At 44.9% G+C, this 144179-nt stretch overlaps 2 protein-coding genes across 2 annotated transcripts; both read left to right on the top strand.

The window, feature by feature from the left end:
* Positions 1 to 7161: 7161 nt before the first annotated feature.
* On the top strand, positions 7162 to 32008 carry SLC49A3 (solute carrier family 49 member 3). Its single transcript, XM_075726677.1, has 10 exons — positions 7162 to 7290; positions 16573 to 16731; positions 17656 to 17875; positions 24444 to 24520; positions 24638 to 24775; positions 25346 to 25462; positions 27092 to 27244; positions 29133 to 29290; positions 30349 to 30461; positions 31841 to 32008. Exons 1-10 carry the CDS (start codon positions 7162 to 7164, stop codon positions 31993 to 31995), a joined length of 1419 nt encoding a protein of 472 aa, XP_075582792.1. The 3' UTR covers positions 31996 to 32008.
* Positions 32009 to 53728: 21720 nt separating this feature from the next.
* Positions 53729 to 115999, top strand: LOC104028676 (neuronal acetylcholine receptor subunit alpha-7-like). Its single transcript, XM_075726653.1, has 10 exons — positions 53729 to 53807; positions 73372 to 73511; positions 91688 to 91732; positions 93358 to 93467; positions 95894 to 95973; positions 98549 to 98716; positions 100339 to 100533; positions 101837 to 101923; positions 110185 to 110294; positions 115478 to 115999. Exons 1-10 carry the CDS (start codon positions 53729 to 53731, stop codon positions 115997 to 115999), a joined length of 1536 nt encoding a protein of 511 aa, XP_075582768.1.
* Positions 116000 to 144179: the final 28180 nt, after the last annotated feature.

Genomic DNA, 144179 nt, shown 5'->3' with positions numbered 1-144179 from the left:
TCTTTGCTTGTCTCATTAGCACTGTGCCTGCAGTGCAGCAGTGGCTGCTTGCGTGTTGAAGACATCTCTGATGACTTCAGAACGGGACACCACCATTGTATTGGGGATCAAGTAAAGATGACTGAGTGCTGTACTAGCTACACGTGGCTGTGCAACAGCATAGTAAGGAAGGATGAGCAAGAACTGTGAAAATACAGTAATACTAGAGCCCTGGTTGCTAATGTTTAAGAGGAAAATGTTTTTAAAAGCTTACAATAGGAACAAAAAAAAGAAAAAAACGAGAAGGGAGGAAGATAGAAAAGCTCTGTGGCTAGAATGACCTAACAACAGAGATCAGCGGTAGGGAGCAAATCCGGCTGTGTGGCAGGGAAGAAGCGCGCTGCAGCAGCGCCTACTGCGACCTGCGCCGCACCGGCCTCACACCTTCGTGCTCGCTAAAGCCGCTCGCTGCCGCTCGAGCCGCTCTGCCGCCGGCGGGCGGGGGCACGGCACCCACGGCACGCCGCCCACGGCGCGGCTCTGCGGCTGCCGTGAAGCTAAAACCCACGGTGCTGCCGGGCGCTGGCTGGGGAGCTTGGCCGCCACCCCCGGGGGAGGCGACCCACGGTGCGGGGGGCTGATTTGGGGTGCCTTCCTCGGGGCAGGCCGGCACTCGAGGGGACGAGGGCCAGCCATGCAACGCGTGGGTGACCCTGCTGGCGGAGGGAGCCATGCTTGTGCTGGAGAAGAAACATTTAAAAAATAAGAACGAAGACAGTGCTGCAGCAGGAAGGCTAATTGTTAAAATTTCCTTTTGCTTCAAAATGTAAATTGGACAACAATTTGCCTGGATTTTGCACTCACTTATTTCAAATGGAGCATAAAATATGGTCAGATACAATGATTCCAAAACAGCTTCAGCTACTTGTGTTTGCAAAGCCATGAAATTGATTATGTTTTCCATGGAAAAATAAAATGAAATATATAATATAATATAATATAATATAATATAATATAATATAATATAATTTCCATTTCTCTCCTTGCAAGATTCATCCTGCAAGGCACTACTGGAGCTGTCAGTGCACAACTGATTTTTATGTAGGCATGTCAATAATTCCACTTGCTTGTCTTACGTGAGTGGGTAAGTTTGGTATAGACACAAATGGAAACAACCCGGCTCAAGGACAACTAAATACCAAAATAAGAAAGCACTTTAACATATCAGGTAATGTTTTAAGTCTTTTGTTGAGTTATCTTAGGCTTCAGAAAAGATTGGTAGCAGAGATCCAGCAGTCAGGAGGGTGTTTTACCTCATGTTTGTGGAGTCCACAAGTAGAACTTTCTAAGGCATGTGTAATTTATTTTAGCCAGAGAAGTCTTATTGTCAGGATGTTTACACGAATGGTTACAGCTACAATGACAAATCTGTACTGTGCCATGGGAAAAGGAACATCATCACAAGGAGGAGTGAGCTGAAGTGTAGACAAGCCTTTAAAACTGTATTCTGTAAAAAAATATTCAGAGGTAAGACTGCATAATGGACTAGTCTTTTACTGGTGTTTAGAATGGTGGAGGTCATGTAGCTCCCTGCACTTCTGTCAACTGCTTGCAGTTCTTTTAGGGGACATGTTGGTTTTCCAGGCTCACAACTGCCAGATAGCAACAAGAGGAACCATTCCCAGGACCTGCCTCACTGTGAAGAGATGCAGCCCCTGGACAACTGTTTTGCTACCCAAAGTGTTGGACATGCATTTTGCTGTCACCTAAAATATTTTTCTGATTTGACGGGCCTGTTTTTCTCTATTTGGCCAAGTGGGCAACTAATCTTTATGTCTGTAGGAAAGTGTCTGGTTCAGCAGCCTGCAAACATGCCAGTGCAGTGACTTCTGCTTTCCTGTTTCCTCTCCATATCTGCCAGTAATGCAGAACTTGCATATGCAATAGTCTCTTGCAGTCTGGGAGACTCTTCGCACTGGTTTGCTCAAACTTCACAATTGATTGCTTTTTGTTTCCTGAGACCCATGAAGGGTGTTAGACTTGCATTGTGACAGTTTTGGAAATGAATATTTTACTGCTTTTTTTCCAATTCACCTTCCAGTGTGCACTGTGGAAACAAACAAGATGCTGGCCTCCAGGTATGCAGAATGAGTCTTTGCAGCTGTCTCTGCCACAAACCATACAAATACACACTTTAATTAGCATTAAAAGGTCCGGATTAACCAAAATCCAGAACTCCCTGGGGAATTCTCCTCATGCTTCTAATATCGGGCAGAGAGACAGAACAGCAGTGAATGGTGCATCTATTTATGTAACAACAGCACTTTTCACTATATTTTTGTGGAATTAAAATTAATCAAGGCTTGTTAATTTAAAGATTAAAACATTAGGAAGTGCCAGAATAAAAATTGTTTGAGCAATCCTAATTCCACCTCCACCCTCATACCCACACTCTGCACCTAATGAGCCTGCAGGGTCTTTAATTACACTTTTAGGTACCATTTAACCTGGGCTCCTTAGATAGTAAAGGATGCACAAAACTAGTACATCTGCCTATTTCCTTCCCCTTCCTTTTTTTTTAATGCTAATGAGTTTTAATGGAACTTGATAGAGGGGCAGCCTTCTCAAAAACAGTGAAGTTCCTACAGTTTCATGAAAATCTGTGGCTGAAGAGAGAGAAGAACCTATTAGCACGCCAGCATAGAAAACCTGCAGTGTCAGCAGCAAAGCAGATAATCCATGCAGCAGGGGGATATTACTAATGCCCCAACTGTGATGAAAGGTTGCAGCTTACTCAATGCTAGTCAGCCTAAAGGTGCACCCCTAAGATATCTGGCTTCTTAGTTCTGTAGCTCAGGACATCATGTTCCCTGCCTGTTTCAGTGCACAACAGCGGAAGAAGCAGCCTTTTACCCTATCACTGCCTCCAGCAGCAATGAGGTCTCTGAAGCTTCAACCAGGTGCAAGAACAGGCCATCTCAGTATTCAGGAAAAAAGAAGATGTATCAGGAGACCAGCTTGGGTAAGCAGGGAATTGCGGCAGAACTCCAATGCAAAAGAAGAGCATACATGAGGGATGGGCTACAAAGGTGGAATTTAGAAACATTGCCTGGGCCTATAGGGATGGTGTCAAGAAAGCCAAAGCTCAGCTGGAGTTTCAACTTGCATGACAAGGATAACAAGAAGAGCTTCAACTGCTAAATTAGTGGTAAAAGGCTGAACAAGGAAAATGGCAGACAGCTACTGAATAGGCTGTGTGGTTTAGTGAGAGTGGACACAGACAAACCTGAGGAACTCAATGCCTTCTTTACCTTAATCTTCACTGGCAAGGTCCCCCAGGCCTAAAGGCCTGGGATTCACAGACCATGGGAAGGATGACCATTAGTGGATGCATCAGGAGTTGCTGGAGAAAACTTGAGTCATACAAGTCCATGGAAACAGAAGGGCTGTGTGCAAGGATGCTGAGAGAACTGGCTGATGCCACAGCAAGGCCACTTTTGATCATCTTTGAGAGGCCATGGATACCCCTGCCAACTGGAGAAATGTTGCACCTATATTCAAAGAGCACTCAAAGGATAACCCAGGCAACTGCAAGTTGTCCAGTCTTACTTCAATCCCTGGAAAAAACATGAACCAAGTTCTCTTGGATGATATATCTGGACACATGAAGGAGAAGTAGGCAATTGGGAATAATTAGCATGGGTTCACTGAAGATAAATCATACCTGGTGAACCTGCCTGATTGCCTTTTTTTGATAAAAGCATGGGATTTGTGGATGGGGGGAGAGCAGTGGATGTCATTTACCATGAGTTTAGCCATTAGTTTTACCATTTTCAACAGTGTCCCACAGTCTTCTTGTATCTAAGTTAGGACATTGTGGTCTGGATGGGTAGCCAACTGGATGGGTAAAGTACTGGTTGGACTGGGTCAGAGCGTTGTGGTTAATGAGTTGTAGTCTATCTGAAGGCCATACTGCATCTATCCTAGGACCGGTCCAGCGGTAGAATGGGTTGCCCAGAGAGGTTGTGCAGGTGATGGTTGGAGGTTTTCAAGACCAGACTGAGCCCTAAGCAAACTGGTCTGACTTCATTGCTGACCCTGCTTTTGAACCTCCTGAGGTCTTTTCCAACCTGAATGATCCTGTAATTCCTACCATGAGTGCTCAGTACTGGAAAGCTGCTTTGGATGCAGAATCCGCTCCCAGCACTACGTTTTCCACACCCATTTTACAACCAAGGTACAGAGACTTCGACTACCTCCATGGCTGAAACCCTTCTTTCACATACCTACTGTCTCAGTGTTTCCCTCCCTGACAGAAAACAAACACGTAGTTTTTGGCTTTGTTTTGTTTTGTTTTTTAATAGCAGAGACTGTTCAGTGTACAAGTTGTGTAGCTGGGTCTGTTCAGTGTACATCACATATGCTCACACATCAGAGACCACAGGTACCTTAGTACAAGTACCTACAAAACAAGGAACTGCTTAAACTGAGAAGCACCTGTGGACATCTGGCTTAAGCTGCCAGTTCCTGAAAACAAAAGCCAGGATGAAAAGAGGGTATAGGATGTGCTGGGGTGTGGGGAAGAGAGGGTGACATTGGGGAGAAAGAGACTGATGGAGATGTATCAAGCAGAAGCGGAGCACCGGGAAAGAATGAGGAGGTGCAGGGCAGGTGGGGCCGTTCTCCTTCAACACTAATCCTACCACTGTCCTTGGTGTGCTGCCAGTAAGTAACAAGTGCCCTCATTCATGGAAGACCTGGTATAGGGCAGAGGAATGAAGTTGCATAGAGCTGCTATGAGGGCTCTTACCTTGGTGCAGCCCCAGACTAGTCCTCTCAGGGTACATATAGCAAGGCAATATATCTAGGAGAAGCATGAGGGGGAAAAAAATTGAATTTTCTCCCAGATGTGACTTACACAGATTCCTCTGATTATTCTGGTCCAAACAGATTCCTCTGATTATTCTGGTCCAAACAGCCAAGCAGTTCTCTCCTGCTACAGTTGTCCTTTTCCTTTTCTGTGGCCTTGCTTGACACATACTTTCTGATGTCTGCACCCAAGGTGACAGAGCTCTCATAGACAGCATCTCCTTCACAGTCCAGCTACAACTCAATCCTGGACCCTATTTCAAGTAGAAAACAGCACACCATGTTATCTTGACATCAAAAATAATGCAGAAAGGGGCTAAACAGGGCAGCCTTGATTCTGGTCTGTCCTACAAATATATGCAATTTGAGGTTTTCGTGTATTTTACTGACAAAATGGACAGCAGAGAGCAGAAGCAGTAAAAGTATTTTACATGGGATCCTGGTTTGTGCCAGCATTATTCAGACATCTTTGATAATAACACAGATTTTTGAGCTGAAAAAGGAATGGACACAGTGGACAGATCATGCGGACAGAGCCTCAGAGAAGTTAATTTTCATACAATTTCATACTCTCCTGCCAACAGGAGAGACCAGGGAGAGGTGGGAATGATGGTTTTCCTGTTGACTGCTGACCACTGGGTCTTTCTGCTGTCCCATACACCTGGGCCTCTTTCTAGTGTGTTGATGTACAAGTTTCTCCCCATGTGTCAGCACTGATGGCTCAGGAGGGCAGTTAACTCATGCACACAACCCAGGTCATAGCATGTCTCTTCAGAGCAGGGCAGAAGTTGCTGTGCATCAGCCTACAGCATATGAACAGCAGTGCTCTTTTGATAGCAGCTCATAAGCCAGACAAACCTGGCCAGGCATTTTCAGACATAGGAACAGGTCAATCATGAATATTACCTTAATAGTCCCACTTCCTGTTACTAAATGTCAACCCCCAATTCCAGCTCAGGGAGACTGGAAGGCACAATCTGTCACTCAGTAAAGCTCGCTCACTAGCACAAACAACCCATGCTTCTCTCTACCTGGCAACAACAGACTCGACTTGGGGTTGAAAAGGTTTCTTGTCCCTCCTTCCTCTCTCTGTGCCCCCCCGCTTACCCCCTTCCCCTGGCATGGAATGTTTCAGCTAAAATTGCTCATGAGAGAGTATTTGCATGCAGGATAACCCTCCCTATCCACTCTTCCAAATCAAATCCAAAGCATTTGAAATAAAGTCCTTCTCACAGCAAAAGACCTAGCCTTTGACTGAGAGGGTGTTGTGCTCCTAGCAGGTTGCGTTGAGGAACAAGCACAAGGGTTTCGAAGGGCTGAGCAAGATGTGACATAGTGGGCAACAGTGCCTTGGAGCCATTTCTCGGCACTCCTGAGGCTGAGCAGTGGGGCGTGGTGAATGTGGGAGGATGGTCAGATCTCAGGGTTGGGAGAAAGACATCCAGGCACTGTCAATGTCCAATCAACCTGAAGTCACAGGTCTTGTCTGGGAGTGAAGGCGGCTTTTGCTTTGCACTCTTGGTGAGTTTTTGAGAAGGAGGTAACAGCTAGTGTGGGTGTCTCTGCATTGGGGGAAGATACTGCTGTCTGCAGCCTCATCGGTGATATGAAACCATAACTGAACTCCCGCATCCCGTGGCTGATAGATGCCTGTGGGTCTTCATATCCTCCCTTTATTCTCCTCTAGTCCTTCTTCTATTCCAGTAAGCGACCACCTTCGGACAGGGCTGCGCCCACAGGGCTTCTCCCTGTTGCTGCCACCAGCACCGCTACTACTCCTTGTCCTTCCTACGCTGAAGCTGCTGCTCTGGCGCTGCCCCGAAGAGAGCGTTAACGGTGGCTCTGACGATAACGCGGGCATGAGTGATGCTGTTGTTTTAACAACACACGGGGAAAGAGAGGAGTTTCCTCCCCCTGAGCGCCTCAGCAGTCCCGTTTCGGAGCACCGGGCTTTTCCCCTCTGCCAAGCGCGACAGGGCAGACGCGGCTCACCGGGCACCGGCAGCCAGCTGCGGGCCGGGCCCGGCCCCCGCGGGGAACGGCCGTCGCTCGGCTCGGCGCGGCTCCGCAAGGCGCTCCCGCACCGCTGCACCCCGCTGCGTGCCGGCCGGGCCCGGGCCGGGCCGTGCGGGCCGGGCCTGGCCGCGCCACGCCGTGCCGGGCTACGCCGGGCCGTGCCGGGCCGGGCCGGGCGGCAGGCGGTGGCTGGGCCGGTGCCGCCCCGGGGAGGCCGGCGAGCGCGGCGGGGCGGGGCGGGGCGGGGCGGGGCCGGGCGCGGCAGTGCCGAGCCGAGCCGAGCCGAGCCGCGCCGCGATGGAGGGTGCCGAGGCGGCGAGCCTGCTGGGGGAGCGCGGCCTGGGGCGGCCGCCCCAGTTCAAGACCTACCGGCGGCGGTGGTTCCTGCTGGCCGCCGTGTGCCTGCTGAACTGCTCCAACGCCATGGTGAGTGCGGCGCGGCGGCGGCACCGGCACCGGCACCGGCGCCGGCGCGGCCGAGACCCGCCGCCCCCGCGCCCCGTCCCCGCCGCCGGAGCCGCTCCCGCCGCGCGGCTGGCGGAGCCCCCGCAGCCTGGGGGGGTGCGGGCCGCGGCCGTGCCGGGCGGCGGGGCCGCTGCTGCGGAGGGGCGAGGGCGGCCCCGCGCCGGGGGTGGAAAGGGGCGGCTGCCGGCAGCCCTGGGGCGCCCGAGCAGCCGTGAGCGCAGGAGGAGGCGCCGAGCGGGCAGGGCGCACAGCCCTCTCTCCTGCCTGCCTGTCCGGGAGCTCTGGAGAGCGACTCTGGCTGCTGCTGCCGCGGGAGGACGGGGTGACAGTGTTCACCTGAGCCAAAACCACCTCCCACCTCTTCCTAGAAGCAGCCAGGCAATCTTCAGGGCTCTGCCCCGGTGCCCTGTCTCAGATCCACCCCCTCATGCGTGGAGCACCGGGACTCTTGTTGCACTCGCCCAGCGCGGAGAAGCCTCAGGCTGGCCGTGCCTTAGCGACCGAATAAGCGGCTTTTCCGTTTGAACTTTGTTTCTCTGGTTACGGCTTCGGTCTGCACACCTCCCTGTCTGACCGGTGGGATCCGGGGCATAGAGGGGTGGTGATGGGGCAAGGGCAGGCTGGAGCGGGAGGGTGTGTGTGATCTAGAAGAGCACAGCGGCAAGTACTGCAGTGTCAAGCCGGAGTGGGATGGAGCAAAATATATTCTCGAGCACCGCTGAAATTGCTGCCGGATAGGCCATGGGGAGGCACAGAAAGCGTTCAGCGTCTGTGAGGGTCACATGTTTCAAACCTACAGTGTTGAAACTCCTCGGGTAGAGGGAGTGGGAGTTAGCTCTACCTTACTGCTGTCCTACGATAGCAGATTTGTCTGGTCAGAAAAAGGAGCAAGTAGGTTTCCTTTTGGGATCTGTTGCACATACAGAACAGTATAGGAGTGATTCTGCACTAAACATACCAGTATGTAAACTTCTTGTTGCCTACAGGTACTTTATTCTGAAAGGCCTGCCAAAAAGGGATGCCAGATCACATCCCACCTGCTGAATAGGTTAAAGTGAAGTTCAGTAATTATCAAGATAAACACATAAAGTTTTCCCTTACCAAGTCCTGGTATGAGAGATGGAAGCCAAAATCTTTGCTCACCAAATCATTGGGGACATTGTTGATAATCATCAGACTGATGTAGAATTATTCATGTGCTTGAGGATTACCATGCTGCAAATGCAGGCTGTTCTGGCAGCCAAGATCAGCCACTGCAACCTGCAAACATTTAGATGCTGGGAAGGAAGAGTAGGTATTCCATGATGCAAGACTGCTGGAGTAGATAAATGAAAAAACAGAGTGAGAATTTGGCTGTATATGGAAAACAAAAAATGAACGTGCCTTCTCAAGGGAAAATCAGTGTATCCTTTAAGAGTGTAAGAAAGTGTCCTGCACAGAAGCAACGTGAAGCCCCGCTGCTTGCTTGCTGTTAAATTGGCACAGCACAAGAGCATTATGTAGCAGAAAAAAAAACCCACCCTGCTAGAAGTGGACAGTGATGTCATGGGTGAAGGAAGCTGTACAAAAACCTTTCCAGGATGTCTTGTCAGACTTCGACTTTGCTGAAACCTTAACAATGAAACTGCAGGGTTACTTAAAAAGGTCCTTTCAGTGCATCTGCAAGTATAACTTGTGTCCTGAGTCATGTTGCTGAAACTATTGTAGCCCTGAAAGATTGTACTGTTGTCTGTCTGCTTGGTTGCTTGCCAACTTCCTGACTGTCCACAGTATTATTTTCCCACAGTATGAACTTAAGCCAGAACTTCACCACTTCAAAACTGGGTACTTAATAAATATCCTAGATGTAAATACTGTTTCTGCAAAGTTGCAGTTTCTGCAAAATACCCCTGCAAAGGTCTGGAATGGCAAGTATGCTGACATATAAAGTTGTAACCAAACATTTCCTGATGCTAAAGTTTCTCCTAAATGTTCCTGATAAAAATCACATTAAAATGGAGGGAGTGGTTGAAAAGCCATGAAATCAAAGTGGTTGGTAGCTGTTTAAAAGTTCCAGATGGAAAGACTAGCTTACCAGTTCTGTGGTGTGAAAATTGCCTTGCGAGTTAAGATGTGTCCTCAGTGCCTGTGCAGTGTTGCCTGCAGCACTTTGTTCTATGTATTCCTGTGTCAGGCTATCTGCAAAAGGCGTATGGCAAGGACACATGACTTCTTAATTGTCTGACTTGGAAAGAACAGATCGCCTCATGTGCTGGACCAAGCTTCCAGGACAATGCTCCATATTCCCCACTCTTACCCATGTACACGTGCAGCTTTCTGTTAGTGGCCTCAAGTGTCACTAACAGTGGCAGACAGGTGACAATCCTGAGAGGGAGAGACTGGCAGTGTCAGGAAGACAAGATAGGAGCAACTTAACGGCAGGAAAGCACTTGGTCACACAGGAAGGGCAGGCTGAGAAGTGTTACTTAGTTCAGTCTGTTTTAGGATTGTGATTGAGCAAAGCCAGGCCAGGCCATGTGGTGATGAAAGGGGCACTCTTCCCTACTTCCTCCTGCTCCACATCATTGTGTCAAATCCCTTCTTCTACCAGAGCACAGTGGGGTAAACATGATATAAGGGAGCAATGATAAATAGCCCCTTACTTGAATCTCTATTACTGACCTGAGTTTAAAAGCCTTTGTCTCTCCCTGCTGTACAAAGTGGGTACTATCTTACCAGGGATTGGTTCTCATTTCCTAAATACAGCTATTCTGGAAATTCCTAGCTGACAGCGTAGTGTAAGAAATCCTTGCATTATCATAAGTAGGCGTCAGTGTAATTCACTTGCTGCCTGAAGTCCTGGGCAGAGAGGCTGTTCTGACCACAGCTAAGTTTAGATGATTGCTCCCCAGATGTCTCTTGCAGCACTCCTGGTGAGGGGTGACATAACTATGCCTGCGGTTGCTCACCAGATTTGTTTTGTCAAACTGATGCTGTAGTTTTGAGTGTGTGGGTTTTTTAATCTGAAGTCTTAATGTTTAAGAGTATTCATGGTGTGGTGTCAGCTGCCGTAGCAATAAACTGCTGAGGCAAATACCTCCTTCCTCGTTGCCTCCTTCCTGTGAAGCTGAACAGGCGGGAACTTTGTGTTTCACAGGAGGAACTTTTTCTTGCCTTAGCGATGGGGACAGTGAAATGCACAGAAGAATGAAACCGAGAGTGTTTCCTGCCCTGTTCTGTGCTTGTCAGTGTGAGCAAGCTGGGGAGGAGGAGGGGAGCAGAGGGGTGGAGCTGGCTTATGCTTAGCTGGGTGGTTCCTGACTCACCGGCCTGGAGGACTTCCATCACTGTTTAGTGTACTTGGGAGAGGAAGGAGAGCTGCACAAGTGGAGACTGGCGTGCTCCAGGGCAGGGTGCGCACGCTCCTCACCCACACCTGTCTGCTCCAACAGTGCTCCTGTAGATACACATGCACACACAGCTGCTGCTGCCTGGCTGTTGTGTCCTGCTAGTCCTCCTGAGAGCTGTAGAGGCTAAAAGTGACGTCTAGGCAGGAATCTGACCTTTCTGAAGATCACGCCTCTGTCCTTACTTCCTAGGCTGCTGTGTCAGCATGGGTGCCTTCAGCTGAGACCAGGGGCTGTTTGCTTCCAGACTGTGTGGCCCTTTTGACCTTGAAGATGAGGAGTCTGGTATAAGGGCTTCATAGCCCAGTCCCAGGGGAGGAGGCAGCCTACGTGTCTCAGAGGGACATCCTACATCACCTTCAAAACAATGTCCAGGTGCATGGGAGAGACCATGCTAGGACTGGGAGAGCTGCTGCAGGCAGTGCCTGACTGGGGATTGGTGAGCTGTGCCTGTTACAAAGCAGAAGGTCCCGTTTCATATACGTCATCCCCCTTGGCTCCTCCTTTTTAAGCTGTACATAGAAGGTATTACAGAGGCATTGCTACACTGTGCACATCTATACAGTATGCCAGACAGTGAAGAGCACTCCATATGGCAGCCTTTGCTAGCCGATACTGCCACTGACATGGCAAAATGGCTTAATTTCCACCCTGCCTTATTGCATTCGCTTGCCATTCTACAAATGATTTTGCTTTTCACCTTTGGAATCTTGATTTATTGGTGAGGAGGGTACACATTGGGTAACAGCTTGCCTTTCATGAAAAACAACATTTTCGGTACTGCTTCTGGCAGGGCTGTGCCTGGTTATACTTGTGATGCATTAATATATCGTTACTGCTCTTTAAGCTCTGAAAATCCTGGGGCTGTGTTTATTTATGCTGCCTTCTGTAGCTCACACCTATTGCTTACCAAAGTGTATGAGTCTCTATGGAGTCCTGCCTTCAGCCATCACCTTGCTACCATTGCAGACAGAGAACTGGTGGCTCACAGCCCACCAGTAAGCGCCTGCAGAAGTGGGAGGCAGGGCGAATGTTGGGCTCCCTTGGAATGGATGAAGGGAGACTGGGTCCTGCAGGTGAAATAGGTCCTGGAGAGTCTGCGAGGGAGTGAAAACAGTAAAGGCAGTAGGGTAGAGAAACTGAACCTGGAGAAGACGGAGGGAAAAGGGGAATGAAAGCAGAAGGAAAACTAGGGGGTTTGGGCTGATTCTGGGGGGAAGAGGGCTGGATCCATGTCTGAGAATCAGTTAAGGGTTTACAAATGTATCAGAAAGAGAACAAAGAAGCTTAGAAATGGGGACAGGATGAGAACAGCTGTAACCTGTTCTTGGTTACAGGAGTGCCCAAGCAGGCCTGCAATTAATGGGGAAGGGAGCAGACAGTCTCTAGGAGGTACAGAAGAGAAAACAAAATGTCAGCTGGAAGAAAGTTAAAGCAAAGGGAGGGAGAGCTGGAAGTGGAGCCAGTACCCCTCCAACATCAGTACCAGTCAGATGGTTTGAGTTTCAGTGCACTTGCTTTCCCTGGTGGTCCCACATGCTCCATTTTTAAAGGAAGTGTGGAGGGGGTTCTCCTGTAATTGAGGATTAGACTCTGGGTGGAAAATATTTCTGTCCTTGTTTTCTAGTGATGGGGCATAGCTACCCAATCAGCCAGCTGTGTGCTGAAAGCAGTGGGAGCTACAGCTGTACTCCATTGCAAGCCAGAACAGGCTCGCAGATCTTCAGGGGACTTTCTGTCCTCTTCATTGGTTGCTGTGCCCACTGTGTAGAGCACAAGTTTTTATAGTGAAGAGTGTATGCTTAGGTATGACTTCCTGCCCAAACTAGTACACACTGGAGCTTTTGCTGTCTCTAAACTCAGAAATCACAGTGAGATGAACATGCTTTTTAACACTTGAGCTAAGCAGAGGGGGGAAGAGTGTGGGAACTATAATTTCTGCATTTGGAGAAGAAATGGTGTGTGTTATTACAGCAGCTATTTCAACATCCTGCTAGATGCATATCTGAAGGGAGGAAAAAGTCCATCCCAAATGCTGACAGATCGAATACTATGGTCTACAACTTGAGTGACCATGGCCAATGGTACTGGATTATATTACAGTAGGAGCTGTCATTTGAGAACAAATAATGCAAAATCTGCAAGGTAATGCTGGGAAGTGAGTTTTGCCAAGTGTTAAGGGGATGGGCTCGCAAACCCATTGTGGTTGGTTGGCGTTCAAAGGCAAGAGTCCCTATGCTTGCGTGGCTGTTTGTGGGCTTCTGTGTAAATGGCTTGACCTAACTATGCTGTGGCGCAGAGAGTGGACTCCTGCTGACCTCCAACATCATCCACTCCAACTCGCTAAGCAGCCCAGCTGTGTTCTGCTGTGGGGACTGCACAAGGTAGTTGTTGAGTATTCAGTGTGTGGGACTCTGAGCTGGGTGCATTTGAAGTCTCAGAGACAAGGCATTACTGATCTGTGGGGTGCCAAGCTGGGAACTTTGTTAAAGTTTGCTAAAAGGTTTTGGTTAATTGCAGCCCTGACTGGGCTCAGAAGAGGCATAAGCCATAGTGGGTGAATGGAAATTGCTTGTCACCATTGCAAGTCAGGAACAGACATTGACAAGGGGCTGAACTCTCTCAGTTCTGCTGTTGTGACATCCATTGAGCTGCCTTCAGAGGAGCACATGTGGACATGGATGTAGCAGTGTGGTGTGCAACAGAGTCTCCCACTGATGCCTTCTGCACCTCACACTGAAGCTCTAGGTCTGTGTAGCTACACAGGCAATGGAGCTGAGTGCAGCTTGGGCAGACCACAAGGGCGTATTTCCACAAAGAGAGCATTATGCAGGGACTGAACAAGTGTGTAGACAACCCTGCAAGGACAGAGGTGTCTGTCTGTTTCTCCTTCCTTTATATGTCCCAGGAGCAGCCAGCTTTTGGGAGCTGGCATCCTATAACCCCACATATTTATCTCTGCTCCTGCATCTGTCACCGTGATCTACAGTGGGGACCTTTGACACTGGTTTTGGTGTGCCAAAGCTGAGTTAAGACAATGGCCCTGGGTGGGTGGAGGAGAGAGAGGAATCTCTCTGTCTCTATTCTGCATCTTTAGAGGTTAGAGGGCTTAGACCTCACCAGGAAAAAACTGCATCATCCTCACCCCGTTCTGCCTGAGGGGATGTGTATCATGGCAGTCTCTGCATAAGTACCAGCCTTGGCGGTGCAAAGTTTCAGAAACAACATGTAGGATAAGGTCTCTAGCTCACAGCAGAAGAACTTGCTAGCTACTGTGGATGAAGTCATCATAGCTGGAAAAACCAAAAGCAGAAGGTGGCATACTCACTTGCTTAGCATGGCAATTTCCCTGTGTTGGCAAAACCCAGCAGTGCCATCTCTTTGTTGCAGGGACATTTGGTGGCCATTTTGACCACAGATAACCTCGAGCTCTGTTGTCCAGTTCTTAATTTCTTTGTTAGAGCAACATATGGTAAGCAAACCCTGCCTGAATGGAGGCAGCAACATACTTTTTCTCTCCAGACCCATAAGGAAACCTACTTCCTATTGTGAAGAACAAATTCAGGCTTGGACAGGCTGCAACTTCCCACCTTCTGTGCTCTCGCACACCTATGCTAGAACTGGAGCTCTTGCTCAGGATAGAAATACAGGACAGCCCAAATCCTTGGTTTTCATCAGTGAATGGTTTTATTAGGTCTAATGGAAACATGCCAGCATGCTTGATCCCAGCTTGCCTAGATGTATACAGCTACTGAACACAAAATGCTGTGCTCTGGTTTGTGGCACCATTCCCCTTAATGATGTCATGCATGGGTGAGTGTCTTGTGTGGAGGAACAGGACGGGCGAAAATGTTCCTGAAGCTGGCTTACAAAATGTATCATCTCTTTAATCACACTATTTCCTGGTACAGTGTTTCATCACCAACAACCCCATCTGGAAGGCAGTGACGAACTGAGAATTGCTGTTTCTGGGAATGCACAGCTGGGTTCTGTTTAGCAGCAGTTTAGCATCCCATAATCAAACTCATGCTCATGCCTTAGTGATGCTTGTAACATTTAAACGGTTACATTAGCATTAAACGTTTAAATTCCCATCCGAATCTGAAGGACATCAGTTCTGGAAAAAAGAACAGGTAGGTGAAATTTCTTCCTGAGATAAGATGGTAACATCATTCCACTATAATATATCATTTCAAGGAATTTTTAAAGAGCTCATTTTATTAGAAGTGTGCTGCAAGTCTCCCAGTGACCTGGAATAGCCTCCTTGTTGTCTAACAAGAGTACAGTTTCCTTCAGCACACAGCACCTTCATCCACCTGATTGTAGAAGCTGAGTAAACACCAAATCCATCCACTGCCGGACCTTTGACTGATCCCACATGGGCGTGTCTGAGCCCAGCAAGGCAATGTGAGCTTCATGTTGAATGCAGGAGATTTGGCATCTCGGATCCTTTCAGAGAAGAGGAAAGGGCTGATGCTAGGACTCCTTGCTGGGACACTGACAATACGTTCAGAATGTCTCTGTTACTGCCTGCATCCCTGCTAGGAGAAAAGCTGAGCAAAACAATGATTTGCATGTGGCTATTCTCACACAGTGGCACTAAGAAAGAAGAAAAGCCCATCTCCCCTTCTGCTTCCATTTAATGTGGTAGGTTTTATGGTCTCTAGCATGTAAGAAGTAAATAGGAACACTGGAAATAAAAAGTAGCCGAGTGTAGGGACACACCTTTCGCTGAGGTTACCCAAGCCCTTTTTCAGTTACACATTAACACTGCAGCTGATGCTGTCTGCAGGATGCAGGCTGTGAAGGGGAAGCTTGTGATGGCCAGAGAGGGGTACCTGGAAAGAGACAGTGGCTGGAGTTCTTTTGTAGGAGGCTATAGCTGAAGTTTTTGTTCGTGTTTCTGCAAACTTTATCATCTTGAGTATTCAGCTGCAAGATCATCTTCTAACAGTGGAGTAGCTTACATCCACGTTATTGAAACCTGTTCTCAGGTTAGGCCAGTCTTTTTGAAAAGCACCAGAGAGGGCATGTCCACAAAGAATCCACAGAAGCATCCCCAAATTTGGGGTGCACCCTCATTTCTTTCTTGTGGGCATGATCTCAGGACCTGATTTGAGGATCAAAGCAGGCCTTGTCATTCCTGGAAGAAACCAGAAGCAGACAGCAACCTTATGAAACCAGTGCCTGAAACAAGGTTTAGGGAAATATTTTCAGATTTGGTACTGGAAGGAAAAGATGGATAGTTATTAAAGTACCTCTTGTGTTTCCCTGTTATGTGTTCTGATATATTGAATAATGCAAATGTCTAGGCCCTTTCCTAACCGTTGAGTGTGTGTAGGACAGCGTGGAATAATGTTATCTCTTGCCTGATGCATAGCAAAGTTGTCCTTACAATACCACATCCAGGGGTTACCAATGCAACGATAAATACCAGGCCGAGTTTAAGAGGCTCTTAGTTGCAGAGAGAAGATGGCAGCCTCTTTTTTGTTTATGCTAACATAGAAGGATTGCTTGTGGTTTACATCAGGTAGGTAAGTGCATCAGGGGCCAACATGTTCAACCTGGGGACAGAAAAAGGTACTGACCTCTGCTTCTGCCAGCTTCCAGCAGCAGGACTAGGGGACTGGGGATGGGGTGTTGTGGGACAAGATAATGGTGATATCAGTGGTAAAATAGTCCTAGCATGAGTAACTGCAGAAACTGGGGGTTTGAATTTTTGTTACCAGCCTTAACATCCTAATTTCAAGGAGAGACTCAGACAGCGAGCCCCTTCACAACTCAGTTTGAGGGGATGCTGAATTTCTGCTCTGGTGGAGGTGTTCATGTTTACCCATCTTTGCTCTCTACTCTGCAGCTGTGGCTGACGTTTGCTCCTGTGGCTGATAAGACAGCTGCCTACTTTCACATTTCCCTGGAGATGGTCAACTGGCTCTCAATAGTGTACCTCCTCATCTCAATCCCATTTGGTCTGGTGGCAACATGGGTTCTCGACAGCGTGGGACTCAGATGTGCTGTGAGTTGAACTGTTCTGTTTCCCTGAGGGCGTTTCACCTAGAGATAGCAGTAGCTGCACAAAGCACTAACATGCATACTGTGAATGGGAGTCTTGCCCAGAGGATGAGATGCAGAGGATGAGCATGTTGAAAGCTCTGTCCTAGTTCAGTAATAGCTGAACTATTCATCACCTCTGAGGTGGGAAGCAGCAGGGAAGTCAGAATAACATTGCACCCCTACTTACCTTTTCCTGCTTCAGTTTTTGTTGTCTTAGCCAACTGACAGGGACAGATACTGTGAGCTGACTCTGTGAAGAGCTTGCTATAATTGGGTAGGGTTTGCTATGGAAAAGTGTTAGCACAGCTGTTTTGTTTGCAGGGCCACTTTAAGGAGCAGCAGGGCAGCGTGCAAGCAAGGGACCCCTGTCAACTCAGAGCTTGGTCTATGCTATGACAGCTTGGGATCTCTGCACAGTCTTCCCAGAAGCAAGAGTGTTGTGGAATGTGGCATTGAAGCACTAGCCTGCTAGTGGTATAGAAGAGCATTTGCAGGATCCGTATGCTGGATGACTCATTGCCGTAATGTTTGGATTGTCACAGCAAAATATGGGTGATGGCGCAAACTTGCAAACAGAGTGTAATTAGTGAACTTTGGATTTCTCACCAATTCCATGACAGTGTCTGCTGTCTTGCGTAAGCTACATTGTGGGGCCAGGACAGACACCTTGCTCCCTAAGCAGACAGGTAACTCACTGTTGGATCAGAAGCATTTTGCAGTGGCCCAAAGGGGTGGGGGTGGTCTGCAGGCAACTTTCCATGCAGTGATCATTAACACCCAGTGTCTTCTGTAGTGCATCAGACACCCCGCTCATGCTACTCTGTTGCATTAAATTCTGCCCTTCAGGCTTCAGCATGCAATCCCTGGCTGTTTCTGCTTGCTGCAGGTGATCCTGAGCGCATGGCTGAACATGACAGGTAGCATCATCCGGATGTTCAGCATCCTGAAGTTCCTGAGCTTGGGTTCTCAGAGTTACTGGTACCTGTTTATTGGGCAATGTCTCTGTGCACTAGCACAGCCCCTTATCATCTTTTCACCGACAAAACTGGCAGCACTATGGTTCCCAGACCACCAGAGAGCAACCGCAAATATGATCGCATCAATGTGTAAGTGATAGCTGCAAAGTAATATCACTGCTTCCCAGAACTTGTGTCATGGTTTAACCCCAGATGGCAACCAAGTCCCACACAGCTGCTCACTCACTCCCCCCTGCAGTGGGATGGGGGAGAGTATCGGAAGAGTAAAAATGACTAAACTCATGGGTTGAGATAAAGACAGTTTAAGAGGTAAAGCAAAAGCCACACGCACAAGCAAAGCAAAGCAAGGAATTCATTCACTACTTCCCATCGGCAGGCAGGTGTTCAGCCATCTCCAGGAAAGCAGGGCTCCATCACGCATAACAGTTACTTGGGAAGACAAAACACCATCACTCTGAATGTCGCCCCCACTTCCTTCTTCTTCCCTCAGATTTATATGCTGAGCATGACATCATATGGTATGGAATATCCCTTTGGTCAGTATGGGTCAGCTGTCCTGGCTGTGTCCCCTCCCAACTTCTTGTGCACTCTCAGCGGGCTCGCAGGTGGGGTGGTGTGAGAAGCAGAAAAGGCCTTGACTGTGTGCAACCACTGCTCAGCAGTAACGAAAGCATCCCTGTGTTATCAACACTGTTTTCAGCACAAATCCAAAACATAGATCCCTACTAGCTACTATGAAGAAAACTAACTCTACCCCAGCCAAAACCAGCACAACTTGCTAACATTTGTTTGCCTTTCAGAGTCAGCAGGCAGAGGAAACCCTCTGTAGTACAGCCATTTGGCTGTGCATATACAGCTCTGCCCAAGAGTCTCATAGCCATGTGCCATAAACCAGAGCTTTCAAGGCCCCGCAAGACAGGCAGGCATTTCTGTACTGGGGAGCAAAAAGTGGGCCTTAGCCACATGCAGGTGCAAAGTTCAAAGCAAGCCACCCAGGCTCCCAACCTTCTTCCTCTCTGCCATGATGAGGTGATCAACTTTGCCTAAACATCATAGAGGTTGGGGACAGCCCTCAGTGTTACTAAATCTAAAGTCTGTAGTGGCCTTAATTCTGCAGCTTGTTAGGAAGGTGCACAAATTGCATATAATGCCAGTGGTCATAGTTGCCAAATTCTGTAACTGGATAGAGATGAGGCTGCTGCAGCAATTTTGTCTACCAGTTCATCCAGTGGCAAGGCCGAGTATGTATTCCCAATTGGTGTGTATGTGCACACAGATAAAATATACTTTGCTGGCCACACAAACGTGTTGGGGATGCTAAATGCAGGACTACCCACGCAGAAACCACGTCTGCCTTGCAAAGTGCCTGGAATCTGGGAAACTAGAGGGGAGGCACCAGATATACTTGCTCTAATCTCATTCCTCTCTTGGCTCCTTTGGGCCCTGCTAGAGACAGGATACTGCACTTGACAGACCTGTTTCCTCCTTCCATGTGATATTTTCCCCAGCAGCCAGAAGAAATCTCTTCCTCCTTTCTTCAAGGACTTGAGAGGTGCCCTAGAAACTGGGCTGGCTCACTGGCTCCAGCTGGGAAATCTCATGTGTGGGGGAGCCCCACCTGCCCTTCCCTCAAAACAGCCAACAGCTACCTTCCCTCCCCACTGCCTTTCAGTCGTGGGGAAGGGGTAGGCATGGGAAAAAGGGCAGTATAGGAGCACCCTTATGCAGCTTTCCCAATGCAGCTGCAAACCCAGAGCACGGGCACTGTTGTTTAGGAAGAATGGATTTATGGTGTCAGAACAAATAAATTCTTTTTGCACTGCCTTCCCTAGAATACGGTGGACCTGATGGCTCACTTGTTTCCAGGGCTGAGACAGACCTTCACCTTCCCTGCTGGAGGAGGAGCTCTGTTGTCAGTGTGGTGCAATATGAGTTCCACTAGGGACCACTGGGCACTTGGTCCTTCACTGCCCTGAAGGACCCCAGCCTGCAGACAACTTGCTCCTTTTAAGTGAGAGAGCAGCCAGAGCAGCCAAGAGCATTTCTTTCACATAGTGTCCTCAGTCCTTACAGGATCTGACTATGGGAAAGGAACTGAAGAGCAAGGAACAGTGGAAACCCAAGACCTGAAGCTGTTCAATCTGTGACATGTTGAGATATCAGTGTGAGGACTGTGGGCTGCGATTATTATCTGCTGCAACACGTGCATATTGCTGTGTAGAGGGCTTCCATTAATAATGTCTGGTTACACCCATTACTGTCTGCTATTCAAAATCAGCATTTCATTTCAAGAAAGTTTAAATATTGCCTAGAAGAAGCATCTGCCACAGCCCCAGTCATTTACTCCAGTGGTTAATTACCTCACTGGCAAATGTCTACATGTTACCTCTCATCTTGATGTTCCTTATACCCCAGCTATTCAGTCTTGTTCCCCCTGTTTGTCAGGTAGTTATGGACAGTCACTTCTCTCCTTTGTCTAGAAGGACTGAATGGCTCCAACCCAGTCACTTTACAGGCTTTCCCTTTGCCTCTTCCCACATCTCTCCATGTCTGCCTGTTGCTCACATGAGCTTTTTCTCCCAGCTTGCTCCAATTTATCAATACCCATTTCCTGTGTTAATGCCAGAGCAGCACTCAGCATTGTTTTACTGTTTGTATCAGTGCTGCACACAGAAACTGGCCCTACAGCCTCCTGTCAGTATCCCCACAGCTCCTGTTAGTACCTCTGAGTAGGCTTCCCGATGCTTGTGTACAGACAAAAACGGACCCTGCATCCATCATCCTGCTGAGCAGCTGAAATCACTATGACTCAGCTGTGTTCTTAAGTATTTGTTGTATCTCAGTCCTCCCCATCACTTGCAGAGACTTACTCACAGAGGAGCAGTGCAGGGCCAAGAACTGATCCCCTGTGAAGACCATGAGAAATTCTCCTGTGTCAGGAGAAGACAGACTTGTCTGAATCCACTGAAGTGGCCTCTGCTTCATCCATGGGATTCTTCATTTACTGTGGTCTGTCAGCATGTCACTTTTTTGCACCCTGCAGAATTTTAGTGCATTAACATCACTGTCCACAAAACACACAGCCCCGTTGCAGAGTACTGCAAGCTAATCCACCAGGACTCATGGACCATAATGCACAGCTGATTAACTCCAGTGATCTCCTTTCCATTCTTAGTCTAGTCTCATATCTTTTCGCAGGAAGAGAAGGCAGTTGAAACCCTGTAATTACTCACATAGTCTCACTTAGTCTTTTCAAATTTAGCCCAATGCTCACATTTCCACCCCTCACCCACACCTTCTGGAACTGCTTCAGCATGCCTATAGTTCATGGAAACACCTGACAGTAGTTTTCAGACAGTCCCCTACAATGCCCAGATGCATTTTGCCCCAACGGGGAAGCTTTAATCCATCTCCTTGGAAACTGTTGTTTAATTGTGTCCATGTACTTATAAGCAGGTAACATTTCACCAGGATCGTAAGCTAGTACTTTCCCAAGTACATAGCACAAATACTATGGTCGTTGTGTGCTATAACACTATTAATGGTGCCTCAGCAGAATGATAAAACAGATGAGGTTGGAAGGCACCTCTTGGGATTGTCTCATCCAACCCCCCTGCTCAAGCAGGGTTGGCCAGGGTCGTGTCTAGTCAGGTTTTGATTGTCTCCAAGGATGGAGATGCTGCAACTTATCTGAGCAACTTGTGTCAGTGTTCAACCGCTGTCAGAGTAAAAAAGTTTATATTCAGACAGAATTTCCTGTGTTACAGTTTGTGCCCATTGCCTCTTATCCTGCCACTGGGCACCACTGGGAAAAGTCTGGTTTCCTCTTCTTTACAACCTCTGATCAAGGCTCTTTTCTCCAGGCTGAACAGTCCCAGCTCTCCCAGCCTCTTTATGCATGAGAGATGCTCTGGCCCTTTAATCATGTCTTTGGCCCTTGACTGGACTTGCTCCATTAACTGCGTATCTGTCTTGTATTGAGGAGCCCAGCATGGGACTCGGCGCTCCAGATGTTTCTCACCAGGACTGAGTAGAGGGGAAGGATCACCACCTTCCACCTGCTGGCAGTGCTCTTCCTAATGCAGCCCAGGATGCTGTTGGACACCTTTCTGCAAGGGTGCACAGCTGGCTCATGGTCAACTTGCAGTCCACCAGGACCCCATGCCCTTCTCTGCAAAACTGCTTTCCAGCAGCTTCTCCAGGCTGATCAGTCCCAGCTCTCTCAGTCTCTCCTCACATGACAGAAGCTTCTGTCCCTTAATGATCTTTTTGGCCCTTTGCTGGACTAGTAAGTCCATGTCTCCCTCATACTGGGGAGCCCAGAACTGGACACAATACTCCAGATGTGGCCTCGCTACTGCTGAGTGGAGGGGTAGGATCACCTTGCACTGACAACACTCTGCCTAATGCAGCCCAGGATGCTGGTGACCTTCTTTATATCATGAGTTTGTGTTGCTGGCTCATGGTCAAGTTGGTGTCCCCCAGGATCCCTACCCCCCATACCAGGTCCTTCTCTGAAGAGCTGCTTTCCAGTTGGTCAGCCCCAGTATGTACTGGTGGATGGCGTTATTCATCCCCAGGTGCAGGACTTTACATTTCCTCTTGTTGAACTTCACAAGGTTCCACTCTGCCCATTTCTGCAGCCTGTTGAGGTTCCTCTGAATGGCAACGTAGCCGCCTCTTTTATCAGCCACTCCTCCCAGTCTCACATCATCTGCAAACCGGCTGTGGTGCACTCTGCCCTGTTGTCCAGGTTTTCATTAAGGTTAAACTGTAATGGCCAGAGTATTCAACCCCTGGGGTGCACCACTAGTGACTGACCTTCAGCTGGACTTCGTGCCAGTGATGATAATCCTCTGGGCCCAGCTGTTCAGTTGACTTGCAGTTCATTTCACTGTCCACTTACCTAGCCAGTACTTCATCAGCTTGTCTGTGAGGATGTTATAAGAGACAGTGTCAACAGCCTTAAGTTGAGATAAAAAACATCGACTGCTCTCCCCTCATCCACCCAGCCAGTCATCACACTGTACAAAGCCATTGGGTTGATTAAGCATTTCTCCTATGCTGACTACTCCTGTTCACTTTGTTGTCCTTCATGTGCCTGGAAGTGGTGTCCAGGATTAGTTGTTCCATGCCCTTCCCAGGGATCTAAGTGAGACTGAAAGGCCTGGAGTTCCCTGGATTCTCCTTCTTGATGTTCTTGAAGATGGGAGTGACATTTCCTCTTTCCCGGTCCTCAGGAGCCTCTTGGAGTTGCCATGGCCTTTTAAAGATAACCAAGAATGGCCTTGCAATGAAAACAGCCTGCCCACTCAGCACTTGTTGCTGCATCCCATCAGTCCCATGGACTTGTGTATGTCTGGTCTACTTAATGCTCCCTAACTTAGTCCTCCTCCACTGAGGGTAAATCTTCCTTGCTCCAGACTACCTCTGGTCTCAGGCTGAAGTCCAGTCTTACCAGTAACACTGAGGTGAAGAAGGCATTGAATACCTTGGCCTTTTCCATGTCATTTGTCACCAAGTCTCCTGCCCCATCCAGCAGCAGGCCCACATTTTCCCTAACCTTCCTTTAGCTGCTAATGCACTTGTAGAAGCCATTCTTGTTGCCCCTCACATCTCTCACCAGACTCCATTCCAGGTTGGCTACGGCTTTGCTAACCCCATCCCTGCACATGTTTGCAGAACATCACCTTAAAGTTAAAAAATTGTCTCCTGCAGTTTTGGATGTTCCCAAGCTGAGTCCCAGGAGTGCTGCTTCATGTGCTACTCAGCTCCAGCCCCATAACAATACAAACCCCTACTCCAGTACAGACAAGTGTCCAAGATTCTCTTCTGCCACGTGATTTTTGTAGTTGGTAGCAGAGATCAACTTGTATACCAGCTTGGGCTTTACTGAGGAAATGTATTGGCTTGAAAGGTGTCAGGAATGAGCAAGTGTCACTTTAGAGAGCTGTCATAGGGCTTTCCTGCTTTTCATGCTCTTTTGGCAAAGAAGACCAGTGGCATCCTGGTGACCATCAGGAAGAGCATTTGCCAACAGCTTGAGGGAGGTCCCCTGTCCACATCTGAAGGGCTGTGTCCAGTCCTAGGCTCCTCAGTACAAGAACAACATGGACTTGTTAGTGTAAGTCCAGTTAAGAGCCACTAAGACAATTAAGAGAATGGAGCGTCTGTCATGCCAGCTGAGGCTGAGAGAGCTGGGACTGTTCACCCTTGAGAAGAGTCAGGGGGATCTTATCCATATGTATATGTGCCTAATGGCATAGGGGGAGTAAAGAAGGGAAAGGACCTCTATTTGTTACTGCTGCTATATTACATCAGAACAGATGACATGGATTCGTCCATCTTCATTTTCTCCCATCAGCTTGGCATTTACTGAGGCAGCCTTGTGCGGGTGAGGACACTAATTCATAGATGAAAACCAGTTTACAGGAGTTAGGGGTTGTAGGGAAATCGGTTTACAGAACATATAGAATGGACTTCACAGAGGTGAGGGAACAGATGTGGCAAGAGTAAGACCACACAGGCAACTTCTCTAAATGTTCCCCTCCTGGTTTCTCCCTATATATGCCTTGTTCTGTCCTTACTCATTGGTTTGCTGTACACTGCAGCTCTGGTGCTGACTGGCAGTAGGGGTGGACACATGGTTCTGACTGCTTACATGAAAAAAGTGTCTCTCTGTTTTCTTTCCTTCCAGCCAATCCCTTGGGTATTCTTATAGCAAACGTGCTGTCACCTGCACTAGTTCCTGAAGGAAAGCACATCCCATTGATGGTAAATGAAAACTGCTTTAATCAGCCAGCTTGGCTGATCGGGATCCAGCTGATTTATTTATTTGGAGGCAGTGGAGCTGGAAAGACTGGTAACATGTCGTTATTTTGTGTTGTGTAGCTGTGTGTTTATGCCATCCCAGCAGTAATAGCCTGTGCTCTAGCAACTGTGGGGATTCATGAGAAGGTTCCTCCAACACCTCCTTCAGCCAGTGCCACTAACTCCACCTCCCAGCCATTCCTCACAGGGCTCAAAATGGTAAGTGCTGTAGCACAGAGAGAGACCATTGCTGGAGTCGGGGATGCAGCCCTGCCAGACAGGGATATGCTGGGGAATCTGCTGACAAAGCAGACTCTGAGCTCCACTCCACCAAATCTGCCATGGAAAGCCCCCTGAAAGAGACAAGGATCCCTTCCTGCCTCAGGAAGTGGAAGCCGCTCACAGCAAAGCTGCGAGAGATGCTATCTGACCATTCAGCTGTGGGCTGGCTGCTGTTTGGCTGGCTCAGACAGGCACACCTGGGCTCATCCAAGAGGACCACACAATCTGAGCCTTCTGAGCAGATGTGGTAACAAGTAGGACAGCATATGGCAAAGTGAAGGACGAATTTGGGCATTGAAGAAATCCTTCCTCCCTACATGGTCCCCATTTTAACTTGTCCTCTGGCTGAACTGACAGGAGAGAGCCAAACTCCTCTAATGATCCCAGGGTTGCCCTGTCAACATTCCAACTGAGGTGTCAGAGCCACTGACCCTCAAGTCTACTGTCACAGCTAGGCCTTTTTTCCTCCTCCACTTGTTTGAATGATACCTTAACGTCTTTCTCTAGCTCCTGAGAAACAAGCCGTACATCATCCTGGCAGTGTGCTTTGGAGGAGGAATTGGGATGTTCACCTGCTTTTCAGCGCTGCTAGAACAGATCCTTTGTGAAAAGGGGTATTCAAATGTGAGTCTTCCTCCTTTCCTCCCCACCGTCCTCATCATCTGTGATACAATCAAAATTATTTTCCCTGATAAGGAACTCAGAGCAGAATGGAGACAGTTGAATATGCCGCACTGTCTCCTATCTTATTTACTCACATTATCTAATATAGATTAAGCAGTACATTAATCCACAGCACAGTCAATATCTCAGTATAATGGATGATCTGCGTTTTCATTACTGCCTGTGGCCAGGCTCCCATTTGCAAATGAAAAACCTTTACTCCTGAAACACTTCTTAGGAAGAAAGAGTGCTGTGTTTTTGCTAAGCCACTCCAGAGCACTGATGTCTATGCAGCCTTCTGACACCTTCCCCAGAGCAGGATGGGGTCCAGGCAGGCCTTAGAGTGAAGCCAAAGGCTGGCTGATGGAAGCACCTTTTCCTCTTTGTACAGTCTTACATGAAGCCAGGGCAGCAGACGAACTCACAGGTACTGTGATGGCTATTGCCCTATCCTTCCCATGACACTGGCCAGGCACTGCTTTTACAGTTGAGCATACTGTGTGCACAGCTGGTTCCTCCTGCTCTCTCCCTGCAGTAGCAAGGGGCTGCCCCAGTTCCTGTGTTTCCCCTCAGGCAGGCAGCACTTCAGTCCTGCTGCTTGTATCCCCACCACAGTCCTCTTAAAACACCTCTCCAGTCGTTATGTATGTACATCTACAGGTCTGGTCTCTGGCCACTCCTACTCAATGCCCAGGTCTGATACCTGGCTTAGTGCTCCATAGCCAGGTCACATCTGCACGCTCCATTGGCTTTTAACTGGAAACCTTTTAAACTTTGCAGCCTTGTTTTCTGTGCATCATGGTGGTTTTGTCTGTATGTGACTGGCTTGCCCTGGCCCTTTAGCTCACAGAAGCTCTTCCAGACAACCTTTCCTTCCAGTCTGCCCCTGAGGCTCCCAAATGTTTACCCAAATTTGTAAAGCTTCCCTGCTTTCAGGATTGGTGTCTGCATTTGAATTCTTACGGAGCTAAAGGAGCAGGACAAGCAAAGATAGTCACTGCAGGCAACAGAGCATGTACCCTATCCTAACTACTGCTCACTGCCTCTCTAATTAGATCTCCTTGCTACAGCTAGGGGATGCTGTGTTTCATCTAACACGTTTTGGGGCTGCCAGCCTTGTGGAAGGCATTCCGCCAGTGCAGGTCCCTGGTAAGAAAAGGGCCAGGAGCAAGATTATAAACAGGAGCAGATCCCAAGGCAGTTAGACCTGTTACTGCCAGTGTGGACAACGGACCTGATTGCCCCTGGAGGAGACGAAAACAATCTCATGCCTGGGCTGGAGCATTTAATGCCAGAGAACTGCTGCTGCTCTGCACCCAGCCTCCCTTGCCAGGTGTGCAGGGACTTTTCATCCATTGAGCCCTTGGGAGTGCTGTGACCCTGCTGTCCCCACACACTTGTAGTAGCACCTGAGCCCCACTATTTGCTACTTGGACCTCCATGGAGGCCTCAGCTATTGCAACAGGCAGGGAAGCTTTTCCTACTTCAGTAAGTGACCCACTAGGAGCAAGCAGATGGGTCAGTGACGTTAAAATCTTCTTCTTTCCTAACTACTCTAGTTGCTCAGTTACTTGTTCTTCTGCCCTCCAGGAATTTGCTGGCCTGAATGGTGCACTTTTCACAGTGTGTGGTTTGTTGGGTGCTTTCCTGCTAGGCCTGTATGTCGACCGGACAAGGAAGTTCACAGAGTCCACCAAGATTTGTTTCTGTCTGAGTGCGCTTGCCAGCATCGTGTTCGCAGTGGTGAGTTCTCCCTTGCATTGCACTATACCTGTGGGCTTAGTTCTGTTGCCATCTGATAAATCATCAACTCAAACCAAGGTTGTTTGATGTTATAGTATTTATTAAGCCACGTATTATGCTTTGGGATTATGTCTCTGGGCTAGGAATGTTTTAAAGAAAAACCCTTTACTGAGGATTTCACAGTCACTGTGGATCCTGAGACAGACTGCTTCAGGATATAAATAAATTGGCATAATTTTACTTCATACATTGTATCACCATGTTTATTTACTGATCCTGAGACCATTCTTTCAAAAAAGAAATGGAATTGCTAAATATCCATCTTGCAAAAATGAACAAGAATGTCATCATTTTCTCAACACCTGCCTTTAAGAGTGGTGTCTACCAGTAACGTAAGATAGCAGAAAGGACCTAGTTATGTGCCTAGTTCTGCAGTAGTTCCTTGGGGAGAACAAGACAAGGGGGATGCAGAAAAGGGGGACACTTGAGTCCAGCCAGGAGAGGAATGCAGAACCTGGAGACTTTACACCCATGGGGCTGGAGTGCAAGTACTGCATTCAAGCATAGTCATTGCTAATGGGAGGCATTACCCAGGAGCAACCTGAGCATGAGGCACAGGACTAGCTCTGCAGAGGACCCAGACTGGTGCAGGTCTCTGCTTTCCCAGTAGGCTTGTGCTGTGCATTTCTCCTGTGTGTTGAAAAATCAAGACTTTCAATACAGTGTGATCACACCTCCCCCTGGGCCAAGATCCCGGTGATGTTAGCTCCACTTTGAAGAGACAGACAAATGCAATGCCTTTCTCAGTGTAGCACAAGGTGCCTAAAGCAGAGCTTGCATTTCTGCCTAGTACTCTGGCATTTGTTGGGAGGATGCTCTGAATACAAGTCAGCATGCCTGGGCCCAGGTAAAGCACAGGGCAGGCAAGAGACTGTGTCAGGAGCAACATGCAAACCTTTCCCTCCTCTCCTTCCTCCATCCCCTTCATCCCACACAGATGAACTACTTCTTCAAAGTAGTAAAATGAAAAACACCCATTCAAATCTGCTTGATGCCTTGGCACTTTGAACTCAGATTCCAGACACACAGGGTTTTCCTTGACTTTAGCTGGGCAAGGACCACTGCAGCTATGCCAGGACAGACACTTCGTGTTCCTCTGTGGGAATTTATTACATGGTTAAGGAAGGAGGTAGCAGCACTGTGGCTGCAGGATTTATGCCCTTGACTTCACTAGCATTGGCTGGACAAGGCCATCCATGCTCTTTCCTCCAGAGTTAGGGACAAGGCTGTTCTAGACACTAAACTAATCGCCAGGGTTTGTGAATGTTTCAGGTAGTTTTTTGTTTGTTTTGTGGTTTTGGTCTTTTTTTGTGGTAAAATGCCAAAGTTACAAACATGAGTCTGACATGATAAGGAATAGTTCTCCTTATCACTGAGCTGCAGCAACTAAGGAATTGTTTTCCTTATCAATGAGCTGCAGCAACCCAGCAAATTCTCATACGTAACCCAGTGCAAACACCACTTCTGAAACATTAGCTTGCATTGGGAAGAAGGTGTGTGTTTCACTTGATCCTGGAGATATGGTGAGCACACTCCCGGTAAGTTACTGACCAAGAAGTCAAGTCACAGTACTATGACCACACCAATACTTTTCAGGTAATTCTGCTGATCCTCTCTCCCCTTGCTTATATGCAACAGATCAATCTCCATCGTGTAGCCATTTGTTGATTCTTAGAGGGCTGGAGATAAAAGAGAGATTTCAGGAACAGTTAGGGAAGGTATTGGTGAGAACAGGGAGCCCTTGGGACTTGCTGCAGGTTATGAGTTCAGAGACTTGCTGCACAGCAGTGCTGACACTGAGACTTCAGTGTTGCTTTTCTGCCTGCAGACTTCTCGGTTCAGACATCAGACTGTCACACTGGCCATCACCAGCTCACTCTTCGGTTTCTTTGGTTTTGCCATCTACCCCATTGCCATGGAGCTGGCTGTGGAGTGCTCCTACCCCGTGGGAGAGGGCACATCTACAGGTCTGATTTTTGTTGCAAGGTAAGAAGGCAGGTTAAATCCAACTGACAGCTGAGCTTGGGTTCAAGCACAGACATACACACACACAGAGGAGTGTGCATGCAGATAGAGAAGAGTGTGGGCATCAGTGCTAGCCATCCTGCTGAACTTCTCTCTAGTGTCCACGCACATGACCATGGCAAGTGGGGAGCTGGCTGGCGGAGCCATAGAGCTGAAGAGCTAAATGTTTTAAAGCAAGAGGAGTATGTGGAATTGGTGCAAGAAAAGCAAGAAGGAAGATGAAGGTCTCCCTTGCTTGGAACAAAGTGGGATTTAACCACGCCCAGCATCACCTACCTTTGAAGCAGATGGGGGCTGTATGCCTGAAAGGGGCAACTATTCCCACAACAGTACAGGGACTTTTCAGGTCTCAGTGCTCTGCTGAGGGATATGGGGCTCATCACTCACAGAGCACTTAGTCACAACAGATGGGACAGTGACAGTCCTTCCTGTGATCAATTTACATGCCTAGGGCTGGCACTGGACTGGAGTAGGAATGACTTGTTGGAGCCCTAAGCAGTGATATACACGGCCTAGTGCCATGTGTGCGTTAGGTGGAGCTGCAGCAGCAAGAAACTTAGTCAGAGGGGCATTAGACACTGCCTTTGAAGGCTGTTTTCTCCCACTGGTTGTGGACTTTGCTGCTGCTGCTAGCCAGCTATGAATGAGGAGGAGGCTGAAGTCATAGTCTGACTTTTTTCCATCCTCAACCCTGCAGTGAGAGGTATTTCCAAGTCGCTGCCCAGTGACTAAGCCACAGCTCCTTGACAGCTGTAGTTCAATACCTGCCCACCTCCATAGCGGTCCTGCCATGCTGGCCCCATGTCTTGGGGTGTGCTGAAAGGCTGACCTGGACACCCTGTGAGCCAATGCCAGTTAACCAAGTGCCTGGGCAGAGGACTCTGGCAGTAGCTTTCTCTGCTAGAAGGACCCTGCTCCAGAAAGGGGTCTCACTTTCCCCTCACTGGGGAAGCTGGGCTTGTCTGCAGCACTGATGAATTGGGCAGGCACCATGACTGCATGTTGGCTTCTCCCCACAGCCAGATTGAAGGTGTTATTTTAATGATTCTGCTACAAGCCCTCACTGTGCGTGTTTCTGGGGATCCATCCTCCACCTGCGCCCTTGACCAGGATGGAGCCCTGGACTGGACAAGTAAGTATGTCCTTGGGAAATGATGCTGGACACTCGGTTGCACCCCACGTACCCCCCACTCTGCTCCAGGTCTCACTGTGAGGGAGCCTGCAAGACTGATTCCTATTGTAGCATATCTCTTAGCCACCTTTCCAAACCTGATGGTGCACTCCTTGCTACTGCTAAACCAGGCCTGCAAGATTGAAATGGGAAGACCTCTAAGGTGCCATGAATGCTGCTGCTGGCTCTCAGTTAAAATTTCTCTTATGGCCACCCTGCAGAGACCCGAGCTTCACCAAGATAGAAAGCAGCTGTTCTGGAGGGAAGATACTGTCCATGTAGCACACAGCCTGTGCTGCTTTGCAGTGTGGGGGGCCAAGAGTACTAGTGCATTGACTGGAAGCTACTTCCCTTGCATCTGTACACACAGCTGCCTGGGTTTGTAATATGCCAGTACAGCTTTGTTCTGACTTATTCCACATTTCCCTTCCTAAACCTTGGTCTTGATCTCTCAGCTGGTTCATATTTATGTAATACTGACACTAAGTCCTGGGGACATACCATAACACAAAGGCTAGCAAACACCCTTTATATCCTGCTTGGCTGAGCAGAAACTCCCCAGAACAAGCTCCACTAGCTGGCAGGGAACAAGGTTTCACAAGAACTGCCCCCAAAAAGCAATTTGACTGCTTCATGTTTGAAAGCCCACAACTCTCCATCTCATCAGATCAGAGCTGGATCTCATAATTCGGTACCTGTTCCTACTCATTTTGTGGTCTGATATGTGCAGGGACATCTGTGGAGAAAGGCATGGAGGTGTTTATTTGAGACACTGCTGGAATGAGAATGTAACTACTTCCAGGCCTTGTTGCATAGCCCATTTTTTTCTTCAGAAAAGGTTCTTTCAACACAAATTTTTCTTTGATTAGAGTTTATCCTTAGCGAACCTTTCCTACACTTTGCTCTTGGATGATATAACAAGAAGCACTACCTGTGTGGAACTGTTTTCTTAGGAAGCTCAAGTGTTTTGATTCAGTCTTTTTTGTAACTTTCTTCACCACCCCCAAACACACAAACATGCACATACACAGAAACATACACTCCCACAAACACACTGTGTGCACCGGTGTAAGACCTCCAACCTGCAGGGTCATGCAGGACAAGAGTCCTTGAAACCTTCCACATTTCACACAAATCCTCTTCCTATGCCAGTGTTATGTGATAAAAGGTTTGGCTCTTGCCAAACTGGCATTGCCCCACTGTGAGCTGCACACTGTCCTCATGGGTAGCCCCTGGGAGGAGATCACCCAGGCTGTGCAGTTCCTGGGGAGCTGACCTCTAGAATTCTGCACCCATGGGGAATTGTGAATTCACCATCTAAAAATGTCTCTTTCTTGCAGCTCCGGTACTGGTGCTGGCTGGCCTCTGCAGTGCTATGGCTTGTTTCTATGTCATCTTCTTCCACACTGACTACAAGCGGCTCCATGCTGAGACAAACAGTGGTGATTTGGTCAAGGCAGAAGACACAGCAACAGCAGATGTTCCTGAACCCTAACCAGGCCAAAAAGGGGATGTCAAGGGCCCAGTAAAGGAAGGACTCAGGCCTGTGGGCAGTGACCATGACAGCAAATGCTCAGCTGGCACACTGGGATATCTGGGTTCTGTTGCACAACAAGCAAGGGCTAGAGCAGAGTTACTGGGGCACCTTTGCTGTGCTTCCCCCAATCTTGTATTTATTTGTGAGTCCAGGCTGTAAGAAAGGCTGCACTGCCAGAAAGGTCAAAGTGGGACTGGACAACTATGCAGGTAACAGGGATTTTTAGCTGACTTGATTCAAGCTAAAGAAATGTTGCAGAGGAGAAGAGCATCATATTGCAGCCATTGTTTCATTTTCATGTACTTGAATCAGGGGTGAAGCTTTCAGAGGGGTAGAAGCTGTGCCTATCACAAACTTAGTGGAAAACTTCTGTTTAAGGACTGTGGTTCTTGTACAGCATAACAACTCTTCCAGTCTAAGGTTGGAGCTAATTGTGTCTCAGCTAAAGGGCAGTAGGAGCTAGAGCATCCTTCCATTGCAGCAGGGAAATGTAGGTATGTGATCTGTAATAGAAGTCTGTTACAATGAGCCACTTTGTCCTCTCCTACAAAGAGGAAAAGAAAAGCCCTGCCTGCAGTGCTGCCTGTAAAAGAAAATACCAATAAGCAGCATAAGTTATATATGGCAGCATTCCTTACCCTTCTGGTGCCCTGCCCAATGCTGAGACATTCAGGATAAACTTGTTTTACTTGGGCTTCTGTTGTTTCTCCCTCTCTCCTGCAATTCCAGTGGTTTAGGTTTTCCACAAGGAGACAAACCTGCTGGTGTAAGATTAGGGTAGTGTACCGTCTCCAGGCCAAGTCATGCTCTCTTACAGGGGAACACTGAGAGGGCAGCTCACTTTCTGGGGAATGACATGGCAGTGCCTGGTGTGGTGGAAGATGGCAGAAGAACTGGCAAAGGTGACGACTTAGAGAATGCAGGGACCTGTGATAAGTTTCTGCAGATGATAGGGGCTCTTTGGGGAAGACCAAGTAAGAAACAACATCAACAAGCACCTTCTTCTCTTCGCAACTGGCAGCTGTTCTTCAGTGTTAGAAGAGATGGGTAGTGACACGAAAGATCCCATCTGGAGTTCAGTTACCCTAACAATTGCAATGGGTACAACTAAATTTTTCATTTTACAGTACTTCCACAGCAGCCCAGTGTTCTGCTTTGGTGTTCAGGGCTAGATGTACAACCTAAGAACTTTTTACCCTATAACATTTCAGTGGTAAAAAAATGAGATAGATGGAACTTGTTGATACTTCATACCACACATCTTGCAAGGTGATCTGAGTACTTGCTGATTAAGGGAACTTGATGCAAATTGGACCTGTGACTGGCTTTGTCCGGTCCAGCTATAGGCTGATCACAAAGCAAAGGATGCACTTTCCCTGAGGAACACTGTACAGAGGAGCTCTCTCAGTGTCTGAATTCTCTTCCCCATTAGCAGCTGGAAATCTCTCCCTTTGTAAAAAACCTAGCCGCATCCTTCTAGGGAACCTGCTAGTTCCTAGAGCTCCAGTCATGCTCTCACCAGTAAGCACTGATGTTTGTCAAAAGCAGCGGGAAGGAGGTCTGAAACTGAGGTGAAACAAGATCAGTTTGGACCTGCCAGAGGAATGAGATTAGATGACTTTTGCAAAACTAGCTGGTCAGTTCTGCAGCCGTGGGCCTAATACACCGAACAGATTAACACCAAATTTACCTGCCACTCCTGAGTCCTACTGTACTGGGAAGCAAGAAGTACTTGGTGCTTTATAATTTTATATATTTACAAATGCTTATGTTTTTTAATAAAGGGTGGTTTAAGAAAAGATTAATCTTTTCTCACTATATTAAACTTTAAAAAATTGTTATATAGATGCAAGGGTGCATCAGATCTGCTATGTAGCACAAACCAAAAGTCTCTGTATTTGCCAGATGTGTGTTAAGTTATGCTGAAAATGGTGATGTGAAGTGGTATCTCAGATCCTTAAAATTACAGTGTGAAATCAGCTGTAGGTTAAACTACAGTTAGCTCTGTTTTGAAGGATAGGTTAAAGGAGTGAGGAAATACTGCTAGCAAATGTCTCCAAAACCTGCCATTTTCCTGGTCAGAGTGTCTGCCTTGCACCAGCTAAGACACTCTTATCTTTATCCAAGCACATAAAAGAGACTCGAAGGGGGAGATTTTTCTCTCTACTAATGCATCAGACAGATAGGTGTGTGAGGCTAATTCTGAATTCCTAATGTGTAGTGAGGTAGGTTGCTCCTCCACTATATGGCTTGTCATACCCTGGCAGCATGCCATAAAGGCATTATGGCACTGCTGACAGTGAGGCCAGGTAGCTCACACAAATACCTACCAGCTGTTTCTGCTGGCTCAGCTAACTTTACATTTTGTCTTTAGAACAGAAGAGGCTCAAATTTCTGTGCTAGTCTGTAATTATCACCATATCTGAAGTCAGCTTACTGCTGTACGTATTTCTCCTCAGGAACTTGTCTGTCTCACATTTAGATGTGCCTTTCCCTGGAAAGCCTATGGAAAGCATGAAGCTGAAATCTTAGCAGGATGGAGTGATTTTGATGTTAAGGCATGGGCCTAGTATGCTGGAGGGTGGACCCATGTCCTCTCCCTGCCAAAGGGCTGGTCTAGCTGCCTTAACAAGACTTCTGTGACCCCAGTGACCCCAGCAGAGGCTTCTGCAATAGCTCTGTAGGGGTCACTGGAAAACTGGTACTGTAGAAAGCTTCCTGCAAAGGTGAACGGTCCTGGCTGTGGTCTGGTCTCACTAGAGGCCTTCTACTTTTGTAAAGCCAAAAGAGAGGGACTGAGAGGGTCAGTCAACTGCTCCCATCACAGCTGTGGATCCTAGAGAAGCCCTCTGACACTGGTAGGGATACGCATTCTTGCCATCCTGCGCGCAGCTGGGGCCAAGACAACGCTTCTGTTGCAAGAAAGGTTGTTCCAGTCTTGAGGCCCCTGGAGCAGCTCAGTCCAAAGGCTTTCTGCAGGACAATATCACTGCCTGTCTCTAGAGCAACTCTGCTCAGTGAGATACTTCTACAGGCTTCCTGCACCCCCTCAGAACAGCCAACTCTCTCTGCAGCAGCAGAGAGCTCTCTTTGTGCAGCCTCCCCGGGGCCTGCATGGGGCTGGCAGAGGAAGGTCTAGCTCAGATGAGCCTGGGGGTGAGGTATGCTGCAGTCTGAAGACCAAGCAGTTCCTGCCTGCCCTGTCCTGTGCTGACCAGTCTTGGCTGTAAGTGCCAGGAAGACAAAAGGGGCAGGGTCTGTACTGGAGAAAAGCAGCCCCAAAGACGCTCCTATGAGTACAGCTGCCTCATTAGAGACCTGTAGAGAGGCTCAGGTGAGATCCTTTGTGCTGCCATGGAGTGAGCTGTCAGTGTCCAGTACTCCCATGCTACACCTCTCACAGCGGGCAGTGGACATACTGGCAAAGTCCACATTGCTTCCACAGGTATTTGCACACCAGCAGAGGAAGGCCTACCACTACAGGATTGGGTCACTCTGGTTGGAGTTAGGGTGGAGGTTGTCTACACTGCAACCCTCCCCCCAAAACCAAACAAAGCTAACATTGGTGCTGTCTTTTTAAGTAAGTAAAAGCAGACTCGTCATCAAAATGTTAAAAAAAAAAAAAGGGGGAAACTTTGAGGCAGAAGATACCTTTTGTTTCTTCAAAAGAAAGGAAGTACTGTAGAAAAAGACCCAAACCTGTGTATAAGTTGTATATATACAGAAATATTACAGTGACTGGAGCTGGCAGTGGAAGCAACACATCATGAAAAAATGAATTATGACAATGGCTGGAGTAGCCATTCTGTCAGTTGTTATTGCCCCTTTTTGGGACCACTGTGTTCAAATACCTTTAGCCCTGAGCAAAGACACACAGTAAGTAGGACAGATATAGGTTGAAAGTCAAAAGCAATTATATGTTGGAGCTACAGAAAACCTTCTTGTGCCTCATGCCTTTCTGAGAGAGGGATTTATTTTCTTCCAACCCCCAGAGCTTCAAGACCTGTTGTCCACTTTTCACCTTCATCTACACCTCTCTTTGGATCAAGTTTGTCACAAGGACTTCACAGCCTACCAGTGAAAGCAAACTGTAATTTAGCTTTCTGGAGCTCTGTGAGGCTATAGCTCTTCAGAGGAGAATAAAGCAGCAGCTAGCATGTCCAAGTTCTGCTTGATACTCTGCAATCTTGAATAAAATAAACACCAAAAGCAACTAGTGCTTTAAAACTCCCCAGGGAATTTTTATCACATGTTTAAAACAAGTGACCCTACTCGCAGCTGCAATGTGTTCGAGTGTGTGCCTGCTTTGCAGGCACCTCCCTCAATAATTTTGGCTCAAGCAAGATGATGGTACAGGATGGAAGAAAATAGATCCCAGAACCACATGTGCTAGAAAATGGGAACAACACTAGGTTTCTTAGGAGGGTTTGTGGAAAAGGAGCCCAGAAGGGTAGTAGGTAAACATTAACTAGCTGAAACATCTATTACAGTACTTTCTGCCTGGATATGTTTCCCTCATGTACACCCTCTGTGATCCTACTTCAGGAACTCTGGGCTTTATTAACATATGATCAATAGTACCAGCATTATTTAGTTTGCTACATCATGTTCCCTTAATAGAAAAGAGAGTGATTTGATCAAGTGCATCCCCCTGGACAAAGACGGAATAACACAGCATGCCTGGAGGAAAAAACTCTGTAGAAACTTGGCTGTTTCTGGACATCCTGTCCATTCTGCCTTATCTCTTAGGTTTAAAATGTGACCGGCTCTAGTTTCTGCTCCTCCCAAAAAACCTGACCTCTCCCTGCTCCCTGCTCAAAAGCTGCTCTTTTGAGCTAAAGCCCCCCTTGGTCTCTTCGGCATGCCTCCTTGTAAGGAGAAACCTAGGCAGAACCATCTCCTCCTCCCCCTCCTCCTCCTACTACTACCACCACTACTAATAGTCCCCAATGTACCACTCTTTCAAGATCTTTTCCTTTTTCTTTTCTTCTTGCTTCTTCCTTTTCTTCCTGTAGCAAGGCTGTTTCAATCACAGCCAAGGAACAATTGTTTTGGCATTGGGAAAGGCATGGTGTCCAGACCTATTGCTGGGGATGGCCCTGTTGTGAGAAGGAGGCTGGACTGAAGACACCCTGTCAGCAGCACATCTGTGATTCCACTTTCCTGCACGAGATTCAGTTGCAGAAAACAGTGAGTGCAGAAAACACTCACTGTGAGTCTGTACCCAAAGCCCCCTCTAGTAACTCAAGCACCATGGGACCCAGACTTCTAGGATCTCTCTTTGCGGCTTGCAAATTATGCCAAGCAGTTCCAGCAGCTGACATGGCATATGTCCTGTGGGGTGTGTCTGGTTGCACCTGCCCCACCATCAGGTATGAAACTTGCTAGGTCATCTTTGGATGGGTCAAGGTCTGGGCACTTTTGGGTCCAGTCGCATCCTGCAACAGTCCTCGTGTCTCACACCCCTCATGGCATCTCACCATGCAGGGATCTGTAACACAGTTAGGAAGTTGTGTAACCAAAGCAAATGTTTGAGTTACCTGTGAATTATAAATGTGCTAATCAGGATATAATTAGTATTAGCTTTTCTTAAACACATGTATAAGCATGGTCAACTACTGTAATGCAAACAGTATTCAAGAACTTTGTAACACTGATGGCATAGCCAGACACATTTTGTGGCTAAGTATGCGAACCATGTAATCAGCAAAGGGGCAAAGATGGGTGCAGGTGTAGAAGGAAGGTTTTCAAGTAGCTAAATGTTGCCAGAAGATCAGCACAAGGAACTGCAAATAAGAAACATCCTGATTACACAGTAGCAAAACCAAACCCAAGATAAATAGTGTGAGGAATAGAGGAGCCCTCCACCTCATTTTGGGAGAGAGGCAATAACATAAAAACATCAGGCACAATGGAGGAAAATCAGAAGAGATAAGAAAGACAAGCTCATTTAAGTCCTGACCTCTCTCCTTAAAGAGCTTTTGAGCCTCATCACCTTCCCCTCTGTGACTAGATGCCACTCAGGACTGTAGCCAGCCTTCGTAAAGAGATGGCATCAGCTCCATGGTACTCGCAGTTTATTGAGCACAGAGCTACAGACCCACAGGGTGGTAAAGGAAGAGAAGATGATGAGTATTGTGTAAGAATGAATCATTAGGAAGAACTGCATTGTTGAGGAACAGATCTTCAGTTCCCCAGCTGACAGATAAATACAGATGTATTTAGGCATCCATCCTGGTTTGCGTTGGTTGGTTGACTCCAAGCCTTCCTTCACACGTCTCCATGCCTCTTCCCTTTGGAGGTTGCTGCAGGACATGTTCTCAGAAAAGTTTGGGAAACCTGACAGCCTTCACTGTGTTTCCTCTGGCACTGAGGAAACACAGAGGAAAAGAAGCCATGAGAGGTGCTGCTGTGCCTGTTGCGCAGCCTCACTTTAGCCTACTTTCCTCTTGCCAAGCAAGTGGTGAGGGGAGAAGGGGAGGTCCCGCTCAGGGGCTGCTGTTTCTGGGAACATGCAGTATGCAAGTGGGAGACGTGGAGGGGCAGAGGAAGTGTTGCCAATGGCAGTGCTTTGTGCCAGCACTGACAAGCCAAAGGCACTCAGGCTGGGGCTCCTTGAGTCAGCTGGACCTCAACCTCCCAGTGTCACCCAGGGAGGGATGGCCTGTCCACTTGCAGCAGGGCAGAGTCTCCAGCTGGGGCAGAGGGAAAAGGGGCTCTGCTCCCCAAACAGACCTTCCTCCCTGAGGTGGTCGCCTCACAGGTGTGCAGGAGCTTGCAGGCCAGTGTCTTGAAGGTCTTCAGAGACTTTGGCTCCTTGAACAGTCCCACCAGTGAGCCTGAAAAGGAACCAGGGAGGCAATCAAAAGCTGTTCCTCTGCTGACGGTTCCCAGGCTTTCCTGGGCTCCCTCATGCTGTCATGGTGCAGGCAGCTCCTGTGACCAAAGCAGCAGTCCCTCTGGATGGGTAGCCCTTGTGTGCCCACTGCTGCTCCTCCCCCTCCCTGCCATGCCAGCACTCTTCATCCCCATGGCCCTTGCTTGCCCACAGTGAGGGCAGGCAGCACTTCCTACCTGTTCCAACTTGGTGCCTTCCACCTGCACCAGGAACGCAGACTGTGCACCCCCTGCACAATCCGATTGATCCTCTGGATGTGGCAGGGATGAGGGATGATATGCAGCTCAGGAAGCTCATCCCCCAGCCTCCCACAAAATGAGTGTCATGACACCTTGCTTGGAGAAGGAAGACTTAATAAAATTGAGCAAGTTACACATCCAAAATTCAAACACTTATAGCATAAGCATCCTTGTCTAAGTCTATCACTCCATCGCTCCACGGTAATTTCAAGACCCTGTGGTAGTTACATTTCCTGTGGGCCAGGCAGAGCTTCCCAAAGGCTTTTATTAAGTCAAGGCCATTGCTGTTCCCAGCCAGAAAGCAGGAGGACAGCCACCTCCAGTGGCTGGAGGTGAGTACAGCTACCTGAACTGCAATATGTGTGAAGCTGTGCCCTCTGGTGAATGCCTTCATTTTTAAAGAAATTTTTAAAAACTCCAAACCTAAAACAAACAAACAAACAAAAAAAGCTATGGCCAAAACTATGGTCCATGTTGTACTACTGCGGGGAGGTGAGGGAAGCAGAGGAGGAGGACAAGAGGAGGAGAAGTCTTGGTACAGCTGCTCCCCAATCAGCACAACTGGCTGCAGGAACAGGCATCCCTGCTATGGTCCAGTGGGCTCTGCCCAAGTGGTATCACCTGAAGGGAGGAGTGATCACATATCAAATTTATGGAAAAGTTCCACAGAACCTGCCAGGTAATTGTAAAACTTTATGGCCATTGTGACCCCATTGTCTGGAAAAGCAGCACACCTCAGTGTTGAAAGCAGTCCTCTCAGACAATCTCCCTTGAAGTCCAGGGAAAGCAGCTGTTGTACATGCTCCTTTAGCAGAAAGACACACTAAAATACTGAAATCATCAATAGGCTGGAGGGACTTAAAGGTTAAGCAGAGTTACATGTGGCACAAAGCCACTCTTTCAGACTCTGCTGCTCTTTATATTGCTCTTAAACGAAAGACTGAGCATCTACTGTGCTGCCTCCACAGGAACTCTGCACTGACGGCTCTAGTGCAGGGGACTGAAAGAAGATCTTGTGGTGGAAAGTTTCCTTGGCTCTGCAAGAAACCACAGCTTTTAATGACCGCTTGCAACCTGCCTCCAAGTACACGCAAAGCTTCGCCAGGCTGCTCTCAGCAATTCCCATCTGTTGCACACTACTAAGAGAAGACTGAGATCTCACCTGCAAAAGCCAAAGCCTCCAATTACTGAGAATTAGCTAATCCAAAATGAAAAGAAGGCCATCTCTTTCAGGGTTTGGCAGGAATGCCCAGCTCTCAAATACATTGCCCTTCCAGGTTGCAAAGCCTGCCCAAAGACTCAGTGTTACAGCCAGGAGGCTCCGGAGTGCTTGTGCTGGTTAGGCCCTAAAGCAGCCTTTTAGCTCTGTCTTGCACCAGGGCTCACCTCAGACTGTGCTGCAGCACGCGGCAGCGGTCACTCTGGGGGGTGGCACAGGCAAGAAGTCCAGGGCAGCCACAGGTGCTGGGGGCAGTCTCTGGGGTAGTCCCCTCCTGTCTCTAGGTGCATGCATTGCCCTTGCCCTCCCAATATGAGCTTTTCCCTCCGTTCCAAACCCCCAGGTCATTGCATGTTGTCCTCACAAAGGGGAGTCCCAAAAGCCATATGACCAGAGTTTCTTGGTGCAGGGGAACCCCCTGGAGACTCCTCAGGCTAAGAGCCTAGTGGCAGACCAAACCTGGCCCTGAGAGCATATGGTCATGACCCCTGTGAGGCAGCAAGGTGCTGCTGCAGTAGAGTTCATTGCTGCTAGTCCTTCCTGGGGTGCATCTGCAGCGAGACGTAGGTATGGGATGTTGGGGTTGGTGTGAGCAGCCCAGGAGGGCAGGAAATGGCAGCTGGGCAGGCTATGGGTGTGTTCAGAGGAAGGTGTTTGAGGACCCTGAAGCAGAATTTTGGGTAATGTGGGGACACTGGGACAGGTTTTGGCGACTAGTGGCAGGGTTGGGCATCTCTGGAGGCACTAGGGCATCATTTGGGATCTTTGCAGGGCCTGGGATATGGTTTGGACAAGTTTGGGGGAAGTTTCTAGGGGCTGTGAAGCAGAGTTGGGTGTTCTGGGGCTTGGGGGCAGGTCTGGAGGTGTTTGGTGTCTCTTGGAAAGGGTTTGCCAGTGTTTGGGGAGCTGTAGGGCAGGGTTTGGAGCTCATTGGTGGCAGTTGGGCAGAATCTAGGAACTGAGACTGAGTACCGTGAAGCAAGTTATCAAAGTGTTTCAGGACCCTGATGCCAGACTGGGAGGGCTTGCGGGTACTGGGGCAGAGTGTGGGTGGGCCTTTGGGAGCTGAGTCTTAAGGGGCCTCAAGCAGAGCTTGGTATGTTTGGGGCCCTGGGGCTGGTCTGGGTTTTTCCGGGAGCAATGCGGCCGGTTTGGCTGCGGTCAGGGGCCGCCGAGTACCCTGAAGCAGGTGTGGGAGTCTTTTTAAACTGAGAGTTAAGCGCAGCGAAGGGCCGGCTCAGCGCTGCCGGGACACGCTCCAGGAGTGGCTCTGCCGCTCGCCCAGCCTGGCGGCGGCGGTCCCCGCAGACAGAACACAACGCTACCGCCCTCGGCGCCCGGCCCTCGGCGCCCGGCCCTCGGCGCCCGGCCCTCGGCGCCCGGCCCTCGGCGCCCGGCCCTCGGCGCCCGGCCCTCGGCGCCCGGCCCTCGGCGCCCGGCCCTCGGCGCCCGGCCCTCGGCGCCCGGCAGTCCCCACGGCCGCGTCCCTCCCGCCACCGCGCCTGCGCCGCTGTCGGGGGGCGGGCCAGAGCCACGGGTCACAGCTCCTGAGGCTGCGCAGGCAACGCCTTCAGGCATGCGCGCTCCGCCGCGGCCGGTCACTTTTTTGTGTTACCAAGGCGCGGGGAAGCAGTAGGCACGCCCAGTCGCAGCGGGCAGCGTGAGGGGCTGGCGGCTGCGCTGCGGGGCGGACCCGGGGTTGGGGCGGCGAGTGGCCCGGCTGCCCGCACGGCGGCGGGCGGGGGCGGCGGCGGTGGTGGTGTGTGACCGTGTAGCGCATGCGCAGCGCTGTGCCCGCAGTACGGCGTGCTGAGGGCAGGAGGGGCAGTGCGCATGCGCTAAGCTGTGGACGCAGTGCAGTTGGGACGGAGAGCAGTGCGCATGCGCCCGCGTCTGCCCGCAGTATTGCGGAGGGCCGCAAGGGCGGCAGTGCGCATGCGTGCACTCCGCGTGCATGCCGAGGCGCCGTAGCCGTGCGCATGCGTGAGGCGGCTGCGGCAGCGGCAGCCGCGGGGCGGGAGCGGTCCCAGCCTGGGGACGGGGGGAGGCCTGTGGGGCCGGGGGGAGGCAGAGTCATAGCACAGCCTTGGCACAGCACTGCACCGGCGCGGGGCTGCCCGAAGGGGCTGCCCGACGGGGAGCTGGCCAGAGTGACAGGGCAAGAGCGCTGCAGCGGGGGAGAGAGGGATGAGGGGAGGGACAGAGGAGTGGGAAACATGGGCGGAGCAAGGGCTTTGGGACCGAGAGTGGAAGGGAGGGACCGGGAGAAGAAAAGGGAGAGTAAGACAAAAAGTGGGATGGGGAGAATGAAATGGGGACAGGGAGTGGAGGAGGGGGTAGGGAGGGCGGAATGGAGATGGGGATAGAGAAAGATGGGTGGGGACAGAAAAATAGGGATGAGGAGCAGAACAAAAGGATAAAAAAGTTCGAGGGCCTGGCAGATGGGGGGGAGAGAGAGGAAAAAAAAGAATTGGGATGCAACGAGAATAGAGGGGCAGAGTGAGAAAACCAGGGAGTGGGACAGAGGGAAGAAAAGAGCTGGAGAGCACAAAGGAGGGACAGAGGGAGGTGGGCACTGAGATGGGGAAAGAAGTGTAGAGGTGGGGAACAGGACAGACGACGAGATCCCCAGTCCCAGCATCCCTCTGGCCCACATGTCCTGGGGTTTACCACCCATTTCCCCTTCAAACCAAAGGACTCCCCTCCTCACCACACAGGCATCGGGAAACTCTCTCCAGCTACCCTTGGCAGGCGAGGCCAGGAGGGAGAGATGGAGCTTGGGGCAAGCACGGCCATGGCAGAAAGTGATGATGCATCTCAGATGGTGTGTCCCTCTCTTGCAGGTCAATGGAGAGCAGGGGTGCTTTTTGGGCCCTGCCACATGGCTAGGACAGCCAGGGCTGACTCCAGGACAGGGCCCCTGCCTCTGCACTACACTGCACAGGAGCACAGCCCCCATCTTGGCCCAGGCACTGCACAGACCCCTGTCCCTAGTGAGCCCCTGCCAGCTGGGGCAGGGGCTGGCAGTCCCCCCTCAGCAACTGCATTTCCACCATCCTCAGTGGCGCAGATCCCAGCACCTTGGCTTTCTGCTTTGTCAGCTGCTTGCTACAGTCGACAGGGCTTGGTTGGATGAGTACCTCCGTCAGCAGGGGGGCTCCCCACTGCCACACGCACTCCCTGGGCCCATGCAGCACAGCCACACTGGCTACCTGTGTTGGGCAAGGGGTGCCCAGTCCCCACTCACTGGGCATTTTCCAGCTCTTCCACTTCCTCTCGCAGGTGGGTTAGTTCATGATGGAGCAGCTGGGAGACAGAAGGGTCTAAGTCCATGTGGCCACTGCGGTCTTCTAAAGCCTCTGTGCCAGTGTGCACCTCCCTGTGCCCTTGGCCCCTTGGCATGGCCCCTCTCTGCTCCTCTTGCCCCCACAGCTGCTCCTCCAGCTGGGGCGAGCAGTATTTCTTCTGCAAAGCAATGGGCACACAGTGTAGCGTGGCTAGGGTGGGACCTGGGGACACCCGACCCTCTCCAACCCTGGCACTGCGCCCACTCACTACCTACCCCCTGCTCTAGGTTTCAGGGACATCCGGTGGTGACTCACAAGGCACAGGGAAGTGGTGGACCCTGGGACTGATGCCTTCCCCAGCCATGCTGCTGGCTGAGGCTGCTGGGGTGCATGGCCCCAGCATTGACACCCCATCTGTGGCACTGCCAGGATGCATCTGCTTCACCCCTGTACCTCGTCCAGCTCTTTCAGCCTAATGGCTGTCTCCCCCTTCACTGCCTGCAAGTGCTCCTGCGGAAAGGGAGGCAACTGGAGCACCAACAGGGCATGGGGGAAGTGGGGGAAAGGGAGGTGGCACTTCCATGAGACCCCTGCCTGGGAGGAGGTCCTGGCATTTTCCCTCATGCATCCCCTCAGGCATTGCCCTTGCACTTGCGTCCCCTCTCCCAGCCAGCTCTGCAGGCACTGGGGGACAGGGAGAAGGACCCCTGGGCACAAGGCAGGGTCCTTACCTCCAGCTGTAGCTGTGGCAGCAGCTCCTCCAACATCCAGAGCTCCTGGTGCCTGATCTGGTACTGCTGGGCCAGGTCATGGCTCTGGGAAGAGGAGCCGGAGACAGGGGTGAGCTCCAGTCACTGCCCCAGCCGTGGCACGTGCCTGAGGAGGGGACTTCAGCCTCCCAGCCAAGCTCTGGTGTGGTGCCCTGCACCTCTTGCTTCACTTCCTCCTGTGTGGGGAAAGGACAGAGCAGGGGGCTGCTCGTTAAACTCTTGGCCTTCTGTTCAGGGATGAGGAGTGACTGAAAAAGGAACAGATGAGGAAGCCCAGATCAAAATGGGTGAAATCAATTAAACAGGAGTAGCTGAAAGCATAGCTTTTTGACAACTCATTGCTCTGGAAAGATAACGTAAGTGTTCAAATAACCCATGGATGCCTGCCACCAACAGGAAACATCCCCCAGCCTCCATGGGAGGGAATGTGCTGCAGATTTACACCATCTGCAGGTTGGGATGAGGTTGGGAGGAAAGAGATTTGGCCTGTCCAAAGCTGTAGTAGGTCAAATACTTGGCTGGATAAATAAAAATCCTTTTTCTTCCACCTCCATTAGCACTGTTGGGATTGCTCAGCATATCACATTGCAAAGGAATCCCTTCCCTCCAGATATTGATGGGGGTAGAAATGCACTGTGATCTATTCATCCATTGGTCTTAATATGTCATTTTGGGCTTGTTGCTTTTTTCTTGTAAAGGTTCATAAACCTTTGCTAATCTGTAGTCCTATGGTAATGAATTTGGTCTTCATCTCTCTCTGGATCTGACCCTCCAAACGTGATGTTTTCTTCCCCTTCTGAGGGGTAGCTGCAAGCAGCAGCACAAGCGCTTTGTCCAGAGTGCATGGTTACTATCGCTGTAGTATTATTGCAAAACAGCCAACATAACTTCACCACAGGCAAATTGTGCCTGACTAATCTAGTGGCCGTCTATGGTGGAGTGACTGCATCAGCGGACAAGGGAAGAACAACTGATGTCATCTACCTGGACTTCTGAAAGACTTTTGGTAAGGTCCCCCCCAACATTCTTGCCTCTAAATGGGAGAGATGTAGGTTTGATGGATGGACTGGTATATGGATAAGGAATTGGCTGGATGACTGCATCCAAAGAGTTGCAGTCAATGGCTCAATGTCCAAGTGGAAACCACTAATGAGTGGGGTCCCTCAGGGGTCTGCACTGGGACTGGTACTGTTCAATACCTTTATTATATGGCATAGACAGTGGGATTGAGTGCACTCTTAGCAAGTTTGTGGATGACACCAAGCTGAGTCATGCAGTTAATAGGCTAGAGGGAAAGGATGCCATCCAGAGGGACCATGACAGGCTTGAGGAGTGGGCCAATGTGAACCATGTGAAGTTCAACAAAGCCAAGTGCAAGGTCCTGCACCTGGGGGCAATCCCCACTGTCAGTACAGTCTGGGGGATGAATGGATTGAGAGCACCCCTGCGGAGAAGGACCTGGGGATACTGGTAGATGAAAAATTAGATATGAGCTGGCAATGTGTGGTTGCAGCCCCAAAAGCCAGTTGTAACATGGGCTGCCCAAAAAGAAGTGTGGCCAGCAAATCAAGAGAGGTGATACTCCCGCTCTACTCTGCTCTTGTGAGACCCCACCTGGAGTACTGTGTCCAGCTCTGTGTCCCCCAGTACAAGAAAGACATGGACCTGTTTGAGTGGGTCCAGAGGAGAGCCACAAACATGATTAGAGGGATGGAACACCTCTCCCATGAAGAAAGGCTGAGAGAGTTGGGGTTGTTCAGCCTGCAGAAGAAAAGGCTCTTGGGGAGACCTTATTGTGGCCTTCCAATGTATAAAAGCAGGCTTATAAGAAAGATGGAGAGAGACTTGTTACTAGGACCTGTAGTGACAGGACAAGGGGCAATGGTTTTAAACTAAAAGAAGGTAGATTTAGATTAGATAGACAGAAGAAACTTTTTACGATGAGGGTGGAGAGACACTGGAATAGGTTGTCCACAGCAGCTGTGGATGCCCCATCACTGGAATTGTTCAGGGTCAGGCTGGGGCTTTGGGCAATGTGGTCTTTTGAAAAATGTCCCTGCCTACAGGAAAGGGGGTAGGACTGGATGATCTTTGAAGGTCCCTTCCAACCCAACCACCCTATGATTCTATGGGGGAGGGAAAGTGCTCAGGGACTAGCTGCCAGTAAGATGGGTGACCCTGAGTCAAGGGCTTCCTCTTCTGCCTCTTGTCGCGGGAATCAAGCCCTTTACCCTCACCATTGGGTTCAGCTGGCAGCATCCCCTTGTAGTTTTCACCCAAATGCCCCTGGGTTGTGGTTTGTCTTTTAACAACTGCATGGGGTGTCACTCTGCAGGACTTGTTCAGGAATTCAGAGGACAAGCGTTGTGCTCTACCATGCTTTCTACTGCCATTTGAAAGGCATCATCAGGCAAGGCTGGTGGCTAGATCCACATCAAAGCAGGCTCTGTTTATTGAGAAGAGTACTCAGGGCTCTGGGTTTCAGTACTGTCATCTCCTGTAGGAAAACCCTTCTCTCATTCTGCAATATCCCCAGCTCAGGGGCTTGGAGGGAACCGACATAGGGGAAGAAAAATATGCTCTTTCCATTGCCACATAAACACACAGCAGCACTCTCACCACAGGAAGATCTATAAGCAATACTGTAGCACCAGTAAAAAGGCAAAACCAGACCACAGTCCATCAGAATGGCAGATACTTTCCTAAGGCTCTGACTGAAAACTGCCTCATCTTCACGCAAAACTTAAAACCAAAGATATGCTTAGCAGCATGTTCACTCACTGAGAGACCAAAGGAATTGTGTGCAGACTTCAGGCTTGTACAAATCAAATACACATGGAGTTTTGTGTCTTACATTTGTATTTGTCCTGGGCTTTAGAACCAAGACCACTCGGTATGAGTAATGGCATTTCCAGGAGGTTAAGAAGTTGAAGAGAAAATAGTTGCAACCACCCTTGACTGTCCTCCCAAGTTGTTTAAATAATCCCTTCAAATCAGCATGGCAACATCACTAACACATGCTGAGATTGTCTGTGGTTATGGATCAATGCACCTTGATTTGTCTTCCACTTGTGAACTCTCTGAAAGTAACTGTACCAGGGCTCAGCCTTGAGGGAAGACAAAGGTATTAGGTGAGTGAGTAAGCAACCCAACAGCACTGCACTCCCAGCAAGGCTTGTAGATTGTCATCTAATTCGATTTACAGTAGATCTGCTGTAATACTAGATCTAACCCTAGGGTTAGTAGACCTAACCCTAACACTAAACCTAAACCTAACCCTAAACCCTTACTCTAATCCTACAGTAGGTCTTCTGTTTTCATGGGATCTTCCTTCCCATGGAAACCTTTGGTGAGATGCAAATGCAGTTTCTGCATGTGGTATTGTCAGTTGGGGAAACCAAAATGGAAAGTTTACTTTCAGGTCACCAATTATCCCTACTGAGCTGAACTTCACGGCTTTAGGAAGTGTTCCCTATGTGTCCCCAGTTTCAGGAAAGCACCTCAGGGTCTCCTCTGAGCACAGAAGCAAGTCAGACACACATACGGTCAGGGCAAAACAGAACCTATTTTCCTGTTTTGCTGTGCCAACCTGGTTCAGGGCTGCTCAGCAGTTTCCATGATTAGCTTCACCCGCATGATTTGCTTCTCCGTATACCCTCTTTTTCCCTTCCTTGCTACGTTCTTCCTTTTAACATCTTCATCCCCTTCCAAATAAGCAGTCCACAATGTTGACTCATTCTGCAGTGGTACTGGGTTTACTGACTTCATACCTTTACTTGACACTTGTGGTTGTCTTCATAACACCTATGGTTGGTCAGCAGCTTTTTTAAACTAGTACTTGCCTTTTTGGTGTTTCTTATTTCTACCATTTTTCATGTTTCTGTCTTGTTAGTGTAGGTCAGGGCTAGCTATCTGCATGCACAGAGGCATTGGTATGTCACATACACAGACCTTCCAGCACCTTATCCTTCCACTCTTCTCCCTGAACCTTGCTCTTCAGCATAACAATATCCCTCATGTTGCACCATGTCTGAGTTATCCTGCTCAGAGGTCCGTGGATGCAGCTATGCCTTCTGCAAGGTTGTACACAGCCTATTTATAAGGTGTCACACTGGGGAAAGGAGAAGAACAAGAAGCTAAAAATCAAAACTCTAGTGTTCAGGCTGTAGTAGCTCAGTGCCAAACCCACCTAAGAAGAAGGGTGGAAACATTTCAGAGAACTGAACTGTCAGTCCAGAAATGTAAGGGGCAATGATTTTAAACTAAAAAGAGCGTAGGTTTAGATTAGATATAAGGAAGAAATTTTTTATGATGAAGTTGGAGAGACACTGGAACAGGTTGTACCCAGAGAAGTTGTGGATGCCCCACTCCTGGAAGTGTTCAAGGTCAGGCTGGACAGGGCTTTAAGCAACCTGATCTAGTGAAAGGTGTCCCTGCCTGTGGCAGAAGTGTTAGAACTAGGTGATCTTTAAAGGTCCCTTCCAACCCAAACCATTCTATGATTCTGTGATTCTATGCACTGGTGAGCCTGCTACATGTTGTAACTTGGCTTTAAATAGTCTTATGAACAAGCAAGGCTGCCCATGTGGTGCACTTGCTTGCAGACAGAGCAGATGTCCTCCTCTGTCCTGACTCTTGCACTTCATCAGCATTTTGAGTTTGGCTGGTGCCAGATGTACATAGAAGTAGTGACTAAAACTAAACAGGGGCTGTCAAAGCAAGTGACTCAGCTTCAAAGGAGGCAATTAAACTGTAGAAATCAGTCAAGGTACATTTTCCTAGTTATGACTTTTGGAAATGTTTGTATGGGGAACCAACCGCCTTTCAACCGCCAACTGCTCCATCAGCCCTTCATTCGGCCTATTTATTTTTCTTCCACCTTGCAGATTGCAGATTTCTTCCAACTTACAGATTATCCAGACTGTTGTAACTGCTTAGAACTGAGAAGTGGGACACATTACGGTGTCTTGCAGAGTAAAAGCCCAAGGGCAAGGGGAATGACAGGATGTATCTGAACTAGACTCAGTGGAGAAAGGGAAGCAAGTTTCTGAAGTTTCTGATCATAAGGTGTTTACAACCAACAATAATCCTCACCATGTTTACATCAAAAACATGCAAAGAAAGTAGAACCCAAACCTACAGTGGATAAAAACCTGGGGCTGAGCCAGCAGGAAGCAGTTAATGCCTCCCAGTTTTACTGATGCGACTTTTTGGATTTGCTTTACGATGGAACTTGAGAGGATCAGCAGCGATCATAAGGTCAAATGGGTATTGCCTTCAACTTTTGTTTGTGTTTTTATGTCACTTTTCTCTGTGGTTTACCAAACTGGTGATATTGTAATTAACTTACTGGATAAAGCTAGATAAAAATGTTGATTAATACATTGCATTTGTTTTTAGAAATACATATTACCCATGACCTTGTGCCAAGGTCTTCCTTTTCTAGGGAAGTTTAGTACTAAGGAAGCATGTGATTCCCTGGAAACACATCTTTATTGTCACTCATTCACCATGAGTTGGGAAGGCTCTGCACAGGGTAGGCACTGACAGCTGCTCCTGAGGTGTAGCTGCAGAGAATCTCAGCACAGCCAGATCCTAAGCTTGTGCCAGTGCCACTGAGTGTTTATTGTTGCACAAATCTGTGCTCAGAGCAAACACAACTTACAGTACACCAATATCTACAGTTCTTCAGTGCCAAATGCTAAGTGTAATCCCTTTACAGAACTGGTCCTAAGTCACTATCCCTGCTCAGCACTGAATGTCAAGTGACTGTTGGAGACCACAGCCCTGGGCAGCAGAGAGCACTGCCTGCTAGAAGAGACTGTCGCTTGCTACTGGCTCAGCCTGCTCTAGAGAACAGGGAACAGCCCCTGTACATGCACAGTTGCTGGTATACCATTGCAGTCCTGGCTCTGAGCATCAGCATGTAATGAAAAGCTATGGTTTCCACTTTCTCTAAAACGGTTTTGCTACACAGTCTTATTCGAACCAGTATGTATGTGGGGAAGGAGGAGATGGCTTTCCCGGGCTGGAGGCACTGCAAGGCCTGGGATATCACATGGAGCAATAGCAATGAGTAGAATAGAATAGAATAGAACAGAACAGAACAGAATAGAGTAGTTCAGTTGCAAGGGACCTGCAACGATCATCTACTACAACTGCCTGGCCACTTCAGGGCTGACCAAAAATTAAAGCATGTTATTAAGGGCATTGTCCAAATGCCTCTTAAACACTGACAGGCTTGGGGCATCAACCACCTCTCTAGGAAGCGCGTTCCAGTGTTTGACCACCCTCTTGGTAAAAAATTGATTCCTAATGTCGTCTGAACCTCCTTTGGTGCAGCTTTGAAGCATTCCCATGTGTCCTATCACTGGATCCCAGGGATCTCTGTCATGCAACACCAACGTGTTGTTGGTGCTGGTGTCATGCTTGGAGTTGCTCACTGCAGCTCTCAGTGCCCGACCCCAGAGCCATCGGAGGATTTTCCCCAGCCCTGCCTGGTTCAGGCAGCCAGGACACCCAGGAGGCGCGCTTGCAGCAGCAGAGGTGAGCTGTGTGGGGAAACCTCACCCTGGGGTGGGGAGCTGGGAGGGTTTCCTTCTTGAGGGAGGTGGGCATTTCTTCCACCCCTTGTTGGGCCAGCCAACAGTTGTGGCCTCTCTTCCTTTTCTAGCGCAACACCCGCTGCTGCAGCAACAGTGCGAGGGAGAAGCTTGCCATCCCCAGCTCCCCCGAGCCTGCCACAGAAGGTGGAGAGCATGGCCACGAAGCTGGACAACCCATGTCCAATATGCCTGCAGAGCTGGGAGGAGGTCAGCTACGTGATGCCATGTAACAGATAACCAGTTCTGTTACACCTGCATCCTGCAGTGGGCTGAGAGCAAGCCCGAGTGTCCCCTTTGCAAGAGGAGGGGTGACCTCCATCTTGCACTCAGTGTGGGCAGACAACGACTTTGAGGAGCATGTCATCCCACCTCCTGCAGCACCATCTGTCATTGTCCACCTGACAGGAGGAGCTCCTGGACATCCAGCCACCTACAGCCTCCACCAGCCTGCATCACCCCGGTCAGCAGCTGTGGGGCCACTGCCCTGGGCTCCAGTGGGTGACTTCCATGCCTCTGTCTGGGCATCCCTCTTCTGCATCTACCCTGCTGTCCTCCATCCCCTGCTGCCCTGGCTGCATCAGGAGCTGGGGCAGTTCTTTGAGGATACCCTGGAAGCAGCAGCAGCAGCACAGAGCCTCATCATATCCATCCTGTGATACATTGGCCTGGATGAGGAGGCTCTGATGTGGCTGCTGTGGGCCTCCCTCGGCAGGCACACGAGGAGCTTTGTGCACTGTCTGATTGAGACCATCATGCGCCAGTGCAGCAGGGAGGCCCGAGGTTGGATGGGCCTGGGGGATGGCCATCCTGCGGGGGGGGCATGAGGGCAGCCCCGCAGCTGCCCCCCGCCCCTCTGCCTCCCAGTAGGGGTTTCCTGCCCGCAGCCCAGCCCTTCGTGGGGGTCGCAGCAGCCCCACCTCGGCCCCCATTCCCACCCATGGGGAGCAAGAAGAGCCACAGCAGGACCCAGAGGAGGCTGTGCCCAGGCCCTCCATGTGCAGCCAGGGCAGTGAATGCACACCTGGGAGGCCCCAGCGAGCCCCAGAGAGGAGGGCCAGCAGCTCTGGGGATCCTTCCCAGCCCTTCTGGAAGCCACCCCATTGCCGGTGACACTGGGAGGCTGCCGCAGGGGCTGGCTGAACCAGGGCTGGGCTGCAGCTGGGGCACACAGCAGCCCCTTGTGGTCTTGGCCACCCAGATCTAATTGCCATATAATAAAAGAAAATGAAAGCATGAAAACTGCAGGAAAAGTCTCTGTATTACTACCCATCCCTCAGCGTTGCAATCAATGGTACCGCCACCGTTTCCTCATGTGTCTGCTGGACCCTATGGCTGCTGGGGTCAGCGTGGTGGGAGAGCGGGTGTGGCGATGCAGTCTCTGGCCAGGAGGGCTGTGTTATTGATGATGATGGGTCCTTCTACATGTGCGAGGTACTTTTTAGTTGTTCGCCCCAAAGGCAATATTGCTGCCCAGATCCCGGTCTGCATCTCTGCATCCGGTGGCAGGGGAGGTGTTTCCAGCCCATAGGTCTCCAAGGCCAAGTTATGCCCTGTTGCTCATCACCCCAGGCCTGGCCTCCTTGTCACCGCACCCTCTGCCCCAGCATCCCAGGTCTCTGCCTTTCTACCAGACTGCGCTGCCCAGTGCAACCTTGCTACGGCAGTGCCCAAATCCCTCCTGTGCAGATTCACAACTTAGTGCTGCTCTCTGTGTCAACCTTGGGTTGTACCCTGTGAAGGCAGCAGCCCCAAGAAGTTCGGCAAGGGGAAGTGCAAAGTCCTGCAACTGTTTTCAGTGAAAGAGAATTGGGTGAGCGTGCAGAACAGGCAATAGAATAAAAAAAGGCCCAAACATTGAATGTTATGAGATACATTGAAGCCCTTGCCTGGCTGGTAAATAAAATGGAGTGGGGAGGTAGAGGAGCTGTCCTAGGAGAGCCAGGGTGTGAGCAAAATTCCACAGTGGGCAGCTAGCAGCAGTGAGCGCCTGGGGAACAGGACACTCAGGGCAGTTCCCTGCTTCTGGTGGAAGTGATGGCAGGAAGGGGTACACCAAAAAGGGAAGGAGACTGGCTAGTTTCACCTGTCCCAGCTTCCACACTATTGAATACCCACAGCCACCTCTGCAGGGAGAAAGGACAGGTGCATAGCAGAGGGACCATGCCACAGGTGCTTGCTGCAAGTTGCACTGGAAGCTGAGAGAGAGCAGAGAGGGACACAAAGTCATTTTGCTGGGAAACAGCTCTAGAGGCACTCGAGTGCAAGCATTGGAAGCACTGCAGACGTGCTGTCTCGAGTTAGGTATAATCTGTGGGGATGTGGAAAGCATCTCCCAGGCAGCACGCTCCCCCTTCTTGCCATACACACACAGCTGTTTGTGGGGGTCACTAGCATTTGCTTCTGACCAAGAAAAGGCTCTGAGTGCCTGGGAATGTGAGTCCCAAGCAAAGTAACCAGCCCCTTTGTGTTTGGATTTACTCATCCAGCAGTGAGCTGATTTGGCTTCTGGGGACTGGAGAAGCACACAAGCAAATGCACTTCTCTCCTCTGGTGGGAAGCTGGTTTGACGCCTTATTACTGTAATTGCCAAATCCATCAGTCATTGCAGGCTGTCTCCAAGACTTCATCCTCTTTCATCCTCTGCTCAGGAAGGATAACCAGCCTATTTTGACAATGCTCACAGAAAAGTGCTTGGGATTTGTTTATTCTGGACTATGTCTCTGGGCATCCTTTTTCTTGTCTTTCTTTAAAGGTAAGCTTATGTGTGGTTGTCCAGTTTGGGGTTGGGTTTTTTTTTGTTGTTTTTCTTTTATTTTTTCTAAACACTGGTCAAATCCTACCCCAACTCTATTTTCAGAAGGATTTGTATCTGCTTGTAGTTTAGACTTTGTTAGAATACAGTGCTGGTCCCACTGAGTTTTGTAATGACTTCGAATAAGTTTGTGGATCTTACAGCGCTGGGCACCTGCTCATAAGAAAGGAAAAGGTGTGGGTTTTTTTAAATGAAAAGTGAGTAATTTTCACTTTCAGAAATGAATTGAAAAGATTTTGTTTTAAAAAGAGTATGTTCTTGCTAACGTTTAAAAATATAATATATCCATGCTTTTTGGGGAATGAGAAATTATAAATCCAGGCTGGACAGGGTGGCTGTGAGAACTCTGTAGGTATGAGGCTGAAATGGTGTTCTACAAAGAAAAATGACCAGAAGAAAATTCTTAACTGTTTACTTTCTATGCTCATTTGGGAGGATTTATAGCTGCATAAATACATAAATTTACTGTTTCTGTTTTGGTTTACTTTTCTAACTGCTAGTATGTTTAATAAGAGTCCTTCCAAGTAGTGATGGGTATAAGTTAGAAGCATCTAATAAAAATAATAACTGGTTTCTGTGGTCTAAAGTGTCACCTGTGACCAAGCTATCTTCTGAAGTTTCTAGCATGTTACAAACAAAAGTAGGAACTGTGTGATTCTTCCAAAACATGGAGGATTGCAAGGCTAACAATACAGGATTTTTAAATGAGAAGGGATGTTGAAATAGCCACAGTCCTGATAGATATCCAGGATTCTACATAAAATGTGCTTTTATTGCTCCCTAACAGCTTGTTACGTGAAATGTGCACAACTGCAGCAACTATAAATTCTAAAATTGAGTATTCCAGGTGTGATGGACCATGTTATGTTACCCACAATTTATGCATCGGGAAAGGATTGTCTTTTTAAAACAGCAAAAGTGGTCCACATATTTCAGAAGTGCAGGGGCATGGGAAACTTGCGAATATGTGATGTTGCACTGGACTATTCATGCCATGCAGATAATTCCTCATTAATTTATCTGAATCTGCAAAACATCCATACATTTCATTATTACAGCTCCACATTTCAGCTGCCTAATGTAGCAATGGTATTGCAGAAAAATGTTTCCCCACCTTGCTAAATTAAGAACCTTTCTGTCTTTGTTTGTAAGAAATTTCTGTGCTACTTCAGGAGCCAAACTAACAGGCAGGTGATGGCAGCTAGTTATGATATGACTCAGTTTGTGTGCAGTCACATTTTGAGCAGTTGAGTATCGTGTAAATACTTCCTTTTACAAACTTTTACACTAATTCATCAGGGGGGATACTTAGTTTTTCTGAGCAGCACATGAAGACACAAACTGCTTTTATAAATAGTTCAGAGGATTTTTTTGTCAGGTGATTTTACCAGCATGTTACAAGTATGTACTTTTACAAACAACTGCTAAAGCAGAATGAAATGAACCTCTGATTAAGGTGGTCTGTATTTGACCTCTGCTTTGTGGATAGTTTTTTTTTTTTTCTTTTTAAAGAAAAGAAAAGAAAAAAAAAGCACAGGGAATTGTGTAGTTGGGGCAGAAGAGAAAAAAGTCAAGATGATCTTAGCATGTTATCAGTAGCAGAGTCTTTTAACAGCAAGCACCAAATGACCCCCCCCCGCCAGGATTCCTCAGCGCACTCACATGGAAGCGACAGTCACAGCAAGTCCATCATAACTAACATCACTCTCACATAATGCTGAGTTGTTTCAACAGAATTCATAACAGTTTCTCAACTGCTGAAAACTCCTGCAAGGCTATTTGACAGGAAAGCTGTGAAAAGGACTAGGTAAAAAATAAAACATGAAGAACTCTGTCACCTTTTCTAGTCCTTTCCACAACTTTTTGCTTCAACTTGACTCCACTTGCACTACTGCTAGGAGTGCTGATAGACATGTCATTCATGCAGCCTTCCTTCCTGGAAAGCCTGGAGCTAATGATGTATTCTTGGGACATGGGCCCTAGGAAAAATCAGAAAACTGATCCTCAGCCTCCCTGGATCCCAGATGACATCTCTTAGAGCCAGATGTCCCTTCCAGGCCAGGTGGAATCCTTGAAGGAGCACCCAGAAGATGGAAAGACCCCCTGAGTCAAGTAGCTACATAACAATGTCAGGTGGATGGATTTGAAAACCCTGCTCCAGGAGGAGACTGGAATGGAGGGATCAGACCCACTCCTGCTCATTTTTCTGAGCATGGTGCAATCTGGGAGCCAGGGTGCAGACAACCCTGCAAGGGAGTTCCCCTTCTGAGAAACGTGTCCCAGTGACCACGTGGGCACCTAGCCTCTCTGAAGAGTGTTACCTTCAGCTCAGTGCACAGGCAGCTGCTAAGTTTGAACATCTGGGGAAGTTAAACATGCACTTTGCTAGTCAGTCAACCCATGCATTCTAAGTACTGTGCTTTTATGTCCTTTTTTCAAGTGGGGCCACTAAAGTGCCACACATGCCACACACAACAGAGTCAGACAGTTTCTTTGCTTTGTGCAGCCTGACATCAGGGTCATACTCTGGCTTTGAAAAGCCCAACAAAGGCAAAGGCAAGCTGAGAACAGAGCCCCTCCTCTGCAGTTCAGTGGGAATGTAAGTGCTCAGCAGGATGGGACAAATCCTGTGACAGAGGATGCTGCAAGTGAGCTAACTGGCTAAAAGATGTAAATTATGAGGCAACTCAGCCTGACGGTGTACCTAGCTGGTGCAAAACAACTTTTCTTTGGCTCACTCACAGCGCAGAGACAAATTCAGCATCCTGGCTTGTGTCAGAAATAGTGTGGCCAGCAGGAGCAGGGAGGTGATTGTCCCCCTATACTCGGTGCTGGTGAGGCCACACCTGGAATACTGTGTCCAGTTTTGGGCCCCTTGCTACAAGAAAGACATTGAGGTGCTGGAGCTCCAGCAGGAGCAGGGAGGTGATTGTCCCCCTGTACTTAGCACTGGTGAGGCCGCACCTCAAATGCTGTGTCCAGTTTTGGGTCCCTCAATACAAGAAAGACATTGAGGTGCTGGAGTGTGTTCAGAGAAGGGCAACAAAGCTGGTGAAGGGTCTGGAGCACAGGTCTTATGAGGAGCAGCTGAGGGAACTGGGGTTGTTTAGTCTGGAGAAGAAGAGGCTGAGGGGAGACCTTATTGCCCTCTACAACTACCTGAAAGGAGGTTGTAGTGAGGTGGCTGTTGGTCTCTCCTCCCAAGTAGTTAGCAATAGGATGAGAGGAAATGGGCTCAAGCTGCATCAGGGGAGGTTTAGATTGGATATTAGGAAATACTTCTTCACAGGAAGGGTAGTGAAGCATTGGAATGGGCTGCCCAGAGAGGTGGTGGAGTCACCATCCCTGGAAGTGTTCAAAAAACAGGTAGATGTGGCACTTTGGGACATGGTTTAGTGGACATGGTGGTGTTGGGTTGATGGTTGGACTGATGATCTTAGAGATCCTATCCAATCTTAATGATTCCTACATTTTACTTTCATTATAAATAATCCAGCCACCAAGCCAGGAAACGTGAAATTGCTACTCTACCCTTAATTGGTTTAGTGGTGGACTTGGTAATGTTAGGTTAATGGTTGGACTGGATGATCTTAAAGGTCTTTTCCAACTTAAACGATTCTATGATTCTAAGAAAGACACTGAGGTGCTGGAACGTGTCCAAAGAAAGGCAACAAAGCTGGTGAAGGGTCTAGAGATCAAGTCTCATGAGGAGCAGCTGAGGGAAATGGGGTTGTTTAGCCTGGAGAAAAGGAGGCTCCTGGGAGACTTTAATGCTCTCTACAACTACCTGGAAGAAGATTGTAGCAAGGTGGGTGTTGGTCTCTTTTCCCAAGTAGCAAGTAATAGGACAAGAGGAAATGGCCTCAAGTTGCACCAGGGGAGGTTTAGATTAGATATTAGGAAAAATGTCTTCATAGAAAGGGTAGTCAAGCACTGGAAGAGGCTGCACAGGGAAGTGGTTGAGTCCCCATGTCTGGAAGCATTTAAAAGACATGTGGATGTGGCACGTAGGGATATGGTTTAGTGGTGGACTTTGCAGTGTTAGGTTAATGGTTGGACTTGATGATCTTAAAGGTCTTTTCCAACCTAAACAATTCTATGATTCTATGATGCCAGATGGTACCTTGGGAGCCTTCAGCCTTGCTCCAGTGCAGGGGGCCTATGATGGTGTCAGAGCAGAAGATCCAATGCAAGGCACAGGATTCATGTCCTGAAGACAACTCCAGACCTTTTTTCTCCCTCTGGTTTGTTTCTTCTAAGACATGTGGAGAAGAACATGAGTTGGTGATGATGGTAACATATTGGATGATTTTGTCAGCAACTAAACTTTTCCAAGCAGTTTTTATGTCTCTGTGGTGCAATGAGAACAGTGAATGGCAATGTTCCTTCTCACACCTGCATGATCATAGAATCATAGAATCATAGAATGCTTTGGGTTGGAAGGGACCTTGAGAGATCATCGAGCCCAACCCCCCTGCAGTAAGCAGGGATTGAACCTGTGACCTTTGGTGTTATTAGCACCACGCTCTAACCAACTGAGCTAAGTAACTCCTTCCAGAGTCTAAGAATGGGTTATATCAGTCACAAACCAGGAAATATTTCCATCTGAGTATGATGGCTGTGATTTTCAAGGGAACACATGTACCCAAATACCATTCAATTGCACTGTATGTCCTGAACAAAGGGTTATAGTGCAGAATTTCATTTGTATGTTACAAGCAAGGAGGAAGTCTCTCCAGTCTAGGGTGTGATTAAAGTAGACCAAAACCCTTTGAATCACTCCTGACATGGTTGTTCAAAGATGCCCACTGCCGAGAGATCCTGCATAAACTAGTTAAGGAAGAGAGCAAATCTGCCTGAGACAGGTAGGGCTAACACTGGCAATCAGTAGCATCCATGGGAATGAAAAAGGTAGGCAGGAGTTTATTGCTGTCTTGGGACATGCTCCTGAGCAAATATGGCTTGATAAAAGAGTTTTGCTTATCAAGTACTTTCTACATTGAACAAAGCAACTGATAACAAGGCTGAGACCAGAACCAGATGATGTGTTTGGAAATAACAGTCTTCCCCACCTGGGACTTGCAATTAAATAAATAAACTGCAATAGAAACAGAACTTGTAGTCAGCATGAGTACATATGCATGTCAACAGTGGGGTGCAGGTGACTCTGTCCTGCCTTGCTGTCAGTTGGCTTTACTCAGTTAGAGAACCTGTGGTTACAAGAACGCTGGAATGGATGTCTGTAATCCTTATCATAGAATCATAGAATGCTTTGGGTTGGAAGAAACCTTTAAAGATCATTTAGCCCAACCCCCCTGCAGTGAGCAGGGACAGCTTTAACTAGATCAGGTTGCTCAGAACCCCATCCAACCTTGAATGTTTCTAGGGATGGGGCCTCCACTACCTCTCTGGGCAACCTGTTCCAGTGTTTCACCACCCTCATTGTAAAAAACTTCTTCCTTATGTCTAGTCTAAATCTATTCTTCTGTAGTTTAAATCCATTATTCCCTGTCCTGTCACAACAGGCCTTGCTAAAACAATTGCCTCCATGCTTCCTATAGGCCCCCTTTAAGTATTGAAAGGTGGCAATAAGGTCTCCTGGCAGCCTTCTCTTCTCCAGGCTGAACAACCCCAACTCTCTCAGCCTGTCCTCGTAGGAGAGGTGCTCCAGCCCTTGGATCATTTTGGTGGCCCTCCTCTGGACCCGCTCCAACAGGTCCATGTCCTTCTTGTGCTGAGGGCCCCAGAGCTGGACGCAGTACTCCAGGTGAGGTCTCACCAGAGCAGAATACAGGGGCAGAATCACCTCCCTCGACCTGCTGGCCACGGTTCTTTTGATGCAGCCCAAGATTGCATTGGCTTTTGGGCTGCAAGCGCACATTGTTGGCTCCTATCCAGCCTTTCATCCACCAGTACCCCCAAGTCCTTCTCCGCAGGGCTGCTCTCAATCCCTTCATCCCCCAGCCTGTATTGACATCAGGGATTGCCCCGTCCCAGGTGCAGAACCTTGTACTTGGCCTTGTTGAACCTCATGAGGTTCACACAGGCCCTCTTCTCCAGCTTGTCCAGGTCTCTTTGGATGACATCTCGTCCTTCTGGCGTGTCAACCACACCACTCAGCTTGGTGTCATCTGCAAACTTGCTGAGGGTGCACGTGATCCCACTGTCTATGTCACTGATATTAAACAGCACTGGTCCCAGTACTGTCCCCCTGAGGGCCACCACTTGTCACCGGTCTCCATGTGGACATTGAGCTGTGGACCACTACCCTCTGGATGTGACCATCTAGCCAATTCTTTATCCACCAAACAGTCCACCCATCAAATCCATATCTCCCCAGTTTACAGAGGAGGATGCTGTGGAGGACTGTGTCGAAGGCTTTACAGAAGTTCAAATAGATGATATCCACTGCTTTTCCTTTGTCCACTGATGCAGTCACTCCTTCATAGAAAGGCACAAGGTTGGTCAGGCAGGACTTGCCCTTGGGTGGAGCCACGCTGGCTGTCTTGAATCACCTCCCTGTCCTCCATGTGCTTTAGCATAGCTTCTAGGAGGATCTGTTCCATGATCTTCCCAGGCACAGAGATGAGTCTGACAGGTTGGTAGTTCCCACGGTCCTCCTTTCTTCTGTTTTAAAAAATGGGCACAATGTTTTCCTTCGTCCAGTCCCCAGGGTCTTCACCTGACTGCCATAACTTTTCAGATATCATGGAGAGTGGCTTGGCAACTATGTCAGCCAGTTCCCTCAGGACTCTGGGATGCATCTCATCAGGTCCCATAGACTTATGTACATTGACGTTCCTGAGGTGGTCTTGAACCTGATCTTCCCTTACAGTGTAAGGGGCAGAGAAAGCCAGAGTCCCCATTTCTGTCCTTAATGCAACATAGATTTGGACAGAAAAAGAACTTAGAGGGAATCAGCAGGCTTGAGGAGATCTCATTTCACACTGAGGACTCAAACAGCCTAAAGCCAGTGTGCAGATTGGGCTGACAAGACTGTGCACTGTGTTCCCTGAAGCTCAGCTGTGGCTACATGGAAAAGAATCTCTGGTCACTTAGATCTCCTCCATGCCAAGAGAGAAGATTAAGTTGTAAGTTGGAAAATATATGTTTGTGGCAGCTGAGGTGAGACGGGATCTGATCTACACAGATTCGTAGACCCTTAGAATAATGTGGCTGAAAGGCACCACCAGAGGTTGCCCACTCCAACTCCTCTTCTCAGAGCAGGGACAGGTATATTAGGTTACTTCTTGGGCAGTTAAGCTGGGAAGATCCCCTGTGTTGAGTACCCTTCAGAGAAAAAAAAGGCTCCCCTGATACCCTCGGAATGCCCCATGGTGCAACTTGTATCTGATTAGTGCTGTCCCTGTGCAGTTCCCAGAAGAGTCTGGCTCCATCTTAGAGCCCTTCTTCAAGGCAGCCAAAAGATTTCTTGTCATCAAGTTGATCAAAGGCATGTCTCTTCACCTCTCATCAGACATGCTGTACTCCAGCAGCCTGTTGTCTCAGTGGACTCCATTCAAGTCACTCCACAGCATCAGTGTATGTCTTGTGCTGCCTTGGGGAGGCTTTGTTAGGCACTAGCTAACTTTGTGTCATGCAGTGGGTCTCACTGATGTTGAGTATAGGCTGGCTGTAGAGGATGCTGCTGCTTAGTGTTTTCATCAACTCTGAGTCAGTAGGTTTGGGAAAAAAAAGAAAATAGGAGGTCATATAATGCAGGAAATACATTCTGTAATTCTAGGAGGTCATATAATGCAGGAAATACATTCTGTGATTCTTAGCCATCTTGTACTCTTTTTGAAGAACTAACTTCCTCATCTTGAGTCTGCAAAGTGGCAGAGCAGGTCATGACAAATGATGGAATACATTCCCTTGAATATTTTGTCATATTAGAAAAATCATCAGCAAACTGAAATCTAGCTTGAGCAGCTGTAACAATAGTAAAAGGAGATAAATAAATAAATAAATAGTTGTTAGATGGCTTGCAGTTGTCAGTGTTTCAAGTGGCAAATGGGTAGAAACTTTGAATGGGACCCATTCTTCTTTAGGCTTCACGCACAATTCATAAAAGGCAACTAGACAGCTTCAAGAGCTCTAAGTGGAAGACTTGTCTTTCTAATATAGCCAAACAGCTATCCTGCAGCATACTCTCTGCAGCAGTGTTTCATTCAAGATCTAAGCCTTCTAATGTAGTCTCCAAAGATACTAGGGTCCCCAGTTTCCATTTACTTTGTAATTCAAATTTGTTGGACTGGTATCTCAACACAAGCATTTCATCACTCCTGCCATCAACAGAACTACTTATGCATTGCCTGACAATCACAACAAGAGGGCAGGATGATAGAGAAAGGATAGATCGAGTGCGAACAGGTCTGTGGGTAAGGAGAGGAGACATCCTTCTCCAGAGAAGGCCTCTTCCCAAGTGGGAAAATCATTTCCCCTTTGGGTCAAAATGTTCTAGCAGACTCAGGAATCTGTGTGCTGGGGAATACAAGTGGGCAGGCCAGACAGTACAGGGTCACTTTCTGCTTTTCAGGCTACTTTTGGTCTCTCTCAGAGACCAAGCATCCTGCAGATGCAGGCATTGCTACTGTATCGCAAGATGACAGTCATACTCCACCTGGACACGTGGGGCACCAATTGTGTTTTAATTTTGTTTTGTTTGCACTGACATATTTCAGGAGCATTAGATTGAAGTTACCAAAGCTTTAAATCAACAAAGTTAAGACAAAATCAGGTTCACCAGGTCATCATTGTCTGAAAGTACCTCATTTTCACAGCAGTTCATTTCTGCTCTTAGTCAGGATCAGTGACTCAGTCAATGCACCTTTGGCTGGCAGGATACAGCAAGGAAAGCCACGTACTTCATATCCCCACTTACCTGAGGAAAAGACAATAACATCTAGCATTCTGAAGACAGACAGATCAAGACTAACCAACGCTCAACTGTCACTGAGACCTTTTGACATTCAGACACTGGGAAAAAACACAGCTGTAAACTTCATGATACAGACCATGCTCAGCCACTTGATATGCACATAAGCAAAGCTAGGCTGAATCAGCCAAAACAAAGCAATTCTTAGAATTTCAAGTGTCCTAGGTCAGATCTCCACATACCTTGTTTGATTGGTTACAAGTCTAATTTGCTCAAAGCCAGTCATTTACCTCATCAAGACAGTCTTAGAAGCAGCTTTTGTCTGCAGTGTGAAATAAATTTAGACTCCCTGCTGAGAATTTCCATGCCTTTATTTACAGCTCCCTTTGTCTTTGAAGACCTGGACCACCAAAGCCTCAGACTTCTTTCCCTTGGAAAAAACGTCCTTGATAGCAGCCTCTTCTGCTGCCAAAACATCCAAACTATCACCAGCCAGCTAGCAGCACAGCATCTTTCACATATACAGGCAGCAAGTTTAGCCTGACCTAGTGAAAGCTCAGCAGTGCTGCTTAAAGCAGGGCTGAGTCTCATCTGTAGATATTTTATGTAAGTTTTGCTTCCCAAGTGGGAAACTATTTCAGATTTGGGAAAATGTTTCTTAGAATCATAGAATCATAGAATCGTTTAGGTTGGAAAAGACCTTTAAGATCATCCAGTCCAACCATTAACCTAACATTACCAAGTCCACACTAAACCAATTAAGGGTAGACTAGACTAAACCATGTCCCTAAGTGCCACGTCTACCCGTGTTTTGAACGCTTCCAGGGATGGTGACTCCACCACCTCTCTGGGCAGCCTGGTCCAATGCTTCACTACCCTTCCTGTGAAGAAGTATTTCCTAATATCCAATCTAAACCTCCCCTGGTGCAACTTGAGCCCATTTCCTCTTGTCCTATCGCTAACTACTTGGGAGAAGAGACCAACAGCCACCTCACTACAACCTCCTTTCAGGTAGTTGTAGAGAGCGATAAGGTCTCCCCTCAGCCTCCTCTTCTCCAGACTAAACAACCCCAGTTCCCTCAGCTGCTCCTCATAAGACCTGTGCTCCAGACCCTTCACCAGCTTTGTTGCCCTTCTGCCTTTCTTCATAGTTCCTGGTTCAGCTACTAAGCACTGAAAAGGAGGACAAATAAGCAACCATTCAAGATGCAGCCAAAATATCTATCAGGGTAGCCCACATCCCTTTCACAGGGCTCTAACACCATGTTTCTTATCATCCAGCATTTGAGTTTCTGATACTGGAAAGACAAGCTTGCAACTATCTGCATTCCCACATCCATGTTCACTTTGATAATTTCTGCCTTGCCTGTGCCTTGCAGCCAGCGGCAGCTCTCATTTTGCTCACAGGCAACAGCTGAGGCTTGAATGATGTGGGAAGAAGGCAGCAGGAGCCATCACTAGCCTTGCCTATTGCATCCTTGGTACCTTTGCTGCTTCACATTGCTATGCAAGTATAACTTGCAGCCTCTCAAGACAAAAATTCATTGTGCAGGAAACTAACCATCTCTGGGATCATAACCATTGCCACTGGCCAGCACTGAAGAAGGAGAAGGGGAAAGAATCACTGCAACATCTTTGGGCACATTGGGTGGTTCATTTTCACAATATTACTGTCCATATTAACATTAACAATATTAACACTTCCACTCCAACCTGCCCTCTGCATTGCCCAGAGAAGTTAAACAACATCACCGCTGCTTAGGTAACAACACACTGAGGCAATGATTTGAGGCAAGATCCCTCCCTCACCTCTAAACTATGAAAAAAGGGACAAGCTTTCTCTGCCTATTAAAGGCATGTCTATGACTAAGGAATAGCTCTTGGGAGAGCTAAGCTTGGGTTTTTTTATCTTTGCTCACTTCATGTCCTGGGGACAAAATTACTTATCTTTCTCTTCCTGGGACATTAACTTATCTTCCTTCTCTTCCAGGGTCCTGCTGACCCTGGTGTGGGCTTCTTTCTTTGACATATTGTGACATTTTCTGCGTGGGAAGTGGATCCAGAAGAAATGTGTAAATCTTCAGTAAACTGAAGATTGCATTGCAGCCTCTATCACTGCTATTATCTGCACTGGGTTTAGGAAAAAAGCCTCTTCCTACCTATCATCTTCTCAGCCCGAACCAGACTTGCCTATCTGTTTCCACTGAAATTATTATTACACCTGTCTGTTCACATGTTTTTTTGCAGATCTGAGCTCTCCACATGTGCCTGGCATGGCATTCAGTGGGCTTTTGATGGGGAGTTACAGATTCCCTGAGACCCTTTTCATAGCTGTCTGTGAATTCTGTGCAGATAGCCATGGCTATCTCATTGACAGCACTTGGTTAGTGAACTTCATAGTGCTTTCCCAAGCAGGGCTTTCCCCTGGTTTACTGGTTTGGGTGCTGAAACATGTAGAGGTTAAGGGATGTGACAAGCTGCTCTGCAAGCCAGTGGTAGCGGGGAGTCCAGAAGCCCACTCCAGTACACTGATGACCATATCACTGGTATCTCACTTTTGTCATATGATTTTTTCCATTGGCTTCCATTACTGCTCCTCCCCACAAATCCCAGGATGGCTGCCAAAAGTCACCTTCAGACAGCCACAGGTCTCTGTAACAGGTCTAGCATGGGGAGTCCCCCTCTTCACCACTGCTCCAACTCCCTTCTCCTGTGGTCTCTCCACATTTAGTATTGTAGTAATTACAATTATGTTGCATGGAACTAATTTAAACTAGAATTACACTAAAAATACAGTTTTCTCCCTTTCTGCCTCTAGCCAGTTATGTTTCTGACCTGGAGCAATGAGGCAGTTTAGGTAACTATCATACATTTGAGAGGTATCCCACTGTTAATGTCTTAATGCTTGTCTCTTCGCCTTACATGCATAACTTGGCCTTTAAAAGATCTGCACCAAGCCAGCAGGACCAAAAATATAAACCCATCCTTTCATTATGTAATGGCCTATATTCTCTTTTTATGTCATGTTGTCATGTGCCTAAAGTCTTTGAGATGAACCCTTTCCTAGCATACCCTTTAATACCCATCTCTGCTGTGAGCTCTTTATCTGCTATGAAAGAACAAAAATGACCAATGTAAGCAAGATTAGGTCCTTTTTCCCTAGGAAAACATGGCATTTCTCACATTCCTCTGGGTATCTAATGAGTTTTGTGTGTAAGATGCAGAAACAATCTGTATAGCGAGAGCAAAAGATTAGAGTCAAAGATTACCCAGAAGGGAAGTAGATTAAAAAGAGGTTTTAAATGAGAGAGAGGTATTCAAATACGCAACATGCAAACACACACACACAGACACAGACACACACAGGGCTGAGGGAGCTGATGTGATTCCATTGTTTCTTATGTGAGTATTCTTCCCTGAAGGTGTGATGGCATGCATTTTAAATCAAAGGACATTGAAAGAAATAGTGCATTTGCAGCCACAGATGAAAGCAATAACGCTGCATATAAGAACAAAAGCAGATGGGACACATCTGTGTCTCTGGGGATTAAGTGACATATGGCAGTGACATGCTTTACATTCTCAGAAATCTGTAAAATATACAAAATAAGGTGGGTGTTTTTTATAGCCACCAAAGCATTAGAACATGCCACATTTCTCTAAGTGCTGTTGCCATTCCAATTCTTTATGCTGATGAAGTTGTCTGTGAAACAACCCGCTTTTTCTCTGATACTACTCCTGTTACTTCCCCCATAATTCATAATTGTTTATGGTGTGTGTGTGTGTGTCTTCCTGTGATCATTCTATTTGCATTCTAAAAGAAATAGCTAAAAATCCCTGTAAGAGTACAGTGATAAACTAAAAAGACAATAAATAATAGAAGAGAAGCTATGGCAGAAGTGTCTGCAGGTTTTAGGAAAATACTTGGAAGTTCTAGGATTTAGCTCTGATACCCATAGGTTTTCCTAATGGCTTTTTGCTCTGTAAATGTTCCAATTATAACAAGGTTCTACACAATTATTACATAACAAATTATAACAATACCTCTCAATAATGACACCGTTTTGCAAAAAAGGCCAGAACTCCACTCAGTTTCTTTTAGGAAACAGTTAAACAAACAAACAAAAAAACCCAGAGGGATTGTGGCAAAGTAACAATTTATAGAGGAAAAATGACATAGATGTGGTGAAAGTACCTGTAGAAGGTACAAGGGGAGTGAATGAATACCACAACCTCAATATCACTACAGTTCAGGACCTTTTATGAAGTAGCAGGGGACAAAATATTTAAAAACAACAATGTGATGGACCAGGAATATGCTGTTGATTTTAACTTACTGTGCTCTGCAAAGAGGTTGTATATGCAAACTAGGATTCTAGGAACTGGTTTTGAGAAGGGAAGAAAGAAAAGGCATGCTTTGTAATTCAGAGACCTGTTAGCATGCGTATGTGTAAATATAAAGTGATATGGGAAGAATATGATACTTGGTCTGAAAACCGTTGGTCCTGTAGGTACCAGTAACTCCCATAATCTTGTATGAATAAAGTAATAACTTGTGTGTATGGCTCAGGCCTCTGCCAAAAGAAATGAGCAACAGCTAGAAAATATTCAGCTAGCAGCTGGCCCAACAAAAAGTTCAAAGATTATGAAAATAAAACCAAGGAACACTATGAACCGGAGGTAGAGTGGTCAATAAATACAGGTACTGTGGCTGCAAAACCTCTTGGCAATCCATGTCTTTCCACCTACCCTCTTGTTAATATTTCATTATTTATTCTTTACTGTGTACAGCAAGCCATTATGTGGCTCACACCAGGGATACTCTGTCATGGAGCTGACTACTTTTGGAGCAAACCTGGGGAACTGGCAAGCACTGGACTCTTGCCTTGTAGCTCAGGGAGCTCTGCAGGCAAAGCAGAGCAGGAGGATCAACCAGCCAAGACCAGGCATGACAACACAGCTTCTAGGAAAGGAGGGAACATTTGCCTTCTGGGGGATGGCATACGGATAGTCTGGCCAGAGCTAGCTGCAATTTTTGACAGCCATTCCTCCCAGACAACACTGATAGCCTCCAGCCCCAACAAACACTTGTGCAGATCTGAACCCAAACCCACAGAAGAAACAAGGAGTATTATGGTGGCACAGTGGGGAGGATGGGATGACACTCAAGCATGGATGAGGCAATCCATGTCCAGAGGATTACACATGGACAGAGAAAGTGGAAGAAGCTTCTTGTTAGCCCGCAGCCATATGCCTAGAGTCCTATGTCTCTTCAACAGGCCAAGCAAAATTGTAAAGGAAAGAATCAATGGAACCAGTGAAACCATACACAGCACACAAGGAAGGAGGAAGGGCTTTGCTAGTTTTAGTCAGATTTCTTTTCTTCTTTTCCTTTTCCTTTTCCTTTTCCTTTTCCTTTTCCTTTTCCTTTTCCTTTTTCTCTTTCTTTTATCTCTTTTTCTTGTTATTTTTATGTTATGTTATTTATTTATTTTTCTCCTCTTTCTTTTTAATTTTTTTCCTACCCAGAGGTTTGGATTATTTATTTTATTTTTAACTTTGCAGCCAGAGCAGATACCTGACCTACACCAAGATCAGAATGTCTTAGACCACCATAAAACATGCAGGCCAGTTGAGGCAGCTCTCCTTGCCATTGCTGGCAATAGGACATGATGAGTTCAATTTGAGCTTGGGCATGCACAGCTGCTGACTTGGAGATGACATCAGCCAGTACCAGCTTGATCTAATTTAACTGCAGTGTCTCAGAGAATTCAAACCCCTTTATAGATACCATGAAGGCCCACAGTCAGTATAAGACACCATCTGTGCAAGCCTCATCAGAGGTGCCTCTTTCCCTCTAGCTATGAACCCACACTTTGTCCAAATACATGCATGCAGTTATTAACTTGCTTCTAAGCTTCCTCTGAGGAGGTCTCTGCAATTTTTTTTTTAATATACAGTTAGCCCATTTATCAGTCCTAGTCTCTTGGCCTAACCTGTCTGGAACAGGTTAATTAAACGCAGAAATCTGCATTTAATAAAGAAGATGAAACCTCACATTCAGACCATGCGTGTGGAAGGGAAGACAGAGCTGAGACTGTAAGCTAATAGCAAGATGACTTGCTTTATTTCCTGCTGAAATAATTCAAGGCAAGCATGTTTAGGGGAAAAAAAGGAGGCAAAGGACAGTTTTTCAAATACATTTCAGAAATAAGCTCATAGGGGAGCTGCTATCTTCTGTTTTCTTGCTACAGGTTCTTCCTTCACATCACAGCACTCCTTGATCCAGCACAGAGGATACAGCACAGTACCACCCTACCTGAGGAGTTCCCTGCTTTTACAATAATGCATTTGGAGGGACCCACATTTTCTTGTATCTCCTTTTAGAGGATGCAGTAGCATTCTGCAACAGAGAAATAGCTCCTAGACAGGTTACCTTGCTGTGCAATTCTCAGCAGTTCCATCCTAGAAAGAAAGATGAAATTCAACTACAGCATGTATTCTGAAGAAATTGGTAGCAGCTTATAGGTCACGTTGATCAATCAGTGGGCTTCTTGCAGACTTCTTTGCACATGCAGAAGCATGGGAGGAGATTCGGAGAGATATTTAAGATTTGAATGTAGTCCATGAATACACCTTTTGTCCATAGAGCTCTTCACAAAACCACCAGGGGATTGGTTGCCTTGTGCCTCCCTGTTGCATGCAAACTCCAGGAGCAGTTTAGGAAACCATTTCACATTATTCAGAGAGTAAAGCTTGAAGGACAACTTCATCCTTGATCTAGTAACTTCATGTATCCTTTGTACTGAGGACCCCAGAGCTGGACCCAGCACTCCAGGTGTGTCTCACCACTGCTGAGTAGAGAGGAAGGATAAACTTTCTTGACCTACTGGTAAGGCTCTCCTTGGTGCAGCTCAGGATGCTAGTAGCCTTTGCTGCAAGGGTACATTGCTGATTGTGGTCAACTTGGTATCTATAAGGATGCCCAGGGCTTTTCTGCCAACCTGCTCTCCAGCCAGTGGGCCCCCAGCCTACCCTGGTGCCTGGGGTTACTCCTCCTCAGGTGCAGAACTTTGCACTTCCTTTCATTGAAATTCATGAGGTTCCTGTCAGCCATTTCTCCATTTTTTTGAGGTCCCTCTGAATGGCAGCAAAAACATGTGCTGTATCAGCCATTCCTCCCAGTTTTGTATCATCTGAAGACTTGCTGAGGGTACATACTGTCCCAACATTCCTAACAATGTTAAACAGCATTGGCCCCAGTATCCACCCTTGGAGTACTCCAACACTGTCTGGCCTTCAGATGGACTTTGTGCTGCTGACTACAACCCTCTGACCCTGATTGTTCAGCCATTTTTCAGTCCACCTCACTATTCACTTACCTAACCTGTAACACATAGACAAATGTCTATGAGGATGTTCTCGTAGATGGTGTCAAAAGTCTTGCTGAACTTGAGATAAACATCATACAGTGCACTTCCCTCAAATTTTGAGATTGTGTATTTTCCTACTGCCTCAAAGATAATTCAGAAACAAGGGGAGCACTGTCTGAGGCAGTGTGATGTAAGAAGCTCTCTGTTGCTCAGAGATCCTTTATCTAGAAAGCATCATGCCCTTTGCCAGTTACTTGTACTTCCCTGTAACGTACATATGCAAGTCAGTCAGGCATTGCTTTTGGGAGACTGACCTGGCAACCTTAAAAACTGACATCTAGCTTCCAGCCTAGTTTAAAAGATGAAACAGTGCCACTGCTTTTGGTTATATTTGTGTGACTGAGGGGTAAGCAGCGGTACAGCTTTCATGCCTCCTGAGAGATCCAGGCTTCCCCATCACCAGCAAACACTCCATTTAGCACACAGAAATGTAGTGTCACAATACATTAGCACAAGCATTAGAGGGGAAAAAAGCAGAAATCTCTCCGGAGTATGAAACATAAAGTATTTGAAGATTACAATTTAAAGAAAAAGTCTATGAAAATACGAGTCTGACTTGTCACCCACCTCAGTTCCTTCTCCAAAGGAGCTGTAGCAGAGAGATGGCAGTGTGTTTAAACTAGCCAGGTCTTTGTGGTACCAAAAGCTACCATGGCTATCTGCCAGGACACCCCAAAAGCTCCACTGCTTCTGAATCTATGTAATTTAGTAAGCAAAACTATGCAACACACAAACTTGTGGTCACTAATGCCAACTCAGCAGGCTAAGAAGAGATCAGCTAAGGCTATGTTAACAATTTCAGATACAAGAGGTCACAAAATAATAGATCACATTACAGAGGGAAGAGTTGAAGAAAGGGTGGAAAACCAGGTACAAAATTGCACTACTGGGCTACTTCAGCTCACGAAGTTTAACAGGGGAAGGTGCCTGGCTTCAGCATGGTTGGAGCACACAGTACAAAGACAGCTTCCCAAAGCACACAGCAAAGGGTTATGCTCAGAGGCCTCCACGTCAGACCTCCCTTGGAGGGACTGCTTTAATGCACCATGACAACGATGGTTCCAGGACACTCTAGCAGTCTAGCTGACTTCCAGAGACTGGTGAAGGGCACTTTTCTCTTGTAAAAGCTGAGGCAGACACTTTAAAATGAAGGTTAAAGGCAAATATTACGTAAGTACTCAAGATGAGAACAATAGTGCAGGCAGTCATTTCTTCCCTAAAGCACAGGAACATGATGGAGTGGTGGGGGGTGGGTGGGTAGGTGAGTGAAAGGATAGCAAATTTCCTCAAAGCACAGACCCTCTTTCCATAGAGCAATGTGTAATGATTTTCCCTGGTTTCCTTGCCACAGAAGGATCTTACAAGGGAGTCAGGGTCTGCTGAGGCATTGGAAAACAACTATTATGGCCTTAACAGAGGACCTAAATCACTGCCTTGCAGGGAAGCTTACTTAAGCTGCTGAAGGAGAGGTATTGTGGACAGAGCTTGTCTTTGCCAGTGGTGAAAACATAGCATCCAATACTGATGTGTTAGCAAGGGCTATTGGAGCAGTGCTTAACAGCATCTCCTCCTCTGGATCCCCATGCTCGCGTAATGTATTACGCAAGAGCAGGGAGGGCCCATGAAGATGATGTGTTGGTGTAACTTACCAACATAAAAAAAACCACTCTTCCTCCTTGTTTACCAGGCACTGCCATACTGGAAAGCCACAAAGCTCCTTTTAGTATCAGGAAAACTGAAGAGAACACAAATTAAACAGACCTATAAACTGTTTATAAATTAAATTTATTATTAACTTGAAAAGGCATGGCTGCTAGAGAGCAGCTTGTTCCAGGCTTGCAAGGTTTGCTGAGCACAGTAAGAGTCTGGGGAAGGCAGAACTGGTTGATACAGTTTGTTTGCATTATCAAAAACATATTTTTCATAACCACTGTGAGAGGAGTCCTGGTCTTAATGTGCAGAGCTCTGCTCAAGAGTTAAAAAAAGTCACACACAGAGACCAGGAGCAGCAGTGGATAAAAAATGCTTCAGTCCAAAGTAATAATAGAGTGCAGATTCCCTGCCAGGGATTGGATATCTACAGTTCAGGGAATATGCACTCATGCTGACAGGACTGGTTTGGCCTCAGGGAACTTGCAGCCCATGACCTTCACTCTGTTAGATGCAGCTCTTGGGTAGAGTTCAGGCTGAGCACCAGCCTGAGCACCATCACCTACACTGTTTTGGGGGACCCAAGTCCTGGGCATTGTGTCTCAGCAAAGTGCTCACCTTCTCATGGGAAGAGACCCAAGCCATCACTGCTACTCTGCCCTGTTCATGGTTGTTGTGGCAAGGAAGCCTGGACATGCAGGTTAAATGGATACTCTCCACACCAACCCCAAAGCTAGGGAACAGGGGCATCTTGCAATTTAAGTGTAGACTGAAATTCTGCTAGTCTTTGATATGCTCAGTTCTTTGCATGACAGCTTCTGTGTTGAGGCTGTTCCCAGTGGAAGCTGAGTTAAGCATGTAACACCAGAAATTCAGTATCATTATGCATACCCTGTCAAATACTCTCGCCTTCATACCACCACCTCATTAGATGCCAACAAAGTGTGCTGCCATCAGAAGGAAAAAAGGCAAGGGAATTAACCCAAAGCCTGGAAAGTCTGCCACATAAAACTGAAGAGAGTATGAAGAAGGCTTGTCACTGTTTCCTGAGCACAAAAAAGGGTCTGATACATTAGCTCGAAGAAATACGAATACCTGTTACTCATGCTGGGTAAACAAGCAAAACGTCCAAGTAATACCAGCACTGGCTTATAGCAGCCAGTCTCTAGGAAATAAGAACAAGCGAAAAACTGACTGCCTTCCAGGAAGCTGTCTGGTGGTTTTGGACCCACATCTCCACTGACCATTAGCAGGAGGGGCACCAAGGGAGGGGGACATTTACTCAGGGTCCCAAAGCCTGTTCTGTAGTTTCTGAGTGTTAGAAATGAGTTAGAGTGTTAGTAGTTAATTTTTTTTAGGACGTCATCAGTCATGTATACAGGAAAGCTGTGTCTGTCACACCCATGTGCAGAATTTTGGGGATCTTTTTGGGAACTGCTTTCAAATTACAAACCTATTAAGAGGGGTTTTTCAACAAAACAGACAAACAATGGGGACAGTGTGATCAGCCCGAATAACAGATGCCTTCTTTCTTTTCCCCTAGTCTCTCAGCAGGGTGAAAGCCAGAGACGCTTGTACAGAGAACTCCTAAGAAACTACAATCGTCTTGAACGACCGGTAGTGAATGACTCCCAACCCCTCGTAGTTGAGCTCCAGCTTTCTTTGCTGCAGATAATTGATGTGGTAAGTTACTTGCTGTTCTGTTCTCCATGGCACCTGTTCAGCACAACAAAACTGATGTCACATGTAGGGACTGTACTTTTCCTTTTAATCAGGCTGTCAGAGGTGAAAGCAGACTGTCTTTGGTTAAGCATTCTCCCTAAATGCTGGAGTACATGCTTTGACACTTTGGAGGAGTGAATATGCTCCTAAAAGCACAGCCATCTCTGATAAAACATGAGCTGCAAGGAGATTAATTATGCAGGTTTTTCCATTTGTTTTAAACAGAAAAAAGAATTCAATGAATTAGAAGCCATGTGTTACTACAAATTATTAATGATACATTCTTCTCAGAGCCATGTGGGATGCAATAACTGAAGACCATGTGCAGCATTCAAAGGTAGCATCACTGCACTTACACTTTTTCATTAGACGTTATAATGGCATTGGCCTCTTCTCCCATCATGTCTTCACTATGCACTGCAGTTGAAAGACCCTGCCTTGAGATGAGGTTAGAAATGTATAAAAGCAAAATCTGGAGGCACAGCACTCTAATTGTATTGACTGCAACATGCTTTTTCACAATCAGAGATTTGACCCATGGAAAATTTTAACATAAGAATCCAAATCTCTTTTTTCATCATGAAGGGGATTCTGTATGATTAACCATGATATATATAGAAAATGTCTTTAATCTACATGGAAAAAACAAGCCAGGAGAACAATTTTGACCACCTTCACCCTGTCAACACAATAAACAGCTGAACACGTTAGTGCCTCTTTCCTCATCCTACCCTTTCCATAGTCAGTATTATGGGCTGGTTTCCAATACACCATCACTGTCATGGTAGGAACAAGAAATAGAGAGATATGCAAACCTTTGTGCAGTTGCAAACCAACTTGACAGAAACCTCAAATATTTAAACTTTTTAAAGCTTTCACAATCTTTCTGAAAATGCATAGGGCACCAGGTGCTCTCCCTGGAGGGGTAAGCAGGACTCTGAAAGTCTAGCCCTGCAGCATCATGCCATACAAGTGGCAGGTCCAGCCAGTTGTGGTGTTCTTGGAGGCAGGCAGCAGCCTTTCAGGCAGGGTAAGCAGCTTTCTGTTCTGAAATGTTAGCAACTGCATTGAGCTGGAAGAGAGAGGAGATCGGTACTCTCAGCTAAAGTCACTCATTCACGGCAGGAGCTTACAGTCCTCTTCATGAACAAAAGAGCAGAGAAATCCTCCAGCTAATTTCAAGTAAATTTCAGCAAGCAATTCCAGGTTTAGCAGAGGTGTCTTAGCTCCAAAGATCTTGCTTCAGCCCTTCTTTTTCTGATGGTATTTACTTGCAGTAATTTGAAGTTTGGGGGTGGTAAAGGGGACTTTTTAGCCTTAGGGCTGTGACCATACATTTTCAAAATCAGTCAGGAGGAGTTACATAAAACCTTTTTTCAGTTGGGTTTCACATTCATGTGTGAAACCCATCCTTTCAGGAAATCAGCATTTCTTTAAGCACTTTGTCTACTTTATGTCAATGTCCATTACAACAAATTTAATTTCAGTCTTCCCTTTTGATTGTCCAAAATAGGAAAGAGGTATTCTAAATGGTCATACATACCACAAACAAAGCTTTGCTTTCCTCTGTCTCTGCACACATTACAGATGCTAGAAGTTAATCAGCTCAGAGCATTAATGACTTGTCCCAGGCTCATGGTCTTGCAAACTGCACTCATGTTTTTTTAAAAAACATCCAGAGTCACCTGAAGTGTTTATCTTGCATAATGTAAAAAGGTGCCCGTGTCCTCTGGGGAGGGACAGAAAATCCCTTGGCAGTCAAGTCCCTATACTAGAAGAGTCACTGTGGCATCAACAAGTGGCTAAACCAACCAGCCTGAAAATCCACAAAACACTGCTCCCATGGGTCCCTAAATAAGGAATATATCAGCACCAAGCAGGCCATGACCATGGACACAGCCCCTTGGCCTCCATGGCTGGCTGGACTGACTGCAGCATCTGGATGCTCCAGCTGCTGAAGAAAATGTTTAAAAGGAGGGTCATGATAGCCACAGTGAGGTAAAGATTATCAGGCAAGGTACAAAGGAGAGGTAACCTCTATTAGCTGACACACCACAAGGCAAACCAAGCAGGCGTCTCCCTGTTCACTCAGATGGGAGGCTGGGGGTTAGCAGACTCTGCCTCCTTGGCTGCCCTGCCTGGCAAAATTCAAAGCAACTGGTGGACAGTTGCTCCTCGCTTGGGGAAGTGGATAGACAGCATGACATTCTTGGCAATGGTGTATGCCCTAACAAAGCACAAAGCGGCTCTTTACAAGGACTTGTGTGTCCAGCATGCTCCATTACCATGCACCAGAGCAGGGTGCTAGACAAAGTCCCAACCTGAGGGGACTTCCTGCACCATGCTCCCTAGGGAGGAAACAAGGACTCCGTGCTCAGGGCAGTATGGTGTGCCAAGGTATACAACAGTACTGCTGGACACACTGGGATGATTTGCAAGCAGTCACTGCAATGGATGTGAGACAGTGGACCCTGGACTGGCTTCCCTGTGGGAGAAAACAACGAGAAGAAGATGAAAACAAGTCTCCTGTTCTATTGCTGCATGGAAGGAAGAAGGGGTCTGCCACTGATACTTACAGAAACTCACTCCTTACCCTTGCCAAGACCTGGCATTACATCTAATGCACTTCTACCTAGGACAGATTCCATGACATGCCTCCATAAATCTGTTTCCTAGACATACTGTATTATAACATAATGAAATCTAATTACATCTTCTGCAGCCAGCCTGCTGAGAACAGCACTGATGACAATCTAGATTCGTTTTGCTACATAGAGAGGAAGGACAACTCTGAGGTCCCGGTGGTTTGCCAGATAGTAGTGACAAGTGACTTTACTTAAAATCTCACCTCCTCACATCCATTCAAAGAAAATTTCAAAGCATGTCTACCTTGGATTAGGTTTTCTGCTCCTATCAGCATGTTTTTGCCTGCACAGGATCTGTGTGGTTTTTAACGTTCAAAGCTGTCCATTGTACTCAAAGCCAGGAAGAACATGTTCTCTGCTTGTCACAGCTGTGGTAGACAAATGCAAGTGAAGGACTTCTTGTCATTAGGGTGAGGACTATTTCAAAAATTGTATTAATTCACAACTGCAGCCAAGACAGGTCTCTTACATCCAGGAATCAAATGAGCAGAAAGAGGGACAGTTACACCCCCTTTTTAGCAGCAGGGCTCAGTTCAGTTTGCCTTGTCCTCTACGTGTAAGGAAAACTTCATGCTAAGCTGTCTCATGTGGATGCAGTTTCTGAGGGTCACTTTTGCTTGCACTGCCCTTCACCTTCACTGGAAGAAGCCAGGCACTCCCTGTGCATCAACAGGACATTTGGCTGGTGATCTCTCCCACAGAGCACTGTCAGGCCCTGCCAGGCCCTGCCAAGCCCTGCCAGCCCAAGCAAGTGTAGACCATATCCAAGAGTACCTGGAACAAGAATTCTCTTCTTATTTTGTCTAAAAGGCCAGCCAATTGGTCAGGCTAGAGCAATTAAGAAATGAAGCATGACATTTTTCACAGCAGAGGAAATGCAAGCATTTTTCCCTTGGCTTAATGTGATAGGAGCCTGCTAGGTACAAACCGTTTGTCATCATGAATGATGGTTTTCATTGCTCCTGTTGGCATTTGCAGGGGACATTCTCTGAAGGGGTCTACATCCTTTATGTGGAAGTGCTGGTGAGGTATTTTAAAAAAAAGTAGTCTTTATCTTCCAGCTTGCTTTCTGCTAGTCATACTATTTACCATTATCTTTGGGTCAGTGCATCAGTACCACTGCAACAATAGCCTCACTGCACTTGGTGGTCCAAAGGACAAGCTTGTTTTATTAGCTTTCTAGGATGCATGTTTCCTCAAACTGCAAGTTTAAATGTACAAAGACAAAAAGAAACCAAGCAGTCAACCAGCAGAAGAATATGAAGAAGAAAACTGTGTCCAGACCAGAAATGTATCACGTTTTTTAAAAACCCTCTAAATGAAGAGCCTAATTTTAAGAAGAGTGCTACGAGGTGGCTGCACAATGCTGCGGAGATAATAAATGCCTCAAATTCCTCTTCCAAAAGCAAATAAACCTCTGAGGTTTCCAGTAACTACTGCATTATTGACTTTCAGAGGCTGTACACTGCTGAGCACACTAATTAGCCTCATGCAAGGAGAGCCTAGCTGCCACGCTGTCCCTGACAATGTTGGCTTCTGCAGAGCCGCTCCAATGGTCTGGCTGTTTGTCTCCCTGTGTACAACAAAGTCCCATAGTACTTTTCTCCTCCACAATCACCCTTACAGTTGCCACTGACCCAGAAAACCACCCTAGCAGCTGACAGGTTGCCAGAGTATGTAATGCCACATGGTTGGTCAGGTGCTCCTGTGGACACTTCCTGCTGTTTCAGAGGGCATGGCACCTAGAAAAAGGGACTGCGAGTGTCCAGTGGGAAGCAACAAAAATACCAAAAGCCCCCCAATAACTCCTGCATCATTTTGCATTCTAGAAGCCAAAAAATACATCATCATTTTACTGTATTTTGGGCCGCAAAACCCAAGTAAATGCTATATCTGGAATATTTAGTATGTACTGTCTTGGTTTGATCAAATGGTGTGTAAAGTGATTGTACATCCTAGGGATTGCAGGATCATCCCAAACTTGATCACTGGCTTGCAATCTTAAACTGCAGATCTTGTTGCTGCAGTGTGTCAAAGCTCTTGACAAGTTTGGAAAGCAACAAGGCAAGGTAGTAGAAGAGCTTAGTGGGGCAACAAAGAACAAAGATTCAGGTTTTCTCCTGAAAACTGCATCTGTGCCTTGTTGTGCAGGGAAACCAAGGGAAAAGATCTGCACATATTTTCCCTGAGCGCTCAGATGCAGTCATTACCACCGTAAATGGCATACTAGATTAGCAGCATAACAGTTCTTATCTCCGCTACCAGGAACTTATCAAACTGTTGGGGTCAAGCTTTAGCTTGCACTGGTTTTCACCTAAATCAGAGACTGCAGCCCTGAAGGCAGGGCCTTTTTTTTGATTTTGGGTTGTTTGGGGTTTTTTTTTTTGAGGAAGTGTTTGGTGAGAGAACAACTTGCAAATGCAGACATCTCTTCACATCAGAGATGCCCTCATCAGCCTGCTCAGTTCCTGGGTACTCTGCTCCTCAATTAGCAGGACACTTGAACTCAGTCCCCAAGAGCTGGTGTGCAACAAGCTCTTTGCTGGAGAGTTCTCCATTTGAGTGAGAATTGCCAAAGCTAGAGTCTGCCTGTCAGTAGACTGTCTGCCATAAGGTGAAGGTGAGAAGGCAGGAGGAAGGTGACGTCCAGCCCTATGGTACTTTCTGTCTGACACAGCCCTCATAGTGTCAGTTTCTTCACATAATCTCTGTCAGATCTGAATGCCTTCAGCAGCTGATTTCCTTGCTTTTAAGTACTTTTGTTTCATAAGCTGCAAGATAGAGAAGGGCCTTGTTAAACCCCGCCAACTTGTGAAAACCACTCTGCTTTCTCATCTGAAAAATTGCTTATTCGTTCTGGCAAGCATTAATGTAGCACAGGCACTGTTTCCCTCTTTGCGAGGTGTGGCTGGAGGCAGGAGGTGCCACAGGTCTGCAAGACAACCAGTGCTGGCAGTGGTTCTGCCAGTGGGACAGAGGAGAGTGGCCCCTGGTGCTGCTCTGGGGGCAAGCCAGGCCATCATCCTCCTAACCATTCCATCTTCTAGGACAGAGGCTTTCTAGGGCTGGTTCTGCAGGTGAATTGAATGGCCAGAAAGTTCAAGGGTTACATTTCTAGCTCTAATTCTCCTTTCCCTTCCTAAACTCACTTTACATCAGCTAGGTCATGCCCTCCAACCCTTCATCCCAGCACCGCTGCATGTTCAAATCTCTGTACTGGGTGTTATGTAGCAAACAGATCAAGAGACAAGTGATTCAAGGAAGCAAATATAAATATGCCAGTACACAAAAGCACCTGTTCACATATTATTCCGAATATAGTATCAATATTCACTAGATGAAACCATAATCCTGATAGTACACCTTGTACAAATCCTTTATGGATAGATAACTTCAACAATGCAAGCTTGACCACTCAAGACTGAAACACAGAGTATATGAAAGAGAGAGAAGTAATAAGGAAAGGATTATGAAGCAGGTGTTCTGAATTTTATTTAATTACAAAGCATTGATAAGTGCTAGAGAGAGAAACTGACTCTTTCAACCCTTCTAGAGTAAAGCATCTTTCTTTCTCCTCTCCTAGTAATGCCTTTGCATTTATTTGTGGGCTTCCTGCATAGTCTTTGTGAGCTATGTTTAGTCTGTTTCTCCTTGTATAGACCTACTCTACCAAACCATATCTTTCCAGAAAGTTTTTTCTCCACCAGAAATTTCAGTCTCATCTTTCAACAGCAAATTCAGTGAGACCAGAGCAGTGAGACTGATGCAAAATGGTGTGACTGAGAAGAAAAACAGACTGGACATAATTATAAAAGCTGAAAATCAGTAATTAGTGATCATGAATAGTGGTCATTAAAATTTGAGGCAGAAAAATTACAGAACGGTTGCTAGACCAACAGATTCATTAAAGTTAAATCCCAAACTCTCTCTCCTAGTCATAAAGCTCACTTACTGTGACCAATTTTGAACTCTGGGAAGAAAAGTTACATAAATGGCCTCTTCATTAACATGGAAGGAGTTTGAAAAGTGGGAAAGGCAGGGCTAATTGAGCCATGAATTAGTATTTTGGCTGCCTTCTAAGTGTCAGGCATTATCAAAGTGTCAGTTTCACTAAACCAATTAAACACACAACACGTGAGTTTGCTAGCAAAATGAAGTTAGGCACCATGGCTATTATGGCTTCCTGTCTAATACGACTTTGTGCACACACTTGCATGAAGCGTTGTGATGAAGCCTTAATTACCTGAATTTTATGTGCAGCTTTTTTTCATTGGTTTCTGCCTAGCTCAGGCCAAGTGGTGGAGGGGGCTCACTTAGTGAGTGGCAATTCAATAGGTTGTTTTCTCTTGGCATGGTTCCCCAAGCCGTACTTTGTGGCTGTGGCCCTAACAAAAGAATGGCTGAATTCCTTCTGCAGTTTTCAGTAGTGGTCATCCAGCTTGGGCATTTCACAATAACTAAGCAATTTTCTGCCTGCCTGGTGGAAAGGCTGTACTATGCCATTTGAAGATGTGGGAATTTAGATCTAGAGCCCATGGGTATTCCTTAGTCTTGGGTAACTAATTTCAACCATCAAGGATTTTTAAGAGACTTTAGTACTTTTACATCAACTCCCCAAGGTGCACAGGAGCAAAGGTTATTTAAAGTGAGATTTTCCTGATTATCAGTCTGGAACTTAATAGCAGTGGCAAGGAAAGAAAGTCATCCTTTGGAGAAGCACTCAGCTACTTGAAATGGAAAACATTTTCCACATGTCCTTCCAGGAAAGACAACAAGGTCCCCAGAAATCAGAGACTCTGGCCATGCCTCACTTTGCCAGGGGACTGTGGAAGCTGGCATGGGCCAGGGGCAGTGCACATGGTCACGTTTCTAAAGCCACCAGCTGCAATAAAGCAGTTAAACCAAAGCTGTTGGGGTATTTTAGTATTAGTTTCTCAGTGTTTGGGAGGTTAGTATTGTAACACTGTGTTCTCTGAGTGTAACTCCTGAGAGACAGTGACTTCAGCTCCTCAGTAAAAACCTTTCCCCCCATTTTCCATCCCTGATCACAGGCTTTAAGAGCTCACTTGAGTTTTGGAACAGGTCTACGTCCCCTTACTTTGCTGTGCTGTCACAATAGTGTGCAAATACAGGAAGAAAAAGTAAAGGCAGCCTTGCAGATAGCCTGAGTTTGAGTCTCTGATAAGTACTCAGGGTTGGCCTATTTGGGACTTTTCTCAACCCTCCTCCCACTGCTTTCCCTGTGATTTCAAATGCTGAAAAAGGCAATGAATAATGAATACCTTGGAGTAACGATTCATGTCTAGTCCTGTTTATTGAAACACGTGCCAACTGTGCACAAAACACACAGAGGGCTATTTCAGGATGAGGTATCCACCCTGGAGAATATACAAACCACCTACATGCTATGTGTGGATGACTTGGGATTTTAATGGAGGACTGACTGCTTTTGGATGGTGACATAACATCCTTTCCCCCAGGAACCAAGCATGTATATCAGTTCATTATATGAGGCCCTCTGACCCAGCTCGTGGGGTTGCCATGGGAAGCATCTGTGAAACAGTGGGACAAAGCTGGTGGCTTCACTCTCCTCAGGACCCTGTAGCAGTGTGGGGACAGGGAGTCCCTGGAATTTGCAGGTCTTTGCTGAAGGGCAAACAGTCTCAAAACCAGTGCTGGAGTCTATAACATGACACACTTCACAGCAGTCCTGATCTTCAGGCACTGCTGAGAAGCTGCATCTTGGAAAAATAAAAGTAGTTTCCTAAGGCAGGTACCCACAGCCCTCGGCTGTAGTTGGAGGTCATGTCACATGTGCAGGGCAAGAACAAGCCTGCCTTTTTTCACTGCAGCAGCAGTATAAATTGGAATATGTGGGCAAAAAGGCAGGTAAGGCACAAATCTGTAGGCTTGAGAGACTCCCATTCACCAGTTGTGTGAGTGAGTGGGAGGGCTGCCTCCTCTGACGCCCTGGTTGGCAGCAGAAAATGACATTTCTTCCTTTGTTCCTTCCTCCTGCTTTCACCTTTGGGGAATGCACAGGTTCAGTACTTCCTGCAGTGGCTTTTGCATCTGGGCCTTTGCATTTAACATTCATACCAAAGCAACTGGGTGGTCTCTGACATATGGGGAGCCCAGACCTTCACAAGGAACACTTTTCACAGACTTTGTTGGCCATGCATTATGTTTCCTGAGGAACATGGCTGGCATCCCTGCGTTTGCGGGCTCTTCCCGCACAGCCTCTGTTTGAACACTGTGTCCCTCCCAATACAGGATTCTCTTAAACTCTCCGCTCTCACCACAAGTGATTGCTCCTGTCTCCAGGAGTTTGCAAGGGGAGGAGTGTGATCTGACAGCGGCCAGACCCTCCAACATGTAAAGTTCCTGCTGTGAAAGCAAGTGTGCAAAGGGCTGCTGTAAGCAGCCAATAGGGTTGCAATGATACTCCCTCCAGAATTCTCTTCTGGGGAGGACAACGCTGTGGGTGGTTAGAGGCAGTGGGAGTAGGCAGCCTCATGCTGCTTACCCAGTGCAAAGACCAAAGGCAGATTGCGCTGCTTGCCAACAGTGAAGGGACACGTGCCTCTCTGAGACAGGAGAGGGACCAAGAAAGGCATCACCTCAAGGAGCAGCCAGTTACAACAGATGGGAATGTGGTTCAGCCTTAGGTGAAAAACACTTATGAGACATCACCTTCAGCCATTCATAGGAGAAAAGACCCAAGCAACAAAATGAGAACAGCAGGAGAGCATGGGTGTTCAGCTATGAGCTCTTAAGTATAGCCCCCTTGGCTTCACAACACTGGCCTGGCCACATCTCCATCCTGATGGGCAAAGAAATGCTCAGCAGGCGTTGGTGGATGCTTGTTCACCCTTTGTTATTCCAGTGTATTTTTGTATCTCTCTGTTGTGGTTTAGCCCCAGCCAGCAACTAAGCAACACGCAGCTGCTCGCTCACTCCCCCTACCCCAATGGGATGGGGAAGAGAATCAGAGGAGTAAGAGTGAGAAACACTCCTGGGTTGAGATAAGAACAGTTTAATAATTGAAATAAAGTAAAATAGTAATGATAATAATAACAATATAATAATGATAATAATAATAATTTACAAAGCAAGTGATGCACAATGCAATTGCTCATCACCCGCCGACCGATACCCAGACAGTTCCCAAGCAGCGATCGCTGCTCCCCGGCAACCACACCCCCCCCCCCCCAGTTTATATACTGAGCATGACGTCATATGGTATGGAATAGCCCTTTGGTCAGTTTGGATCAACTATTCTGGCTGTGCCCCCTCCCAGTTTCTTGTGCGCCTGGCAGAGCATGGGAAGCTGAAAAGTCCTTGACTGGCATAAGCAACAACTAAAACATCAGCATGTTATCAACATTCTTCTCCTACTAAATCGAAAACACAGCACTATGCCAGCTACTAGGAGGAAAATTAACTCTATCCCAGCTGAAACCAGGACACTCTCCCCAACCATTCACCTGGACTCTGGGCCATCCCCTCTGATTCCCATCTTCCTCCTGAGGGTGCTTTTTAATAAGACCTCTGAAATATAAAGGCTGTCCAGTGATGCTTACTGAACGTTGCCAAGGCAACCCTTGTTTTCCTCAAACCGTCTGGTTTTGTGGGACTTCAACCATACAATGCATTTAAGCTGAGTTTTAGTTAATCAGCTGAAGGTTGTGGGCAGATGGGTGTTTCAGCAATGGAAAGGACTGCCTGCTGCAGTTGTAGACTGACTGTACAAGCATCTGAAAGCCTCACAAATTCCTTTTGATACTCTTGATCAAAATCCTGTGCAGAGACTAATGTCTCTGCTAGCAAAACTTTCCAAGCCTCCATGTCAATGTCTCCATGTCTCTTGACCATATCCCTCCTCCTACTAAGGCACAAACACAGGGTAAAAAAAAAAAAGAAAAAAAAGAAAAAAAAAAGAAAGAAATTAACCAAAGTAGCCACATATGGCCTTTGGTGACCTCTGAGAGTTACCTGTTCAATTTGGGACTTTTCTGATCAGTGTCTTGCAATAAATCAATGGCTGATTCAACTCCCAGTTCTGTGGCTCTGTGAGGGCAATGATTAATGATACTTGTTAGTCACCTGTTAACAAGTGTTTTGCTGCAGAGATGACATGTTACCATATGATGTGACTACTGAACCAGGAAGGGCTTTGGGATTTTTGTCCATGTGCTGTGACTGAGGTAATTATGTGGCTGAGGGCAGTTACATTTTATCTAGATATTGGCCTGGCAAGGGAGAATCTACTGACAGGCAGTGGTGCAAAAAGCAGCCAGACCTACAGACATTGTAAGCTTTGGATTGAGAGCAGGGAAAAGCAAACCAAACTAAAATATTCAGATGTTGCAGGATGTGCACCAGAAGAAACCAGACTAACTCTGTCACTCTCCATGGGTCAAAGGTGGCTGTAGGAATAAGCAGATATCCAGGGCAGAGGATTAACTGGGGTCAGGCCGGAGATAGAAAGGGGAGAAAGTGACCTAGATAAAGACAGGAAGGATTTAAAGGACAACGGTTGCACTAGCTAGTGACCACAGCATTAGCTTTTCCAGCATTTCTGAATACCAGAAGCAAACTGATTTGTCTGAGCTGAACATTTTCAGCCCAGAGGAACTGTCAGGGGAGTGCTGGAAAATCATCTCCAGGGGCTAGTCATCTGCAGCCTCACCTGGGATCTTAGCAGGGCTGTTTTGATTACTTTGCTGCAGGGAGAGCTGGGAGCTAAGAGCCTGTCAAACATGGAGGGAAGGTCATCTCCAAGGCTGATATTGCCAAGAGAGACAGAAACCTTGCACAAGAAAAGCAGTGTGATGGAATATTCAAGTTTTCTTCTGGGAGGAAAGGTGTCTCACAACTAACCTTAAATCCCTCCACACAAACTAATGACACACAGTGAAGGAAGCACCTCCAGCACTTCCCAAGCTCAAGAATTAGCTTTTACTTAGGCAAAGCAGCACTGGCCAGTGACCTCCTGGGACAGAGTAAGGCACACACACTCTCATGGTTGTCTGTAAGTATCTTTGTAACAGACAAATATGGTCCCTCCTGTGGCCAGGTATCTCAGAGATACACACAGTCCACAGGTCGTGATGAAGACAGCAGGAGCTGTGATTCTTCCACAGTTCTGGAATGGCAAGGCAACCAGCCCCCTCCGAAAGCCAAACTATTTCCTTACACAATGCAAATCTACATGGCACAGTAAACCACCACACCTGCAAAGATGGGAAGCTCCATAAACACCTCTGTCCTTAAAAGCCTCTTGCTCTAACAGGGGATGGATTCAGGCTCTAGAGTCCCACAGCCCTCACCTTCTAGGCAGCCCCAGCATGTAGTCTTCCCCTGGTCATGGTCCTCAGGGTCCTTCTCTAGAAGGGGCTTAGCAAGAGACTTACACCTGGATAAATGCCTGCCCAGTGTAAGGTGACCTTTGCTGCTCCTGCAAACCAGGCACTTCTGGAAAACTCAGATCCTTGTTTGGAAAAGGATTTCTGTTTCATCCTGCAATAAGAAGGACCCATCAGGCTGCATCTGTTGATCAGTGCTGAATACAGAAATAACATTTTCTGTGTTTTGCTGTCCATAAAGCCAAACACCCTTTGAAAGCTCAGCAGCCTGAAGGCAGGGATGAGAATAGACTCTGAATGGCCATAAAAACATCCTGAAGTGACATTTTTTTTCCCCTAAGGCTGAGAGAGATGTAAGCAGCCCAAAGCCCTGGTTTGACTTTGTGCTCTTGCTGACTGCTGTTATCAAAAGGCAAGACAAGGAAGACTATGCACGGCATGGTTATGCTGTAGATAAACCTTGGGGAATTCTAATAGACAAGCTTTCCTTTGACTGCAAAACAAATGGAAGAAGCAGGACAAACATGGTGAGCACAGTGGCCTTGTGAAAGGAGGCTGTCGTGGTTTAGCCCCAGCCAGCAACTAAGCATCATGCAGCTGCTTGCTCATGCTCCCCACCCAGTGGGATGGGGGAGATAATCAGAAGGGGGAAAATAAGAAAACTTGTGGGTTGAGATAAGAACAGTTTAATCATTGAAATAAAATAATAATAACAACAGCAACAACTACAACAGCAATGATAAAAGAATATACAAAATAACTGATGCACAGTGCAATTGCTCACCACACACTGACCAATGCCCAGCCAGTCCCCAAGCAGTGGCTCCTCCCCAGCTGGCCAACACCCCCCCATTTATACACTGAGCATGATGTCATATGGTATGGAATATCCTTTTTGCCAGTTTGGGTCAACTATCTTGGCTGTGCTCCCTCCCAGTTTCTTGTGCGTCTGGCAGAGCATGGGAAGCTGAAAAAATCCTTGACTAGTGTCAGTACTACTTAGCAACAACTAAAACCTCAGTGTGTTATCAACATTCTTCTTCCACTAAATCCAAAACACAGCACTATGCCAGCTACTAGGAAGAAAAATTAACTCTATCTCAGCTGAAACCAGGCCAGAGGCAAAGCACGCCCAAGGTAATAAATTTAACACTACCTGAAATACACGGCGGATGAATTGCTTGGAGTTAAAGCTGATTACTAAGATCATTGGCATCTGACTTTGAACAAGGAGCTCACAGAGGTGTAACAGGGGAGCAGGTAAGGGCAACAGACTGTTTTGTGAACTAGAGAAGTCAGCCTTAGATGTTTTCCTTTGCAGACTTGGAGTCTGTCAAGTATAAACTTACTATGTCAGGTAAAAGGGAGTTTCCTTGCAAATCCAGAGCCACACATAAAAGGCTTCTGACAGGAGGCATCTCCACAAGCAGGAAACCCATAGGCCTCCCAGATCTACACTGCATTTTAATGCATCCTCCTGCAGCTCTCAGGTAGCCAACAAAATGAGGAGGGTCCCCTCCTCCCCTTCCTTATAGGGTGCAATGTAGATGGGGAATACCCTTGATTTTGTGCAGGAAAGGAATCGCCTAACTGTTGCAGCCCACCTTTTTGGTCATGGTGTTCAGATTTCTTTAGCAGTATGCAGAAAGACTTTGCAAGGAGGACATGTGCAGCTTACAAGTATCAAGCAATTATTGATTGGTTAGCAAGAAAAAATATTGCTAGGGTTTAATGAGCAATTTGGACAATCTTCATGGTCAACATCCCTAGAAGACACCTGAGGAATCACTGGTGGCCAGGAAGGCATTAGTCAGATGAGGAAAGTCTAGCCTCTCAGGATCCCTGGGACACAGCCTCTGTATTGCTGGGTTGCTTTCATTTTCCAGGTCAGTTGACACAGATAGCTCTGATGACCCCACCAATTAGCAGCTCTGGGGTTTTTTTTCACTTTAAGAATTTTTACCTTTCCAAGGTGGTGTTTATCCTTTTGAATACTTCAGCATCTAAAAATGTGTCTCAACAAGTTTAGTGCTGTGTGAGATTTTTCTTATTTTTCTGCAGACTTTCTTGCAATTGCTTTAACAATTGCAACCAAGGGGACAAAGGGAGTTGCAGGTGAACAGGGCCTCTGGAGCCAAGTTGTGGTTTGCAGAGGGGCACATATTTTCTGCCACAATTTGGGGAGCAGCAGAAAGGTGAAAGGGAAATGTATGAACAGCATAACACAGAATCGTAGAATCATAGAATCGTTTAGGTTGTAAAAGACCTTTAAGATCATCCAGTCCAACCATTAACCTAACATTACCAAGTCCACCACTAAACCAATTAAGGGTAGAGTAGCAATTTCGTGTTTCCTTGCTTGGTGGCTGGATTATTCATAATGAAAGTAAAATGTAGGAATCATTAAGATTGGATAGGATCTCTAAGATCATCAGTCCAACCATCAACCCAACACCACCATGTCCACTAAACCATGTCCCAAAGTGCCACATCTACCTGTTTTTTGAACACTTCCAGGGATGGTGACTCCACCACCTCTCTGGGCAGCCCATTCCAATGCTTCACTACCCTTCCTGTGAAGAAGTATTTCCTAATATCCAATCTAAACCTCCCCTGATGCAGCTTGAGCCCATTTCCTCTCATCCTATTGCTAACTACTTGGGAGGAGAGACCAACAGCCACCTCACTACAACCTCCTTTCAGGTAGTTGTAGAGAGCGATAAGGTCACCCCTCAGCCTCCTCTTCTCTAGGCTAAACAGTCCCAGCTCCCTCAGCCGCTCCTCATAAGACCTGTGCTCCAGACCCTTCACCAGCTTCCTTGCCCTTCTCTGGACACACTCCAGCACTTTGGTGTCCTTCTTGTATTGAGGGGCCTGAAACTGGACACGGTATTCCAGGTGCGGCCTCACCTGTGCCGAGGACAGGGGGACAATCACCTCCCTGCTCCTGCTGGCCACACTATTCCTGATACAAGCCAGGATGCTATTGGCCTTCTTGGCCACCTGGGCACACTGCTGGCTCATGTTCAGCTGCCTGTCAACCAGCTCCCCCAGGTCCTTTTCAGCCAGGCAGCTTTCCAGCCACTCTTCCCCAAGCCTGTAGTGCTGCATGGGGTTGTTGTGACTGAAGTGCAGGACCTGGCATTTGGTCTTGTTGAACCTCATCCAGTTGGCCTCAGCCCATCAGTCCAGCCTGTCCAGATCCCTCTGCAGGGCCATCCTACCCTCCATCTTATCTACACTCCCACCCAGCTTGGTGTCATCTGCAAACTTACTGAGGGCGCACTCAATTCCCTCATCCAGATCATCGATAAAGATATTAAACAAGGCTGGCCCCAAAACAGAGCCCTGGGGAACACTGCTCATGACCAGTCGCCAACTGGACTTAACTCCATTCCTCACAACTCTCTGGGTGTGGCCACCCAGCCAGTTTTTTATCCAGCAAAGACTATGCCCATCCAAGCCATGAGCCACCAGCTTCCTAAGGAGAATGCTGTGGGACACTGTGTCAAAGGCTTTACTGAAGTCCAGGTAGATGACATCCACAGCCTTTCCTTCATCCACCAGGTGGGTCACCAGGTCATAAAAGGAGATCAGGTTGGTCAAGCAGGACCTGCCTTTCATGAACCCATGCTGGCTGGGCCCGATCCCCTGGTTGGCCTGCACATGCCTGTTGAGCGCACTCAATATGAACCATTCCATAATCTTTCCTGGCACCGAGGTCAGGATGGCAGGCCTGTAGTTCCCCAGATCCTCCTTCTGGCCCTTTTTGTAGATGGGCGTCACATTGACAAGCCTCGTGATATAAAATCCCAGCTGATTTTTGTGTGACATCTCCCAGCAGCAAAAGCAGTTTAGGCAGATCTCAAGGGGACTCAAGAGGAGCAGAAGAGGAGGTAGTGTGATAGACAGTTTTGTATGGAGGACTATGGCAAAGGCCTGTTTCATGCCTGAAGTTTGCTTTTGCTGGGGACAGAAGTGTGACTGCAGAGGATAACTCTGCCCACAGTGCCAAAACAATCAGGAATTCTCTGGATAAATGATGTCTCCCTTTCTAGGTTGGGGTGTTTCTGCAGTTCCAACAACCCAACCAAGTGAGAGAAGAGGAAATCATGACACAGACAAAGGTTCAGCAGTACCAGTATCCTGTGTGCTGGGGAATCAGTAATTAGGAGGCTTCTCCAGGCAGTTCTGCTTCATGCATTAGCAGTCTGAAATTGCAATGCCTCCCACCCCAAACACTCCAGACAAGTATATGCACTTCTTTGGGCATGAACACACACAGAGACAGATGAATAGGTAGCTTAACAATCTGGAGGAGCTGGGCACTGGCACCATGTGGTTATCATCATGAGCCTGGGAAGAAACTTGATCAGGAGAGAGCCTGGACCCATGGGTAGGCAGTGGAGATTCTCCTTAGAAATTTGCTAGGCCAACACATCATCTTGCATCTTGGTGACACTCCTTGTCTAGCTGTTCTCACAGCATACTTGCCATGAGTGGTTGTATCCTGTTGGTGCGCCCACATTCCCACACCTCTGTGTTGTACCCTGAGGTTTGATCACTGCAGTCCAGCAATGATGGGCTGCAGCTCACAGAATTTGCTGCAGTTTCACAGCAGCTTTGTCTGATGCTAAAACAATCTCTGTCCTCAGAGATCTCCTTATCTTCCTTGTGATGTAGCTAATCTCTGGTCTCTGCATGAGTTCTTTCTTTCGCCTTGGCTATGGAAGAATGGGAAGAAAACAATCAAACAAAAATTTTGCCTCTAATTGAAGAAGAGTAATTTTTCAGGGTCCCAAATCATAGTTTATTTCAACTTGTCTATAGGAAGAGGAGTCAAGTCAATGCACAATGGGGTGGCAATCTGGGAGAAAAGAGGTTGAAGGTATTTCCACTTTGCTGTGGACAAGTGAGTCACCTGGGCCAGGACATAGCTGTGCCTTCCAAGATATGCCCAAGAGACCTGAGCTGAATCAGAGCAGGAAACTGTTGCTTGCTGGTATGCTTCTTGGCCAAGAACGTAGTTTTCTTGGAGAGCAGCTGCACTGGACAGGCCTGCCCCCAGCTACAGCATCAAAACCAAACTTCAGGACACACCACAGTCAAAGCTGGAGTGCTCTCTGGAGAGGTAAGTGTTGAATAGAGGTGATGGTCTGAGGGGAAAGAAACACCTTCCTGTGGTGTGGACACAGCTGGGCATATGGTGAGCCAGCCCCACTGAGTACCCCAGCCTCAGCTCCTGGGAAGTGCAGGGCATGCCTGTGGTGGTATTTGGAGCTGTGCCAGGCAGGGGTGTGGATCTGAGTATCTGCACCACAGAAACTCTGCAGCCCTGCTTCTCCATCCCTGCTAAGGCAGTAGCACCACAGGGTCCTGCACCTGCAGGCTAACTGCAGCAAGCTGGGCACCCTGTGGCTCCCCAAACCACTTTGAGACCAGCTGGGTGAGGGCTTCTTTTTTTCTGTTGTGAGTCAGAGCTGCTTCCCCATGGCCTCTGCATGCAGGTTTCTGAACCTGCAGACTCCTGCTCTGTGCAGACGTGGCGTGAACTCCTTCTCAGGCAGCATTGTTGTCATTTAGCCATGTGCTAGCTTTTTCCCAAGGCCAGCCCTTCCTTCCCTTTCAGCCTGAGCTAAGCTACATAACGCCAAGACTCTGAAGGAACAGCACTTCCAGCACCATTTCAACATTGCTTTGCAGTAGCAGCAAATACAACATAAAATCCCTCCAACTACTGCATGCTGTGTGATACTGGAAATCATCTTGTTTTGACCAAATAGCTAGAAGGAAAAACTTGTGCTTTTGGTAAGCAGTGTTTGTCACCAGCAAAATAAGAGCAACTATCTATCATTTTGACTTCTGTTGTTGATCAGTTATGATGAATGCAGGAGGTCTATAGGTTTAAAAGATAAAAAAGAGTCATTATTGTCTGTGCCATATAATACAGTTCAGTGGTTTTGCACTCAGCTCACAATCTACTCCATAAATTTTGTGTTTATTTACCCCAAGAGTCTGGGTTTTCTAAAAGAAATAGAAACTCTTCCACCTGTAATCAAACTGTACTTTGAATCTCATCCTTTTTTTCTCTTCTTTTCCCTTTCCTTCCCCCTTTTGTTCAAAGGATGAGAAGAATCAAGTGTTGATCACAAATGCTTGGCTGCAGATGGTGAGTAACCCATGCCAATAAAGAAAAAACCCCACTTCCTAATGGCAAACTACTGAGTGTGATTTCTTAGCTGAAAAGCAAGATTGCTGTCTTTTAACTTGTCTATAATGTGAAACAAGCAGGCATTTTGAGTCCTTTGAAATTTCTCTAGTGCTCCTTTTAGCCTTGAAAATTAAATGCAGGAGACTACATTAATGCCCAGAGCAGACCTGTTGACCTTTGGAGGGTGAAACCAACTATGTTTTTAGGCCAGTAGATGTAGGGTTCTACTAAAAGAGAGCCCAAAGTTATGGTTACACTGTAGCAGGAGAGACTCTTCAAGGGGCTCAAGGCCCTCTCCAAGGCCAGTGATGGGGACTTGTTGTGAAGGAAACAGACACCCAGTAAGACCCAGGCACCCTGCACTCATGGCTTCTGGGCAAATCCCTACCTCTCTCTGAAACAGGGAGCCAGGGGTGCTCCGTGGAGGGCAGGGCACAAAGATCCCCAGCACTTGCCCCTGAACACAGACAGAAGCAACACAGCCATGCTGGACCATGTGGAGACTGCTTGGGCTGGGTGGTGGGGTGGCCAGACACCACAAGGAGCCCCATGCTGCATTGCTGCTGGCAGTGCCCAGGCACATCCATGGGAACATTGCCTTCCCTCATGCTTTACAAACCTCATCCATAAATGTTCCTTCTCCCTCTTCTGCAACGTGCTCCAGCTGAGGAGTGACCTGCACTGGTCATGCAGGATAAGCAAAACTGATCTTCACTGAAGGTTTTGGGGGAGGGAGCTTCCCATCAGGTCTGCTGCTCGCCACATACCGTGAGAGATATGGTCTTTTCTTAAGACGCGTAAACCAATCTCCTTAATGGCTTGTGCTCAGTAAAGATACAGCTCTGGAGGGAAAAGCCTGTGGGAGACTTGAATGATTGAACTAATTCTGCTTTGACTTTAGCAGCTGAACACTATCTCATGTTAATGGGTGCAACTGAACAGGCTGTTTCTTCCTCAGCTACCTGCTGGGATTTGCAGCAGAAATGAATTGTTTTCTATTGCAAAAGCTAACCCAGACCAACCCATAGGACTACAGGGTTGTTAGGACAGAGCCTGTGGGTGTCCTGTCCCTTGCAGAGGTGTTCTTCAGTCATAGCACTGATGACTGTTTCCCTTGCAGACTTCCCATAGAACTTTGCTGTAAGTCACAAGGTTCAGCACAAAAGCTGTGCCTGCACCTTTCTTGAACTGATCAAAGAGGGACTCTCAGACTATGGTCCGTGTACCACTGATGATACCCAAGTCATTCAAACCACCTCTGCTCAGAACCAGCGTGCCTCATGGAGGTGCCTACCACCAGTGTTTCTGCCAGTGCACCAGAATAGGTTTGGGATGCCTGGCTTCAGGTCACAAGGTGGAAGGGTTAGACACTAAATCAAAATACAGCTCACAGCATTCAGTCATCACACTGTGGATTCTTTGGTAAAAATGCCAACCTTTCTTAATAATTAAAACCAAATGTTAAACTATTATCATACTACTGCTATTGCTACTGGCAAAATTCATTTTGTTCCCATAATATTCCAGACAACTTAGAAAACTTTTACCAGCTCATATAATCTGATATATGTGTTTGCCAACAGTACTGGGTTGATGTTTACTTGTCTTGGGATCAGTATGAATACCCAGGGGTGCAGAACTTGCGATTTCCAGCTGACCAGATTTGGGTACCAGATATTCTACTGTATAACAGGTAAGCAAGAAGCGTAACGGCCAGTGGGACCCTAGAACTAGAGCATTAGATGCTGGAAATCAGCCATGCTTACTGACATTCTGGGTCTTTTGCAATCTGGGGATTTGGCGCTTGAAACAGTAACAATAAAAGCAAACAAGCACCAGCTAATAGATTTTTCTAATAGCCAATCTAAGTTGTCTTTGCTGTAGTTCTGCAGATGTCTTGTTTACCTTTTCACAGTTTTCCCAGTGAACGCAGAGAGAAAACAAACCATATTCTCCTTATAATTACCATAGCTTTCCTGGAAAATTATTATCACGTCTCTACCATAATGTTCCTGCCTGAACTAAATAAATAGATTTTCTTCTTACTTTCCTCGTCACTCATATTTTATAAACTTCTCCATCATTTCTCTTCCCCTCTGAACACTCTCTAATCTGTTTTTCCTCCTAAATCGAGCTCTCTAGTCAGCACTTCTGCAGTGTTGAATGGAGTGGAAGCTCTGCAGACAGATGTTCCCTTAATGCTTTCCAGGAGGCGGCGAGTTTTGGTTTTGCTCTAACTTCTTAGTTTTTTACTTATTTTTTGATTTGTCACAAACCCTGGATGTTGCACTTCATCCTTGCTGTCTTACTAAATTTTCACTGATCTGTCTTCCTCTGACAGTTTTAAGGGTAACGCTTTCTAGTCATCCAGATTGAATTACATTCTGTTGGTTTCCCAGTTCACCAAGATCTATTTTCTGTTCCAAGTCCTCACTACAAGATATCCAAAGGAGACTTGGAGTCACCTGGATTGTTCAAGTGTTCTTCTTTACTTCAGCTTTACTCCTCACAGTCTCTTTATTCATTTTCAGTCTCTAAAACCAAACCATATAGTCTGGTCCATATTACTGTAGTTTGTTTATAAGAACACGATGCGGAAACACTTTCTGAAGTTCAGATATATCACCTGCCTCCTCTTAGTCAGTAAGAAAACTAGATTGATTTGATGCAGTTGGCCCTTGACAAATCTGTGCCAGCTGTTTTCACCTTGTTATCTTTGAAGTTAGGCTGATGTGTCTATAATTTCACCTTTAAAAAAAAAAATCAGAATTCTCTTTGATATTCCCTAGCTCACTGAGCCCTTCCCTGTTCTCCACAAGCTCTCACAGATAATTGTTAATGCTTCAGAGGGTATTTCGGCCAGTCCCTTCAGTTCTCAAGAGTAAATTTCATCAGCCCTGCCAACTGGAATCTGTCTTATCTACACTTGTTTAACATGTTCCTCCCCCATTCTGCCCTGGACTCCTGCCACTGTGTGAGAATTAATTGTGGTGAGCTGCAGTTTGTGAGGAGTGAAGCACAGAGGGTGCAGGATACTGCAGCTTTCTGAACCCTGTTGTTTCCTTTCCTCCCATAACAAGGAATGGATCTGTCTTGTCCTTTGTCTTTTCTTTGTTTCCTTGCATTTATAAAAACTTTTATTGCTGCCTTTATGTCTTTTGATAGTTACCACTCATTCTGCACTTAGCCTTTTCAATTTTATCCCTTTTGTTTTGTGCTGGGGACAATACTGAGGACTGATGACTCAGACATTAATAAAAAGCAGGTCATAGGAGGGACAGAGGGTCTGAATCTTCCACCTGTGGTTGTGAGACAGGGTGTGTAAGATGGTATAGTCATGCAATATAGACCTGCACATAGCCATGACAGGCAAGGCTCTACAACATCAGCCAGGGGAACCATTCATAGTTAAGCTCTTCCAAGAGACCCTCTAGACCAAATCCCCAGGCCTGCTCCTTTGAAGAATTCTTGTCCTTGCCTGGCTCATTACTCCCTTATTTTTCTCAGAGTTGCTGGAATCCTAAAGAAATTATCTTTTCTTGGTCCCTTTCACCTGGTTTCTGCTCTTAGAGTCTCAATGGATCTCCTCCTACAAGCCCCAAATCTAAAATAACTTCTCCCCAGTGCTTTCCTCTATTGCTTGGTAGCAAACCCTTGGCCCCTCTGCATCCTAAGAGACTGTGAAATTGTTGCCTCAGGCCACCATTACTCTTAAAACCGATATCTGGGTAACAGATGATTTACGCTATGAGCTGCCTGATTCTGACAGCAGTCCCAGAAAAACCACATCCTGCCGACTGTCCAGTGTTTGGGTACAGCTACTGTGACACTTTTGCTCCTTTCACTTCTGCGTTTGCTCTGAGACATCCAACAGCTCTGCTTCTTACTTCTTTTAGGACATTGCGGCATGCAACTGGTATGCCTGGGTGCAGGCCAACAGTGTCTATGAGAAGCCGAGATACTGATCACAGGTGGATTGTTCACCCAGGCATAGGACCTTAATTCAGACATTCTGTGCATTAAATTCAGCCAAAAGATTATTTTTATGCTGCCAGTTACTATATCTTAACTCAAACATCAGCTTGCTTTTTCTTTTGTTTTGTTTATACTGTGTTACAGTGCGGATGAAAGATTTGATGCGACATTTCACACAAATGTGCTGGTGAATTACTCTGGATCCTGCCAATATATTCCTCCAGGTAGGGCACATAGAGTTTTTGTTTCCTTTAAGTCAATGTGTTGCTTTGAATAACTACAAGCAGTTTTTCTTCATGAATGAAACCAAGGTGTTTAGAAGCAGTCTGTGCAAATTTTGCAAGCTGTGTAATTATGGGACAAACACACTGAAATAATTTAGGTCCATTATTAGTGGTGTATTTCCACTTCATGAATCAATAAATCACTCTCCTGAGCAATTTGCTGAGAACATTCACAGGCCCAACTGAAGTGTCATCTAAAGCAAGGTGGTGTGCACTCTCACATCATGTTTCATGTGCAATCCACTTAGCTCTTTTTTGAAGTGGAGAGATGTGTCACCACAGGAAACCCTGAAAGCATCACTCCCTCGGCAGTGAAGTCCTCCCTGCCAGGCTGACACTACAACTCCAGGTGAAAAGACAAACTGAGACTGATCTCAGCCAGACAGACCTGAGTCTCAGCCTGCTTTCCATCTGTATTGCTGATTCAGTGCCTGTAGGCCCCAGCAGCCAGGGCCTACCAGCAAATACACAGGTTGTCCTCACAATCACTCACTGTGGTGGACAAGAAATGCCCAAACTTTGTGTCATAGTTGCTGAGAGATTGACAGCAAGCGTGTCCACAGGGCCCACCAGGAACAAGTGCGTCTTCCTTGATGGCTGGTCCTCTGTTGATCCCTACACCTGAGACCCATTAAAGCATCCCTGTGGTTTCTCTGGGACAGACCCAGCAGTAAGGTTCTCTCCAGGGAGCAACATGAGACATGAATAAAATTGACATGTACCAGAGCAGAGCGTTCTCCATCCCTCCGGGTAGGGAGGTGATGCAGAGTGTGCCTATATGGACAGATCTGGTGTCCTGCTCACCTCTTGGTGAGCTACAAACTCCATGATGAAGAACTGGTTACTTAAGAACCCAAGGAAAGCATAAATAGAGAAAAAGTAATAATGGAAATCTGTTGTGTAAAGCACAGGAAATCCTTTGTTACAGGGATTTAACTGCTGCCAAACTGTTTTGCAAAGTTTTAGAAAGAAAAAGTTGATAATCAGCCTACTGACTGGCAACAAGGGCTCGCAGAAACAGCTAGATTAATCAAGACACTGGAAAACATGCAAGAGTAGAAAAGATGGTGTTTCCGAAGCTTCCTGAAAGTTTTATTGCCCATGACTGAGAGCAAGCTATACTCACTGCTGCTCTCTATTTGAGAAACAAGATAGGTGGAAGAGTAGAGAGAAGGGACAAGATGGGGACAGCTGTCTATTGTTAAGGAAAGGAGCAGAGCCAAGATTCAGGAGAAACTGGGAGAAAAGCCTCCGTGTACCCTATACAAGAATGGCCATGATGGTGGGAGTCAGACCTCCCAGAATGTAAAGGGACAAATGAAGGAACCCAGCCACTCTAGAACAGCAGTGTTTGTGCAGGGACATGGTCTTACACACATGGTTATGCCACAATACCCTCAGCCTTTGCAGCAGCAGGCAAAGACAATAATCAAGGATATCTGTTTTGAGGATTTTATCTTCAAGAGGCATGGCTCAAGCGCTTACTGCAAAACATCAAACTCAGCTCAGTTAGGTGACTCAGCTGGGATTCACCTTAGCTGGTGTTTTAGGGAGCACACAGAAACAGTTACTGCAAACAGGTAGGCTAAGTGCAACATTGGAGGTAATTTTCCAACGAAGCAAAAGCTGCCTCTCTTTGACACAGCACCTCTGAGCTGGCCAGCACGTGGTGAACTAATGAGATAAGATGAAAGCTGCAAAGCTGCAGACCCACAGGCATGAGGGTTTGCAGGGATGAACTCTGTGCTTTGCCACCAGCTGCCAGTAATGTAGTCTGTGCAGATCATCTTCCCCACTCTCCAAGCCCTCCATGCTGCTGGATGGCCGGGGAAGTCCCACAGCCATAGCTGTGGCCCCAAGAAGAAAATTTGGAGCATCCATTATTTTTTTTTTAATTCTCTTAGCTGAATAAGAAAAAAAAAAAAAAAAGGAAATAATTAGATTGCAACAATATACAAGTATTAATCTCCTAAACTGCTTAAGACATCTCATGAAATAATGATAGTGGATTGGAGACATCCAGAGTAAAATTCAAGGCTGAGGTTAACATACAGAAGATAAAGGCCAGCACCAAGCAAGGTTTAGGATAACAATGTATTTTCAAGGGACTGTGGGTCTAATGCAGGGCCTAACAAGGAACTCCTTTCAAAGAACTTGTCGCAGTGCTTCCAGCCACAGTGCATGGACATCTATATACTCTACACTCCTGTCAGGCCCTGATGCACTGCCTGTGATCTGCTGGGGCCAGCCAGCATGAGGACACAGGCTGGGCTGCTTCTGGGTGGCTACAGTGTCCTGGGCAACCTACCTCAAGGATGCAGTGAAAGAGGGCGGGATGTTCACTGGTGCCCCAGGAAGGGAGGCTATTCCACTCATGGCAGAATCTTCTACCTGTGTTACTTGTTTGGTTACCCCATGACTTTTGGAGAAGAAAGTTGCTCACAATCGATCAGACGGGTCAGGGCAATGAATTGCACCCTGCACATGGTTGATTCTGACTGATTTCTGCCCACAGGCATTTTGAAGAGCACATGTTACATTGATGTCCGCTGGTTTCCCTTTGATGTGCAGAAGTGTGACTTGAAGTTTGGCTCCTGGACTCACAGTGGCTGGTTGATTGACCTGCAGATGCTTGAGGCTGATATTTCCAACTACATCTCAAATGGGGAATGGGATTTAGTGGGTAAATCGTCTGGCCTAAAAATTTCCAGTAGTCTAATTTTCAAAGGCAAACCCCAAATACACAGAAATGATCAATCCCACTGGGACATGAAATACAGGTATTAAAAGTTTCTATGTAAGAGGCAGCAAAACAAAAGAAAAAGAAATCACAGATCAGAGACAGCTTTTCAGTCACATTAATTGAACTGTGTCTGAAAAAACTGTGTTCTGAAACAATTGCCTGCAACTGAGTATGTAAATGAAATCTACTGGTCCTGATGCATCTGAGCAGTTTGTCAGTACTAAACTTGGATGTGTCTCATGTAGGTGCATGGAACACTACTGTCACATCTAGTTTAACATGTCAGCCAAAAATTGATTGGTCTAAAAAACAGTATTTCAGCAAAATTGGAATGAGCTTTTACAGAGATGAATCTCTCTCACCTAGAAAACCAACGAAGTGTCTACCAGTTCATAATAACTGCAGTTCAGTATGTTTCTCTGCCCTTCTGTGCTTTGGAAGAAACCTGTATTTTTAAAAGAGGAATCTATGCCCAGAATTACTTATTTGGAGTGAGCTCCTAGTGAGTTATTTTAAACCCATTTATGTAGGTGTAAGTGAGAAGTACTGTTATGGAAATTGATAGAGCTTAGACTACCGTAAGGAGAGCATGCAGAAGGGACATTTCACCTTCTAGTCTGGATATGTAGACAAGGAAATAACTGTCACTGACCAGCTGCATGCAGTGGTTTTACCATTCAGGACATCTGAGAAATAATACAATAAGAAACATAATAGGTATTCAGTTTCATGACATGCTCAAGGATTCTGTAGCGAAGTCCTCCTAAAGTCCATCCGTTTCAGAGCATTCCTGACTTTCCAGTGCTCCTTTATGGTGGTTATTTCTGTCCAGTAATTTTGCATATCTGATTAAGAGACTGGCCTGTGATTTATCTGCCTTCAGCCTGGATGGACAAAACCGGCCCTTAGCTAGCTCATACAGCAAAAGCATTAAGTAACACCTCAGGCAAGTCATGGCCTTATCCTTTATGGAGACTTTGCCACACTCCTGACAAAATGTACACATTGTCACATCTTCTGTCATATGCATAGAAACAAAAAAGAGGTGGTCTGTGGTGGCATGAAAGTTACGAGGTGCTGAGTTCTTTCATAGAATCATAGAATCGTTTAGGTTGGAAAAGACCTTTAAGATCATCCAGTCCAACCATAATCTTTGGCAGCTCCTTGAAAATCTTTCCTTGTTGAGGCTGGGATGCTCAGATCTGTTTTGATCTGGCCCAGATGATCTTTCTTGTCTAAGCCAGGTTCTAATGACTCAGAAGGCATGAAAATAAGCCCTAGAAAACACAGAAGGTGGACTAAGAACAGCAGACATCTTGCACTGTTGCCTCAGACGTTGCTGAAGACGTTGACAAACTAAGAGTTACCTTGGCTTATTTAACTCTGTAGTGATGTATTTCAGCTTTCAAACAACAATGAACTGAGGCATGTTGTCCTTTGTCCTCTTTAATCTATTCATCCATGTGTGCAGCATTGGCCACAAGTGTTAGAAAATGTCTTTTGCCTGGCAACTGATTTGGGGGTGTCTTTTCTCCTTTATGCTCTGATGTCCCTCTCTGTAGGTGTCCCAGGAAAGAGGAATGAGTTGTACTATGAATGCTGTAAAGAACCATACCCAGACGTGACGTACACCATCACCATGCGCCGACGCACCCTCTACTATGGCTTGAACTTACTCATTCCATGTGTTCTCATATCCGGCTTGGCACTGCTTGTTTTCCTTTTGCCAGCTGATTCAGGGGAGAAGATTTCTTTAGGTAAGTGCTAAAGAATTCATTTCTTTCATAAGCACTTCCTATAAAATGGAAAGTAAATACCTCCTGGTGCTTGATGAATAAAGATTTCCCTGGAGGAGCAATAGAAGCACTTGTTTTGTTGCAGAAACCAGAGTAACAGCTTTCTGTATTGCATTCACACATCCTGTGCTAAACAATTCTAAATGTTTTGGATTTTATCCTGGGATGAGGCAGAACTTGTCGCTGGCACAGGCAGCAGTGATAATACTCTGTAGTCCCTGTTGTTCTGTACTTTAGTATGTCTCAATGCATTTCACAGCTGATTAACTCTGTTTTTCAGATAGGACATACTAAGATACAGAGAGTGAAGAGTTGTGAGCAGCAGCAGCTGGGCATTGGATTTTCACCTTCCAAGTTCACCTCCCAAAACACCAAGCCATAAGTCCCCCATGAACACAAAACAATCACAGCCAATGAAAGGCTAAATGAGATTTGCTGTTGTGTGTGTTGATAAAGACAGGAGGGGTGTTCCCAGGAGAATACAGGGGAGAGCTGGAAATGCACAAGACTGTCATGGGCAAGACATTAAGAGTTAATTGTGCACAATTCCAATCAGGACAGAGACCTTTGAATCACATGAAATGTCCTCAGTGTTAGTAGAACAATCAGGGATCTGGGTAGCCTGTCTCACAAGAAGTAAAATACAGGCTATGGGGGATACTTTTGCTGCCTGTGAAAGATAGGGGGGAGATAAGGAAAAGAATTATTTGAGCTGAAGTACAATGATGACACAAAAATAGGAGATAATGTTCATGCATTGACCTTGAGATTTCTCAGCACCTTGGCAGTTAGGTTTAGCAACAGTCTTTCCAGACAGAACAAACAAAGAGCTACTTTTAAAACAGGTTGCAGCTCTTTGGAGGGTGTTATATAATATGTAATAACCACAAACTAGATTCATGTCTGTGCAAGTATCTCCTAGCCCTTAATAATCATGTGGGCTTTGTTTTCACTATGTTTTGGAAAAGCAATGTAGTTTATCAGTTCTGCAAGCTTCATTTCACTCAGCAGAAAATATTTCTCCATTACTTTAAGAAGAGCAAGGGTTTGGGTATAACTGAGAAAAGTGAAAAGACAGCTGATAAAGTTGCATTCAAAAATGCTCTCACTCTGTGGAAGTTCTCATCTACACTGACAGACATGAAGTCATGGGTTTGGCTTAGCCACAGATCAGGACAAGGCTATGTTTAACGGCAAAGACATCAGAGGAGCAGCTGCAGAATTCATGTTCCTCATTCTTCCCCTCCATGTTCACTCCCTGCAGGTATCACTGTCCTGCTTTCCCTGACTGTATTCATGCTGCTTGTGGCTGAGATCATGCCTGCAACTTCTGACTCAGTCCCACTAATAGGTAAGTTGATTTTCTCTGCTCTGTGCACAATGTATGATGCTTCTCAAGAGTTGTTCAAAGCCTATTTGAGGACTGACTCTTTTTGTTACTGTAGTTTTGCATTTCAGTAGTGTCAGGAGTAAATTTCTGTCTGGGCTTTCCTGTTTGCATGTATAAAAAGACCCTACAAGAGAGATACAAAAGGCTCTGGAAATATCAGATAAACTGGTAACTGCAAGGACTGAGGGGACACAGAATCAATACACAACATGGAGGTTTGGGTAGGCAAAGCACAAAGCCAACACCACTGGTGCACAAGCACAAGTAGGATACTGGAACAGTACTCAGCTCTGGCTCTGGATTCATTGAGTCTGTCCATAAAGTCCCTTCAACAGCTCTTTGGATGAAGCTGTGTGCACAGAGAGCTTTTGAAGGTTTCAGTGCTGCTGGCTAGTGAAGGTTCATCTTTCTTCTTCCACATCGCCTGCCCTCCCTGTTGTTATGCATCTCTTCCCCGCCTGTACCCTTCTACTCCTCTCTACTCCAAGAGCAAGTCAAGGTACTACAGTCAAAATTCAGATATATCACTGGAGCATTTTTAACATGTGCTGAAAACTATGGGACAGATTGTCATCTTGGGAACATGGGACAGACAGACATTGTTACATCCTCTATTTTCATAGGACCATCCCTTTCCCCTGATCTCATGGGGCCTCAGTTTCTCACGTGTGAACTGGAGAAAGCATTATTCCCTGATGTCATAGCAGGGTAGAGAAAATAAACCTGTTCTGGATTAGAAAATAAAGTATGAACACCACAGGGAAACACAGAACCTGTATAATTTTCATCTCCAGAGCTAAGATCTATTTCTGTCTGCAAATCATGACTAAAGTACACATTCCAGACAGTAGAAATAAAACATTCAACTATGTATCTTTGTGCTGATGGAAGGTGCACCTCACCATTTTATAATTAAAGCCTCACACAATTTATATCATGAACAGGACAAGAGAGCATTTACTCAGACAACCTCATTATCTCACTTCAAAGATTAAAACCTCAGACCTAACTGTGGGGAAGGAGGGTGACTCTGCAACAGTAAGCATAACAAAGCCCATAGGCAAGAGTTTCTGAAACCTCCAAATATCTTGGACATCTTATTGAAAGTCAGCAGGACTCTTGCCTCTGAGTGACACAGGAGCTTCCAAAAAACTAACAAAACCTTTCTCTGAATATATACCTAGGACTCCACAGAGACAGATACAATTTTAAGAGAAACTTTGTGTGTAGGGATGAGACACAAGGCATCTTGGACCAGTCTTCACATAATTTTGTTTTATGTAATACATAACAAAAGCCATCTGGAATTAGTAAAGAGATGCACTTGCCTATGCCCAGTCCACTAGCTTTAACCAGACCAATTTCTACTGACACCATCCCCTCTCATAGAAGGTAAGATTTGTACCAATGTCATGGTTTAACTCTAGCCAGCAACAAAGTACTGCGCAGCTGCCTACTCACTCCCCTGCTCCTGATGGGATGGGGGAGAGATCAGAAGAGTAAAAGTGAGAAAACTCATGGGTTGAGATAAGGACATTTTAATAACTGAGATAAAGTAAAATAATAATAATAATAATAAGAAGAATAAAGAATAAGCAAAGCAAGTGATGCACGATGCAATTGCTCACCACCCACCCACTGATGCTCAGTCAGTCCCTGAGCAGCAGTTGCTGCCCCCCAGCCAACTCCCCCTGGTTTATATACTGGGCATGATGTCATATGGTATGGAATAGCCCTTTGGCCAGTTTGAGTCAGCTGTCCTGGCTGTGGTCTCTTCCGCCTTCTTGTGCACCTGGCAGAACATGGGAAGCTGAAAAGTCCTTGACTTACACTTGACTTAGTGTAAACTATTTAGCAACAACTAAAACATCAGTGTGTTATCAACATTATTCTCATACTAAATCCAAAACACAGCACCATGCCAGCTACTAGGAAGAAAATTAACTCTATCCTACCTGAAAACAGGACAACCAAGATAAGCTATGAACAGTTATGTATTATTACAGATTTTGATGCTGTTATAACAGATTAGTTTTTACTTATCTCAACATAGCTATGAAAACATCACATATCAGGAGAGGGTGAGGGACAGTGGTATTGGGGAACCCTGTTGCATCAAGTCCCCCTTTTCCAGGTGAATATTCATTCAGCTATTAGGACCTCTCACGTCTTTTCACCCTTTTTGGACCACAAAGTCAAGGAGATGATAAGGGAGTCTCAAGGCAACATATGCCTTGTTGACAGCATATATTGTTGCAAGTTTTTTCCTAAAACCCAGATAATTAGAGCGTATGAAATGTATTAGAAACACACCTCCTGAAGTTGTCAGGTAGGTCAAACACAGTCTGTTTCTTTCATCTGTTCATTAGACAAATTTTGTATTATGAAACACTGTAAAAGAATAATCCTTGCACATAGATGCTTTGTAACACCCTGGAGACTGACTTCAGGTATCCAGATGAGGGAAGTGTAAAACAATCCTGTGGCTGCTGTCATCTGATTCTTCCCTGTTACAGCCCAAAAGCAAGATGAACCTTGACACATGAGGGTGCACTCAGGCTGCATGCTCTGAAACTCAACCACCTCTGTGCAATGGAAGCTCTTGTTTCATAGTAACACAAGATATTTCAGGTTGGAAAAGACCTTGGGAATTAGAAGACTGTGTCAAAAGCCTTGCTAAAATTGATGTAAATGACAGCTACTGCTCTCCCTTTGTCTGCAAGTGTTCTCATTTTATTATAGAAGGCAATCATGTTGGTCAGACATGATTTATCCTTGATAAATGCAGGCTAGCCATTCCCAGTCCCCACCTTTTCCCTCAAGTGTCCAGAAATGTTCCCCAGGGACTTGCTCCCCAATTTGCCCAGGGAACAAAGTCAGAATGACAGGGCTGTAGTTCTCTGGATTGTCCTTTTGGACTTTTTTTTAAGATGGGTGCAACATTTGTTATTCTCCAGTTGTCAGGGATCTTACCCCATCTCCATGGCATTGCATCTTAGGACTCCTGTTGACATCTATCTGGTCCCATGGACTTGGGCAGGTTCAGGTCTCACAATCAATCCCTGACTCCATCCTCATCCACTGCTGGTTGTTTTCTTTGTCCTTGAACCATGCACAGAGACATAGGAGACCTTGATAGTGAAAACTGGGGCAAAATACACACTGTCTTGGCCTTCTCATCTTTCTTGGGAGCTTGCATTCACATCAGTAACTGGCTAATCCTTGCCCAGCAGCATGTCTGCTCCTGTCCTTCTTCAGGAGAATCTCCTTTTTTTGGGGTAACAAGGTATTTCCAAAAACCAGTTTTCAGCAGCATGCATATGTGTGAAGCAAGGCACAGCAATCTTTGAAAAGTTGAATCCTGCTCTTCTGCAAACTCATCTGTGATGCCAAAGAAAGAAGTCTGGGAAACAGAGCAAAGACATCTCTGTTACTGTTTAAAAAATTAAACACTCATAGCAACAGAAACCAGCTCAGCCATTTGGATCAAAAGCATTAAAGTCCCATGACATCTACAAACGCAACAGTTTGGCTGGAATCCAACAAAAGTCAACTATATGAACAAGGTTTGTTTCACTACAGGGTCCTGAAGGTCCCTCCTGGCACTTAAAATCTCTAGAGTGTAGCTCCTAAAAGACTTTCAGACCATGACTATACAGCAGCAGCTGTGTCCTAAACTTACCCTACCTGGTATAGCTTAATCATGCCTCATTGGAAATATGTCTGGATGCACTTGTGATTTGACTTACTTTTAATTTCTCTCTTTAAAAATACTTTTATCAAGAGTTTAAGTAGACAGCTGGAGCTCATTACTTGAGGAAAGGATATACAGAAATGCAAAGAACTCCAGATGTGTTACATGCCTGAAATTACTGGTCTGAGTGTACTAATCCCTAGGTAAAATCATAAAGCCTGTGTGACACAGCTCAAGTATATGATAATGATTGTTCTTTCTATGCAATTACGAACAGATTTGTCTCTCACTATAAATGCCAGTAGTTTCATGGGGATTTCATGCACCTTCCTGCCCCTACCACATAACACCATTGCACCCAGTCTGGTGCATTATGTAAGAAGAGATATCCATGTCCCACTGTGTTGATTTCCTGGTTCAGTGACCAAATCAAAATTAAACAAATACTGCTTTTTCAATTAGAGCTTTTGTACAAGCTCAGGTCCTGCCCATTGAAACTAAAGGTACATTTGTGGCATTTAGATCTAAACTGGAAGGGCTTTTTTTTTTATTTCTATAAAGACTATGTGATACATGTAAATAGCACAGGATAATCAGATCCGGTTTTGGTAATGGTTTTATGGCCATCTCTGAAGAAAGGATGAGTTCCTTCCTTAGGCAACAGACATACGCCTGAATTCACTTTTTTTTAAAGAGCACTGTGCCTCCCTGTTTACAGTCTCCATATCCCTGACCTGTTTCATTAAACTGTGTTTTCCATTTGAAAGGAACCTTGTAATTAAGGCTAGGAAATAATGCATTAAGAAACCACTAAGGAACAAGTTCCCCTAAGTCAAGACAGATTCCTAACTGTAACTCTTCCCATTCACGACTATCCTTTGACTAGAGCCTTCTTAAGATTACACAGTTGGTGGTCATGCTTACCCACATTCACTGGTACCTGATAAAGCAGTGACCAGAATCTCATTCATCTTGCACTGCTGTAGGAATATCTTCAAAAATCAATGTCTCAGTATAAGCTGCTAGTTTGGACTCATAGACAGAAAAAAATTCAGCTCCTAATATAATGTTTAGTAACTAGCAAAACCAGACACTTGTCACAAAGACAGATCAATCCACAGCCCATGTTAAAGTCACACATGGCCAAGAGACAATGCTCTGTAAAATTGAGAGCAGCAGAGTTATGAGCATAGCCAGCACTGCTTCCTGACCCTTCTTTCTCCCCACCTGCAATATCGCCTCCAGAGGAGAAAACATTCAGGGCCACATGGCACTGAAAAGTTTGTAGCTATCCCCACTTTTCCCTCTCCCTTCATGATCCCGGCTGCTTCCAGCACCAGATGTTTTGTTTTTAAGCAAACACCATTAAGCCCCCAGCACCAGTAAGCAGCAGGTTCACTCTGCAGTGAGACACAGGCTGTGGGATCCCTCCTTCATGCACGCGCATCCACCTTGTGCCCACCTCTGGTTTACTGTGCTGCAGTCCCAATTCTGTGAGAACAGGGTGACCGTGTGCAGAGACAGACCCTAAAATGCTTACTTTGAAAACCCCACCCAGCTCTTTACTCTCTTATTGGTCCAAAGCTTCTGCAGTCTTTGAGCTCTGGCCCCAGGTGACACAGAAAGTACAATCACACAGAGAAACAGCTAGGACACCCACAACGGGATGCTCTCAACTTGAGACCAAAGCTGCAATAAGCTCTGAGTTGGCTCCTCTTCCTCCACTCCAGCCAGTTCTCTGAGGAAGTATCACTTTCGAAGTACTTTGTCAATGCGAATAAGGCATGCTTCTGGTCAAAAGCTAAGTTTGGAATGAAATGTTCAGATGTCTCAGGCCAGTCAGATGATTTGTTTCTCTCATAAACACTTTTTACACCTGGAAATTCAAGGCATCCCCTTGCACAGAAGTGCTTAATCATTTCTGATTTTTTTCCATGCCCAAATAACTCCAAAGTGCTGCAAATCATTATTCCCTTCCAGCTCTCTCCAAAATATCACCAATGGTTTCGGTCAAGAATCTATATTTTGCTCTAAAAGGAGTTTTCCAGCAGAAAGTTTGGAACACCTGAAAGCTGGTGTGTGCAGAGCGTGTTTGAAAGAGGAACACAGGGCTCATGAATGTGAGGAACTGACATTTCCTATGATTAACATCGACGTGGTGCTTGACACCTTGGCTGGACGTATCAAATAGTCAACAATAAAAATTAAGTTATCTTCACCTCCAGAAAACAAAACTGCATTTCTTTCTGTCTTCTTTTGATGAGCTTCTCTGCTTGCTTCTTTAAAAACCACAACACTTACTTGCTGCTTAGGGATCTACTATCATGACTTACTTTTAGCCGTGTCCCGTCCTTGCCATTCTTTATCAAGCCTATATTATTTCAGTAAGAATGAAGGCTTTACGCTGTGAATAAGTGCATTTGCAGAAGGTGCTTGGGGTGATTTCTTGCAGTTAGTCATACAGCAAACAAGGCTGCAAATTACCAAGACAAGGAAGCAATGTGGTGCTTTGCCACCTCCAGGAGTTATAGATTGTTTTAAGTCATGAGCATAATGCATTAGTGGTTCTGACTAGAGAGAGAAAATGAGATTAATCTCCTGTTATATTTTCTGTCACCTGCCTGTATGTCATCAGCTGCTGCCACTTCACTTTACTCTGTCTCTTTTTGATTTTGTGGAGTGGTTTTCCCCCCTCCCTTTCATGGTCTTTCCTGGTGCCTTGCTGGCACCAGAACCCTGCTCAACCTGTTCTATGAAACATAAATTCTCATTTGCAGCAGCTCTTACAGTTTCATGCCCTGTGATCAATAGTGCTTTTCCCAAAGCCATGCCTGGCTGTTGGCTCTGTTTTCTCATGAGTAAATGCAACAAAGACCTTTCAATTCACCTCACCCTTGGGACTATTATTCTAATCCAGCTGCATAATTCATTTTGCTACAGAAAGGCATGCAGGCCTCTTGAAGCAATTGCAGTGTTGGTTTCAGGAAGGCCTGAGAACCTCATTATTATGAGGAAGCTTTTTGCTGCTGAGACAGCGGGAAGTGGTATTAAGAAATGGAGCCAGAACAAAACTTGCCTTGGAGCCTGTATTGAATTTTTGACTTTTCCTGCAAGTTGCAGCAGGGAGGGCTGGAGGTGGGAGGAGGCTGTAGTCTGTGGCAGTGTCATGTGCTCTCCCACATCTCCCCATCGTATCAGCCAACAGTAATGCTCCCTGGTATTTTGCCACAGCAGCCTTCAAATGTCATTAGCCCTGTGGGCAGTTTCTCTTTACACTCCAGTGCATCAACCTCATTCCTGGCATGAGGAAGCTGTACTGCCACTTAGGAGATACAGTTTCAAGTCTCAGTTCTAGTGTTCAAGATCTTGATTTCTTTCCTGCATGACAGGCTTAAACTTAGCACTCAGCAAGGTTGCAGCGTGCTTTCGTAGGAACCAAAAGAAGTGGTCTTGAGGGCTGAGGAGGGTGCTGAAAAATATGGTTAAGCCCCCGTGAGCAGTGGTGGGGTGATGGAGGGGGTCTGGTGATACTTTCTGAGGTGGTCCAGTGATGCCATGAAGACAGCATTTCCCTCCAGTATCTCTGCTGGTACTGTGGGGTGGCCCTAGGGCTGGGGATGCTGGTGTTCAGTGGCTCTGGTCAGCTTAGCTCCTCACTGTCCTGGCAACAGGCAGAGAGCAGGTGTGTCGTGGTTTAGTCCCAGCCAGCAACTCAGTACCACGCAGCCGCTCGCTCACTCCCCCTACCCTGACGGGATGGGGGAGAGAATCGGAGGAGTAAGAGTGAGAAACACTCCTGGGTTGAGATAAGAACAGTTTAATAATTGAAATAAAGTAAAATAATAATAATAACAATATAATAATAATAGTAATAATAATATACAAAGCAAGTGATGCACAATGCAATTGCTCACCACCCGACGACCGATACCCAGACAGTTCCCAAGCAGCGATCGCTGCTCCCCGGCCAACCCCCCCAGTTTATATACTGAGCATGACGTCATATGGTATGGAATAGCCCTTTGGTCAGTTTGGATCAACTATTCTGGCTGTGCCCCCTCCCAGTTTCTTGTGCGCCTGGCAGAGCATGGGAAGCTGAAAAAGTCCTTGACTAGCATAAGCAGTACTCAGCAACAACTAAAAACATCAGCATGTTATCAACATTCTTCTCCTACTAAATCCAAAACACAGCACTATGCCTGCTGCTAGGAAGAAAATTAACTCTATCCCAGCCGAAACCAGGACAAGGTGCTTAGCAGGGGGCCCTACATTCCTCTCTGGGAACAAAACCCAAGCAGTTTATGCCTTTCACTAGTTCTAGCCCTTCCCTCATTGGAGAGGAGGGAGCTGAGCAAATACATCAAAAACTTCAAAGGCCTAAAATGCTTCCGTGTGGAAGACCAGAGACGAGGATGTTTGAAAGTGACACGGCGCTTCTTAAATGTACATTTCAGGGCATAGCCAAGGAATATTATTTGCCTTTTGTTTGTTTCTTCCCCTCCTAACCAAGTCCTCCTTTTACTTGCAGCTCAGTACTTTGCTAGCATCATGGTCATCGTTGGTCTGTCTGTGGTAGTAACAGTGCTGGTTCTGCAGTTTCACCATCACGACCCACAAGCAGGAAAGATGCCCAAATGGGTAAGCAGCTTTGGTGGTAAACATTCAACAGCCTATTGAAAAAAAAAAAAAAAATCTAAAATCTATAGTAAACTAGTTGTTCTCCATTAATCTGAAGAGTCAGCTACAGACACTATGGGTGATGGTTATGTTTGCTATTGGAGGGAAAGAACAAAATACTAAATTTGGTTTTCCATTAAAACCAGTATCTGTTATTTGGGTTTTCTATTTAAACTTACAGCAGGGTGGTTGAGTCAAGGCAGAGTAATCTTGCTCAGCATGCGCTTTGGAAGTGCTAACCCCATGGGCAACATCTTTGATTTTTTATCCAGCAGACATCAGTACTGATAAAATGTGTCATTTCAAGGCACTAAACAAACATTTACTTGTCTCTGCTGGGCAGTTTGTCTGCTTTATTCCCTTACAGAGGTTCTCACTGCAGTTTGTGACAGAGCTGTAATCTCCCAGAACAAAACAGGCAGTGAAGGCAATTTACTTCTGTCTTGCAACTCTTCCAGTTATGAGCTGGCTCCCTGAGTTGCTGGAAGATCAGGAACCCCAATACCTCAGTGTAGTGAGGGTGTTGAATACTGAACCCAGCCATGCTTCTCACAGCCTAGAGCTCACTGCTCCTGCACCACCAGCAGAAACAGAAAGGCAACACTGTTGAGCTCAGTCTGACTGTACTGAGGAGACCCCTGGACTTCCCTGGCTTGGAAATCTGCCTTCTGCTGAAGCCACATCCACTTGTCTCTGTGGAAAAACAATTTCAACTGCTGCCATCTGATCAATTCTCAGTGCATTAGCATGTGGACTGTCTTTACAGCAGCAGACTCTGTTAGCCCAATGAGGTCTGGCATAACTCCAGCTGGCTTTCAGGAGGAATGTGTTTCCTTTAGATTTTCAAGTTAAAAGAATTCTTTTTCCTCTCTCCTTTTCCTATGAATAGGTTTTAGAATAAGCAAGGTATGCTTTGTATTTACAAAAAGAAAAGGAATGAAAGCAGAGGCAGATACAAATAGTCACAGTCAACTGTCTACCTACCCTGGTTTCACAGAAATCTGGTTGTACAGCATCCTCTGGTATCTCATTCACCACATTTGTCATGCTAGACAATTATCCTGACACAACATTGAATGTTACATCTTTACCAATGCCAGCCTGAGTATAGAATAGCTTTCTAATTTAGCCTCTCTAAAAATAAATTGCAGCACCAATGCAAATTAAAAAAAAAAAAGTCCAGTAGCAATTAAACATAGTAAAAATTGTTTCTTAAAGTGCTGTATCATTTAAAATCATGTTACTTTCAAGACAGCAGAGCATGTGAATTCTGGGTGCATGTGCATGTAAGCAAGACCTGGGGGTACGAATCTGGGTAAACATGCTTCAGATGTCTACATGGACAGGGTATGTAGCAGCATAACAGCCCCCATGGCCAATTTTATTGTTTTGTTTGCTTTTCAAGGAGCCTAGACACAACAGCTCATGTAAATCTGCTCACAGGCCTTGCAAGTCAGCTCTTCTCTCTACCAGTGTCTTGCTCTCTGGGCTGAAAACAACATGCAACAAATACTCACTTTTGAGGAACCTTGTTCAATGGCCTGACAGCTGAACTGGCATACATTAAAAAAATGCCTTCAGGAAGCAAAAAGTTGGAAAGCACAACTGGGAAGCACAGATGATAGACTGAAATCTGTAGACCAGGCAAGCTGACAGGGCTAAGAGATCTCAAGAGAAAAAGGGTGAATGCCAAGTGTGTAGGGAAGAGCCTGACCCCACAAAAGTGGTCATTAGTCCTCTGCAAGGCATGGGCAAGGCTCAGTCATTAGGATTCAGGGTCAAGTCTCATCATTACCTTTTTTTCCTGTCCACCTATGTCAGGTGTTTCTTACAGAGACACCCTGAAAAATTTTTGCTTAATAAAACCCAGGAATCTAAGATAACAATCTACAGAAAGAAGGAAATTGCTTGCCTGAAATTTGTTCTCTGCAGTTCCAGTCCCAGCAAATACCCCTACCATCTACTTACTTCCCCCCACCCTCCTCATCCTGGCAGAGCCAGGCATCAGTTTATTGCAAAGCTCTAACCCTGATTAATTGTTACAGGGTTGTTATCACCTCCTGCTTAAATGAAATTAGCTGCTGGAGTGAGTTGCAGGGGAAGGCATTGGGCTTGTGTGGGAGCAGTTCCAGACCTAGAAGATTTGACTGACCACATTGCCTAAACACCCACTTTCTAAACTATTTACAGTTGAGCAGCTTCTTCTCCCTGCCTGTCTGTCAAAGGCTCTGTGCTTGGCCTTTGAATGAGAAGAGGGAGGGGGTGTGCGTGTTAGTATTTAGCCTCTCTGTAGGGGCTCGCTTCTTCCCTTACTCCACTGCTGAGAATTGTCCCTTCCTTTCCAATTGTGCCTCCTTTTTCCAAGAGAGGATTTTGAATCCAAGATGTTCAGTCAGGGCATTTGTTGGCTAGTCAATTGAGAAGTGAGAGCTGCTGGCTACTTGACACTTTTGATAATGTTTGCTGAGCTAACATGGAAAAGAACACTAAAGAGACCTAAGGAGCAGTTTGGGAGTGGGTAACATCAGACATGGGTTACAGCTCCATTGACCTGCCTCTGCTGACAACCAAGACAGTTGCATAGGCAAGAGATATGGAGAGACGAAGCACAGAGAGAAGATGGGGTTTTGCAGGAAAAGGTAAGAACACTCTGGCTCTTCGCTGTGCCTAAATCAGGTTTGTCAGGTTTCAGGTTTTTCTTTTGATATGTTTTAAACCTGGACATGCACAGATTTGCTTGGGTGCTGATGACCCTTATCAGGATAGCTTTAATTGGAGACTCTCCCCTCTGGACTAGGCCAGGCAGGTGGCTGTGATGGGAGCTAGCAGTACAGCTGTACTATGGTCAGGGGAAGACCTTGGTGGAGAGGGTCACAGCAGGGTTAGGCTGTTGACCTCTGAGGGGAGCTGTATCTGTGTTCTTCCTTCACAGAAACCCAGATATGATAATGCAGGTGAGAACATAGATTCATACCTTTCATGCCCTGGCTGTTTTCCAACAACCCCTATGCTGCAGCTGTCTCCTGAATTAATTAGTATGACAAGAACAGATTGATGTCTGAGTGTCTACTTTCTCAAGGAAATAGGGCATCTGGAAGTTCAAGCAAATTAAAATCTGTGTTGCTGTCCTCTGTGTATTTACTTTTCTATAGGAAATGGGTTTGGCTGTACTTATAAATGTAATTTCCCTAAGGAGTAAACACTTCATCTTGAAAGAAAAAGTAGCATTCCTGTAGAATTGAGCTTTTTCACCTCACCTGTCCTTCCAGAGCTAAGGCAAACATATTAACATTTTCGAACAAGAAAGTTTCTCTGGTTTAGTATTCTAGAATTTCACAGTACTGGAGAATTAATTTCTCTCTCTTCTTTGCCACTGACACTGTTGAAATATTGCTAGCAATTAAGACCTTTATTTTGTTCCATGATGTTCCATTTTGTCTCCATAAGCAGTCAGAGGACATTGTAATTAAGTTCAACTAAATCCAGGATCGATTTCTTAGGCTGCTACATTGTAGTTTTCTATTTGTCTGTGATGATGATGGAGGCAATAATGAAATATTTAAAGACCCCAACGAAAGCACAATAATATGAATCACAGGAAAATAGTCTTTCAGGATGAAGAATAAAAGATTCATTAGTGGGAGTGAAGCAGAAAAGTTCAAGAAAATGGCATGGGGCTGTGACCCAGAAGAGTTGTCACTGAAGAATTTAAAAATTGTGTACCCATCTTCCACTCATCACTGGTTTTGGCTTTTACTATTATTATTCCCACCTGTGATAATTAATGCCTCCTCCTCCTTTCTGAAATTATGTTTGTCATTACAGCAGCAATGCAAAGTGCTAGCTTTTTGTAATTTCCCCATCCCTGCATCTGTACTGTGCAAACCCAAGGGACAACTGATCCTGTGTCTAAAACGCCCCTGGAGGCAAAGTGTGGTCCTGAGTCAAACATGGCCTAGGTGACTGGAGCAGGACCACACAGGGAGTCCTGGGCCAAGGCTCAGAAGTGAAAACAGGGATCATGTCTGTTCTCTCCTGGGCATCAGATTATTTGATTTGTAACCAGAATGATAAAGTCATTAAAGAAGCTACTTATCTTCCTGGAGGGACTCTCACAAGCACATTGCAATTGTTCATTTTGTGTTCATTTTGAATACATAATACCTGAAGGACTTCATAATTACAAGATTTTACTGATTTTGTTTGCTCTCTTTCACATAAGATGTTACTGATTTCACAGCCTTTTTACTGCCTTTTACAGCAAACAATGTTAAGAATAGGAATCATAGCAGGCTCAGATTTCAGACAACACATCTGAAGATCATTCACTGGGGAAAAAATGCTGGATGCTCTCTCTGGAGTTAGCTCATTTGATGACCTTGACAAGAAACATATGGGGCACAATCTGCCATGCGCAGGTTAGCACACTCTTGCGAGGCACCAGAGTAGCTGTATACCAGAGCACAGGGAAATGACAACAGTTAGTAGTAGCATTCAGATTTTGAACTGCCCAATTTAATTGATTTACTATTATTATTTTGAAAAAAGGCCTGCTGTGTTATGTGGCTGAACTCTTCAAAGGAGTATTAAAATGTCTTTCAAAAAAGAAAAAAAAATAGCAAACAACCAAGGCTGTTTATTTAGACTTAAACAGTAGAGATGGGTGTGGGGAATGTGCAAAAAACAGCTGTTAGTTTACTGTGTAGGGTTTTTTCAGCAGAATCTAAACATTGGCCCCCCAAATATTTAAGTGTATCTCTTTCCATACTATCTGAGAAATGGTTGAAAACCATGCAGCCAATTTTGTGTCCTCTGCTCAATTACAGAGATCTGGGATTATTTGCTAAAGATAGGACTTCAAGAATCATATTGTAAAGTAAGATTTTACATCTCTTTTGCTTTATAAGTTAAACAGGCATTGAACACCTCTATGTTCAAGACATATCCAAAAAAATGTCATTCTTGGGAAGAAGCCAGGCCCCCAGAAAACCCATTTGAAAGCTCTGCTGGAGCTGGAGAACACAGAGAGCAGTCAGTCTTTCTGAAGTACCATACACACTAACTGTAATAGTCATGAAATATTTCAAAAACTTTTAAAAGGCAAAAAAGTTCCCTTTATTTCTATTATGATCACTCTTTTTCAGGTCCGTGTCATCCTGCTGAATTGGTGTGCTTGGTTTTTGCGAATGAAAAAACCCGGGGAAAGTATAAAGCCCCTCTCTTGCAAATATAGCTATCCCAAGCACCATCTGAGCGTAAACAGCATGGAGATGAACGTCCTACCTGGGCACAAGTCCAGCAACAGCAACACGATCTATAGCTACCACGCAATGGAAAGTCTGTGCTGCCCCCTGAAGAATGATCTGGGTAGCAAGAGTGGAAAGATTACTTGCCCCTTACCAGAAGATACCGAGCTTGTTCAAAAGAAAACTTTAATGGATACTATTCCGGTGATTGTAAAGATCCTGGAGGAAGTTCAGTTCATAGCAATGCGCTTCAGGAAACAAGATGAGGGTGAAGAGATCTGCAGTGAGTGGAAGTTTGCAGCTGCTGTCATAGACAGATTATGCCTGGTTGCATTTACCCTTTTTGCCATCGTTTGCACATTTACAATACTCATGTCTGCTCCAAATTTTATAGAAGCTGTTTTAAAGGATTTTGCATAAGGATTTCCAAGATGAGCATGATAATTTAAAAATGAATATTGCCAGTAATTTTGCTAGATAATTTAACTCAAATAGAGAAGTGTACTTACATGAGCTAACATACACAGAAGGGGATGAAAATAATTTCAGGAGGTAATAATTCCTGATGTTAGTGATGGTAGTTACTGAATAGTAAATATATTGAGCTCTGTTACTTATTTCATAGACTAGTTCCATGTGTAATTGTCATGATCTGTGACAAATAATAGACAAGAATTCAAACCTACAATACATTTATTACAAGTTTACACTAGTGTCAATGTGTTACTATGAATTTGTGAACTTTTAGATATTGTTAATAATTTAAATGATCATTGATGACTATAAGCTTTACAATATTCTGTTGTTTTCAGTATACTTATGTTTTATGATTTTTGTTTAGTGTGTCTGTGACATTCACTTCTCAGATTTGACAGATATATCTGCACAGTCTTATATTCATAATTATTATATTTATGAAAATAAACTATCATCTTGTTAGCTCTTACTAATACAGTGACTGGAATGTTTTCTCAGTAAGTAAGTTAACAGAATTATTTTTGCCAGAATATTACTATGGGGTTTTTTTGGTTTTGTTTTTGACTAGGAGATGTTGGTTGTGAGGATGGAAAAAAATTCACCCTCCATGCTGACAATCATAGATATCATTACTGGTACCTTCTTGGCTCTACTGCTGCTTAACTGTTGCTGTCATCTTGAAACTCTACTTGATTTGAAATATCTCTGACCTCTTGGGACATGGTTGCCAGCCTAATACTGACTAACTCTGTGTTAAGACAAAAATCTTGGCTTTGCATAAGCTGTAGGAAATTTGCCACTGATTTCACTGGGCTCAGATTTCATATTTAGTCTACGCCACTGAAGTAGTATTTTTTGAAAATTTTATTAGTACAGTCCCCTTTCCAACTTGCTCAGTATGGCTTTTTTAAAGGAAGTGTATAAAAGACTAATTTTATTCTGCTAAATTTTAAGGTAGCAATATTTATTATCAATTTGCTGTCCGTAAGTACTGTAATATAATGTCTATTAATAAAAAATGATCCAATTATGTCACTTCCCTGGAAGATAAGTGCAAAAAAAGCACTATTCTCAATAGCAGCTTCTTTCCCCTCACTACTGTGGGTGGGAATGACACCTCTGTTGGTGTGATTTCATTTTGCCTGCTGATCACAGCAGAGCTACAAAAGGATGTGGTCTGATGTAGACATCTTTCATCTTTGGACTAACACAGCACTTTTCTGAATGTTCACTAAAAGAAAACAACAACCTATTATCTTCTGTGGCTGACTTTCTACTTCCTGTTCTTCCTGTGTTAGTGTACCAAAATTAACATTGCCCACACCTGCATGATGAGATCCTTCCCACCATCACTGTTGGAGACAAAGAAGCAGATCATGGTGCTGTTACTCAATGGAAAGTATTTCTATCTAAAAGGTGATGGTGAAGCTGGTAGTTCTACAGGCTGAAGGAATATGCAACTATTGCTTTTAGGATAAGGTGCTTGAGCTTTTCCACTATTGTTCATCATTAGGTGGTGATGGCTCTCTTTAAGTAGCGACTTCACTGCAATGTTCACTCTGTAGCTGTAAGATTATATCATCACACCAATGTATTTATCACACTGCTTGGAGTTATGTTTGAAAAAGCACCTAAAAGCTATTGGAGGTCCTGACTACAGTGACCTGTTTTGTATTACACTTAGCCTTTGTGCTTCTTGCAGTTACTTAATTTCTGGGTGCAGCTCAAAAGGGTAAAAATGGCTTATAGTAAAAGCCTCTACCGAAAAGTCAATCCATATTTCAGAGAGATCTTATTTTCCTTCATAGGAGCATTAGTGCTCTAAGTAGCTCTTTCTGAGTCTGCAGGAGAAAACTCCTCTGATTTCTGCTTCTATCTCTTGTCCATTTTGCTGCTTCTACTTACAAAATTGGCCTTGCTGAGGTACAGAATGCAATTCAAGAGGGGTTTGCTCTAGAATAGAATAGAATAGAATAGAATAGAATAGAATAGAATAGAATAGAATAGAATAGAATAGAAACATGTAACTGAACAGCAGAACTGGTCTGGGGGTTTGGTTTAGCAATATCAGGCTCTGCTCTTGGACAGCAGCTGAAATACTCATTGTAAATTATTGCTTTAATTCTGGGGACAACAAATAAATAAAAAAGTCTAAATATCTAATTACTTCTGCAGCTTGTGATGCAGGATGTTAAGTGACCTTTAGAACACTTGCTCAAGGACCACTAATATTTTTGCTTGAAAATCTCAATATTTGAAAGTAATCTCTAGTGACAGGGTAAAAAGATAAAAGCTAATGTTAAAGCACACAGTCACAATAACTTAGCATCCTAATGCAAAGCATGTTTCCTTACATGAAACACAGGCTTGTTGTATAAGAGTATTTTTAACTAGATGTATACATCTTAGTATCAGAAGGAGGACTGAAACTCTCTGAAAACAACAGCAGAAAAATAATTTCAATCACTTTTTAATTTTATAAAGTCCAGTGTAAACAAACAAAAATCCATTTACAGATTACTACCTTATACTGTTAGATTGCCAGGACTAGGTTGTCTCTTACAGAAATGTCCTAAAACTCAAATTGTGTTAAGTGGTATGCAGATTACAAATCCTTACACTGGACTGAAACTGCTTGCTGCTTACTTTGTCAGATTACAAAGTAAGGCAAATCCTTTTGATATCCAGTTATCACTTGGCCTTTTGGAAGGTAATCATAGAATCATAGAATCATAGAATCATCTAGGTTGGAAAAGACCTTTAAGATCATCCAGTCCAACCATTAACCTACACTACCAAGCCCACTCTAGACTAATCAAGGGTAGACCAGACTAAACCATGTCCCTAAGTGCCACATCTACCCGTTTTTTAAACGCCTCCAGGGATGGTGACTCCACCACATCTCTGGGCAGCCTGTTCCAATGCCTGACCACCCTTTCCGTAAAGAAATTTTTCCTAATTTCCAGTCTAAACCTCCCCTGGCGCAGCTTAAGCCCATTTCCTCTTGTCCTATCGCTAGCTACTTGGGAGAAGAGACCAACACCCACCTCACTACAACCTCCTTTCAGGTAGTTGTAGAGAGCGATAAGGTCTCCCCTCAGCCTGCTCTTTTCCAGGCTAAACAACCCCAGTTCCCTCAGCCGCTCCTCATAAGACTTGTTCTCCAGACCCTTCACCAGCTTCATTGCCCGCCTCTGAACACGCTCCAGCACCTCAATGTCTTTCTTGTAGTGAGGGGCCCAAAACTGGACACAGTATTCCAGGTGCGGCCTCACCAGTGCCGAGTACAGGGGGACAATCACCTCCCTGCTCCTGCTGGCCACAGCATTCCTGATACAAGCCAGGATGCTGTTGGCCTTCTTGGCCACCTGGGCACACTGCTGGCTCATGTTCAGCCGGCTATCTACTAACACCCCCAGGTCCTTTTCGGCCAGGCAGCTTTCCAGCCACTCTTCCCCAAGCCTGTAGCGTTGCATGGGGTTGTTGTGACCGAAGTGCAGGACCCGGCACTTGGCCTTGTTGAACCTCATACAGTTGGCCACGGCCCATCGATCCAGTCTGTCCAGGTCCCTCTGCAGGGCCATCCTACCCTCCAGCAGATCGACACTCCCACCCAATTTGGTGTCGTCTGCAAACTTACTGAGGGTGCACTCGATCCCCTCATCCAGATCATTGATAAAGATATTGAACAAGACTGGCCCTAAAACAGAGCCCTGGGGAACACCGCTCGTGACCGGCCGCCAACTGGACTTAACACCATTTATCACTACTCTTTGGGCTCGGCCACCCAACCAGTTCTTTACGCAGCGAAGAGTATGCCTGTCTAAGCCGTGAGCTGCCAGCTTCCCGAGGAGGATATTATGCGAGACGGTGTCAAAAGCTTTGCTAAATTCCAAGTAGATGACATCCACAGCCTTTCCATCATCTACCAGGCGGGTCACCAGGTCATAGAAGGAGATCAGGTTGGTCAAGCAGGACCTGCCTTTTGTGAACCCGTGCTGGCTGGGCCTGATCCCCTGGTTGACCTGTACTTGCCTGTGGAGTTCGCTCAAGATGAACCGCTCCATAATCTTCCCCGGCACCGAGGTCAGGCTGACAGGCCTGTAGTTCCCCGGGTCCTCCTTCCGGCCCTTCTTGTAGATGGGCGTCACATTGGCAAGCCTCCAGTCATCAGGGACCTCCCCTGTTAACCAGGACTGTTGATAGATGATGGAAAGTGGCTTGGCAAGCTCCTCTGCCAGCTCCCTCAGTACTCTTGGGTGGATCCCATCCGGCCCCATAGACTTGTGAGCGTCCAGGTGGCATAGCAGGTCATTAACTGCTTCCTCCTGGACTATGAGGGCTCCATTCTGGTCCCTATCTCTATCCTCTTGCTCAAGGGCCTGAGTACCCTGGGGATGACCGGTCTGGCTGTTGAACACAGAGGCAAAGAAGGCGTTAAGTACTTCAGCCTTTTCCTTGTCCTCGGTGACAATGTTCCCCCCCACATCCAGCAAAGAATGGAGATCCTCCTTGGCTCTCCTTTTATTGCTGATGTACTTATAAAAGCATTTTTTATTGTCTTTAACAGCACTGGCCAGATTGAGTTCTAGCTGGGCTTTTGCCTTTCTAATTTCCTCCCTGCAGGACCTAACAAGATCCCTGTACTCCTCCTGAGCTGCCCGCCCCTTCTGCCAAAGGCGGTAGACTCTCCTTTTTTCCCTGAGTCCCCGCAAATGCTCCCTATTCAGCCAGGCTGGTCGATTTCCCCTCCGGTTGGTCTTACGACACACGGGGACAGCCCGCTCCTGCGCCCTTAAGACTTCCTTCTTGAAGAGGCCCAGCCTTCCTGGACCCCTTTGCCCTTCAGGACCGCCTCCCAAGGGACTTTCCCAACCAGGGTCCTGAAGAGGGCAAAGTCTGCCCTCCGGAAGTCCATGGTAATAGTTTTGGTGCCCCTCCGCTTAGCATCACCCAAAATTGAGAACTTTATCATGTCGTGGTCGCTAAGCCCGAGACGGCCTCCGACCTCGACATTTCCCACAAGCCCTTCTCTGTTGGTAAACAGCAGGTCAAGCGGGGCACCTCCCCTGGTAGGCTCGCTTACCAGCTGCATTAGAAAGTTATCCCCCACATGCTCTAGGAACTTCCAAGACTGCTGCCTCTCTGCTGTGTGGTATTTCCAGCAGATGTCTGGCAAGTTGAAGTCCCCCATGAGAACAAGGGCTAGCGATTGCGACACTTCTGCCAGCCGCTTATAGAATGCCTCATCTACCTCTACCTCCTGGTTGGGTGGTCTATAGCAGACTCCCAACAGGACATCCGCCTTTCCAGCCTTCCCCCTCATCCTTACCCATAAGCATTCCACCTTGTCATCACCACTGTCAAGCTCTATGCAGTCGAAACACTCCCTAACATACAGAGCCACCCCACCGCCTTTCCTACCCTGCCTATCCCTTCTGAAGAGCTTATAGCCCTCCAGTGCAGCACTCCAGTCATGAGAGTCGTCCCACCACGTTTCCGTGATGGCGACTATGTCATAGCCATCCTGCTGCACAAGGGCCTCCAGCTCCTCCTGTTTGTTGCCCATGCTACATGCATTGCTGTACATGCACTTAAGCTGGGCTGTCGATTTTGCCCCCAATGTTGCCATGCCGCCCCTGGGCTCCTTACTAGCGGGCCTGTTTATATCCCCTCCCCCTGTTATGTAATAACACCATTACGCCAAATTTGTAGAATGACCTATTGTAAAATGGTACAGAAAAATTATTATTGTACATACAGAGCATTGCAGAATAAAGTGCCAACGCATTTAAGATTTTCCTGAGAAATACAGTACACTGATATATACATATATACACACACTGATATAATATATATATAATATATAATATACTGATTCACAGCTCTTCATGGCATCACTAGTTAGTGTCACAGAGCATCTGTCAAGGTATTACATAGTTCTAAAAGAAGGAAAAACTCCCAAATTGATTACAAAGGATAAATGGCAACAAGAAACTAACCCATAACATCCTCTACAAAATCCAGGCACTTAAACAAACATTACATAAAGAGTGGTGGTCTTACCCTCCCCTGGTAACACAGGAATATGATAGTAACGGTCCTTGTGTACTTTCTCTTGCTGAGGAGTACCTTATTTCCCAGAAAGCATGGTAGATTTCTGGTATGGAATTATTCAGCATAAAAAGATGAGAATCTGCACTGATTTATTCATCACACATAAAGAACTGTAGATATCATCAAACATAATTTTAACTTTTACTCATGGGTTAACAGTTTTTTTGAAGCATCTTAACTATTTTGACTCAAATACCTAGATATATCTGAAACAATGTGTTTTCCATTCTTGTTAGAACATTTTAGTCACCCTTGAAATCGTGTTATTTTATCTGCCACCATGAGAAATATGGCTGTATAACTTCCAACAGTGAATATAAACTATTTATTTACTACAGTAAAGCTATATAGCTCTTTCAATCGACATTAACTTTTTAGTAGTGACTATAATAAAGAAGTAGAGGATCATGAGCTAAACCCATTTTCTTATTCTAAATTATCATGGGCCCAGGATAAGAGGATGGTATAAATTTGAAGAATTTTAATGAAGAACAGGACTAATCTGGGATTTTAGGCAATAAGAGTGTCAAATACTCTGAAATCCCCACAGAAATGAACAGAAGTGAAACCAGTTAAAATCCTTATCCTTTTGTGAGGCTCCTCTTGGCAGAATTTGGAAGAAAAATTTGAAACTCTGCAAAACACTTGGTGAGAGTATGTCTAGGTTAAGAGGCTGGGCGGAGTGGAGATCACTTGGTTGGAGGACTTCCTCTTCCCAGAATTATCTTGGAATAATTAGCAAAACTAGGGTTTCTTAGTCTTTTTTTCTCTTGATGACATGAAGACTAAGGGAGAAAGGACACAAAATATACGAAACTCCAAATTCCAATTTAGTAAGAAAGCATGTGCTCAGAAAGCTGTCTCCCTTTCTTTCTTGTTGAATGAACTGGAGGCTACTAAGGGTCTACTTATACAGGTTTGCACAGACAAGAGTACGAATGTCTCTTGGGTTTATATTTGATATGACAGCTGTTAAAGCTAGACTCCATCATAACTGCTTTCCGTCACCATTTAAGATGGTCTTCAGATCCCTAACTCCAAATCCTTATCAAGTCTGTTGATTCACACAAACCATTCACACAATCGTTCTGTCCCAGTTGTGGGACAGCTGTGTCTCAAGTGCTTTCAACAGATGCTTAGTCTTAAACCTCCAATAACAGATAATTCTGTTTCGCTAATGTATCATTGACATATTTTATCACTGCTTGTTAATCTCTAGCATATCAATGAATCTACTAGACTCAATAATTTAAAAAAACACTTTCATGTGAGAAGGCAAAATTTCATGACCATTAGCTGACTCAGTATCAGTAAAAAAATTTCTTTATGGTGATAATTATAATTATTATTGGTAATCAAAGTCATAATGATCATCCATCATGACACAGATTTTTTAATATTGGCAAGAACTTGATCATGTCACAGTTACAATTTTGGAAGAAAAATTTTTCTAGTGCTTCAACACATAGTCAATTTCTTTTGTGAACAGAAACTTCTGAGTTTTTATGCAGGCTATCAGCACCTTGCCCCTGTAGATTTTCATTTAATATAAGAAATTGGTGAAGACCTTCCCAAGTAAAACATAGTTTTGACACAGTCCAGATGGACTTGTCTGACTAAAGGCAAAAAATTGCCAAGACAAGTGTCTGAACAAAAATAAATGCAAATACAATTACAATGTAGAAAAAGGACAGAATACTAGGAAAAAAACCCCACACAGTCATTCTGATGGCAAACTCTAAAAAGAGTTATTATTTCAGAAAAGAGAACTTTAAAAGATTAACATTTTCAGGACACACACTTATAAAAGCATTATATCTTCTTGGGTTTTTAAATCCATTTATCAGAGAAAGCAGTCTAAGTTTCAGACCAAGGACAGGCATACAGCAGTGTGGCTTTAGCAGTATCTATTTCTTTACATAGAAATTATTTTTGTTGAAATAATTTGCATGGTTATACAACATCCAAAGAGTGAGTGTATACAGAACACAGTATCATGAGATGTCCACTGTTCTAATTAAAATAAATTTTAAGATCATATTTGTGACATTCTTGGCTTCTAGACAGATGACATTGCATTCCAAAATTTTCAAGGCATAACCATTATTTACAGTCAATCATAGAACATATTTAGTAAGGGGAAGGTATACTTAGGAATCCCAATATCCTTTAACTGTTTGCATCCCTCAAGGTTATGGCTGTATATTCAGCTATTTTTGCAAGAATTGTATCTTTTAAAAAGCCAACAAATAACAGTTTTTTTTTTTTCTCAGAAAGTTCATGTCAAGTAAAGGCATTAAAAGGCCCTTTTCCATTTTAAAAAAAAGAAAAAAAAAAGCATGAGAAGCAAAAAAGGCCAAAAAAAGGTTATCTTGTAATGTTTTGTGAAACTACTAAAAAAAAGAAGTAGGATTGAGGGTATTTCAGGTACAGATTTCTGAAATCTATGAAGTACAAGTTATAGTACACACTGATGTAACCTTAACTCTGCCCCCATGCAGCAAGCCCTGAAAGCAACTTTAAGACCACTCCCATCCTTTGGTGTTCTAGCTGTCCTAATGTCTAAAACTGTATACTATACTAGAATTATACCATATTTCTACATGTTCATACATACAAATGCACTTCAGTCTAATATGATGCAGTAAATTCTGAATTTCACTTACGTCTCACCTTGCTGCTGACAAGACCCATGTGCAGCTTCCAGTAAAACTCACATAGGAGAGGTCTTTAATGGAGAAAATGAGGGTCTCACATATACTTTTGCCTTTTATCACATGCTTGGTACTTGAAAATATTCATGCCCTCACATATCAATTTGTATCCCATTAGTTCTGTTAAGATACTGCGATTAATATCTTCACTATTTAATGCAGCTGTACTACCAGTGAATGCAGTTAATATACTTACAAGTAATTCTTTTTAACTATCACCAACCTTAAAGCAGCACTGATAAGGTTTAATACATCTTAATTGTGTTCTTTCTTGATTTTAGGCATTTGAGTTTCATTAAACCCAGTATTACAGGAAAAGCATACAGCCCCAGTCCATTCACCATGTTTTGTCCCTGGGTTATTTGCTTAGAATAATCATTTCAGGGAAAACAGATATTGAAATGAAACTGTCTGCATCCTTCCCAGTGCTTCTGAAAAGCCTAATGAGTAGTCAGCTGATCCAAACTGGACACTTGCATCATCTTGGACTCCTTAGAATAATGGACAGCAGTGACTTCCGTCACACTGCCCAGAGATGTAACACCAGGGAAACAGCTACGCTGTTTTGAGAGAAAGGTCTAGTATGTGTATTTCTCACAGATAAATAAATTTCCTTTGGAAATGTTTATAACAATGTTTTCATTCAACATCCTAGCAAAGGTTTAGAAGTGATCTTTTGTGCACTCAAAATGTTCATTTTACAACTGAAACAACTGAAGGTTTTGAACAGAAAAATGTAGGTTCAAAGAAATGTTTCCCTGTCATTGACAGTGTACCTGCTCTGGCCCCAGTCATAGAGTGCTGAATGGTACAGTTGTGGGCTGGTTTCATAGTTCCTCTGCAAAACAGATCACTGGTAGCAATGGATTCATTTACCTAGGCAAGGCATTTCCTGTAACCATTGCTTCATTATCCCAAGGACCTGCAGTCAAACCATCCCATGAACCAACACACCATATTCAGGACATGGCCACTGATAAGAACATCAGAAAGTGAGAACAATGAGTAAAACATCACAGACAAAAAAAAAAAAAAAAAAAAAAAAAGAAAAAAAGCACTCAGCATAAAATACTGAAGTTCATGAAGGAAAGAAAAACTGATGAAAACTTTCCCTAGTTTTTACGAGCTCTAAAGAAGACATATGATCTGGAATTAAGAATTTATTTTTAATTGATTAGCAGCATCAGCTTTATTTTATTAAGAAAAATTTCTCCTTGATAACTCTGGTAACAAATGTCAAAAGTAGTTCCAAAACCTGCAGATGCCTATTTTTCCTGAGAAAAGGCTCTTTTTAATTTCTATGTAAAAAGCCAAGATTTTTTATTTTAGAATCAATGGAAGAGTGGTGTAAAATGGCCTTTACATCTCTGGAGCCTGTCAGGCCATGAGGACTATCCAAAATGGCAGCTGCTGGCTCCCTTTTTCCTCTTAGCTAGGGGCTATGAAAAGGAGGCATCCTGTCAGAAGAATAATACAGACAACTAGCACCCATGATCCAGAACCCTGGTGGCAACAAATGTGTTTCCATGGAGGATGTTGGGGGTTTTTTTCTTTCTTTTTTTTTTTTTTTCTTTTTTACCTATCAAAAATCCTTGTGGAAAAGAAAAAACAGAAGCAGAAAGACTTTAGATGACCTTTTTTTTGATCCAAGACTATAAAACCTGAGTATTTCAGTTAATGTAGGTTGTGAAGTTTAACACCGTGTACTTAAATCATACTTGCTAAACTTAGAAGTTCATGGCTAAGTTCAGCCCATCTGAAACACTTCTAAAATAGCCATAGTGGGGTGCATGACAGACCCTTCTAGCCCAGTATCCAACTTCTAAGAGGACCAATAATGTCTAAGATCTGAATATGCCTTCCTAAACTGAAATTTCTATAGCTTTACAACTAATAGTCCTTAATGAATTGACAGGCCACATGGTATGTGCTGAGAAGTATTGAGAATATAAAACTTGTTTACAGCTAATATGAACAGTTCTGCATATGACCAGAGTATGTTTATAACACATTTTCTCAGCACTCTGAATCCTAAGATATTTTGACTTCACAAGGAAGACAGAGATAAGGCACGAGGTTTTTTTCCCAGTTCTGAAAACTTCCAATTTATAATTATGTGCAATCAAATGCCGAACTCTCATTGCAAAAGTGTGCCAAATCTTACATAGCACAGGGACACAATAATAAGCAGTAGGAAGTGGAAGTGACAAAAGGGAAGTTTCTACATTAGTGATAGGGTGGATAAGATCCCGAACAGCAGAAACTGAGGTTTCAGGACTGTGTAGCATACACAATCTCAAGCACTTGCCCAGCTCCAAACCCAATGTTTGAAATCCCCTGTTTGTCAAAGTCCCTTGGGTATTCTTTGAAGATGTGTCCACTGCATACTACCACTCTAGCAAATCTCTCTGCTAAATTCCTGCTGTTGCTGAATTTAAAATTAATGTGCTCTGGGATTAAGTGACCCAGCATACTGCAGCACAAACAGATATAACATCAGCAGAAAAGATGGCCAGAATTTCAGGTTCTCAGCAGGGAATGTTTGAAAGGCAAGTAGTGTTTGCTGTAATGAGGAGGACAGCTAGAGATTAGGTGTCTAATTTTCTTCAAGTAACATCAGCGTAAAGTTGAATGCTGCTGCCAAAAAACTGATAGACCACAGGCCCGGGAAAGTGCCGTTAAGCATACGCTATTCAAAGGGGAAAGAGAAACAGTAGCCCCAGACGGATCAGACAGATGAAGGGAATGACCTGATCTCAGAGATTGGTGCAGTGCAATGACCTGGAAGGCTCAAGCTGTAGAGGTGCTGACCACCACATGTGCCACAAGGGCTTCAGCACATTCTTCCCACTGCCCAGAAGCCTGTGCTTTGAAGAACAGCAGCAGATTGAAACCAAGTGTCCAGAAACAGACTAATGTAATGGTAATAACAAACAGCAGACTTTTCAGTGGGTGCGCTGCGTGAATTTTACATTTTAATTCCAAATTACCTTTGGAGAAAGGACTACACAGCAAATTTGGGCCAGCCTCTTCTTTCGTATCTCTGAGCAGCTCCCATAGTTAAAGCTGAGAGAGATCAAGTTCAGCACGAAATTCCCATACCATCAAGAAAGGCTATCCTGAGGACAAGATCTTGTACCCGGCTTCCTAAAGGCTTCAGAGGATATCCTGCACTGGCCCACAGAGCAGGAACCTGACTGTTTAGAAAACTACTGTAGATGTTCTCTGTCTCTTCTGACACAACCACAAAACCAGCAATAGCTTTTTTGAGGGTTTCCAAAGAGCTCTAAAAAAAGATTTAGAAGTGTTGTCTCAGAATCAGAAGTGGACTACTTACCACTTATTTGTAGCTTTTTTTTTTGAAACAGTTGCCTCCACAGGATAAGAATAACATGCATTTCATGCAAAAAAACCTCAGTCTTAACTTTTGCTATTGCCAAGTGAAAATCTGGGCTTTTGGAAAACTAAGGGTTGATGATAAGCATCTGCAAACACTGAAGATTCCTGTGAACTTGACAGAGTTCAGTAGTGAGAGAGAGGAAGACCTATCTGTAAAGACAAATATCTTTTGCACAGTTCCTGGGGATGCCTGTCAGGTCCTGTACCTCATCTGCACATAAAGAAAGATAAAATGATCTTCTAGAACTGGATGAGACAAAAAATCAACCATACATCTGTCCATGCTTTTCTTCCATAGCTGTTGAAAGACAGAAGTGGTAGGCACTGTGGATGATTAGACAGCAAGAACTTTGTTTGTCTTTTTTGACAGGTTTTCATGTAAAAATACTGTATAGTGGATTTTGTCATTACTTTTATTACTAATTTTGCACATGACCTTCCTTCCCATGGACACATCAAAAGAGCCTGGCTTTTATCTCATTGACCAACCATCACCAAATAGTTCTAACTTTTTGTAGCTCAGTGACCATATGTTTTCTATCACATTGTCATGGTTTAGCCCCAGCCAGCAACTAAGCACCATGCAGCCGCTCACTCACTCCCCCTACCCTGATGGGATGGGGGAAAGAATCAGAGGAGTAAGAGTGAGAAACACTCCTGGGTTGAGATAAGAACAGTTTAATAATTGAAATAAAGTTAAATAGTAATGATAATAATAACAATATAATAATAACAGTAATAATAATATACAAAGCAAGTGATGCACAATGCAATTGCTCATGGCCTGCCGACCGATACCCAGACAGTTCCCCGCTGCTCTCCGGCCAACGCCCCCCCCCCAGTTTATATACTGAGCATGATGTCATATGGTATGGAACAGCCCTTTGGTCAGTTTGGATCAACTCTTCTGGCTGTGCCCCCTCCCAGTTTCTTGTGTACCTGGCAGCGCATGGGAAGCTGAAAAGTCCTTGACTGGCATAAGCAGTACTTAGCAACGACTAAAACCTCAGTGTGTTATCAACATTCTTCTCCTACTAAATCCAAAACACAGCACTATGCCTGCTACTAGGAAGAAAATTAACTCTAACCCAGCTGAAACCAGGACACACATATTAGTAGAGTCTTCTTGGCAAGATGACAAAGGGTTTTGCTCTCAGGCAGACTATGTAGTTCCTCTCAGTTGAGATATGTTTTTCCAGATGGCACAACTGAAGTCTGTCTGATGGAATTCCCAAACAAATGTGACAAGTGAAACATGGGATTTGGCCAGTGGCAGAACCACCTGTTCAAAGTTCAGTGTTCATCATGGGCAGCATCTTGCCATACTATTCACTGCTTTTAAAGGGCAGAGTGCAAATAAGTTACTACATCTTCCCAGAAGTGCAACATATTAACTCCCTGACAGTAAGAACTCCCTGGTGTGCTCCTAAAGTTCTCCTCTGCATCAGAAGAAAATCTCACTCAAAGCTCTGTATTATCCTGAGCTCAGAGCTAAGATTATGGCAGGTACCTTACATGGGAGTACTAATCTGTTGCACAGTGAACATCTTAAGAACAGGGCACATCTATTGAATATTTAGCAGTGGTACACTGTGCTCACAAAACACTGCACCCATCAAGGCAGTGACAAGTTCCCTTGGCTGGCATTAGAGTCTATTCATAACTATTCATGTCTATTCATAAGCTCAACACCAATATCACCAAGTATCTATAAACCTTCTAAGGAGTAAAGGTGAAAGTTTCCTGACAGGAAAAGCCATTAAGAAATTACACATATCTAAAAATGATGAGCTGTGGCTAAATCTGTTTTCCCATTCAGCCATCCTTCCTAGACCTCTGATTTTATGAATTAGTCTCAGAAGTAAAGCTAATGAATACTAGTAGTGGCTGTAATTTTTTTTTTTTTTAATCTGGGCAGGGAATTCTTGTCCCCACAACATACATGGAAGTAGAATACATTTCTCCTCTGACTGTGGTGTAGGATTTGGTGCTGGCTTGTGTGCTTCTCTGTTTGTACTTAGCATGGAGAAGGTAACTGAAAAAGACTACCATAATGACCCATGGTGAAGTTCTAAAGGGGATGGACCCCTCCTGATGGATGGACTCAGAGTTGCCTGATACAGACTGAAAAAAAAAAAAAAAAAAAAAAAAAAGAGAGAGGAAAAATGCTTTCTGTGCTGTGATAGACATTACTAGAGAACTGCAGCTGAGAAATGTGTAGAGATACAGATGCCATGCTTTCAGCTGATCCTGTACTTGTGGTGAGTGTAATTTCCAGGTAAAAGACAGACAGACATGAGAGACTGTACTGTCTATACTCATGGCAGAATTAGACCTTAGTTCAGTAAAAACACTACAAATGTCAAGTTACTTTTGTTTACTGACTGAAGGAATGATAAAGAGTGATTTGCATAGTGAGAAACGCTTAAGCTCACAATACCAGCCAGTTTATTCCTGCACTTTTCTATTCTAAGAAACATTAATGACACATCTCTATGATGGTTACCAATTGCATGGATGTAAAGAAATCCTGCTGGGTTTGTTGTTTCCAAGCAGCGTTGCTGAAATAGCTTTGAGATCAAGGAAGACTAACTACCAAAGTACAAACATATCTTGAATGAAATGTGGGGCCTTGCCTTCCCTTCTCAAGGTCATCAGAAGGGTGATTTTAAACAGGGAGCTTCCAGTCAAGTGTCTACCTTCACACCTCAGTATCTAAATGCACATTGCCTTTGTTTTGAATGATCTTCAGATCTTCTGCTTTCCACAAACCTAAACTAATGGTTCAAGTACGTGGACCTGCAAAAAATGTGGTAGATCTAATTTATAGTTTTGTACAGAAACACTCATCTTTATTTGCAACAAGTTATGAACCCCATGCAAGCTCACATTAGTAAAATTAACTTGGAATATTCGGTGAGTCATTGCAAAGCACAAGTGAAAAGATTTGTGTAATATGCAAGCAGTAGACTGAAATCTTGCTGTACTTGCTATAGAGACTGGATGAAAGAGCTCTTGGTGTCTGTTGGACATGGAAGTTGCAAAGACAAGGAGTTCAAATGACTAACAGCAGCAGAAAGCTTTCTATAATAGTGGAGTAATACCAAAAGCATCTTCCACTTTACATTTTGCTTTTCTTTTATTTCAGAGCCACAATAAAAGTAAGAGATATCCTAAATATTCAGAGACTTCTCTTAAAGAAAAAGACCACAAACTTGAGGGCAATTCAGATTTTCATTATAGTGTAGTAAAAATTTCTAAAATAAGGATTTAATGAAAATTATTAACTTGGTGATGAAGGGCAGCTGCAAATAGTCAAATCTAACATTCATTATTTGCAGTTCAAAACCAGAATTTACAGATTTATCCCCAGACTATAACACCTAGAGCAGCTGTCATCCAGTGCAAAATGAGCCTGAGTGCCATACTTTTAACAGTTCATGCAGATTGTTGAATCTATGCACCTCCTGCCCAAGCACAGTGGCTAGTAGCTAGCTCACAGGAACCTCCTTTCCATCACACAAGGAGAACAGCTGATGGAATACCAAGCTATCTACTTCCTAGCTTCACTCTGCTTCTGAATGTCTACTCAGTATCTGTGTGCAGAACCCTAGCATGCAGCAGGGGCCTGTTTCCCATGCAGTTGTCAAAAGCTATGTTGCTGTAAGGAGGATCATTCTCTGCTGAGAGATATCAACCTCTCTCATATCATGTATAATAAGACCAGAAAACCCACCCAAACCAAATCTCTCATGCTGTGTCAGCCAACTAAACAGCAGCTCGTGGAATCATACCAATTTATTTTGGCTGTGGATCTGGCCAATCTTGAGTTGCATTTAACACTTTAGATATTACACAGTGACCAGAGGAAGTGGCTTTAAAAAATCCTTCTCTAAATAAAAGACAAACCTAGAGGTTTCCTAAAAGTGTTCTAAAATCAATGCTTTTCATCATGTTCTAAGCAGAAAACACTGAACTATTAAGGTTATACTCTTTCAAATGTATTACAAAACAGGAACAAATTAAATACCTTCCAAATGATGGTGAAGTCAATAACAGTATTCCTATAGGCAAAACAGGGGAAGGTGTTGCTGAGAAAAACATGGCATGAGAGTGACTGTATCTGATTTGCTTCTGTATTGACTGCACAATATTGACTGCAGTGCCTGCCTGGGAAAGGAAAGCAGAATTTCTAAATGGATTTGGAAGTCTTAAGTGATTAGAAAAATCATCTCTACTGCTCAAATAAATTTTCATGATGACGTATCATAGCAAAAACATACATCTTTTGTTCCACTAGGGAAAATATCATTTTTGTCTGATGAACAGCTTTTATTACACATTCCTTTAGCTCTGATTTTATTTTATTTTCTAAAAGAAGATTTTAACACTCACACCACCTAAAATGCATAAACCAGCTGTTTATATGCTCACCCAGCAGCCAGAACTACACTGGTGAAATGTTTTGCCTGCTTCAATTTACACTGATATATTGAAGACACCTGGCATTTGCCAGCATCCAGTCTCACTGAATTCAGTGGGAATTGTTCCACTGGCTTGCCTGAATCCAGCACTGAGACTTTTACTATTGTACCATAAAATGCCCAGTGCTTGCTCTGGCTCCAGGAGTCCGTTCCCCCTTCTCTGTTCCCATACAGTTGGTGGGCCCATCAAAGATTAACTTCTGGAAAACAGAAGAGATGGGAAGAGCTCAGCTAGAGAAAGGGTTGAACCTAAGTTAATCACATTTTTCATGCATTTCTCTTTTCTAAGAACCATTTTTTCAAACGCAAGGAGTCTTTTCTGAGTAAGGAAACAGGAAATCCCAAAAGTTGGTGCTTAACAAACTGAATTTACCATGCATTGAAATTGTCTCCAGATACATTTTTAAGTTGTGATCTGTTGCTGACTACGTATTCACCATTGTGCCTGCAAGAGCAGCAGGTAGCAACACACTGGTTTATCGTACCCACCTATTTTGATGGTTCTGTCTAGCCATATACAGTTTACAGCACTGGCCAGGATGGGGCGCTTTGAAAAAGGCTGTCAACACCACAATTAGTCCCAGTAGTGCACTTTTAATCATCATTCTTAACACCAGTTACTGCTTAGAGGTCTTAATTCTTGAAACATTTGAATTGGTAGTCCCAAATGTTTACGCTGTGTAGCAGTTGTTTATACTTAGCAGAAGAACAATTTTCTTAAAAAAAAAAAAAATCTGTTTTGATTAATCTTATGTTTCATACACACTAGTCAAAACACCTTTGTGAAGATGTTCAAAAGCACAAATGAGAATTTGTTGCTCAATGAAGTTTTATGCAACAACTTCCATGGGTTAACCATGAATTATGATCAGTGTTTTTTTTCCCTTTTCAGCATTCAAAGTACAGAAAATTTTCATGAGTATTAGAAGCTTTAGCTTTTTTTTATGTTATACGTGTACTTACTATTTCATTAAGTAAGACTGGCATCACCACAAGTACACTTTTGTTAGAAGTGAATTTATTAAAGACTGAACAAATTTTCACTCTTTTTAACCAACAATATTCACAATATAGAAAAGCAGCACTAAGAAGGATAGAAGTGACACTGTCATACCAGGAAGTTTGGACAAGATCGTGTTAGCAACTGCTTGAACAATTTTGTCACTGCTTTTTCCTGATCCTTGTGTTATTCATGATTGCAACTCAAGGATTATTATAATTATTTATCTCTTTACACTGGATAGAGGGGGACAATAGAAAATAGGAATCCTTCAGACCACTTTCCACCAGAAGCCTCATCTTGTCTTTTCTTCTGTTTTCTTTGTTCATAAGAAATACTTCAATGGAATATTTGGGATTATGATCTTATTTACATGGCTCACTCCAAAATTTAGTTCTGCTATTCTGTGCCAACTTTCTGCTTGCTCTCAGCTATTTAATAAAAGAATAACTACAGAGGAAAAATGTATTTCCTAAATTTTATTCCCAGGAATTAATATACAATATAATTTTAAACTCTGCACAGCATCCATTCCATTGAATGGTAGACTATGAATACCATTTAAATTTAAGATAGATGTTTAAAATTAGATTAAAGTGTTTATTAATGTTATGCTGATCATTCTAAAGACAATTTTCACTGTTTTCTACATAAAGCAGCTTATCCTTCTCAGTATGTTTCTAATTTTGCTGTTAAACTCCTTATGTATATTCCTGAATGAGACTTTAAATTTAAGGAAATGAGTTAAATTTTAATGCTTTTACTTAATTATCTTAATACTAGATGTTATTAAATCCTTGTTTCAAGCCCAGAGAAACAAGTTTATTAAATATTGTGTTCTTTATCTTCCCTCTTTTCTAGGGGGAGGCATCTCCTTTATTTTGCTAGTACTTCAGTTTATTGCTATAGGAGTCTAGTTTTTATAATTAATATTATGCTACAGACACAAACTGGAGCCTTTTTCCCAAACAGAGAGCTATGATGCAAGTAAATTGATTTGATTCAAAACCTGCTTCTAAAAGTTGAAGTTGATACCATCTTCACAAAGGGACTGATGGATTTAGAATAGAAATTTAAAGAATTAGAAATCTTGTAGAAACTGGCAGATAAATGGTAAAAGTATGATTTACAGAGTGGCTTATTCAGAATGACATAGGGCGTATTAACACGTGTATTTCTAAACTCATGGTTTGTCATTATTGAAGACAGAGAAGCATTCAGAGAAAACAAAGTAAGTTTCTTATGCGCTTGCTTGTCTACAATCAATCTGAAGAGCTTTTTAAATAGAACAGGTATAGGAAGAAGGTATATCTCATCACATATTCTGAAGAGTGGAAACAAAGGTAAAAAGAGATCAAATTACTTACCCAGGGGATCTGTGGCACAATCAAGAATTGTACAAAATCACTGCAGTTCTACCCCAAAACCTTAAGCATAAACTAACATTTTTTTCCTTCTTGTTTATGCATATTAGTTTGCATTTAATGTCTCAGACTTCCTTATCCTGAGTATTTTTAAGCATATAATCTTATTTTGCTTCAGCTGCTATAAATGTTCTGCTTAAGCAGATTTTAGAGGATTACTGGGGTCTCCCTAGGAAAAATGAATAAGATTTAACAAACATAATATTCAGAACTTGGATCTGAACAGCTTCTTAATATTCCTTTAAAGTGTTCCTTTGTGAAATCAGAAGGTATAAAACCACTAGCCCATGAAAAGTAATTGATTGGTGCAAAACCTTGGGTAACATGTATGTTAGTATATAACATACAATGTACAAATAATAAATAACTCATTAAAACATGAGTTAATAGGAAATAGGTTGAAGAGAACATCCAAGAATCCTGTATTACATACCTAAGTGAGAGAAGCCAGATCTAATGAGTAGTACAGCTGTTCCTCATTACTTCTGCTTAACAAACTGTGATTGTTAAATCAAATTTGCCCTTTAAACTACAAAGTAAAATTAATTTAACATAATTAGTTTAGAAATGTATTTAAGAAAAACCTACAAACCTGAAACACTAAATTGGCATTCCTATGCATTCTGAAGAATTCTGAACAGTGAGGGGAAGGTTTCAATGTACTCTTTAAAACCTTGGAAAGTGCCATCTGCATGAGCAAAATACACACCTGTTGCAGAAATAAATATTTATATATGACATACATATTAAAATATTTTCTTGCGACTTAAATAGGTAAAAATATATTAAAAATAAAAATATATATATATAACATTATCAATATAAAGCAAGGACTGTATTTAAAGTATCTGAAGAGATACATAATTCACCACAAGAAAACATCTGTAGGAAGACACTTGCAACTGCACATGGATGGCAAACATTTTCATAGGCAGTGACAGATCCATATCAGCTTCTGACACACTCAAATTAACAAAAGCAGTATTTTGAAAAAAAAAAAAGAAAAAAAAAGTTTCACATTCATGTGCAACATATTAACATGCATTAGCATTTCAGGAAAAAGAATTTGAGACAGAATATTTCCTCCCTCTTTTTACACTTCAGAACAGAAAACCAAATTGTTGCTTGAGAGAACAATGTAAAAATAATAGCTGGATGCAAGATGTGGTTTGTGATACCATTTGCACAAAAGAAATCATACAGAAAATTAAAAAGAACAATACAGCTTTCCAAAGCCTGACTGCTGAGCCAAAAGCCTGACAAGAATCAGCTTTTTATATCTTGATCATTTATTTGCCTTGCCTTCCAGATCAGCTGAATTATTCTGAAGCATGCATAGGGAAGTTTAGGGCACCTGTCCAAGTATTGGGAGACATGGATCTGAAACTGCTTGATCCCAGACATCCTGGATAACTTCATCAACTCAGAAGATGTGATTTTCATCAGCCACACCAGATAATGGAGTTCCCTCCTCAACCCTCTCTCATTGCTCATTTTCTCCCTTTTGCTCTATGCTCTTGTAATACAGGCTGTTGTCATATCAGTTGAGCCAGAACAACTGGATGTATTATAATTACAGCCTGCCATATCAAAGAAAAGAAAACCCCATATTAGCTCATCAGACAGTAACCTGCAGTGGGTCAACAACAGCCACACAAGTACCTGGGTCATCCCTGTAGCAGGCACTCCTCCTACCAGCCATTGTCATGGGATGGGTAGACCCTGGCTGACAGGAAGCGGCACAGCTGCTCCAAAACAAGCCATCGCCTTCATGATCCACAAGTCCTGTTCTTGTGTTCTAGGCGTGTATTTCACATAGAGAAATTCAACCATGTGCAGTGACTGCAACTCCACTCTAGGTAGTGGGCTACACCTCACTTATATCCTGAATGTGGTGTTATAAAATCACAGAAACTTAGAAATGTTTAGATTGCAAAAGACCTTTAAGATCATCCAGTCCAACCATTAACCTAACATTACCAAGTCCACACTAAACCAATTAAGGGTAGACTAGACTAAACCATGTCCCTAAGTGCCACATCTACCCGTGTTTTGAACGCTTCCAGGGATGGTGACTCCACCACCTCTCTGGGCAGCCTGGCCCAATGCTTCACTACCCTTCCTGTGAAGAAATTTTTCCTAATATCCAATTTAAACCTCCCCTGGCACAGCTGGAGCCCATTTCCTCTTGTCCTATCGCTAGCTACTTGGGAGAAGAGACCAACACCCACCTCACTACAACCTCCTTTCAGGTAGCTGTAGAGCGCAATAAGGTCTCCCCTCAGCCTCCTCTTCTCCAGACTAAACAACCCCAGTTCCCTCAGCTGCTCCTCATAAGACCTGTGCTCCAGACCCTTCACCACCCTTGTTGCCCTTCTCTGAACACGCTCCAGCACCTCAATGTCTTTCTTGTAGTGAGGGGCCCGAAACTGGACACAGTATTCCAGGTGCGGCCTCACCAGTGCCGAGTACAGGGGGACAATCACCTCCCTGCTCCTGCTGGCCACAGCATTCCTGATACAAGCCAGGATGCTGTTGGCCTTCTTGGCCACCTGGGCACACTGCTGGCTCATGTTCAGCTGCCTGTCAACCAGCTCCCCCAGGTCCTTTTCGGCCAGGCAGCTTTCCAGCCACTCTTTCCCAAGCCTGTAGCACTGCATGGGGTTGTTGTGACTGAAGTGCAGGACCCAGCACTTGGCCTTGTTAAACCTCATACAGCTGGCCTCAGCCCATCAATCCAGCCTGTCCAGGTCTCTCTGCAGGGCCATCCTACCCTCCAGCAGATCGACATTCCCACCCAATTTGGTGTCGTCTGCAAACTTCCTGAGGGTGCACTCAATCCCCTCATCCAGAGTCTTGATAAAGATATTAAACAAGGCTGGCCCCAAAACAGAGCCCTGGGGAACACCGCTCGTGACTGGCTGCCAACTGGACTTAACTCCATTCACCACTACTCTCTGGGCTTGGCTACCCAACCAGTTTTTTACCCAGTGAAAAGTATGCCCGTCCAAGCCATGAGCTGCCAGCTTCCTAAGGAGAATGCTGTGGGACACTGTGTCAAAGGCTTTGCTAAAGTCCAGGTAGATGACATCCACAGCCTTTCCTTCATCCACCAGGCGGGTCACCAGGTCATAAAAGGAGATCAGGTTGGTCAAGCAGGACCTGCCTTTCATGAACATGGGTTGGGCCTGATCCCCCAGTTGATCTGCACTTGCCTGTTGAGTTCACTCAATATGAACCGCTCCATAATCTTTCCCGACACTGAGGTCAGGCTGACAGGCCTGTAGTTCCCCAGATCCTCCTTCCAGCCCTTCTTGTAGACGGGCGTCACACTGGCAAGCCTCCAGTCATCAGGCACCTCCCTGTTAACCAGGACTGATGATAGATGATGGAAAGTGGCTTGGAAAGCTCCTCTGCCAACTCCCTCAACACTTTCGGGTGGATCCTATCTGGCCCCATAGACTTGTGAGCATCCAGGTGGCGTAGCAGGTCGTTAAGTGCTTCCTCCTGGATTATGAGGGCTCCATTCTGCTGCCCATCCCTGTCTTGCAGCTCAGGGGGCTGAGTAACCTGGGGATGACTGGTCTGGCTATTAAAGACAGAGGCAAAGAAGGCATTAAGTACCTCAGCCTTTTCCTTGTCCTCAGTGACAATGTTTCCCCCCACATCCAGCAAAGGATGGAGATTCTCCTTGTCTCTCCTTTTATTGTTGATGTACTTATAAAAACATTTTTTATTATCTTTTACAACAGTGGCCAGAATGAGTTCTTGCTGAGCTTTTGGTTTTCTAATTTCCTCCCTGCAGGACCTAACAAGATCCCTGTACCCTTCCTGAGTTGCCCACCCCTTCTTCCAATGGTGGTAGACTCTCCTTTTTTCCCTGAGTCCCTGCAATATATATGCCATATATACACCATATATATACCATGTCAGTGTTTGGTGGGGCTTTGATGATTTAGTGGTATCATTTCCCTCTGAAACTGGCCAAGGCAAAGAATGGAGGCATCAAATGAATGCACTGGTAGTGGGATTCAGAGAATTCTTGAACCTTGTAGGAATATGTAATCTTTACAGTTGTGCTAAATCCAACAGAATCTCTAAGGATTGAAAAGGATATGTAATATACAATGATCTCTTTAGTATCCCTACAGCCTGAAGGTCTGTTAACTTTTTTCCTGATTTTCACATCAGGTTTACTCTGAACTGGAATGTTGCTCTGTAAAACCATCAGTGAATTATCATACCTGCTGCATACCCTTTTGAGTTTTTCTAGAACAGGTAGTCTCAGAATGCAGCCAGAAATGGAGGGGTTTGTCCCCATTTCCCACTTCAGCTGTCATTCTGGGATATTCTGCCTTGACTATGGAGGGCAATATGAAGTTTGCCACTCTGTCACACATACCAACTGTTCTGCAGACAACATACAGGTACCATAAAAGAATTAGAAAACCCAGGATCTGTTTCAAGTTTTAATGCTAAAAATTAAATCCCACAGCACAACAGAGCCAGATGAACCACCTGCTGATACTGAAAGGGAGGGGGCCTATTTATTCCTCTTCTATTCTCTGACATCAAGAAAGAATTAAGTAAAACAGGTCAGTTCAGCTATTTGCAGATAATACTTTATAAAATGATGCTCAAAGAATCTACAACCAAGATTCATAACAGAAGATTACTAAATAACATCAAGCTTGAGTCAAGGGCGCCTGTATCTATAAAGACTCGAACTGAATTTTAGCATTTTGCTTAGATGCATGGAGTGACCTTAGTTGAAAACTATGGTTTCTGTATATCACATAAACAGACATGAAAATACACAATCATTCACATTCATGGAGCACAAATATAATACCCAAGACTGAATGAATTATTCTACTCAGATTTTCAATCAACTGAAAAATTTTCATCCTTTCTTTGAAATATATTTACCTGATTCTGTATGTTTGTAGTCATCTTTCAATGTGTCAGCAAAAAAATCTCTTTAAGACTGTACGAAGACCTCTCTGATCCTAGCTATCAGTACCTTGCCCTCCCAAGGTAATTTCAGCTACAGTATTGACAGATTTCTACTGAACATTAAAATTCATGAAGAAATAAATTTTTGTATTTCCAAATCTCCTGTTTTCTAGAATTTAGGAGAGATTGATTTTTTTTTTCATCATGTACATAGAAGTGGAAGTGCTTTCATGTCATAATCAGTTCCTTTCAGCTGTTAAAGTATAAACCAGTACTAGTACTACTAGAAAACTTCTATGTCAAGCAGTAAAAATCATGTAAATATTGAATTTTCAACATCATATATAAGAAATTGCATACCTGATTTCGCTATGGTCATTGCTGCTGCTGCATATGTGTACTGTATATCCTTTCTTTGCCTCATTACCCATGTGGATGAACAACTAATTTTGCCCATCTACTTGCACAAGGGCCCAGTTTCCTATGTAAACAGAATCAATGCACGTGCAAAACAAACACTTGTTCTCACTTTTTTCACTTGCACTCTGGTCCTTAGTATGATCATCAACATTCTTGAAATATTATATATATTATGAAATATTATATATATTATAATAGGGTTTCAAATTCTATGCAGAAATACTATTTTCCTAGCATGAGATAAATAAAATTTAGTAGATGTACAAACCTCTGAAAACTACTGTTACATCATCACAGTTTAATTACATATGTGTACACAGATTCTCTCAAAGACATCAAAAAGCATTTTCATTTAGCTTGCCAAATTAAAACTAGAAACATTTTCAAGGCAATGAGAAAAATGAAGACAGGTATTATTATATGCTCTGACTTTTATCTCAAAGGGCAAATACGTGACACGGTGAACAAGAAGTAACAGTTCATAAAGAACTGAATACAAGAAGGCTAAAAGAAAGTTATATCTCCTAAATTTAGTAGAATTAATCTTTTCTCAAGATTAGTGCTAGAAGCAGAATGAAAACCAAGCCAAGAGAATTCATTCTGCACAGAAATTGTCATTGGAAGAATTAAATATTCATGCATATACTCTCTCAAATATAGTAAAAAGATTGTCAAAGGCATTGTAATATTGATGTCAAAATAAAATCAGTCACCTGTAAGCAAGCATTTAGTATCTGATGGTGAATGAACAAATCTTTTGAAACTCATATTGAGCTACAGTTTGCAAATCAAAGAGGATTTTTCTTAGGATGTTTGAAAGCAGTTGTTTTCATTTCAGCAAATATATAAGAGTCTTAATCTTCAGCTCTGCAAAAGAGTTCAGAACAATATGCCCAGTTTTGGTTTGTATTTCTTAGTGTATAGGGAAGGTAAGTAATATAAAATATGTAAGACTGGACAGAAATAGAACTTTAAGTGTCATAGGTATCTATCTTTTAACATTTTTGCTTTATGAAAAAAAACAATTTCAGTGTAATGGAAATACAGACAAATTACAGGGCTTTTGATAAATACAAGAATATATAAAAAGGCATAAAACACAACAAAGTAGATTTGGGAAAAACTCTTTCATATTTCAACAGAAATCCAGGAGACATATTTGAATAGATCTGTCTCATCAAATAAATGTACATTGCCCTAAATCTTTGCAGCTATTTTTGTCTGTTATAGTAAATTCCTTTATATCACATCCCATCCTCCTCTTATCATCACAAGTTGCCAAATTTGTTTCCTGTGTTTGAATCAATGCGAAGTAAAATCTATTAATCACAGCTAGTGAGGATCATAAGATTTTTTCACAACTAAAAAATTAATTAAAATTATAGTTAATTAAAAATATAATTAATCTATAATCTACAAAAACTGAGGGAAGTATCCACAACAGTGATATTTCACTTTTGTGCCATAATGTCTATGAGACACATAGTGATTCATGGGAGATTCAGGACTCCGGATTCAGAATTACAGAAAACTTTTCATAACTAGAAAGAATGCCACTGCAGAGAGGATTTAGTACTCTTTAGTATTTTATTTATATATATATAAATATTTTTATATATATATTTATAATATAAATATTTAGATATTTTATAAGTTAACAAATACTTGTTACTTGTCAGTTTGAAAGGACTATTTCCTTCATTGTTAAAGAAGAGCTTGAAAACCTTTATTTCAATATACAAACCTTTATCTCAGTATAAAACAATGTATAAAATTATGTCAAAGGAAATACAGCAGTAGCTAAAAGTGTAGTCTGCAGTGAATTTTATGCCTGACAAAGGAGAAAAAGTCCTTTTACACACTCATCAAGGTGACATAGTGAACAAAATAGAAAGTGCAGAACATTATTTGTGTTAGGAAAAAATGCCACATTCTACCAGCTAATGGTGAATTAATTAATAACACCTGGAGGGATAATTTTGAAAGTATGTTAGACAATGAGATAGGATAGAGAAATTAGGAACAAGAATATGCTGAAAACAAATATGCAGGAAGAAGAGTTTGCAGGAACATTTATGAGCATAAAAAGGCAGAACAGACTTTGGCCATGTAAGACATTAGGACATGTACAGAAGATTAGGAAAATTAGGAAAATAGGTTGTCAGGTATCTTATGAATTCTATGAGTTTTTTCAGATGGGAAAAATGGGGAATGAATGGGGTGAAGGCTTTGCAATGTCTGTTTTTAAATACACAGTAAATATCACTCAGGGAAGGAACCATCTCAGTCTCTCCAGAAATTATTAAAAATATTGTTAGTGGAATTGCTGAAATCTTAAACAGATAAAGAATTCCATTCCGGGCATTCAGCACCTTACATGTACTATGCATTCCTGTTAAACAAACTCACAGACAGGCTGCAGTTAGTTAATGTTTTGAGAGAGACTGCTAAACTTTGTTCAAGTATGAACTTAGAAAGCTAGAGAAATGTAATGGAAGAATGAGCTGGACTTAGCCAGCTATATATAAGAAGCAAAAGCAATGTTCATATCAAAAGGAATGGGGCTAGACTAGAAAATATAGAGTAAATGATGAAACATATTTGAAGTCAACACTGAGTCCTTTTAGTGTTTTCCTGAAGGTAGTAAGAGAGAAAACACAGTTACCTTGGACTGTAAGGTTCACTTACTATTAGTATGGCAGGTGGAAGCTGTGACTCCAGTGGAATTTTGGGCAGTAACCATGCAGCCTGAATTTAGCATCAATGTTGGCAAGTATGAAGGCTATGATAATTGGGGGTAGTAATACACTGCCAATTCTAGAGCAGAATGTAGGAGGGGTGTTTATAAGAGTGAAAAACTGTAATAAACTTGCACAAATGATTAATACTGTGAGTGCTGCCTTCAGTAACTTGTGATACCAGAAATAAATCATGCAAGTCTATTCATTGACTCCCTCAATACATGGAACAGATGCCTGGTCAGCCATGGGGAAAAAACTTCAGGCATGCAAATAAGCAGACAACATTTCATTGCAAATTCAATGAAGGTATGAAGTTAAGCAATTGTGGGTTGCTCTTGTTGCAGAGGGTGAGGATGTACTGATGCTATCTGCTCTGCAAAGGAAGATTCTGATATATGGCAGCTCTTTCAGGGAAAGCAAGAAGGAGATAATCAGCTGGGTGATGGCTTACACACTCAGTGGACAAGATAATAGTAGAGTTTAAAGACAACAGTAGTACAGACTGTGACTGAAAACTGAGCTATGACAGCTCCATACTGTGAGAAAGAAAAGACATTGCATTTTGTGTTAGAAGATAAAAATTGGAAATTTGGTTTTTGTCTTGGAAAAGGGATGGACAGGGTATAATCTGAAGAAATGTTATCTGTTAATGTGAGAAATTTAACTTTTTTTTATGTACTTATTTTTGGATAGGAGACTTCAAGAAGAGTATCTATGAGTTGATAGGCAGCATGTAAGAGTCTTGAACCATTCTGTGCTTGAGGACTATATGTCTACATTGACTGGAGTCTTTAGGTTAGAAAGCTCTTCATCTTCCTGAGGATGGAGAGGTTTAAAAAAAAAAAAAAAAACTTTGAATGATATTAAA

Source organism: Pelecanus crispus, chromosome Z (genome assembly GCF_030463565.1).
Source record: "Pelecanus crispus isolate bPelCri1 chromosome Z, bPelCri1.pri, whole genome shotgun sequence".
Classification (NCBI taxonomy): Eukaryota; Metazoa; Chordata; class Aves; order Pelecaniformes; family Pelecanidae; genus Pelecanus; species Pelecanus crispus.
Note: the sequence above shows the minus strand (reverse complement) of the source record. Positions and strands in the feature narration are given on the sequence as shown.

What these genes read in the sequence shown, in the direction of transcription:
- LOC104028676 (XM_075726653.1), top strand. Translation starts at nt 53,729, where the DNA reads ATGCTCACAGAAAAGTGCTTGGGATTTGTTTATTCTGGACTATGTCTC. An exon ending in GATATTCTACTGTATAACAG is followed by an intron (nt 93,468 to 95,893) that starts GTAAGCAAGAAG and finishes ACTGTGTTACAG; the next exon opens with TGCGGATGAAAGATTTGATG. An exon ending in AGGGGAGAAGATTTCTTTAG is followed by an intron (nt 100,534 to 101,836) that starts GTAAGTGCTAAA and finishes CACTCCCTGCAG; the next exon opens with GTATCACTGTCCTGCTTTCC.
- SLC49A3 (XM_075726677.1), top strand. Translation starts at nt 7,162, where the DNA reads ATGGAGGGTGCCGAGGCGGCGAGCCTGCTGGGGGAGCGCGGCCTGGGG. An exon ending in GAAAGCACATCCCATTGATG is followed by an intron (nt 24,521 to 24,637) that starts GTAAATGAAAAC and finishes TGTGTTGTGTAG; the next exon opens with CTGTGTGTTTATGCCATCCC. An exon ending in GTGAAAAGGGGTATTCAAAT is followed by an intron (nt 25,463 to 27,091) that starts GTGAGTCTTCCT and finishes TCTGCCCTCCAG; the next exon opens with GAATTTGCTGGCCTGAATGG.